The following is a 144,179-nucleotide window of genomic DNA, read 5'->3' as shown; positions in this document are numbered from 1 at the left end:
GTGTGTAATGTAAATAAGTTTGTCAACATTTATTAAATGTCTAGAAATATATACAGGAATAAAAGAGTGTCGACTTCATATTCAAATTAAAACATATATAAATATAAAATGTAATATAAAAGCTAAAATGCAAAATGTGTGATGTAAAATATAATGTAAAATGTAATGCAAAAAGCAAAACATAAAATGCATAAAAAAAATGATTTTGTAAAAATTTAAATTTAATTAATAAGCACATAAAACCTTAATACTTGCAATAAACTTACAATATAACAAGATATTTAACCATGGATATTCACCTCAACTTTACCATGGATATTATTAGCTTGTAAATATGTTTGTTACAATACCATGGCTTATCAATACTAGATGCCCAAAAGCCATAACTCATTTCACAATCAAAATAATTTAATTCTATAACATTTTTTTAATTAAATCTAAAAGAAAAAAAAGGTTGTAATTACTTTTGAGATATAAACCTTCTACCTTCACCACTGCTAAAAATATTTCATAGATATTCCAGAGAGAGAGAGAAGGAGAGAGGAAGGGAGAGAGAGATGGAGTTGAAGGGGGAGTGAGAGGGGGGGAAGAATAAAGACATAGAGAGATAGGGGTGGAGAGAGAGAGGGAGTGACAAAGGAGAGATGGAAAGAGAGTGAGGGAGAGGGGAAAGGAGGGAAGAGAGAGAAGGAGAGGAGAGGCAGAGGAAGAGAAAGGGAAGAAAGAGAGAGAGATGGGAGGAGAGGGACAGAGGGTGGTGGGACAGAAAGGGAGAGAGAGGAGACTTGAGAGAGAGGGAGAGAGTGAAGGAGAGAGAATAGAGAGAGAGCTTACTTTTAGATGTAAATTATATAATTTATTTGAGCCTTAAGCAATTCAAGCCTCAAGTGAAGTGACATGATTACCACTAGCAAGAGTTGTACAAAGACTACATGGACACATTGTAATGTTCACACACATGTATAGAGGATATACATGTGGAAAATTAGGTTTATGATGCTAGGTAATCATGAGTGAGTGCACAATAGTGTATATGATGAATGGTTTAGTGGTAAATTATAAGTGACTTCAAAGTTGGAATAAATAACATTTAATGTAGAAATTTTGAATAATTTAACACATATTCAACAGAGATTATCCTGATCATACAATTTAAGCGGAACATGTATAATACATAATCTCCTCTACGTTGATCATCAATTTACAGAAGCAGAAACATTCACAGGCACACATAGAAGCATCAATCAAACTCATAAACACAGTATGTATCCCGGGGAAAGCATCTCGCTAAAAACCCCACACTATCTGTATATTATATTGATTGAATCATGTAACAATACAAAGCATAATACTTCTCACAAGTATCTCCACCTGTTACACACAATACAGCTCAGATTTGATCTCCAAATCTCTCCCGCTGCTTGCCTGCCTCCACTGCTCAAACCTGCTCGAGAACTGATGAGAATTGCTTCCCAAACTCGATTTTACACTGCAAAATAGTCACCCACACTATGTTGGACGTGAGCAACAGCTATAATATCATGAAGATACGTGAGCAAACTCATTGGCATACTCAATCCTTTGATTGTGCAAATCATCATGCACAGCTATAGTCACAACTGATAGCAATCTGATCCTCTAACACCTGTCCCTGCTGAACTGAACATGCACTGACATGCAACTGAGTTAACTGATGTATTCTATAGTTGCATTATGAGTTAATAACTTGTGAATTAATTAATAACTAATTCACCCAACTCATCTTTAGTCTATTGATCAGTTAGACTAAATACAACCAGTTTAACAAAGCTAAACTGAACACAACTCCATCAACTGTACCTCCAGTCCACTAAACTCAACTCACTTGAGTTCTAACTGAAGTCATGCATGCAACAACTCAACTGACTCATAAGAAAAACGAATTTCCTTCTGACAGCTGCATGTGCCACTTCCGTAGCTCAAACTGAAGTGCTCCAAGAGAATAAGATTAAGTTTATAGTCCAAATATTATTGTGAGATAATAATATTTGACTTTTCTATTTTTGACTTTGATCACTCACACTGTGATCACTCACACTGTAATCACTCACACTGTGATCACTCACACTTTCATCAAAAATAGAAGTCCATCTATTTTTCCCAACTTGATCAATCATCCATAGACATGATCCATATGTCTAAAAATAGACATAGTCTAAAAATAGACTTGCGCCAAAAATAGCCTGCGGGCCCACTTAGTGAAGGCGACTCTTTTCACTAAGATCCATCATCTTGTTGCAATCTCAACAAGCATTTCTTGTTGCACACTTTTCAACACTCCCTCTCAACAAGAAAGGCTTCCTCTCAAACCCGATCCTGTAACTCTGGAATGTTCTCCATGCAACACATCTGGCTGGTCCACTTGCTCTGTCATCAAAGTCTCTGACTGCTATTGCCTCTGTCAACTGAAACTCTGCATCTCTGTGATCTTCAGTATCTGACTGCTCTAGCCTCTGTCACTTTGATCTCTGACTGCATCCGTGCTGCTGCTGGTTCTATCTCCCAGCATTGCATCCGCACTGCACCTCCCAACTGACCTCCCTGTTGGGATAGAAACATCCTCTGATGCTGAAGCTCTACCTGCTGCTGACAAGTGCTCCCTCTCTGACATCTGCGCTACTGCAACATCTCCATGCATCTCGCACCATTGCACACCTCTCTGTGCCACCTAGCACTGTGCAAAACACTTGTGCCTCTCGCATTGCTACAGCCTGCTAGCTATGCGCTGTCCTGGGATTCCCTGCACTGTCGCTCTCTCTGCCGCTCCATCCGCATCTGTCTCTACCCAATCAGTCAGTTCCTGCTACTACACATCGGGGCTCCTGTAGCAAGGTCTCATCCAAGAGGTTGGGTACCTCAAGGATCTTGCCCCTCCTCCTTGGGATGATCAATCCACATCACCCCACCTCCTACCTGGAGGTATGGCTGCATGCGATCCCTCAGCCCACCTGGCTCGAAGTTTCCCGCTACTCGAGGTCTCTGGATGAGTAGATGTCTCTACTCGATCTCCTCTCAGCTTCCCTTGTTGTGGCTCCTCCACAACCTCCTCAAGCTGCTTCACCAATCGTGGCTCCTCCACAATCGTCTGAGACTTCTTTTGGCTCTGCATGTTGAGAGGTAATATACGCTCCCTCTCAACCACCAAGTCTCCATCAGTTGCCTTGCTGCTCAAGGCTTTGCATGCATCTTGAACCTCAAGAGCATACAGGTTCCTGACCCATGAACCAATCTCATGACAACGAAAGCATCTCACCTTCGATTTGTCAACATTCTTCCCATCACTGGAAGAACAAGATTCGGAAAGAGAAACCTTCTCCTTCCCCTTCTTCGCCTTACTCGCTAAGGCACAGTTCTCCTCATCCTGCATGGATGAAGAACCGTCTCTGGTGCTCCGCCTGATCTCCTCCTGCACAAGATCCGACCATAGTCGTTCCCAATTTGGCAGTTTCTCCCTTCCATTCACCGAGTCCTGGTAGCTATGCCAACTCTTAGGAAGGTCAAGGAGTCCTAGACTCACCATCCTCATCATCAACAGTAACCCCCACACTTCCCAGCTCATCTCGACACTGAGTGAACCTCGTGAGATACTGGGGCATACTATCTCCATTCTCGAACTGAATGTTTCTGAGTTTTATCTCTTGCTTTGGAATTAAATTCGAATTCCACCAGCACAAAACTCAACTGCTTCCGATCTAGAATTCGTGAGAACAAAGTATTTCTTGTACAGAGATCGACTGTATGGGCATTCACCGGATATCTCACCTTCCAAAGGAAGGATGAATCCAGAGGCTACCTGGCCCGATTACAGACTCTGCCTGAAGAAATAGAATGTAAACACTTCCTGAATAGTAGATCTGATGATCAATCCTCGCTTGATATCCTGTAAAAATCTCTTCTACAAATCAAGCTGCTCCGATACCATGTAGAAACTTTTTCTACAATTATCTAGCTCGCTCCGATACCATGTAGAAATTTTGAATAATTTAACACATATTCAACAGAGATTATCCTGATCATACAATTTAAGCGGAACATGTATAATACATAATCTCCTCTACGTTGATCATCAATTTACAGAAGCAGAAACATTCACAGGCACACATAGAAGCATCAATCAAACTCATAAACACAGTATGTATCCCGGGGAAAGCATCTCGCTAAAAACCCCACACTATCTGTATATTATATTGATTGAATCATGTAACAATACAAAGCATAATACTTCTCACAAGTATCTCCACCTGTTACACACAATACAGCTCAGATTTGATCTCCAAATCTCTCCCGCTGCTTGCCTGCCTCCACTGCTCAAACCTGCTCGAGAACTGATGAGAATTGCTTCCCAAACTCGATTTTACACTGCAAAATAGTCACCCACACTATGTTGGACGTGAACAACAGCTATAATATCATGAAGATACGTGAGCAAACTCATTGGCATACTCAATCCTTTGATTGTGCAAATCATCATGCACAGCTATAGTCACAACTGATAGCAATCTGATCCTCTAACACCTGTCCCTGCTGAACTGAACATGCACTGACATGCAACTGAGTTAACTGATGTATTCTATAGTTGCATTATGAGTTAATAACTTGTGAATTAATTAATAACTAATTCACCCAACTCATCTTTAGTCTATTGATCAGTTAGACTAAATACAACCAGTTTAACAAAGCTAAACTGAACACAACTCCATCAACTGTACCTCCAGTCCACTAAACTCAACTCACTTGAGTTCTAACTGAAGTCATGCATGCAACAACTCAACTGACTCATAAGAAAAACGAATTTCCTTCTGACAGCTGCATGTGCCACTTCCGTAGCTCAAACTGAAGTGCTCCAAGAGAATAAGATTAAGTTTATAGTCCAAATATTATTGTGAGATAATAATATTTGACTTTTCTATTTTTGACTTTGATCACTCACACTGTGATCACTCACACTGTAATCACTCACACTGTGATCACTCACACTTTCATCAAAAATAGAAGTCCATCTATTTTTCCCAACTTGATCAATCATCCATAGACATGATCCATATGTCTAAAAATAGACATAGTCTAAAAATAGACTTGCGCCAAAAATAGCCTGCGGGCCCACATAGTGAAGGCGACTCTTTTCACTAAGATCCATCATCTTGTTGCAATCTCAACAAGCATTTCTTGTTGCACACTTTTCAACATTTAACTTGTTGAATTAAGGCTTCTGTGATCCATATCAAGTTTTTGAGACATGCTTTTCGGTGATAATCACATCAAAATTCATTTGTTGACGCGTTTTGAACCAGTAAGTGTGGTTCATTGTCAGAACAAGATGAAGAACTAGATCATGGCAACAAGTTAAATAGAGAGACTGATCATTCAAACGGATAGAAATAAACAGCTACTTTTGACCAAAGGAAACGGCTACAATGGACTGGACCTCAATTACAATTGACTGGACCAAGAATTTGGGGAAAGTTTCTTAATTAATTAAATAAATAGTTAATTGTTAGATTTAAATTATTTTTTTTAAATCTATATGTAACTAAATATATATCCTAAAAAAATTTTAAGGGACAATATAAGATCTTCCTTTTTAATTTAAAAATAAACTTATACTACTATATGAATAAAAATATGAATGTTTATTAATTAAATAATTAATTATTTAATTTGTTTATTAAGTTTATTTATTTAAATATATATGTAAAAATATAATATTCTCAATTTTTAAGTTAAAAATAAAATATATAAAAATTTATGAAGTATCATGGGATAAACTAAGACATAAATATAAATGTTTTCTATTAATTAATTAAATATTAATATGTTTATTAAATTTATTTATTTTCATTTGAATATATATGTTATAATCTGGGAAAGGCATGGAAGTCAAGTTGAGGGTCTACCCTAGGCTCAAACTATCATTTCTGCTCAAAACAGGTTTAAACAAGCTGCTATAAGGTTTCCTATAGTTACTACAGGTTGCTACAGGGTTTCATGTAGTTGCTACAGGAATTACTACAGGATGTCCTAGTTCTCATCTAAAGGCGTTTTGAAGGTTCCAGAGGTGTCCAAATGGTGGGAAAGGGTAGCAGGAGGTTGGAATAGGATGTGGAAGACCTTGCCAAACTGAAAAATATTCAAGAACCCATCTTGAATAAGGGGAAGAAAGCAGGCTAATGGTCTCAAGAAACATTGTGATTTTTCTATGCACAAACAATTTTGGAAAAATGAATGAAGATGGAAAGAAGGTTTCAAGGGAGAGGATATGAATGAAATGGATCTACAAGCCAACAGAATTCACTTGCAAAGAGGAAAGTTAAGTTTTTTGCTTGAAAGACTGTTAAAGAACAACTACATTTTTGTGCTTGTCCTTGCAGAACTTACAACCAAGATTCTTAAGAGAAAGGACTGAGGAATGCACAAGAGAGAGGCCACCAGGGCCATGAATGAGGCACAATGAGGACACTAAGTTTCTTAGAAGATGAACAACACTTTTAGCAGGGGGTATGATGGGCCTTTAAATTAAATATAAATTAAGGCCCATCTGACCATCCTTCAGCACATTAAACCTCTCTTTTTGCATTAGATAATGTATTTCTAATGTTAATATGTTCATTAGGAAGGTTTATGGATAATTGCATATTTGTGCCTAATATTATTTATTTTTGTGGAATATTGTGATAATATTGGGCAGATTATGAAGATTTGGAGGAGCAGATAATTTAGGGACTTGCTCCCTACTACAGGAGGATCAATATTAAATAATAAATCAAGAAGATAATTTGAAATAATTGCATAGATTCTGGTGCTCCAATGATTGAGAAAATCTAGGAATTTGTTCCCTGTCATTCAATGCAGATTCCTAGTATTGTGAACCAGATCCACTAATTAAGGGATTTTGAAGGGGAAATCTTCCTCCTTTCAGGGGGAATGCTTCCTAATCATTTTTTGTAAGTACCAAGTCGAATGTGCCTCTAGAGAGGGATTTTTATTAGTCTTCTTGTGGAGAGAACTCGTATTTTTGCAGATCCACTGTCATTTCTTGCAGGGATGTAATTGTATTGATGGAAATAATGAAGATTGGTGCCATGTTCAACTTCTAAATATTGGTCTCCTCCATAGGACTCTGAGTTTTCTTAGGCTTGGCCATCCCAGGAGCCTCAGAGCCCTTTTATATCATTTACTTTTCTTCTTTTCACTTCTTATTTTTTTTTAACATAAATGGTTATTTTTATTGAAGGTAAAAAGGTTGGGTCGGAGCCTAATAAACCCTTACTACATCAAACTTTTCCAAGTCCCGGAAGGCCAAGAATCTATTATTCAATGGTTGGGATAGCAGTTACCAGTGTAAGGGATAGGGTGCCATACGGGTGCTTCTTCATTCCTTGGGCTAAGTGACATCCCAGATTTTCCCTTTCATCCACTTCCTTGTTTAGACTTCGAAGGATATGGTAGAAGGAGATGGAGGTGAAACTCCGCATCACTTTGTGGAGTCTCTGCAAGGTCTTGTTTAGTGCCAAGTTATTGAAGTAGTCTTCCTTGTGTAAGGTTTTTATCACAATCTCCGAGTCTCCAAAGACTTGAATGTCTTTGTCGTCATTCTCCTGAGTAATCTGGAAAGCTTTGAGCAGTGCTAAGATTTCTACTTGGTTGTTGGTATTTTGCCCTAGGCACCAACTAAAGTTGAGTTTAATGTGACTGTCCCGGGCATAGATTTCCCCCCCTGCTCTTGAGATCCCCGGGTTTCCTTTGGACGCACCATCAAAGAAAATCGTGGCTTTACCCTGGTTCTTCCACCACTTTTGGAATTCTGCTTCAGTGCTCCAAAGTCACCACTCTGGATTGGGGCTAGGCCAAGGGGGGTTGTTTTTGTTCCTGGCTTGTTCCAGAGGCGAGCCGAGCCAAATGATCCCTTCACAGAGAAGCGAGTTGTTTGGCTTGAAGGGTTGATTCTCCATTGTCTCCAACAGCAAGGCTTTGGATGTGGCAGCAACGACTGTGGATGAGGGCAAGCTGTTTTGAAAGATGAAATGATTTATGGCTAACCAAACTTCCCAGCAAATGTATTTTGGTATTGCGTACCAAATTTTGGACCATGAATATTTTCTCTTCATCGTATGTGGGTATCGGTCTTTCCAAGTGATCAACGGATTAACTACTGTGATCTGTGAAGGAGTTTGGGTGTTGAGCCCTTGGAGCGCCTGTGTCTAGACTTCTTGAGTGAAGTGGCAGTGAATAAACAGATGATCCATTGTTTCCTGAGTCGTGCAGTAGAGAGGGCATCTATGTGGCCTAGTGATTCCTCGTTTTTCTAAGTTATCCCCAGTCAAGACTCTTTTGTGCATGAGGGTCCAGCTAAAAAAGTTGATCTTTGGGAGACCAAACAGATCCCAGACTTGTTGCCACAGTGTGGGGGTGTGAATTTGGAGGGGTTGGGCTTGAAGAGCTACGAAACCCATCGTTGTTGTGTAAACACCGGATTTCCCCCAACCCCACTTATCCCTTATACACAAATGCACCGACGCCAAGCTTGAGAGTGCAGCCAAAAGATAATTATGTTGCATTTGCAATCTATCTGGAGGGTGCGGGAGTGCCCAAGCAAGCCAATTTCCACCAGGATCCCAAGCAGAGATATCTGCCAGCTTGTGGATGCCACGCTGAATAAGCCATGCGCAGAGATCAGCGAAATCAGAAGAGTTTTTGAGGGGTTGAAGGCCCATGATTTTATCCTCCCACAGCATGATTCTTTTCCTGTTTCCAAGAATTCTGTACAGTTGCTCTTTGAAGGACTCCCATGCTCGACTACAAAGCTTCCATAGAGTGGTTCCTTTTATGGAAGTACCTTCCTCCATATTGTTTATTGAAAGCCCATGTAGATATTTTCTGATGAGCACTTGGCTTACTAGATGTCGGTGATTTGAGAAGATCTTCCATAAGATCTTTCCTCCCAAGGCCAGATTGGCCAACCCAGGGTCTCTTACCTGAAGATCCCTTCTGATAAAGGCCTTTTCACAGTATCCCAACTTACCAAATGATTTTTTTTTTGTTCCCCTTTCCTCCTTGCCATAGGAAATTTGGAATCAATTTGGAGAGTTTCTCAGTGATCATCTTTGGGGCCAAAAGGAACGAGGCCTGATATATAGGCAGGGAGGAGATTACAGATTTAATTAGAGTAAGCTTCCCAGCTGTGGTGAGCCACTGGCCACCCCACCCTGTTATTTTTGCCTTAATTTTACTAATGATTTCCAACCAATGAGAGGCCTTGCTGGTTCCCAACGTTAATGGCAGCCCTAAGTACTTGATTTTTTCCCAGGTGGCAAAGCTCGTGAACCCTAGGGAATGGGCGATCCGGTGGATGGTTTGCTGGTCTACCTTCCAACCGTACACCGCACTTTTCCTTTTATTAACAAGAGCTCCGGAGACTCTACAGAAGCTTTGGATGACTTCGTTGAAGGCCCTTGCAATTTTAAGGGAAGCACCTCCCAGAAGAAGAGAGTCATATGCGAATAGATCATGGTTGATTGGATCTATTCCTCTCATTGCCCTGATGTCTAGAAGTGTCCCAGCTAACATCTCTACTGTCAACTTACGACTAAGAGAATTTGCCATCAGAATGTACAGGAAGGGGGACAAAGGTTAGCCTTACCTTATGCGCCTTGAAGCTTGGAAATAGATGGTTGGCCTACCATTTACTAGAGGGGTGATCCACGACTTTCCTATGTAAGCTTTACTAAATCGGAGTTGAAACCAAAAGCGGGAAGAACTTGGAAAATAAAGGAGCGCCTTACCTGATCAAAGGCATTAGCCATATCTAGCTTTATAAGCATCCCTTGCTTTTGGCGTTGGTGGTTGGAGTGAATGGTTTCCTGCACTAGAATCATGTTATCCAAGATGTGTCTGCCTTTAACAAATGCTCCTTGACTGGGAGAGATGGCATTTTCCAGCAAAGGCTTTATTCTACTCCCAAGGAGTTTGGTGAGTATTTTATAAGAGGCATTGCAGAGCAAAATAGGCCTGAAGCGATCGAAAGACCCCAGGTTTGCCTGTTTTGGAATTAGAGCTAGGAAAGTGGAGTTTTTGCTCCCTCCCACTTTGGCTTTTTGGAGGAAACCATTGACCATTCGAAACATATCAGCCTTGATGATATCCCAGCAAATTCTATAGAAGTGGATGGAGAAACCATTGGGCCCTGGAGCTTTGTCTGGCTCCATCTCCCAAATGACATTGTTGATTTCTTCTTTAGTGAAAGGCTTCAAGAGACTTGAGTTATCCTCCTTGTTTACCATGCTTGGGATGTGAGTGAGGAGTTCTTCAGATTCCTCCTTAGAGTTCAGTCCATCTTCTTTTAGAGTTGCTGAAAGTGAGAGGTTTTAGCCTCTTTTAATTGAGCCATTCCTTTGTGGATAGTCCCATCAGGGGAGGCAATTTTAGCAATATAGTTTCGAGAGAGACGAGCTCTAAATTGCTTGTGGAAGAAGGAGGTGTTTTTGTCTTCAGATTCCAGCCAAAGGTTACGGGATTTGAGCCTCAAATGTTCTTCCTCTATTCTGAAAGAGCGAAAGGTGATGAGTTGGGCTTCTTGCTCCTTTTGAATTTCTGTATAGGTAATGTTTTGTTGTTCCAGGTCCAATTGTAGATCTAGGAGTTGCTCGGTGGTCTACTTTCTATAGCAAGAGGGGGAGTGTGAAGGCTTTTTTATCCACTCTTTCAGGGTTGTTTTGGTGGCCTTTAGTTTTTGTTCCCACACAAAGCTGGGCGAACCATTGACCGGGGTGGACCAGGCATTCGAGACTGTTTCCATAAAGCCTTCCCTTTCTGTCTAGAGGGGGCTGAACCGAAAGGGGATGGGCCCCAGTCTTTCCTCTTCTTCGAACTGCAGCAGAATGGGCTTGTGGTCTGAAGTCATCTTTGGCAGAATTCTAGTGGTGATAATCTTCTTTTCTAACAGGAAGGTACTTTGTAGAAGAAATCTGTCCAGGTGGGCTGAAATATGATCCTCCCCGGCTCTGTTGTTTGTCCAAGTGTAGAGCCCTTTTTTTGGCTTAAAATCCAATAAATCCCACTGCTAAATTAAATCTTCAACGAAGGGAAGAAAAGGGTCTCTACTGATGATGCCTCCTCTTTTTTCCTTTGGTTCAAAGACTAAATTTAGGTCACCTGCTAGAATTATGTTCTTGGGGGAGTATGCATCTAGAAAATCAGACAAAGTTTGCCAACAATCTTTCTTTTCCGCAAAGAGGACTGGGACATAGAGATTGAAGAGAACGAAGGTGATCTTACTTGCATCGTATCGAGTTCGGTGTAAATCCAGTGTTGTGTATCGAAGGAGCTTTCGAGGTGGAATGTCTTCCTCCTAGAGTGTGGCAAGCCCTCCAGATGTGCCCCTCGCACTTATTGCTTTCCTGACATTTTATTTCCATTTATCTTTGCTGAGTTCGAGAAGGCTGTCCCCTTCTATTTTTGTCTCTTGGAGCACGAGGATCTCAGGTGATTCATATTTCAATAAGTTCTTTATAGCTTCGACTCTTAGCGGGTTCCCCAAGCCTCTGCAATTCCAAGAGACTAATCGCATTATTTACTGGCAGGGGGGTGGGCAGACCCTCCCTTAGGAGGCCTAGTTCTAGTATTCCTGTCGATGTACATCTCGATCGTGGGCTGGTAGCGTTGAATTTTTTGTCTCTCTGCTTCTTCTTCCCTTGCCTCCTTGTGAGATTTTCTGCCAACTCTTTTCGATGACCTCTCGAATGTCTCATCTTCCGAGGATCTCGAGATCTCTGGGGAATTTTTCCTTGTCATTTCTGCATAGGAGAGGGGGCTGGAAGCTTCTCTTGGAGATATGGCTTAAAGAGGGGCTGCCTCTTCCAGAGTTTGATCTTCTATAGTGGTAATAGGCTATTGTTCTACCTCTTCCATGGCTTCTATTGAGGGTTCTTCAATTTCTGTTGTTGGGGGTTCTTCAGGGGTATTGAGTATTTCAAAAGGGTTATCGAGTGACTCTACTCTTGGTGGGACAGAGCTCCCTTTCCCTTGTAACTGTACCAAGGGTGGGGTTTTTGTTCTCGGAGGCACGCTTTTCCCTTTGGTTCAGTTATTCTGTTTTGCTGAAGCTGGTTTTTGAATCTAAGTCCATTGATCTCCCTTTGTAGTCTTTACCTCCTCCTTTGCTTTCTTTTTGCAGTGCTTGGCGAAGTGCCCGTAGCCATGGCAATGTCGGCATTTAAATGGGAGATGCTCGTAGTCTAACTCTTGAATATAGGACCAGTTTGCCACCGTGAGCTTTATAGCTTCACGGAGGCCTTCCTCCAGGTCTACCTCTACATAGATTCTCGCACAAGAGTATTGATCCTTTATTTCAGCTCGGTCTATATATTTTCCTAGCTTATTGCCTACGGTTTCTAGTGATTTGGGGTTCCAGCAGTGCAAAGGTAGATGAGGCAGGCGTACCCAAATGGGAACAGCCGAAGGCACGTTCTGAGAAGGATCGAAATCCGAGTTCCATTGATTCAAATACAGGTCTTGGGGGCCCATGAAATATGGACCATTTATGAACATGAGATTCCTATCCTCTACCGAATCAAAGATGAAAACGAAAAATCTCTTACCGACTAAATAGATTATGATTCCTTCTTTGGTCAGAAACCTCCAGTTCCTTTGCACCCAGGCATCGACGGCTTTGGGCAAGGGCCAGAGCTTGGTGAATTGCCCAATGAGTCCTCGTTCAGCTAGATTCAGGGTCGATCTGCAAGGTTCTTCAGACGGCAGGGCGATAGTGGGTATGGAATCCAACCTTTTTACGAACTTCTATTGTTGCATTCTTGTTGGGCATTTATTTCAAGCTACGACCAGCTTCTTAAACGCTGATAGTTAAGGAGGAAGAGGCAAGGAGGCCTCAAGGCCCCCTCCTGGGACCATGGTGCGGTGGGACAACCCACGGGGATCTCTAAGAGGTGCAGGGAGCTTTCAGACGCACCACGCATGCTTTTCTCTAACATAAGCATTATAACTAATGTTCTTCCGGTCCTCTTTTCCCTTCTTATTCACATGCATCTCTTGTTCTTGTTTTTTTTCTATTTCTACATTTAGTATTAATGATTTCTTGCTGTAGGATTGGGTTAGATGGTTGAAGTAAGTTATTTTGCAGGATCACAGAAATCATTTCATCATTGGAACAACTTTGGAAGGTCATAGTAATCATTGAGCTACTTGGATTAGTTTGCTTATTCCCAAATCTAGATTTCTAGAAGTCCCTAGTGGCAAATAACAGTAAATTTCTGTTATTTTTTAGAGCATGATAATGAGATTCAATTGAGTTGATTCCACTTGAATTAGATCACAAAAACATTCTAGTTAATGAAAAAAATTACCCCATTGCATTTTCACTTGATTACGTTAGGCATTTGATAGATTTACTAGCTCACTAGTTCTCGAATTTCTATATTTTAGACTAGTAATTTTTTGTCATTTTTTAGCATGGGTAAATAGAGGTATTTTTGAGTGATTCCACTTGGAATGGAGACCTAAGATATCCTAGGCAATAAAAAAATTTGTCCCATCCAATTTGGATTTGATCTGCTTGGTCATTCGGTGAATTATAACTCCCTTTAACAAATCTACTATTTCCTATAGTAACTACAAGATCTCCTATAGCAGCTTCCAACATGTTTATACTTGCCCAGATTCGCTCAAGAAGCTTGGTTATTGTCCCTTAGGGTTGAATCAAGATCCATAGGCTCTAAATCAATGATTAGGGAAGACTAAAGACCGCTTAGGACTTGCCTCTTTACCCATGCAAACCATTTCAACGATTTTGGTTAATGGACAAATTTATGAATTGGATAATACAATAATGATTTTCTTGAATGACACATCTAATGAACTCTATTAATGGATCTAAAATCTTTGAAATGTAATGGTTGACATTTATTTCATGATCTTTACTTTATGCAATTAGAATAGGTTTCTTTCCTTGTATTTTCTTTCTTGCAATAGGTTAAGGTTTCCATTTCGAGCATTTCATTTTCTGCAATTAGTTTAGGAATTGATTTTATTACATTAACTCCATTACATCATGACAACAAAGGAATGACACATTGTATGTTGCATATATGGTGTCGATACCTCTTAAGTTTGTACAAACCCCGAGTTGATAATTAAAGTTGGTAGCCTTGGGAGTTGTAGCATTCTTGTTGCAATATTGAGGCTCATCAAAACTAGCAAGTGCATCAATATTGGTTTATCCAAATTGGAACAAGAAATTCCATGTTCATATTGACGCATCGAGTATCACCCTTGGGGGTCGTTCTGGCTCAGCCCGGAGATGGAAACCCTGATAACCCCATCTACTTTGCTAGCAAAAAATTTTCCATGGCAGAAATGAATTATAACACCACTGAGCGCAAAGCGCTTACGATGGTGTATTCGCTACAAAAGTTTCAGCACTATATTCTAGGGGGTCCATTCAAATTATTCACCGATCACTTTGCCCTAAAGTACTTGGTGAACAAGCCTGTACTTGAAGGAAGTATTTGTAGATGGATTCTGTTGTTCCAGGAGTTCACATTTGAAGTAATTGTCAAGCTAGGAAGACTGAACGTGGGCCTTGATCACCTTTCCTGGTTAGAGTCAGGTGAAGCTGGAGGGTCAATAAATGATCAGTTGCCAGATGTTGACTTGTTTTGAGTCGAAGCCATACAAGACTACTTGGAGGATATTGCATTATTTCTAGCCATAGGGAAATTCCCAAAGGGATACACAACAACACAGCGAAGGCACCTGGTGGTTTGTGCTGCAAATTACCAGTTGATCACGAGACATCTATACAAGTTGGGCCTTTATCTGATATTGCAAAGGTATGTTCTTTATCATGAGAGAGATAATGTATTATGTGAATGTCATTCAAGAGTTGCAGGTGGGCATTTTGGTGGAAAGGCCACTGCGAGAAAATTGTTTCAGGCGAGACTCTGGTGGCCCACAATTTTTTGAGACATAGAGGAGTACGCCAAGAGATGTGACATTTTTCAAAGGGTTGGAAATCTATCGCACCAGGATGAACTTCATTTGCAACCAATACAAGCATTGCAGACCATTGAGAAATGGGAAGTCGAATTTGTGGAACCTATTAGCCCACCAGAACGTCATTCACGCGCCCGATATATTATTACCACCACAGAGTACCTTACCATATGGGCTGAAGTTGCACCAGTTAAGGATGGCACTGCAGAAATTGCTGCCAAATTCATCTTTAAGAATATTATCACTCGATTTATGTGCCCCAGAAGCCTCACCAGTGATCAGGGGACCCATTTAATTAATAAGACAATCACTTCATTACTACAAAACTTTATGATACAACACCATAAGAGCAGCTCGTATCACCCTCAAGCAAATGGTATTGTGGAAGCTTTTAACAAAATATTAGAGAGGGGACTCACCAAGATATGTTCAACCAATATAGTTGATTGGGACAAATGGGTGCTAGCTACACTATGGGCTCATCATACAACCATCAAGCACTTACATAAGTATACGCCCTTACAACTAGTTTATGGACGAGAAGCCGTAGTACCTGTCGAGTTTACCATCTCCACCTTTTTTATTGCATAGGTCACTTGCATGATAGAGGATAAATCAATTCCAAAATGGTTGGAAGAACTATGGGAGATAGACAAGGCTAGGTTTCTGACAAATTTCCACCAATTTTTCGAAAAGCAGAGGTAGAAGGCATGGCATGACATGCACATCAAGCAGAAATCTTTTACAGTTTGAGCACATGTTCTGTTATACGATAGTAAGTTCTTAAAGTTTCTTGGAAAGCTGAAAATGCATTGGTTAGGACCATTCATAGTTGCGGAAGTGAAGGAATCAGGAGTTGTCAAGCTTGTACAATTGGATGGAATCCTACTGCTTGGATGGGTTAATGGTGCACACCTGAAAACTTTCCATGGCTCAAAGGGTTCTACATGAAAATGATTTGATCTCTGGAAGGGGATTGTAGGTAGGTCTAGATAGAGTCAGTCAATTCTTTTAGGTTTTCAGTTGCGTCAATTAATTTAGTTAGTCAGTCATTCTAGTTGAATTCAATCATGAATAACTTTCCACCAACTTTTTCAATTGCGAAAGCAGTTTCACCCCTCCACAACCATTTTTGGTCGAGGAGTCGCACATGTCAGTCGTCGAATCCATAATAACTAGTAATAATTCTTTGTGTCCGTTCGAATTTGGGATAAATCTCTCGTAATATCCCTTACACAATTCACCCATCAACTTCTAGGTGCCTACCATCATAGCACCATAATTACCCATCATTCCCACCCTCCTTTTCCATTTTTTGCATCATCTGGTTTAGGTACAGCTAGCCACCATTATTGTTGCTGCTATTGGGATTGAGTAGGGAAATTCACCATATTAATTAGTTAAGTGGTCAAATAAAAAATTTTGTGTCAAGCCTTTCTATTTAATTTGCATGCCAACGATAATCTTCTCAATATCAAAATTTTAAGTGGTCGAATTGCCAAGTTTGGAGTCTGTATCAAATTATCCTTGTTCCTAGCCCAAGTTTAAGTCTCTAGTGTTCCTTGTGTATCACTGTCGTACTACAGCCATGACGAAGACTGTAATATTTGTTCCAGACATTGAACCAAACTCAAGGATTACAAAAATCAAGAATCTTTATGGCAAGCACAATAAGGTTGTGCTTGTAGCCAACGATCTCTCAAAATCATTCCATTTTCCAACACTCAAGCAGGAAGTGTACACAGAATTTGTCACCAAACCCGATGGAAGCTAGTCGACAAAAGTGAGAGAAGACTTCAGAGGTCTACAGAGGTCAATGTTGTTGAATTTACAAGGTCTTCCAATATTTTCTATTGTGGGAGTCACGATGCAATGCACAAAATTCCTCATCAACAAGATGCATGGAGGGTCTTTATGGCTCGACAAGGAATACCCAATCCATGCCATTGACATTCATAGACTTACAGGGTTGTCTTCTACCAGAGTCACGATATCAACTATATATTAGAATACGTCCAAGCGGGGGAAGAAGACAGGCGATGGCAATTACTACAACACGTATGGTACCTAGCGTGGGGGTAAAGATGCCTTAATAGAACCAATTAACAAGCCTAAAATAAAATTCGCCTTTTATACGATTACTAGAAATCTTATGCTGCACTTCTCAAGAGGTGAATGCACATTGGATATTATCTCAATTGCAAAAGCTTGTGTGCAAGGCACATAGTTGAATTGGTGTAGTTTTCTGTTAAATGAACTCTTTGATGCTTGTGAAGATGTTTATAAAAGGGCCACTCATTTTATATATGGATATCTCATTTTCGCCTTAGCTATGTGGAAATGGTGCCCACCATAGGGGAGAAATATGGTGATTGTTATTGAAGACCAGCCACTTGAACTCGGGTATTTACCATGGTAAACCTCCAAGGACCCCAACAACAAGGAAATCAACGAGGCCTATTTTGTCAGCTGGTACAAGAAAATGTTGGATGTCACCAAGGCCAGACCAAGAATCCCACTGTCACTCCTCAATTAATATTCACAAGATATCTGGTTTGGCATAATTCATGGTAGCACCTAGGTGCATCCTAAGCGTGTCAACTCCAACACATTTCAGATGTGATCCAAAAATTTTATGCTCTTAGAATAAGCCTTCCATACCGAAGTCTCTTCCTGGCCTGGGATTGTTGGCGAGGTTTGGTGGTTGAAACATATATACTTATTTGGAGGAATGGTGCCTCAGCCATTACATGGAGAAACCTCTTCAACCTCAAGGGAGCGACTAGTCAAGGATAACCTGCCTCCAATCTTCAAGAAGCTTGAGACGAGTATACAGTCCTTACATGAAACTCTAGAGAACCTCAGGGCTTCAGTAAGTCCTTTTCCTACCTTTTCTAAATTTCTTAGTTCAATTCCGCTTATTTATTTAACCTGTAGCCCTGTTATTGCTTCAATTCCTTCAGTGGGCCCTCACTCTCATTCTGAACCCACAATTCTGAATATACAACCTCTTACCACAAAATCACCATCGATCCCCAAGAAAAAGATTAAAACCACCTCTACCCAGGTTGTTGACCTTACCGATGAAGAACCCCAATCACACACCACCACACCCATCACCAAAGAGAATCCACCTTCCACTTCTGTCGCATCCCCAAGGTCGCGCAATCCCTCACCCCAAACAACCTCCACCTCTGCCACCATCTCAAACATACTTCCATCTGGAACTCTACTCAGTACTGAAATGGAAATGGAGGTAGACTTTGTTATCCACTCAGTTACCAAAAATACAAATGGAGCACCTACAACTCATCCTTCGCGCATGAAGTCTCTCCATACATCTATGTTGTCTTTACTACTTGAATCAGTCCCACTAACGGTCATCAGTCAGTTTATTTCCCCTGAAAATATGAATCCAAAAACCACCCAAACAGTGCCCCTACCCGTTGATCCTGCCCCCTAATCACCACCACACTCCACCCCGATCCACCTTAGTCCTCCCACCACTGAACGCTCACAAAGAGAAGCATCACCCCAAGGGAAATCTGAGAAATTATTTGTTAGTGGACAATCATTGCAAAGTCAAGTCCCTCAACCCTTGACTATGACCCCGATGACATCCAGGTTTGGTCCTCGGCTCAAATGCTTAATTTCATTCAACTGGTTGCACGCCAAGTAGAGGCATTGTATAGTGTTCTAGAATTTGAACATGAACAAAAGCAACATCAGATTCTTTCCCTTGCTGCAGAACGATATCATATCCTCTCGGAGAAAAAAACTCTACAGAATCAGATCAACCAAATTACTACAAAGTTTCAAGATATATGGCCCTCGGTCGCAGAGATAGTCACAGATGCCCCGAAAGACTTCTCGGCCTACACCCTCTTGGAATGTTGCGACCACATTAAAGCATCCTGCATTGACCTCCTCTTCACTAATAGAGAGGTCAAATGAAGTATTATTGCAACTTAGAGAGCACTGCCATCTCCCACTTCCCAGTATACCAGTGAGATCAAGAGGAAAATCACAGAAGTGGCTTGTCTGAAAGCCTCTATCATTTAGGATATGGAGGAAGCCAAGGAAATACTAGCACAAGTTCATGACTGGTCAAGTTTCCTTGCAAGAAGAAATCAATTGGTTTACCCCCTGCATCAATGTGCCAATCATTTTTTTAACCAAGCCATGGCCTCCAAGGATAAGACGCAGCGAAAGGAGATTTTGGCACAAGTGGATGCCCTAGAAACCCAAATCCAACAAATCGAGGATGAGTCAAGCAAGGCCAAGCACCTGCCCTGTGACCTTAAGCTGCCAGCACAGGCTTACTTAGAGATGCTACAATAGATCAATGAAGACACAGAAACTCAATGGAATACCATCTTGATGACCCGCCCTGCCCATCTTACTTTTGAACTCACATTGTAGTTCCTCGATCAAGCAACCACTCTCACATGCTCCTGGCAGGAAGTTGTCAATGAGTTCAAAAGGTTCAAAAATGTTGCCATTGAGTCTATGTGTTATAGAAATAATTGGGCACTGCAACCCCAAACTTATATGTCGATAAACCAAGGGCTCTTTAATCCCTAAAAGTGTTGTTTCATACCATAAAATATCATGGTCAACTGATTACATCATTCCCCAAAAGTTCCACCTAAAAAAACCACTCAGAACTGGCCAAAACTGGACCATACTAACTGCCCCACTGACAAGGTACGATGCATACTGACTTCTACACTAGCCAGGTGCGATGCATACTGAAGAGGCCTTCTGTAGGGTGTGATGGGCAAGGATGGACAAATGTCCGAGACAGTTTGCTAAGTGGATGCTCATGGAAACTTCCAGAAACTTCTTCTATGACACTTGCCTCTCTGTATTCGCCCAGGGATGAGTAAGAGATCCAAGAAATCTCAAAGTGGAACCAAGAACAACAAGTGGAATGACACTAATCAAAAACCAAGAGATGACTCACACCCTTACAGACATCTATAAATGGATCCCTCATCTGAGATATCTAGAGGCTGGAATTTTGTAATTTGTAAGGAAGTGCTGATAGTTTATCTTTGAGAAAGAGCATTGTATTGTTGGGTGATCTTGCTTTTCATGAGGTGAAGAGGACTTTGATACTGGGAGGATGATGCTGGATCAAACAGCTGGGTTGTAATTCTCCCTTCTAATATTAATAAAGTTCTTTGAGTTTTCCTCCATACAATCGTGTATTTGTGAATGTTGTTGTTTATGAATGCCATTGTATGATCAATGTATTTCTGATTTTGCATTGTTTATGATATAATAGATCAAGATGCTTTGATGGTGTTTTGTTACTTTGTCTCTATAGGTATTCATTGAGCGGGTTAAGTGGGAGAAGAGGTGCAAGCTCTATCAAGGGAGAGAGGAATCAAGCAAGGAGTCAAACGGAAGATCCAGGTTGGTCACTTTGCTCCTCTCTTATCTATCATACATAAAGGAAATCACAAATTGCTTTGATTGTTTGTTTCTAGGATAGCTGCCAATCCTAGTGGGACTAGTAGATCGAAAAGACACTAGTTTTCCCGGAAACACTATGCCAAAGTTGGGTCCTTATTTTGAATGAACGAATCAAGGAGGAGGAGCGCAGGAAGAAACACTACAACAACAGGAAGCACCAGCAGCACCAACAACACCACTAATACTGGAAAATGATTGACTTGGGGATGAGTCAATGGACTGTGGTAGGGGCTTGTTGGGTCCTTCATTTTGAAAGCTAAGTTGTGACATGTTTTGGAGATTGACCACATTTTGACCAAAGGTAACCGTTGGGAAGTCACAGAGGAGATAGTCGAAGAAGGAGAAGGGACCCACCAAAGACTCATAGTTGTAGAGAACTGGACAGAGAAATCAAGACTCAAGCAGTCGCAACCGAGCTTAAAGGAACACCAATAGCTGAGGAAGCAGATGCTGCCGAGAAATAGAGGCACCTGAAAGAGGAAAAAGGCGAAGCATCTGAGCTGAAAGAACCAGTCAAGGAGGAGAAGCACAGGAAGAAACACCGCAATAGCAGGAAGCACCAACAACACTGGAAAATGATTGACTCGAGGATGAGTCAATGGATTGTGGTCAGGGCCAGTTGCGTCCTTCATTTTGAAAGCTAAGTTGTGACACATTTTGGAGATTGACCACATCTTAACCAGAGGTAACCGTTGGGAAGTCACGGAGGAGACAACTGGAGAAGGAGAAGGGACCTGCCAAGGACTTGCAGTTGCAGAGAAATGGCTAGAGAAATCAGGACTCAAGCAGTCATAGCTAAGCTGAAAGGAACACCCATAGCTAAGGAAGTAGATGCAGCCAAGGAAGCAAATGTAGTCAAGCAACAGAGGCAGCTGAAAGAGGAAAAAGGTGGAGCATCTGAGGGAGAAGTAGCATTCCAAGTGAGCGTAGGGTTTAATAAGGTCAAGGGGAAAAGCCAGAACGAGATGAAGCTAGGAGTGCACTGAAATGTTGTTACAGAGCCTACTGAACCCGAATTATTATCTCTTGTCCTGCTCATGTAATTAGCATTCCAAGTGGGTGCAGGGTTTAAGAAGGTCGAGGGGAAAATCTAGAACGAGACGAAGCTAAGAGTGCACTGAAATGTTGTTGCAGAGTCTACTGAATCCGCACTATTATCTCTTATCCTACTCATGTAATATCTTGTTATGTTAGTTTTTGTTCTTTTAACGAGGCCTTCAAGCCTGATGTATCATTGTAATGTTGTTGAACCGAATGGAAGAAGGAGTTACAGGGTTCTATGAGAATATTCATGTGTGACTTGATGTGTCATTTTTTAAAAATTTATTATGAATGCACATGCACAATATATTTTCTTCTTGAATGCTCGAGTTGTCGTGATTTCACCTTTGATGTTCTAGTTCTGGGTTTATTTGGTGTTGGTAGTCTCCATGTGGTTTCTTCTGATACCATATTCCAACCCCTTAACTAAGTAAGGTCATGGCACGCCTCGGGTGAGATGCCTTATTCTTTCTGAATAGGGTGAAAATGTCGTTGTTCATGTAATTAGCATTCCAAGTGGGTGCAGGGTTTAAGAAGGTCGAGGGGAAAATCTAGAACGAGACGAAGCTAAGAGTGCACTGAAATGTTGTTGCAGAGTCTACTGAATCCGCACTATTATCTCTTATCCTACTCATGTAATATCTTGTTATGTTAGTTTTTGTTCTTTTAACGAGGCCTTCAAGCCTGATGTATCATTGTAATGTTGTTGAATCTAATGGAAGAAGGAGTTACAGGGTTCTATGAGAATATTCATGTGTGACTTGATGTGGCCTTTTTAAAAATTTATTATGACTGCACATGCACAATATATTTTCTTCTTGAATGCTTGAGTTGTCGTGATTTCACCTTTGATGTTCTAGTTCTGGGTTTATTTGGTGTTGATAGTCTCCATGTGGTTTCTTCTGATACCATATTCCAACCCCTTAACTAAGTAAGGTCATGGCACGCCTCGGGTGAGATGCCTTATTCTTTCTGAATAGGGTGAAAATGTCGTTGTTGCGCTAGACTATGATGGAGCCTTTGTTGGCCCTTATGCCTGAACACAGGGTCTCAACCCATCCATCATTTATCTGCCAACACAACACATTCTGAGAAGTCTAAATACATTAACTAACATGTTAACAAATGTTGGGATCTAGAAAAAAAAATGAATTGTTTTGGCATAGTAGGACCACACGGCAGGAACAGGGAGAGTGCAGGGGACAGAATGGAGCACAACAAAGGGTTGGTGCAGTGGTTGGGGCACGATGAAGACATACGTCATGCAATAGGAGGATAGTGATAAAGCAGGAGAAGAAGACGTGTGTACATAATATTGGTTGTTATGATCTTGCAAGGGAGGAGCCGACCAAGGAAGGTCATGGTTTACAAGTAGTTGGAGATATTTTGAGACAGGAGGGATGAGGCGGATATAGGTTTTAACCTGTACAGAAATTACCTGCAGACGAATTCTAAAAACATAAAATAAACAATAACAAGAAAATAAAACAAATACACATATATTTTCCCCTGGAACCCAAAACTGGGACTACCAGATTAATTTTTCATTATGTTCCTTTCAATGTTACAATACATATATATACATGTTGAAGCATTCATAAACCCCAATCCATTAACCTTGGATTCGAACATAACCATAGTTTCCTTGACTGGATCCACAAAATACCATGGGCAAAAAAAATCATGCCCAAAAACATGTGCAACACCCATGCACAAAACCATAGGTAGGTCCGCTCATCTAATATAGGGTCCATTTTTTTTTTCCAGAGTGTTGCCCCAAACCCCGTGTAGGGGGGCTACTGCCCCACTAAAACCCCCTGACAGGGGGGGGCTGCGCCCCCCTTGTGACCCCCCCGCGCATGCGACTGGTCGTGGAAAGAATATAACACACACCCAACATTCTCCCACTTGTTGTTTTCTTTTCCACATATGGGGCTGACATAAGAGCTTAGTCATTGGTCCAAACCTACAATGCTCATTGTTTCTCTACACTAAGAAAACTTGTAAGTTCTCACAAACTTCGTCAATGCATCTGCAACACCCATTGTTTCTTTATGCCAAGTAATCACAGACTTCATCAATGCATCTGCAACATTATTCAAATTGTCCACCTTTACCGGAAACACCTTTTTGTCCTTAACCATATCCCTCGTAAAGTGATACTGAACTTCAATGTGCTTTGTCTTTGACTGATAAGCAGGGCTCTTTTCTAAGAAAATTGCACTTTGGTTGTCACAATCTATCCTTATAGCTCGTTGTACTAACTCCATACTTGAGCATAATCTCTGCAACCAAACTGCTTCCTTGCTTGCATGAGTGGATGCCATGTATTCTGCCTCTATAGTTGAAAGTGTCACTATAGATTGTCTCTTGCGCATCCAACTGACTGCACCTTTAAATAGGTTAAACACATACCCACTTGTAGATCTTCTCTGATCTAGATCTCCAGCCCAGTCTGCATCAACAAAGTAATGAATGTCCAAACCTCTATCCAATCCTAGTCTTCCTTAGTAGCACAGACCATATTCACTAGTGCCGCGCAAATATATGAAATCCGCTTCACTGTTGTCGCTCCTTCCCTGATTTTGACATAAACTTGCTCAATACTCCCACTACATGTGTAATGTCTAGTCTAGTATAGACCATTTCATACATCAATCTAACGATTTCACCTGTGTATGGAACACAGGAAATGTCCTCTTCCTCTTCTTGTGTCATGGGACATTGTTCAGCATATAACTTTATGCCTACAGGAATAAGAACCTTCACTGGTTTTCTATCCTACATATTAAACCTTTGCAGTATTATCTCAACATACTTCCTCTGGTTTAACCAGAGCTTCCTCTTTGCCCAATCTCATTTAATTTCCATGCCCAAAATATAGTTTGCAGCACCAAGATCCTTCATGTTGAATTTGGAGGACAATTAGGTCTTCAAATCCTTGAAAATTTCTTTGTCATTTCCAATCAGCGACATATCATCCACATACAAGACCAAATAAATAACATGGTCACCATTTAATTTAAAATACACACAGTGATCCGCTTTGCTTCTGGTGAAGCCAAGTCCCCGTATATATGTATCAAATTTCTGATACCACATCCTTGGTGACTGTTTTAACCCATGAAAAGACCTTTTTTTAACCTTCATACCAGTTCTTTCTTTCTCTTTACTACAAAGCCTTCGGGTTGCTTCATGTAGATCTCTTCTTCCATATCCTCGTGAAGAAATGATGTCTTCACATCCTTATGTTCTACCTCAAAATCAAAAGTAGAAGCAACAAATAAAATTAATCTAATAGAAGCTTCCTTGACAACAAGAGAAAAAATATCACCAAAATCAATTCCCGACACCTAGGAATAACCTTTTTCTACCAACCAAGCTTTTTATTTATCCACCTTACCTTTTGCATTCATCTTCTTTTTAAACATCCATTTGCTTCCAATGATTTCCTTCCAGTCAACAACTCCACTAGATCCCAAGCCTCATTTTTGTCCAAAGATGCCATCTTTCCAAAGTTACCATCCTCTAAATCTACTGCCCCCTTGACAATTTTTGTATCATCATCAGTAATAGATAAAGCAATATTTGAATAGAAAACAGATGGACTATACCTTTCTGGTTGCCTTATTTCTCGAACTGATCTTCTCACAGCTGGAGTTTGTGGCTCTTTATCTTCTGATTCTTGTTCTGTTGTAGAGTTTGATTCTTCCTCCTTTAGCGCAAACTTTATCTTCTCAGGTTCCTTTGGTAGTACTTCATGTTTAATAACATCTTTCACCTCTCGAAACACCACACCTCTATTGTACACAACCTTCCTCGTTTCTGGGTTCCAAAGATTATAACCTTTTAAACCATCCTTATTCCTAATAAAGATGCATCTTTTAGATTTACCATCCAACTTGATTCTTTTCTCCTTTGGAACATGTACATATGCATCACAACCAAATAATCTCAGATGTCAAAGAGAGGGTTTCTTACCAGTCCATACCTCATGTGGAGTCTTATCCTCCAACGCTGATGAAGCTGATCTATTAACCAGGTAAGATGCAGTCTCCACTGCCTCCACCTAAAATTCTTGTCCTAACCCGACACCATTAAGCATGCTTCTTGCCTTTTCCATCAATGTCCTATTCATTATTTCTGCAACTCCATTTTTTTGAGGTGTGTATGGAGTAGTATTTTGCCGTGATATACCACACTTCTTACAGAACTCTTCAAATTCCTTCTTGCATAACTCTCCACCATTAACTGTCCTCATAACCTTTATCTTTTTCTCTGTCTGGTTTTCCACGAGAGCCTTAAATTCTTTAAATATGTCAAAGACTTCAGATTTCTTCCTGAGAAAATATACCCATGTATTCCTTAATATGTCATATATAAATGATACATATTACATAGACTTACCCAGTGATGGAACAGACGCAGGTCCAAGCACATCACTGTGCATAAGCTCTAATATCCCTTTCCTTAGAACCAAATGGGAAACTCACCCGATTCTACTTCCCATATTCACATAAATCAAAATCCAGAGAGAAATTAGACATACCTTATTCCATACCATTACCATGAAGTATTATACGGCCCTTCTCTCCAATATGCCCAAGCCTTTGATGCCATAGCATGGTCTTTTCTCCAAAGACCACTAGATTTTCTACTCCACTTTCAGGAACCATAGAACTATTGCACCCATCAATAACAGTGAAACCCAGAAGCCTGTAAAGAGTTTCAATCTGAACTCCCCACATCAATACCAGTGCTCCCCGAACCATCTTGCAGGTATCTTTCTCTAACACTTTTTTTACACCTACATCATCCAACTTGCTTACAGAAATTAGATTTCTGCCCAATGCAAGAATATGCATAACACTCGGAAGTGTTCTAATCCTTCCACCTTACAACTTCAACTTGACTTTTATGAGTCTGACAATTCTAGCCTTCCTATCATCCTCTAAGAAGACATCACCACCATCATATTTTTTATACTCACAGAACCACTCCCTATGGGGAGTGAAGTGAAAGGATGCACCTAAGTCAATCAATGATGTCTAATGATCTACATGTGTACTTGAAGAAGAATCCAAGTACACATCCCCACCTTCATCTGAGGTGGTTTTCGCCTCTACAGAAGGAGCATCATTAGATCCCTTTCCTTTCTCAAGAGCTTTAGATCTACAGTCCTTTTTGTAGTGCCCTTCCTTTACGCATTTCCAACATACCTTTAGAAGTTTTCCTGGAGAATTATATCTCCCTCTAGATTTAGATCTCCCACTCGAGGACTTATTTTTGTTTCTGTTCTGGGACCATCCTCGTACAGACAAGGCATCTCCATTATGGCTCTCCATATTTTTCTGTCTCATCTCCTCCGACAACAAGGATGAGACTATTTCATCAAACTTCAAGGTAGTTGTATTGCTACCTATTGCAACAACTAGACTATCCCACGAATCTGGTAGAGAACATAGCAAATTGATGCACTTATCTTCGTCTAAATTTTTTATATCAACATATAAAAACTGGCTACCATAGTATTAAAGGCGTTTAGATGCTCTGTCACCAAGTCTCCATCCTTCATCTCAGGTTATACAACTTTTTCCGCAGGAACAATTTGTTCACTAGAGATTTAGATTGGTACAAATTCCCTAACTTGATCCACAAATCCTTCATCATAGCTTCCCCTGATACATTCAACAATACTTAATCGGAGATACACAATTGTATTGTGATCTTTGCCTTTCGATCCAACTTTGCCTAGTCTTCAGCTGACATTTTCATTTGTTTCATACCAGGATCTACCGTGATCCGCTGATATTTATCCACCAGTAGATCCTCCATCTTGAGTTTTCACAACTCAAAACTCTGACCATTAAATTTATCGATCTCTATCTTTCCACTGCTCGCCATCTTCTTTCACCGCAAGAATTGATCCCATAGATCTCCCACTGAACAGGGTTTATCACAGGCCCAATCAAAACCCCTCAGCAGCAAATGCATCCCCTTGAAGCTGAAACAACTATGATACCAAATGTAGGTTTTAACCCTGTATAGAAATTACCTGCAAACAAGAATATTAAAAAAAAAAATACATAGAGATTTTCCCCTGGATCCCAAAACCGAGACTACTAGATTGATTTTTCATTATGTTCCTTTCAATGTTACAATACATATATATACATTTAATGAATTTAGGCTTCTGTGATCCATATTAATTTTGAGAAGAATCTTCGGCGAAAAATCACATAGAGATATTTTAGTCGACGCGTTTCGAACCAACCAGTGTGGTTCATTGTCAGGACAAGTTGAATGAGCAGATCTTGCGATGCATTATAAATAGATCAGGCAGAAAATCCCATGACCAAATTTCCAGATCAAGTAACGACTAAAATGATAACAGCTAGATTTGACCAGGAAACGGCTAGCTAAACTATGAAGGGCATAATTATAAAAATATGTTAGAAAAAGTGAGTTAATATAACATAAAATAATTCAAATAATAGAAATTAGTTAATTATATTTTAAAATATAAGTTAAAGGGACATTTAATTCTTAATCTAAATTAAGTAAATACATGAATAAATTAATTAGTTATCAAATAGTTAATAAATATTAGTAAGTTGTATAAGCTAAAATAGAATAATCTATAAATAGTTAATTCTATTTTAAATATAAGCTAAAATGACATATATTTTTATGAATATATCTTAAAATAAAAGGATTAGCTTCAAATTCAAAGTCAAAGAGTAACCCTATATAAAAATATTAGAGAAATTACAATATTAATTAGTAGTTTTATAAGGGTAAAAAAGTTAATATATATATATATATATATATATAATAAAAATAAAATAGGAATAGTCAAAGAGTTTAAATAAATAAATATTAGCGAATTCAAAAAATAATAATAATAAAAATAAATAAAAATAGAAACAAAAATATTAATTTGAATTTGATAGTAAAGGAGTTTAAATAAATATCAGAGAATTCAAGAATTAGAAAAAATTACCATACTTAAAATAATAATAAATAAATAGGAGTTTAAATAAATATCAAAGAATAAATAAAATAAAAATTACCATCCTTAAAAAAAAGACTCAAGGGAGAAAACGACCAGGACCCAACAACTATTGATCTTCCAGCCATCTTCTCTATTGAGATTGTTCTGCCTTTTTTCAATCTCGAGGGCTTCCCTAAATTTCCGGTGATGGAATTGCAACACTCTAGCAATAACACTAGCTTCTTCGATGCAGACATGGTGATTGGTTTTCTCCACATACTTTGCTAAAGCAGAAGACTGAGTTCTCATGTGCTTGAGGTCGGCTGCGTGTTCACTAATCCTTTGGTTAATGGAGCGACCAGTCTCACCGATATAGGGGGTCCCACAAGAACAAGGAATAATATAAACACCTTTCATGTCCTTGGGGTCAATAGGATCCTTCACAGATCTGAGGGACTTACGAATGGTGTTAAGAGGTCTAAAGGTTGTGGGGACATTATGCTTCTTAAGAATCCTCGCAATCCTATCCGTGGTCCCTTGAACATAAGGAAGATGGACACCAGGAATCCGTTCCTTAGGTTCTCTTCTGGATAACGAATTTCTAGTTGCTTTGAGGAAAGCCTCTTGTCCCAAATGTCTGCTATAACCGTTCTCAACAAAGACATTAAGGAGATGGGACTTCTCCTCCTCGAAGCTCTTTTCATCAGAGATCCTTAAGGCACGAGTCGCCAGGGTGTTGAGAACCCCCAACTTTTGGGCTGGGAAATGGTGGAAACTAGCATGAAGATACTGCTCCGTATGAGTTTTCTTGCGAAACGCTCAGTGGGAGAGGGAACCATCCTCATTCTTAGATATAAGAATATCAAGGAACGAGAGGCAACCCTCGACTTCTTGTTCCTTAGTGAACTTGATGGCCGAGGATTGATTATTGAGATGATCGAAGAAGAGATCTAACTCTTCTTGGCCGTGAGGCCAGATGACATTAGTGTCATCAACGTAATGCTTCCAAAGCTTGGGTAGGAGACGGGCTAAGTTCAGAGCCTTGGAATAAAAATCCTCCATAAAAATATTAGCAACAACAGGGTATAGGAGTGAGCCCATGGAAACTGCACAGGTTTTCTCAAAGAACTCACCTTCAAAACTGAAAAAGGTCGAAGTGAGGCAGATCTCAACTAACGAGCGGTATCAGGATCAGTTAGACGGTTGATCACTTCCATGGCCTCATTTATAGGGATGCACGTGTAGAGGGAAACAACATCAAAACAGACAAGAATGTCTCCAGAGTCCAACTTGGTGTCCTTGAGCTCCTCAATAAAGGAAGTCGAGTCTTTAACAAAGGACCCTGTGCGACCAACTAAGGGTTTAAGCTTCAAGGCAAGGAACTTAGAAAGAAGATAGGTCGGACCTCCAATTGTGTTGACGATGGGCCTAAGGGGAGCTCCTTCCTTATGAATTTTCGAGAGCCCATATATTCTAGGGGTGATCGGATTACTCTCAATGAGTTTATGGTGCAAGGGACTCACTGAGTTACTGGATTTTATGGCGAGGGTCACAATCCTGGAGATCTTCTTCAACAGGTTTTTGGGAAGCTTCTTATAACTTCCACTATTATGAAGATGATCTAACATTTTATTGCGGTAGTCCTCCCTGTTGAGAATGACAGCCGCCCCACCTTTGTCAGCTTTCAAAACCACAATATCTTTGTTCTGATTTAAGGATTTTAGGGCCTCAAATTCATCCCTGCTAAGGTTGCTCTTGGGAGGCTTAGCCTTCCTTAGGATGACAACACAATCCTGCCTAATAGTGGTCTTGGTATTATCATGTAAACCACGAATCCCAAATTCTATGTCACAAATAATGTCATCCACAGGGATCTTCTTAGGGGCCAAGGCAAAGTTAAGACCTTTGCTTAAAACTTTAAAAACGGGAGGGGAAAAGGAAAAACTAGATAAATTGATAACTTTATTATTAATATGAGAGGAAGGGGGAGGATTAATATTTATATGCTTTTTCCTAGATTTAGAGTTATTGCTCGTATGTAAGTCCAGTGTTGTTAATTCCTTATTATTGTTAATTAATCTCCTATTCCTAGAACAATAATTATTTACTCCCTCCTTACTATTTACAATATTAATAAAATTATTATCATTAGTCTTATTTTTGATAGCGTTATTATTTTTGTTATTGCCAAAGAAATTATTATTATTATTATTATTATTACAAGTACTATTATTATTATAATTTGTAGTATTATTATTATAATCAAAATTATTAATACTATCGCAAATATTATTACTCTTATAACTTATAATATTATTATTATAATCGTTATTACTGATCATATTAAAATCAACATTATTTTTACTCTCATTAAAACAACGCTCCATCTCATTTATTATCACACCACTATGATCATTAACCATATTACAAAACTTACCTGAGAGGCCGAAGGAAGAGCCATCCTTACCTGCATAGGAGCTGCTTGAAGGCACCCGATAGAGCTCGCAGGAACCCGGATGATAGTCCACCCGTGAGACAGAATCGACAGAGGGGACCAGGGGATCAACGCTCAGGGAGACTTGCGTGCTGGTCAGCGAATACAAGCCTCTGGAACCTGGATTTAACGAGGGAGCATCAGCTACGCTATTAGTCTGACTGGCTGAGAAGGAAGAACGAAGAGCAGACTCGACTGCTACATGGGTCAGATGAGAGCAGGCTGCCCCATCTGCGCAGGAACTACTCGAAGACATCGCATCGAGCTCGCCGGAAATCGGAAGATGGTCAACCCGTGTGACAGATTCAGTGGAGGGGATCAATGCTCAGGGAAACCTGCGCGCTAGTCAGTGGATACATTCCTCCGGAAGTTGGATCTAATGAGGGGTGACCTGCCTGCGATGAAGGAACATCTGTATCAGCTACGAAGCTACCCGGACTGGCTGAGATGGAAGAACCAAGAGCAGAGTCATCTGCTACAAGGTTCGGATGAGAGCAGGTTGCCCTATCTAAATTACAAGGATCCACAGGAGAGGTTGCTTGGCCATTATGAAGGACCCAATTCCGCAGTATTGTCCTTTGATTAGCAGAAAGCCTACCATGGGAGACATAATCATCTGAAGAGACAGGGTCATTGAGAGAGGAGGATCTTTGAGTCAATTGTTGAAATTTAGAAGCCAATCTTTGCCTCCATTGATCTTCCAAGCGCAGGCATTTTAGAGCAGAATAAGCATCAACCCTCACCCATAAGGAGGCTGAAAATGCACCAGAAAGCTCCAGATGAAAATCAAGAAGATTCTTAGAGAGCTGATCTAGGTTTTTTCGAATCCTGCTAATCTCAGACCTCAATAATGCTAAGCTGTCCTTCAGGAAGATTTGATGGTTCTGAGGAGAGTGGAGACGATGTTTAATCTGAGCAAAAACTGGAATAGTCATGGAATCTCTGCACCTTTTAAGAAATGTCAGGTCTGCCTTCAACTTGGAAACCTGCAAGCATGCCCGTTCAAAACGATGAACCTTAGTTGCAGTGGCTCCTCTGTGTATGGATTCAATTAATGAATTTAGGCTTCTGTGATCCATATTAATTTTGAGAAGAATCTTCGGTGAAAAATCACATAGAGATATTTTAGTCGATGCATTTCGAACCAACCAGTGTGGTTCATCGTCAGGACAAGTTGAATGAGCAGATCTTGCTATGCATTATCAATATATCGGGTAGAAAATCCCAATCTATTTATAATGCATAGCAAGATATGCTCATTCAACTTGTCCTGACGATGAACCACACTGGTTGGTTCGAAATACGTCGACTAAAATATCTCTATGTGATTTTCGCCGAAGATTCTTCTCAAAACATATATATACATGTTGAAGCATTCATAAACCCCAATTCACTAACCTTGGATTAGAACATAACTGTAGTTCCCTTGACCAGATCTACAAAATACCATGGGTAGAAAACCATCATGCCCAAAACCATGTGCAAAACCCATGCACAAAACCATAGGTAGGTATGCCCACCTAATATAGGGTCTAAAAAACATTTCTCGTGGCACTGCTTTAAACGTCATGTAGGGGGGCTACCGCCCCCTTGAAACCCCCCGACAGGGGGGGCTACCGCCCCCCGTGCATACAACTAGTCGTGGAAAGAATATAACACACACCCAACAATGGAGTGGAGTCGAACATGGCAGGGGACATTTTGGACAACTATGCCATGCATGGGACAAATCAAGAGGAATAAAGATAGATATCTCAACATTTTTAGGACAGCTAGGTTGAATGGGCGGGAAGAAACGAGGATTTGAGAAGAACGCCCCCTAGTTATAAAATAACCAGTTGAAGACCAAGGGGGGGTTGGTTGATTAAACATAAATGTTTATGAGCCGAAGTTTAAAGTCAGTCTATGTATCAACATTGTTTTGATGTATTCTAGGAGCCATAGCTGAGTTTGTCGTTGCCTGGCAGCACAATTGTAGTGAGTTTCAGAGTTGAATATACTAGCTTGTCATAGAAGGTCTATGGTTGGGTCTTGGCGATGTCTAATGTTGTCATAAATGGTTGGAGACTCTGTTAATTTGTGTATGTACTCTGGATATTTTTCCCTTCATGCTAATATATATATGAATTGTTGATGGAGGAACTACTATTATACTCTGTGATGGTAAAATATTGTTTGGGAAGACCTTTGCGCTCTTTTTATTACATACATGTATGAATTCTTAGATGAAACTCGCAACTATGTGAATTCTATATATATATATATATATATATATATATATATATATATATATATATATATATATATATATATATATATATATATATATATATATATATATATATATAGATAGATATATTAAACGAGGGTTTTACATGTTTTTTTTTTGTTGGTTCATACTGTTGTTAATGGTTTATAGTTTTGCTAATTAATCCTAATGTTCATAGTGTTAATATGTTTCAGAGTGACGGCTTATGGTGACGATCTGGTTTGGTATGGGCCTTTAGTGTTGTGTTTGGAATACCTTGTTGAGTGAGTGCAGTGTCGCTCGATGTGATGAATATCATTTATATAATAAAATACAATAAATACAAATAAATAAAAATAATAAAAACCATTGTAATGGTTATTAAATAGTCATTAGTTAAATAGAAAGACATGTCTAAAAATACCACAAAAATACATGACCATTCATGAAAGGGTACCTGCCAAGGTATATAAGTGAGGCCCTCATTGTAACATTCAATCATCTTATACATTTAATCTTATTAATAATATATTACTTACAATACATTTTTGTATTTTAGATTTAAAGCACAAATAACTCTAAGTTTTGTCGCTTCAGTGGTATCAGAGCTTGGACATTATCTGCTGCACAAATCTGCGATTAAGTTTAGGCCTTGAAAATCATGGAATTAAGTGAATATCACAATTCCAAACTGTTAAGGGAAATTGGAGAAGCATTACAACAACTAAAACAAATAAAAAGATCATTTGTAGAATCAACAAAACATCTTGAAGCATATGGAGCATGTCTAACAAAAGAGAACATTGACATGAAAGAGACTAACAATAAAGAATGCTCTAACTTGGAAAGAGATGTTGAACAGATTGAATTAGGAACACCTCATGGTGATATAGAAGAGACTCCAGATGTAGTTGTACAAAACTCTTCCGAGAAAATTAGTGAATCTAAAATCAAACCCAAGATCAACAAAAATGTAGCAAAAAGGGACATAGGTTCAATGGAAGTTGACATGGAAAAGGACAATATTAAAAAATTGGAAAATACCCTATCCTCTAGTTATAGCCTTACTCAAGGTGCCTTAGAAAGGGAACCAGGTCCAAGACAACTTGACATAAAAGAGGCTAAAATTCATAATAAATCAAATGAAAAAAAAATCGAGCAAGACACCCTGACAAATGTCTTCATCCTCGAGGATTACAGGTCCTTTTGGATAAAAACAAATTGGAAGAGGGCGAAAATATATCTTCCCAAATAGAACACGTTATCACTAGTGCTTCTGTCCACATTCCAATTTTTTCTCCAGTGTATGAGCAATCTAGATGGTGTTTGGATGAACTTGTCTTCATGAAGGATTTAGGGGGCATCATTATCCCTGTGTTCTACGAGGTTGAGCCTTGTGTGGTTCACTGAATGGACAAAGATTGGGCCTATGCAGAAACCCCACAACATCTTGAACACGAAAAAACACACATATATACACATGTAATGTATCCATTTATTCCATGTAATAAATCCTACATACAATTCAAAATTTTCCTTTCTTTCTGCGATAAAATATTGTTTGAATATTTTGGGTTCACAATTATAGGGATCATTGCAACTAAAGTAAAAAATGAGGTAAAATTTTGGGAAATATAGCTTGTTGGTGAAAAGTTATAGAAACTTTGTCTTTATGCAAACTTTATCAAACAAATCTGGAACCCAAAGGTCGACATATATAGTAGCTTGAGGATAAGAAAGAAAATGGAGTACTACTTTCAAGCTATCATGACGATGAGATTAAGAAAATTTGATACTATAAAATTCGATGATGGTTGGAAAATTATTCAAAACAATGTCTTGAATTTGATCGAGAGTGCTGAAAGAAATTCAAAAGATATGTTCACTGAGTCGATGCACGCATTCTCTTATGATACAGTGTTCAAAATGTGCACCCACAAGTCCCCTCATTGTTATGCACGTCAACTTTATGACAAGTATAGGGAGTCACTTCAAAAATAAGTTATTGTCACTATATTACCAGCGTTACGAGAAGTGCACGGTGATTTCTTGTTGACATAAATTGAGAAACGTTGGGAGAACTATAAGGTCATCATCCGAAATATGTCAAACATGTTTTATTATTTGGAAGTTTTCTTCATCCCAAACAAGTCACTCGACTCATTGATAAATGTTGGATTCGCGTGTTTTTATGACCTTGCGTACCAAGACATTAAAATTAATTTGAATAATGGGATGATTGAGATGATTAATCGGGAGTGACAGGGCGAGAAAATTGATCGTTTTTTGGTGAGAAATCTTGTCAATATTTTTATGGAAAGTGGTGTGGATCGTTCAGATTTCTACAAGAATGACTTGAAGCTCACATGTTGGAAAAATCAAAAGGTTCCATGAAAACAAAGCCTGTGTTTAGATCCTAGAGACCTCAGTCCAGGGCACTCCTCATCCTCGTCTCTCCTTCCCCAACTGTGTCCATCATTTCTACCAGATTCTCGACCCTCGCAGTCAACAATGACTCCATAGCTTCCGTCAACATGTCTACCCTCCATCGCGTGCCCGACCTTATTGGAACCCTCACCCTTGTTTCCGATCCCTTCCACATTATTCCACTGATTCCTGTTACCGCTTGTCATTTCTAACAAATCTCTGGCAACTACTTACCCGTCGCCCACGTCTAAGCCACTCCGTCATTGTTATTCGTGCCTGGTCAAACCTGTTTCCAGTTCCGTCATTTTGAAGAGTTGTGCCCCCGCCTTAAACTATATAATGTTTAACTATATAAAAGTTTAATAATATAATTATATTTTATATTTTATAATTATAATATATAGTTTACAACTAATATATATATATTATTATTTAATCCCAAAAAAAAATTGAAGGAGAAAAGGAAAAACCCTGATCCCATGATAGTATTTCTGATGAATTACACATGCCAAAGTGACAGACAAATGAAGAAATTAATAATGGATTAAGCTTTGAGGACAAAGATTTTCGAAGAAAGGGGCAATCTTATGAATATTATTTATATAAAAATACAATAAATACAAATAAATAAAAATAATAAAACTCATAGTAATGGTTATTAAATAGTCATTAGTTAAATAGAAAGGCATTTCTAAAAATACATGACCATTCATGAAAGGGTACCTACCTATGTATATAAGCAAGGCCCTCATTGTAACATTATAACATTCAACCATCTTGTACATTTCATCTTATTAATAAAATATTACTTACAATACTTTTTTGCATTTTACATTTCAAGCACAAACAACTCTAAGTTTTGTCGCTTCACTCGACTGGTGAAGTCTAGAGTGTAGGTCGATTTCATGTGTCAGTTGTAGTTGTGTACTAGTCACAGATTTGGTAGTGTCTAGGGTGATTGGGTTCTGACATATGGATTCCATGCTGAAAGGCTCACACCACACATGAACAATATAGGCTTACACAAGGGATAGAATAACCATTGTCTGGAACTATGCAAAGTGTGCAGTAACGACGAGGTATTGGAATATGCATTAGCTAGGAACAATGTGTCGCAACCATAAGACAGTCCTATTAGCCTGCGTAAACCTAGTTCCGACAGTCACTCATTAACGTCTCAGGTGAGACCTCACTCATTTTGTGGGTGTTGCCAAAAGGGACGATGCTTAGTGGGTTTTTATTGGCCATTATGTCGCAAATCCCGGGTCTGTTAGTATCCCATGCACCAACAAATGGTTTTTTTGTCGTGATTAGGATGGTTGTATGATGGGATTGTCTCTTTAGGAAGTGGAAACCATGGAATTCTATCAAAAATAAGATCACCCGCTAGCTTACACGAAAGGAGAATGAGTTTGTTGCAAAAGAAATAGGAGGCAACAGTCATAGCACAGAGAAATAGCTGTAGAAATATATGTATACTGATTTTCATTAGGCCTTCTTTGCAAAATTCCCTAACATTTTAACGAACTGGATCCAAAGGTTGAAAGACAATAATCCCACGTATCGACATGGCATACCAAGGAGGTGGACATCGAAAGAGGTGCGATAGTTAGAGGAAATAAGCAATAATACTTCACGTGTTGTTGAATTTTGGTTCAAAATTGTGTTAGAAGGATATATTGTGGAGTTTGTAGTGGAATCGATAGTGTCCTATACTATAGTGGAGTGAAATTTTTTGAAGGGACCGAGAGGGAGGTTTATAAGGTCTTTACCATTGTTGATAAAAGTGTTTTTGTGTGACCACGGTGTTTTGTCCCTGGAATCTGATCCCATGAGTGGCTAGGCAATGCGTGCGGATGGGGAAGTGGGGGAGATATGGGAGGTGGTCTAAGGAGTGAAAAAGGGAAAGAGGAAAAAAATTGTGGTGGAAGTTGTCAATGGGTCTTGAACTACGCATAACAAAAGAAGGACAAACAATGGAGAAGGAGAGCTATGAGGATGGCACGTTAAGGAGTGGCAGAAGATATCGATGTGGTGACGTGGGAGGAGATCAGCCAACATTGGTACCTACTGAAAGAAGGAGCCCATATGGAGGGGCTAGGAAAGGTCATTGTAGGACACAGAGTAGTTTTAGTGATCATAGTTATGAAGGGATGCAGTTCTCATGCCACATATGGAGGGAGGAGAAAGAGAACAAATGAGCCCACACACCATAAAATATTCATAATCAAAACAAAAATATCAAATCATACCAGGGTTGAACTATTCAGAAATCTATTAGGGCAATGATTAGAGTGATTTCTCTTTTATTAAAAACTACTTGTGATGTAATTTTACTTTTCCTACTTATTCAACTTCTTTACTTATTATTATGTTTGTGTATCATCAAACAACTACCAAAACAAGAAGAACAAGAACACATAATATATGTTACAAGCGAGGGCCAAAACCTCTCCACTTGAGAGGAAAACCCACAAATCTCCTCTCTTCTTATAGATTCTTCAATTAATGAATTCCAAGACCTCTGGACCAAGATCAATACCCCCCAATACCAAGTCTGATCCTTTTGGATGATGTGCTTCCTTTGTTCAATTCAGAGCCAGTAAAATCTCTTCCAGTAGCACAACTTTGACCTCCATCTACAAAATTCCAGCCTCTACTGCAGGTCTAAATTTTTTTTCCCTCCTATAGAAGCTGCTGCCACACATGTGATCTTCTTTTGGCCTCCCAAGACTTCATCATCCCTTCGCTTGGATTTTATCTTCCTTCTGGATCTTGAGGATGGCTTATTATGACCTTCGTTGACCTTCTTTCCCTTCCTTGTTCAAGATCAAACTTGTGGAAGAAAAACCTAAACCAGCTACAGAAACCCTAGACTTCCTTTGCACATTTGAGAGTGAAATAGCCCAAACACAAGCCTCCTTCATCCCTTTCCTTCTTCACTACCTTCTTCTTCTTCCTCCTTCGCTTGAATGAGTGAGCGATGAATGTTCCCCGAGGAGGATGAGTTTCCTCCTTTATATATGCTTCTCAAGGTGGATGTAGCTCCTTAATTTAGGCTAACTTGCCAGCTTCCAGGTCGACTTGGTCTTGAAGGGTATTTTGACACTTTTAAGGACAAAAATAATTTTCTTTACAATTTACAATGTGCTCGATGGTGTCTTCAACTTATGATAATGCCTCTTTTGACTTCTTACCTAGTACAAACCCTAGAAGCACTCAATGGGTGCTTGACCTATTAAATAAAAGACCTTGAGCATGAAAACCTTGGTAAAAAATAATATTATTATTTTTTTTCTTTCAATTTACAATATACAAGAATCAAAATTACATTTCATATTTATTAAGACCAAACCTAGTTACAAATTTTCCAACACTCCCTCTTAACTAGGGGGGTATTCATAAATGGTACATGGACAATATCAATCTTGAAGATATCGCATAAGAAGAGTTAGATTGGTAACCCATCTATATAGCCTCATATCAAACAAAATTATCATATTGCAAGGCCTTGACTAACAACTTTATCTCTCCACAAGATCAGAGCACAATGCTGGCGAGATCAATGATTTATTTACACCATCATCATTGTCTCTCAAGGTACATACCCCACCTGGGTGTTCACAGAATATGACCTTCATTGGACTATTCTTATCTTGTATAGCTAGTACTCAAATAATATCGGTCCACGACTACTCTTATCTTGGATTCCCTACCTCATGCTTACCCAACCCTCCATTATATCTTACCAAGTGGAGACAAGAATGATGTGCCTATCTTTACCTCTCAACTAGGGAGGATACATCAACCAAACTAAGATTATCTCTCAAATACACAAGCTTCTTATTAGGAAGATATTTTCTCAATATGTCAGCTACCTGCTCATCAGTGGAGACATATTGTAGTTGCAACACACCATCTTGTACTAGCTTCTAAATGTAGTGATACTTGTTGTTGATATGATTTGTCTTTCCATGAAATACTAGGTCTTTAAACAATCGCATACAATTGGTTTATCACAATGTATCACCATAGGCTCCATTGATCCTTCAAATAGGTCAGATAACAACTTCCTCAACCAGACAACTTCTTTGCTTACTTCATAGGCTGCAATGTACTCAGCCTCATCACTACTCAAACAAAATTTCTTGATTTCTGATCATCCATGAGATCATGGAGGATCCCAGACTAAAACATCCTCTTGTAGTGCTCCTTCCATCCCGCTCACTGCCTTCCCAATCAGAATTTGTATATCTAATCAAGTGGACATCATTCCTCCTATCATATTCTAGGCAGTTGTGGATGGTGCCTTGCAAATATCTCAGTATATGTTTTGGGGCTATCCAATTATCATGCCTCGGCGTCACTTGGAATTGACTGAGGACCTTTATCGCAAAATATATGTCTAGTCGAGTATTCACCAAGTACATTAGTGAGCCAATCAATTGTCTATACTTGGAAGGATCCACAAGGCTCAATTTTGAACTCTGTAGTATTTTTAAGTTTGTGATCATCGGGGTTGTCATTGGTTTGAAATCCATCATGTCAAACCTTTTCAACATCTTGATCACATACTTTCCTTGACTTAGATAGATCTTATCAGGTCCTTGCCAGACTTCTAGTCCCAAATAGTAGTGCATCATCCCTAGATCCTTCATATCAAATTATGTTGTTAGTTGCTTCTTATATTCTTCAATTCGACCTTCCACACCTACCAAGAGAATATCATCCACATACAAAAGAATGATTACAGAATCTCCCTTCAAAACCTTAATATAAAGGTTAAGATCAACAAAACTTTTTGTGAAGCCTAATCTCTGAAGGTATGCATCCATCCTAGCAACCATGCCCTTGGTGCTTGCCTGAGGCCATATAATGCCTTCTTCAATCTGCAGTCACGTGCCTTTTTATATTTAACTTCAAATACCAAGGTTTTTTCTATATAGAATTCCTCATCAATTGTTCTATTCAGGAATGCAACCTTGACATCCATTTGGTGGATGTTCCATCCCATCGATGTTGCCAAAGAGACCAACAAACGGATAGTTGTATACCTTGTTTTTGGAGCAAACATCTCTTCATAGTCGATGCCTTTCTATTGAGAGAAGACCCTAGCCACAAATATTGCCTTATATTTATCAATACTTCCATCTGGTGGATGTTTGATCTTGTAGAGCCATTTGGAAATTACCATAGATTTGTCTTCAGGCCTAGGTACGATCTCCCAAATTCCATTATTCATTATAGAAAGATATTATTCATTCATGGCATCCTTGCATGCTTGGTGATTCACAACTTATTCAAAGGTGGATGGCTCTGCTTCTATTAGTTTTGACATGTAGGATGCATACCCAAAATATCATTTGGGCTTCTTGCTTTCCCTAAATGTACCTTGAGCTGCTCCATGACCTTATGCATCTAGAAGTGTAGACTTTAACCAATTAGGTATTTTTTTGGTTACGGGGACTACCACAAGTTTTATAGGTTCACAGGGAACTTCATCTTCATGGTTTGATTCTTCTCCCCTAGTAACTTCTTCTTCAAATACTGGAAGTTCTTCATCATTAGAGTCCATAAGGAGATCCTTTGATTTCTTAAATGCAATACTTTCATCAAATATCACATCTTCACTGACTTCTATTTGGTGTCCTTCCTTTATGTAGATCTTATAGGCCTTATAAGAGTTACTGTACACAAACATTCCCTTCATGCCAGATGGATCCAAATTCTTTCTTTTGTCCTTAGGTATATGAATATAGACAAGACAACCAAAAATTCAAAGATGATCTACGGTTGGTTTCTTCCCAATGAACACTTCTTTGGGAGTCTTCTTATCTAGTGACCTATGGGGACTTCAATTTTGTATGTATACAGTTGTATTTGTAGCTTCACCCCACATAAATTTTGGTAAATCTTAATCATGTAACATTGCTTTTACACTTTCTTCAATGGATCTATTCTTTCATTTTGCGACTCTGATTTGTTCAGGATTATATGGGACTATCAGCTCCCTCTTAATCACAAACTCCTTACAGAAAGCTATGATTTCCTTAGATGTGTATTATCCTCCACTATCAAATATTAATAATCTTGATTCTTCTCTATGTAAGGTTCTCTACTTCAGCTTTGAATTCTTGAAATTTGGTAAATACTTCATCCTTGGATTTCATTAAGTAAACCCAAGTTTTCCTTGAATGGTCATCTATAAATGTGACATAATATAGATGACCTCCAAGTGATTTAGGAGTCATAGGACCACAAACATCAGAATGAATAAGATCCAAGATTTATTTTGACCGTGAAGCACTACTTCCAAATGGTCTCTTAGTGTTCTTACCCAATGCACATCCCTTGCAAACGCCTTCATGATATTCTTTTAGTTGGGGTATTCCAACTACTATTGAATTTAGACTTGAAAGAACTTTGAAATGGATATGAATGAATCTTCTATGCCAAATTTCACATGGGTTGATTTCAATGTGAACTAAAGCTTGAGTAAGAGGAGATAGCAACCTGTAAAGTCTTCCTTCATGAATCTCGATTACTATAGATTTTCTATTCTTGAGTTTTTACCCCATAATACAGCTTTTCCATCAATGAAAGCCACTCTATCACCTTTATCTTCTAAACTTGCAATGGATATTAAGTTCTTATGCAAACCTGGAACAAATAGGATGTTGTTGAGATGAATATTGCCTCCATTCTCCAGCTCTATCGAAGTTGTTCCAATTCCTTTCACAAGATAACTCTTATTATCACCAAGCTCTATGGAGTAAGAAGACTTTCCTTTTGACAATGGTTTTAGTTTCTTGTGATGATTGGTCATGTGTTTTGATGCTCCATAGTCAATCACACAAATGTTCTCATCTTGAAGTGTGTTAGTGAGTGTTGAGAAGAGTCCTTTGTTTTTTGTCTTGGTCACTTGCTTCTTTGGAGTAAATAGGAGATTCCATACTTCTTTGATACCCTTCATGAGATGACTTTCTATCTTTGAACACTTCTTTAGAAATTTCATCAATGTAGTAGAGATCTTCATAATTCCATTAGCCAACCTTAGCTTTGATTCAATGTTGATAAATCTATTAGGGCAGTGATTAGAGTGATTTCTCTTTTACTGATTACTACTTGTGATGTCTTTTTACTTTTCTTACTTATTTAGCTTCTTTACTTATTATTATGTTTGTGTATCATCAAACAACTACCAAAACAAGAACAACAAGAACACATAACATAGGCTACAAGCCAGGGCCAAAGCCTCTCCATTTGAGAGGAAAACCCGCAAATCTCCTCTTCTTATAGATTCTTCAATTGATGAATTCCAAGACCTCTAGACCAAGACCGACCCTCTGAGACCAAGTCCAACCCTTCTGGATAATGTGCTTCCTTTGTTCAAGTCAAACCTAATCAAATCTCTTCCAGTAGCACAACTTCAACCTCCAGTTGCAGAATTTCGGCCTCTACTGTTGGTCTAAATCGTTCGGCTCTCCTGCAGTAGTTGCCACCACACGTGTGAGCTTCTTCTAGCCTCCCAAGGCTTCCTCAGACCTTCGATTGGATTTTCTCTTCCTTCTAGAGATTTAGGATGGCTTATTGTGACCTTCGCTGACCTTATTTCCCTTCCTTCTTCAAGATTAAACCTGCAAAAGAAAATCGTAGACCAATTGCAGAAACCTAGTCTTCCTTTGAATGTGTGAGAGAGAAATATCCCAAAGATGAGTCTTCTTCGTCCTTTTCCTTATTTGTTTCCTTCTTCTTCTTCCTCCTATACTTGAATGAGTGAGTGATGAATGTCCCCCAAGGAGGTCGATTTTCCTCCTTTATATAGGCTTCTCAAGGTGGACGTAGCTCCTTAATTTAGGTTGACTTGCCAGCATCCAGACCGACTTGGTCTTGAAGGGTATTTTGACACTTTTAAGGACAAAAATAATTTTCTTTACAATTTACAGTGTGCCTGATGGTGTCTTCAACTTGTGACAATGAATCTTTTGACTCCTTGACCTAGGATAAACTCTAGAAGCACTCAATGGGTGCTTGACCTATAAAAAAAGAGACCTTGACCATGAAACCCATGGTAAAAAATAATAACAATAATTTTTCTTTCATTTTACAATATATAAGAATCAAAAGTACATTTCATATTTATGAAGACTAAACCTAGTTACACATTTTTCAACATGAACCCACCACACCATGTGAATCTACAAACCAGGAGGTAAGCACTTAACACACTAATTCAACTAGCGTGGGAGGTCATCATAGTCAAGGAGGGGGAAATAGTAGTAGTAGCAGAGTTGGTCCAGATGTAAGGGGATCGATTTGCCTAGGCTCCGTTCCTATTAAAGGAATTCAAGAAGGACTACTTGGATACTTAGGAATTAAATACAGAATTCCATTATGCTTGGTTGTTAATCCTAATAGCTCTGGTCAAGTGGGAAAACCCAAAGCATTTCCAACCCGTGGCGAATCCAGTAAAACCCATCGCAGTGGAAAATTTCAGAATTTGTGGGCCTCCAATGAACCTGAGTGCAAGAGGCTCAATATTATTGTGTTTTTCTTGTATGGGGATGTGATACAGAAAATCATTGAAGAAACAACACATCTACTCATTGAAAGTGTGAAGAAGTACAAAGGTATAGTGTAATTCAAGGTTTAACCCCACCACATTTGGTTCTAGCATGACAAGACCCAGCGAAGGCCTAGCAGAAGCAATCTTACTGACTAACTGTGGATGAGATTCAAGGGATAGTTGATGCATGGGACCCTGTATGGAAGATTCCAAAGGAAGAATCCTTAGATTTAGATATTATCTCGTGCAGAGAGGAAATCAATGACACCCCCTTAGGCTAAGACCAAGAAGAGACTCAGTCATCGGTTGTTCTGAAGCCCGAACTGCAAAAGGAACTTGTCACGCCAAGAGGAAAACCACAATCTAGGAAGAAAAGAGTGTTGAGAAGCAGCGTGGGAGCACATCCACCACAACAGATAGGAAGAAGTAGAAAGCTACATGCATGTCCCCCATATAGATTGTACTAATGGAAGATGATTTGAATACATTAGGGATCAAGTAGCAGAGGTTGTTGCGGCTAGGTATGATCACTTACAACAACTTATAAGAGATATGTATGTTAAGTTGATTATTTCTTTAGGTGTAGGGGGGAGGTAATTGGTGGCACTTGGGTCATAGCCCCAAGCTCGATCATAGTATCAATTAACCTAATCATCCCAGTAACCGAGAAGGGTATGCAAAATTTCGAGCACTGCGGTAGAAATTTGGGAAGGGCCTATGCAAAAACCCTTGGCTACATGCACAAAGATTGAGGTTGCACTATCGAAGTTGGTTTCAGAGGAGTTAGTACAGCTATAGCACAATGAAACTCGAGTGTTTCAAGATAGACTCATGACTACAGAGATAGACTTGGAGTAGAGTCAAATCACTGAGGAACAACTCTGCCAGAAGTAGCAAAAGCTAAAATACGATAACCTAAAATGGTACGGTGCCTTCACCCAAGTTTATTAGGAGTGTATTGAAGAGATGGTAAAGGAGATGATACCTACCTAGGATATGGTAATGATATTAAAGGAGGTCATCCACGGATTGAAGGCATCAGTCGTAGAGACAATAGTTAGATAGGAGCCCCAAATGTCATTGAAGGATCAACAAAACGAGGAGATGGCTTGAGTTGTGAAGGAACAATTGGTTGCGTATGAGAGGAAATGCGAGGAGCTGACAGAGCGAAGTGATCCATTTTGGAATAAGTTTTCTGAGGTTCCAGTGGTAAAAAGAGTCACTAAGAAGATCTAGGCAGCAGACGACCAGATTCGCCATATTGACCAAACTGTCGCAAAGATGAACCCTGCTGACAAAAGGAAAGCCATGCATGATAAGGCATGACTCAAAGAATTTGTGAGCAAGCTCTGCAAGGAACAACATCCCTGGATAGATCTCTAGGACCAAGTTATGGTGATTATGGATGATTTCAACGAACTGCTAAAGAACATGTAGACTTTCAATAGTGAGGACGTTGATGCAGTCATTGGGGAACTGACCACTGGAACAGATCACATAATAGCCAAGATCAAAGCACAAGAAGCAATGTGGGAAACCTTGTAGAAATTTGTTGAAGAAAAGATTGCTTCGACGAAGGACTGAGTGGCTCAAGGACGAGCCACATTTTTGTGTTGGGGGCCTATTGGGACCCAAAAAAAAAAATAAAAAAAATTAGCATAGCAGTATCGCATAACAGGAATGAGGAGAATGCAGAGGACAAAATGGAATGCAACAAAGGTTTGGCGTAGTAAGAAGGAGTGCAACATGGGGCTAGCGCAATGGTTGGGGCTCAATGAAGATGGACGTCGCACAATAGGAGGACAATGGTAAAGCGGGAGAAGAAAACGTGTACAAAATATTGGCTATTATGATCTCACAAGGGAGGAGCCGATGAAGGAACGTCGTGGTTTACGAGTAGTTGGAGATATTTTGAGATAAGAGGGACGAGGCAGAGTGGAGTTGAACAGGGCAGGGGATATTTGAGGTGGAGTGGAGCCAAACAGGGCAGGGGATATTTTGTACAACTATGTCATGCATGGGACAGCTCAAAAGGAACTAAGAGAAATATCTCAATGGTTTTAGGATAGCTGGGTCAAATGGGTGGGAAGAAACAAGGATTTGAGAAGAACCCCCCCCCCCCAAAGTGTTATAAAATAGCCAGTCGAAGACCAAAGGGGGTTTGGTAGATTAATCAGAAGTGTTTATGAGCTGAAGTCTAGGGTTAGTCTTTGTACCAACATTGTTTTGATGTATGTTTTGATGTATTGAGTCTGTCATTTCCTAGCATCACCATTGTAGTGAGTTTCGAAGTTGAATATACTAGCTTGTCATAGAAGGTCTATTGTTGAGTCTTGGCACAATCTAATGTTGTCATAAATGGTTGGAGAGTCTATTAATTGGTGTAGGTACTCTGGATATTTTCCCCTTCATGCTATATATATATATATATATATATATATATATATATATATATATATATATATATGAAATGTTGATGGAGAAACTATTGTTATATTTTGTGATGGTAAATTGTTGTTCGGGAATACATTTTTATTATTTTAATTGCATAGTTGTATGAATGCTTTGATGAATCTCGCAATTGTGTATATATATATATATATATATATATATATATATATATATATATATATATATATATATATATACATATATATATATTTGTGTGTGTGGGTATTAAACGAGGGTTTTACTTGTTTTATGTTGCTAGTTCACATTGTTGTTAATGGCTTATAGCTCTACTAATTAATCCTAATGTTCATATTTTTACTATGTTTCAGAGTGATGGCTTATGGTGACGGTCTAGTTTAGTACTGGCCTATGGTGTTATGTTTCGTAAAACTTGTTGAGTGAGTGAAGTGTCACTCGACTAGTAAAGTATGGAGTGTAGGTCGGTTTCATGTGTTAGTTACAACTATGTACTAGTCACGAATTTGGTAGTGTCTAGGGTGATTGGGTTTTGACATATGGATTCCATGTCGAAAGGCTCACACCGCGCATGAATAGTACAAGCTTGTGTAGGGTATAGAATGACCGATGTCTGGCACTATACACATTGCGTAGTAACGACAAGGTATTGGAACATGCATCAGTTAGGAACAATGTGTCACAACCATAAGACAATCCTGTCAAATTGCGGAAACTTGATTCTGACAGTTACCCAGTAGCATATTGGGTGAGATTTCACTTACTTTGTGGGTGTTGCAAAAGGGAAAATGTTAAGCAGGTTTTTGTTGGCCACTGTTTCGCAAATACCGAGTCTGTCGATACCCCACTCACCAACAATAAACTATGTGTTAGATAGACATGTGCAGAATTTGTTAAAAACCATAATATGCATACATTGTACACAAATAAATAGCTCAAATAAAAACAATCTTCATAGATAGTTTTTGCAAAGAGTTTTACACAACAAAAAGTGTTCAAGACACATGAGGCTTCTAACCTTTATTTATCTCATTTATGACGATAGTACCAAAAAACAAGTCTAGCCCTAAATACCTAAACTCTAGGCATGGTGCTCATGATAACAAACTACAACTTGGGCCACTCATCGAAGTAATCGACTTATCCGCTCAGGTACTCCTACAATATGTCTTTGATAACATAGAGGGACATCCTTGATCTGTGAAACAAGTATGCCTCAAGTAAGCCCCTCAAGGTTCTGCTCATTCTCTCTAAGTGCCTTAGCTACTTTAGGATTATGTCCACCTATATCAACTTGTTGTTGGCCACACCTCTGAGTAGGTGGCATTCTGAATAGTCATACCTGTCATACATCTGCATGATAATTTAATGTTAGCCTTGACACAAAATAAAAAATACATAAAAATCAAATATTTTGAAAAATAAAAAGAAACATTTTTACTTGATTCATCCCATTGTATTCCCTCAAAAAGTGCTAGGTTTGGATCTCCTCTAAATTTTGTCCCTACATATGGATAATCTTCAATCATATTGATTCGCTCTTGCAACCACATGAATAAATTAGGAGTAAAATTCATCATTTGGCCACCACCATGGTGTGCCATCAGATCCACCCATCTCCTCATCTGAGGCTCATTGGGTTGGAGCCTCTATACTACTATCCTTTGAGGATGAAATAGTTATGCTTGCTCAACGAAAAATGACACTAAAATCAGGTTGTAACCAAAATGTTTCAATCGGCATGTCTTGCATTTGTTGGCATGTTCTTTCATGTTTTTCAGGAGCCCCTCATACTTGTTGAACATTGTTGGTTCCATGCAATCTAAAGCATCCTACATCTGGGCCTTTTTGGCGAAGTGTGGAGTCGCACTCCCAGCAACACGGGTAATAGTGAACAAGATAGTATTTAGTGGAATATCCCTTATATATTTGATTTCAATCTTTCCACTAGTAGTATTTCTTGATCTTAGGGTATAGTAGTGGCGTAATAATCAGTGGGTTCACCACCTCATCTATGGATGCCAAATGAAACCCTAACCCCTCTTCGTGACAGCCCGATCAAGAAATAAATATCCTCTACCTCAATAATGAGAGTGTGGATGCCAATTTGAAAATTTTACTCATTCACATTCCACGCCCTCGCCAAATAAGCTAGAAGATCTAGTTGAGCTCTCATCCCTGAGATCGTGAAGAATTTTGCTAATATGCGTTATCAAGGTGCCAACATGGTGTTGGCATCATTGGTTGCAATAAGATCTTGTGCATCATGTTCTCTCTCCCTCCATTCCAACATTTTGATGGAGGAAAAACCTATTAATGACAAGAGAAAAATATGTTAGGTAACAAACATAAAAAAAAAAAAAATTGAGCCATTTCTAAGAAAATTTTAGAAAAATCTATGCCTTCCACGACAATGTATTTGTCTTTTATAGATAGTGCAATTTCATCGTAACCGTGCCTTTTGAGCTCTGCGTCAATCTTCGATCGACGCAGATCCTTATATAGCACAACTACAATGGTCCGAGGGTGCATTTTCCCTCCTTTAGGAGGCCCAAAAATGAAAATTTCACCATTAAATCGAAAATAAAAACCATAGAAATGGAGATGAGACAGAGTACTCTTACCTGGAAGAAACGACGCCTGAAATCATCCACTGGTTTTCCTAGAATCTACTCTTGAAAATCAAGGGTGAAAGAGGGTTTTTTGGCTCTGGAATTTGGAAAAACACAAATGGTAAACTTTTCATCTTTTATTGGAATAAAATGCATTTATTATTATTATTTTCTACCATTTTACCTAATTTTCAATAACTAATCCTTTTTTATATAACTTTTTGGGCAAATATGATGGATTTTGGTCTAAATGTGTAGATAACATGTTAAAATATTGGAATATAATATTTTGGAGTGAGTATACTTTTTATCGCTTTTCAAGCTCATTAAAACTATACAAAAAAGGAACCCCGTAGAGTTCTCTATAAGCTCTTTTCAGACTCTCTAAACATAAAATGATAGTCAAGCAAACTTGTTTCTTTCACACTCAAAAAAGTATTTGAAATAATGTCTACCCAGTATAAGTTTAACCCTTTTCCAGACTAAGTAGATGTAGTATGGAAAAACAAAAATTTAGTCAATCATGATTAAAAGAGTTCTCCCTAGTATTATTTTACCCTTTTTCGGCCTCGGGGGGCTAAATTTACGAAAAAACCATTACAAAGTTTTCTTTTTATTTATTTTTGAAACTCTCTAATTGGGAAAAAGAAGTCAAATTATCCCTTCATTAGACTCATAAAATGTAAAACAATGTAGGACTCATCGATCATGATGAGACCGTACCAGCCCTTCCTAGGGTTCGTTAAAAATACTCTTACGGATGAGCTTATACTTCAAGCATATGTTATCCTCCTAAATCTTGTGTAAAAAAAAAGAGGTACTTGTCAGAAATGGTGGAGGAAATTGGGAAAGAGGTATGTAAATCTTATATTTGAAAAGGCAACAAGTCACTATTTAACATGACACTCTGTCACTCCTCGTGTCAGGATTGGGAAATCCACTTGTCTTAATATTGATCATGCATCATTGAAAGCCTGCATATTAGCCTTTGATCATGTTTTGAGTCAGGTGTTTCCAATTCAATTATCGTGTCATCAATATGTTCAAGAGAAGTTTAGCTTGAGTCAAATAATTTTGCAGTTCTTAAAGCCTTTTATCACATTGACCATCCCTGAGTCAATTCTTAATCACTCTTGTTTTGTTCTACTTCAAATCTTGACACATGTTTCGTGTCGTTGATGGGGGATACATCAAGACCCTCCTGCGATGAATCACTTCGTATCGACTTCAACACATTATCTAGGAAGTTGATTTAGAAACCTTTCAATACCTTGGAACTTGCATGCCTCAATGGTAAGTTTCCTCACTTTCGATGATAAGTTTACATCATTGACCTTTGATCGAATGATTCTATGGGTGTTCGAATTTAGATAATTTATTCACACTCCATAAAATGTACTAGAGTACTTTGAGGGCCATTGTCATTATTGGTGGTTCATCTCACATCTATTAACAGTTCTCATCATTGATTGGTAATAAAATGGCTTTTTCCATTTTCAAACTCAAGACATTTATTCACATGGTTAGATTCGTACTATGGATAGATAGAGATGAAGACCCTGAATCTTGTCTGATATATCTAGGTTGTGTGGAGTTTTGAGTATTCATGACTATAACATAGATCCACGATTTATGTTTGGTGGCTATGTTCATACTGAGTTTTCCGAGCATGGATCCATGATGTATGTCTAGTGGTCATGACTTCGCTTTATTGACATGGATCTTTGTACATTTCCATACTTATTCTTAGAGTTACTTGTATTTTGATTATGGGAATTCCTACCTTGTAAATAATCATATGATGATATTGTATTGTAATCTTTTAATTGTTGACTTACATGTTTCCAACCAGTTGTTCCTTGATTTGAACCTTTGCATGATAAAACACTTCAATCATCATACCTTTTTTGAATTTGTACTTTAGGGAGAAATTTGTTACACATTATTTTGTCACATCCAAGCAAATGATGTCAAATCTGGATCTTTTGTCATCCGAAGAACTATTGTCTTCAATCACCGGAAAAGATGGAAGAAGTACATAAAAGATAAGAATATTGCATTACATACCTTAAAAACCCTATTTTTGGAGATTGTCACAACTACTAACATTATATCATGTGATATTGCACCTTGCATGGCTAACATCTTGTGTCATCATCACAATTTTCTGTATCAAAAAGTGTGTCGGTCTTTTACATGGGTAAAAATAAAAAAGATTACGAAGCTTCCATTTTACAAGCCTTAAGAAGGTATCCTTTCTATCGATGAGGATATGGGCTCGAATCCTTGCTCAAATGGTTCTCACCGCTGCCATAGTGGATCCCATCCCCTCCACTGTGGATCTAATTCCTACCTAAGTGGATCTCAAACTTCCATCCTTGGCCTATAAATACAATACACTCAAAGGAAAAGGGGTTGGCTTTTAGACTCTTGAAGTATACTTTCACTCTGCTAAAGTATCCATTGAAGGCTTTTGAATGCAAGGTTGGAATTGAGGACTATTGGGAGGAAGCTATCAACATAAAGGCTTTGGTTGTAACTCTCTCATTTTCCTTATTAATACAAAGTATATTTCTTTCCCACATATTTTGTATCATTGTGCAAATATTATAATAGGTCTCTTTGATCATCTATTTAGAATTTGTTGAGTATTTTATATATCACATGCTTTGATTAGTTGTTTGTTGGTAATATTGTAGGTTTTGTCTTTGAGGATCAAAGGCAGAATGGGAGCTACAACAAATAAAAAATAAGCAAGGACAAACTTCAGATTACCAGGTATGTCCATATTCATATTTTCAACAGTATTATAGGGAAAGCTTGTATATTTTTGTGCATGTTTTGTTCTAGTGTTTGGTTTCCAAACATAGGAAATCACTCTTGTCCACAAGAGCGATTAGTCTGCCAAACAACGTTGCATGCTTGTTGGTTGCTTTTGGCATGCCTGTTGATTGTGGGTGACGTGCATGTTGGCTAGACTCACACCTCCAACATTTAACCTCTTTAACATTACCCTGACCAATCACCAACCTACATTGATAAGAATTAAAGGTTGTTGAGTGGGTAATATGGGGAAGGATTGTACCATCCTTGTTCCTCCTCGTGGATCGAGACAAAGGGAACAAAATCCTAGGAATATAGAGTGGAGAAGTGGTGACGATACCCTTACCCAAAGCAATAGGAGGTGGCGTAACGAACCAAACCACAAACTGACAAATGAAAGGATGTGATTGGACATAAGGTAACCGATAACACACAAAACATATAATGTTTAACACAAGAGAAGAGAATATGGGCATCGAGCCATTGGAAAATAAAGAAGGAGTTCTAAGTCGAAGAAGGGGACAAAGATAGCCTATCATGTAGGCTATGAAGAATGAGAATGATTACTGAGGAACAAATGAGTGAGCTAGTAAAATTTGGGTAGAGAGGGATCAAGGAGATCTTGGAGCCAAATAAAGGATTGAACTAGCCTGGACCTTGGGTGGATGCCTTGTGATTGAACGTAAAGAAGTGAGGAATTCGTTGTGGTGCTTACTGCTAGAGGGCAGTAGATAAGTCACTTGGGAAATGGACTCCACCTCTTGAGTGTATTACCCATCCTTTGCTATGATTTCCTTGAACAAGCATGGACCCTCAGAATTTGGATCTAGCTCAGGAGTGGTCAGCTGCAAGAAATATTGCAATGTAACTAGCCTATAGTTGGGTGGAGAATGGAAGTCCCTTCTTCATTTTCCAATAATTCTATCGCACTCAAATAAAGTAAAATAGTTTATTCGGATTTGAAATATGGATGATGATTGTGCTTGTTATGTTGTTCGTTGATGTATGGTATTGTTTCACTCATGAAAGAATGGCTAAATCACTATATATCCATGGTTAACAAGTTATGTTATATGTCCATGGTGTTAATGAATGCTTGAATTATGTGGTTACTTCCATCTTAATGAATTACAGGTTGTCTGATATGTTTATGATTGGTAGTCTGAGAATTATTGAGGATCAACATGTCATCTCATAAGTTCTCCGTTATCGGATATGTTTATGAGTTATGCAACTTATTGCCATATTCCTAATTGTAGTCCATCCTGCATGTTATAAGCTTAATTTATATGTTGTGGATGATGTATAAGTCTTGTGTTATATATATATATATATATATATATATATATATATATATATATATATATATATATATATATATATATAAGATTGTGGATTTTAATGCATGCCCATAATGTGTTGTACTTTTATGTTCGTGTTGAATGAGAGAAATTGTGTATCCATATGCATTCATATTTCTTCCTAAGGGTTGCAAATGAAATATTTGTGAATACATTGCCTAACTAGTTATACGTAGTGGTTTGATATTTAAATTGAGATAATTTAGCATCATACCCTTAGGAATGCAAATCCAGAAGTTAACGATTTGGGGTTGCCCCTGTATCATATGAAACCACATAAATTAAGGGCTTGGGGCTTTAGACCTTGGGCCTTATTTTTCATTAAGACTTCAAACTAGCCAAGTATGGGCTAGGTTCTCACCGACCACCACTGGTTTGAAGACTTATCAGCAAGGAGAGGAGGACAGGTGATGAGCATCACGTCAATCCAACGTGTTGTGGGTCTATGGACTCACTTGAATTCGATTTTTGGTCTAAAACCTATATAACAGGAAACACCCACAAAACACCCAAGGGAAGGATCTTATGGGCCCCACACCAAGCATTAAACATGTGGAGCCTTGACACCACTCACTGTTGAAACCACTATGCATGGATTTGCACATGGGCAGGTCAATAATGAGGGGTGTTGGTGGAAACAAGCCCCAACGGAACCAGGCTCCATTGCCCACCACTAATTGCTCGTCACCAGTGATTGTATTGAATGCTACAGATGGAAATACAACTAAGAGGTGTGACTTGGACATAACCTGACAGGCCCCTTGTACCAACATGTTGGAGTGACATGGAGGCCACATGGGCATCGTGTGAACTTACCACTTCCCATCTCTCATTGCTCATTGCCCATTGTTAATACCTTCATACATTTTAACATACAAAGGGTACTTTGATAAGAGTTAGCTGACCTGGTTGTGGTTCTGATGTGGAACTCTAACCACTGCCTATCGCCCACCACTACTGAGCACTTGGGGATGTGACTTGTTGACAGACGACAACAAAGGTTGGAAAACCTGAGTAGGGTTTTGGTGCATAAATCTATCCACTACCCAACACCCATCGTCGAACACTTTGCACTAATTAAACATTGAAATGAGAAGGTGATGGGGTGATGACCGGTCTAACTGGATGTGGTCAGTGGACCCCACTAGAATTGAGAAATGGGCTGAAATTTGTATAATGGGGCAAGTCTCACAAACCCAAGGAGGAGGACCTTGTAGGCTCACACTCGAGATGGCGTGGCGGTGGCTACGTTGCTGCCATGTAGTAACCTAATATTATGTGGATTGGTACAGTGATGACATGGATGCCACACGATAATAACAGAATAACATAGACCCATGTCAATTTGACATGGTAGTGAAATAAGAGCCACACGTGGGTGCCACATGACAACCCAATGTTGATGGGACCTTATCTGATTGATTAAACTTTAGAAGGGCATACCTCTCAATCCGAGAGTCGGATTGAGATCAAATTTATATTGTCAAAAATCTCTCGACGAAATGAACATGGTGGTGGCACTTATTTTTGAAATTTGAATAAGTTGTAAAAAGATAATTTTTGTGACCCCGTTTTCATAATAGACCTTGTAGGTTAGGTTAATTCAATAATGTCTCTCGCAACCCAATATACTTTAAGTACATGGGAGGGAGTGTTACATGGTGTGACAAAGTTTTCTTTTGTATTTCAATTTTCTGAAGTGGGCCTTTACATCTGACGTTATGTAATTTATCCACGCATTCACCCCTCTGGGTTTTAGTAAGCAAGCATACAATGTTAAGCATGGACCATCATATTGAAAGATTTGGTCAAATCGCTAGTGTGATCATGATTCTACACAAGAAGGAGTTATCTGGGCATCCACTCCTCTGAGGATGAATGTGGTTTCTGGAGTGCGAGGAGTACCCTAGAATCTGGTCATTTGGAGTGTCAACCCATGCGACAACCTTGACTAGACCTAAGAGTTGGATGTTAAATATGGTAGAGAAGGGGGTCTAAAATATGTGGTTCCAACTCCAGGTCACGAGGAAATAAGGGCTTAACACCTAATGCTAAGGGAAAATTGAAAGAGAAATACGAGCATTTAAGATCCACTTATCGTAGCTATGAAGGAAAGACCTGGATTTTGCCTACCACACTTAAAGGGTTAGCCCTTGATCTAGTCTATGGTCATATGAGAAAAGTGCCAAAAGAAAAGGAGCTTAAGTGCACCAACTCCATTGACGAATTTAGAGGTTGATGAGGTGTTATGTGTTGATACAATCAAGCGAGAATTTCCATGGCTAAAACCATGGATTTGTGCCCATGGTAGAGGAAGGACCTAAACCATAAATACATAAGAGAAATAACTATAGTGGTTGTTGTTGGAGTGGAGAAGAAAGAAAAAAGGTTAACATAAAGATCAAATGATGAAAGGAAGAGTGATTAGAGGGTACAAATATAATAATATATCAATGGATGTGTGACAAGAGCAGTGTGGGTAATATAGACAATGTATCTGCCTGGAAGAGTAGTGGTTGTTAAGAGTACAAAGTGATGAAAACAAAGAACTAAACAATTGAAATAACACTAATTGGAGATTGGTGTTCCCAGTAGGTGGGTATGTACAAAACTTTGGGGATAAGTGTCTCCAGCGAGTTAGAGCCTACAAAGTTAGGAAGAGGGATAAATATCTCCTGCAAGTGGGGGCTTGCAAATTTTGTAATTGTAGGTTGGTGCCTACAACAATCATTTAAAGAAAAAAAGATTTGTTTGTGGTTTTCTCCCTTTATGGGTTTCCATGTTAAATCTCTGATGTTCTATGCGTTCATTTAATTATGTGATGTTTTTATGTTTTTTCCATATATGTATAAGAAATAAGGATTGAAGTGAAAGTTTCATTTTGGACAACAAGAATATTGATTCGCAGCCCCACCACACCCCCCCACCCCCAAGTATTCAACATTTTTTACTTTAGGATATACAAGACTTTCGTGTTTGTAGGGTGTCTCCTCTCTAACCATTTGGTCACTTAGTTTATAAAAGGTATATATACCCTACCTTTTCCATATTTGAACCTAAACTTTAGAAAAGGAAACACATTTTCTTATTTTTCACTCTATCCGTTATAATCATATCACTTATACTTTATAAAAATGACAAAACTTAACTTCAATAATAATTTTCTATTTATCATTACATTTTTTTTCATGAGATATATCTTTATATTCCATATGAGGAATTTATATGTTTTAGCTATTGAGCGACTACTCAAACTCAACAACAAGGCTAGAAGCTATTATAACAAAGCTCATCATGTCACTTGTGGGAATTGAACCTAGGTAGGGAGGATAACAATCGTTCCTCCCAACCACCCACAATAAACCCAATTAACCTATTCATCATTACATTTATCAAAACTATAACTATTTTAATCTATAGAAATAACAAACTTTAAATAGTTTCTCCCATCAAAGCTACTATCCATATGAACACATTAGATAAGTGTTAAATCAAAATAATAATAATAATAAAACACAATGTTGACTCGATTAAAAAGTAATAATAAATAATAAATTGATTTAATTCAATTTGTTATATTTTTTAAAAATTATTCATGCCATGTACATATCACATTAAAATAAATTTAAAAAGTAATAATATTTATTTTTTTGTGACTCGTAGTCCTTAGAGATTGGTGACTGCTACGTCCACAAAATATTGTACCAGACAGATCCACCCAAAGGAATCACTTGCTCCTGACTCAATCACAGAACTGACCCTGAGACTCTGGAAAGAATTGGACTCGTGACCTCTTAATAGCAAAGGTGCTTTAGTGATGGGAACTCAACTAACTAAGCTAACCCTAAGGGCTAATAATAATTCATATTTTTTCCTATGATATTTCAAATCATATAATTAATAAACATAAAAAACTAATAATAATAAATTTAATTAATAAATACATAATTAGAAGTGAGAATATTTCTACATATAGAGGGGTATATATATATATATATATATAATACAAATAGTAACTACAAACTAAGATGCATTTTACTTTATAAATACAAATAACTATTCATATTCATAATCATTATATTTAAAAACTTCATACTAAAATTTAATTAATAGACGTAACAACCCCGGTGTTAAAAGTTCATGTAATAAAGTTAATAAAGGAAAAATAAGACCAAGATCATGGGACAATTATTCTAAGTTGAATGTTGGGCAAAACATCCTAATGTGCATCACTTGTTTATTATGGCTAAGGAAATTGACAAAGACTTTGAAAAGGCAAAGAGATAATTATTGAAATTTATTTATGAAAATAAAGGAAAATAGGAGAAAAGGGAGATGAAAGGTCACACTTTTGCATGAGGAGGAAATTGAAGGAAAATAGAGGAAAAATGAAGAAATTAAAGGCATCAATGATAAAAAGGCATCAGAGCATCAAATTGGAGCCTTTTTTCAATTTAGTTTTGAAATTGGTTTTAGAGAGGAGAAGAGCACCAAGAGGAGGAAGCAAGCAAGCAAACAAAGGAAAGCAAGGACAAGCAAAGGAAGGACAAAGAAAGCAAAGGAAAGTAAGGACAAACAAAGGAATGACAAAGAAAGCAAAGGAAAGCAAGGATCAAGTAAGGAAGAGTTGGATCAAGTGGCTACAACGAGATTACTTGCAGGTATTGAGTTGCATGTATGTTTTCCTTGCTAGTTTTGGCATGCATGGTACATGCATGTGTGTATTTGGTTCATTTGTTGTCATTGACACGTTTCACAGTGGTTTCAGTCTTTCTGTGCCATTTCTAGATAGCCATAGTGTGATGGGATTCATTCTTGGTTGAGATTTGGATTGCTATAAGGTTTTGGATCTGGGTTAGGTGGTCTCAGGAAAATCCCAAGGGTTGGGGGTGGAGATAGTTTTTCTCTGGGAAGCCCTCAACAGGTGGGTGGAGATAGAAAAATTCCTCAAGAGATGGTGAAGGAATTATGAGGCATCCAAACTTGGTTTAGTTTTGTGATCTCGGAACCAATTTAGGCGAGATCATGGTAGTGTGAGGGTGGAGGTGGTTTAACCTCTGGATTCCCTTAGTTGTTATGCATTGGTTTATCCTATGAGATCCCACATTCATGCTGGAATATGGCATGGGGGTGATTGGCTAAAAGAAATATTTGGTTCAACCCAATCTATGGTTGGGTGGTACATGGAATCCCCTAACTTGGTTGGATTTTGCATATGCCAATAAGAATTATTTTCCTCTTGTATTTTATGAGTAACTGTACTTGTTATGATGTGGCCTTAATGGTTTTTCTATCATTGTTATTATTTTGATTATATGCTGGCTATAAGCATGGTTTTATGGTAGATCCTAGTTATGACTCTTATCATGTTTTGATTGGTAAATGAATGGTATTTGAGTGCATGACCTAATAAATGTTATTGCATCTATTGTGAGAGGGAATCATACCTTCTTGATGATTCTCATATAAGTATCAGACCCCTATGCTTAAATATGCATTCATGACCTGTAGATTTCATGTTCACTATGTGTTTGACCAAATTTCTATCATGGTTAGGCATGGTTAGGTCAAGTTCTTGACTGGGTTTTGCATTAATGGATTTGTCCTTGTGTCATTCATCATTCTAGAAAGTTCTATCAAGTTATGGGCAGAGGTCTAGGTGTTAGCCCTGAAAAAGTGCCTCAGTTTCCAGGGTCACATGCTCAGAACTAGGAAATCTAGATTATAGTCGCTAGGAGGCAGGGTTATCCATACGACTATAGGGTTACAACTGCTAGCTTGCCTTTTTATGCAAGCGTCTAGGAGTCCAGATCACTAAAAAGACAAGTTAACTCAAGGTTATGACACCTAAAGTGGTTGTTTAGCTCTTGGGAGTCTTGTAGCACCTCAGGAAGGTCAATAAAGTTTCGGTTTGTTGATTCCACTTCCTTAACTATACTTAGGAGGTTGAGTCATGTCATAGTATCCCTTTGCTCATGTTTACCGCGATAGGGTAGTGAAAGTGGGTAAATGTGGGACGGGTGGTTACAATAGACATATAAAAACTCAATACTTACAATAAACTCTTTTTATAAACTTATATATATATATATATATATATATATATATATAGTCAGTTTATCTTGGATGATTGGGATCCTCCCCACCGAGGTGTTAGAGAATTATATATTACATAGCAATGGAACACATAAAATATATTGCAGAAATATAAACACAAAGAAAAAGAGAGACACAGATATACGTGGTTCACCCAATTCGGGCTACGTCCATGGAGAAACAACCAATCCTTCCTTTTATATTATCCAGCAAAATGAAGAGATACAACCTACAACAGATCCGTTGTAATTCCCTCTTCACTCTCACATAATATCCTCTCTATTTCTCACTCAAAATACAGATCTACATATACACAATACAATTCCCTCATATATAACGAGGGGTTACCTTCTAGGGCAAAAAAACCCTAAATTAAACATAACTTCTACTGTCATATCTCTGCCTAATGAATGACCCGGATTGACTACAAAATTACAACATTTTACAAGGCAATTTTACATTTATTTTTAGCTTCCGTGGACCCCCCTTGCATCGTACATTTTACGGGCAACGTTACCACCACATTACGAACTGGGGTCCAATGTGGTGATACCTCTAAATAAAGAAGATAATCAGGCTCCACACCCAACACGAGGTTCAATTCTCGCAAGTGACATGATGAGCTTTCATGTAATGGCTTCAAGCTTAGTTGTTGAAAATGATATATATATATATATATATATATATATATATATATATATATATATATATATAGTCAAGTCGGTTTATCTTGGATGTTTGGGAGGAATGATTAAGATCCTCCCAACCGAGGTTCAATTCTTGCAAGTGACATGATGAGCTTTCATGTAATGGCTTCAAGCCTAGTTGTTGAAAATGAATAATAAACCTTTACCCTTATAAAGTTTTAATAAAATTAAAAATGAAAATATTTACTTATCATAATGTTTTAACATATATGTAGAGTAATAGAAACAAAACAATGTTTTTTTATCCCTGTTTTCATATTCAAATTGATTGTTGATTATTTTGGGCTTGAAAGTTAGTGCAAGTCATTGCTTATGTGGATGTTCAAAGGACAATAACTCGAGTGGTAGCTAGTGGGTTTAATTCCCCCTCCACCTGGTTCTATTCTCCGGAGACATGTTAGCCTGTGTGGCAAAAATTTGAAGACGTTGAAAATCATGACAGGTAATTCCTATTAGCCCAAAGTGGCAGAAACATTTGAATATCTTGATATTGAGGTGAATAATGGCAACCATTGTGATTAAATATTGCGTCTTGCTAGAATAATCCTCCGAAGTTACTGATTCACCAGTTACTATGAAAAAAATAATTGCATATGTGGATCATGTAGTATGCAAAGAAGCATGATAAATGATTGATGAAATGCATTTTTTCGACAAGGTTTCACTAGAATAATTTGATGAACCAAATTTTCTACATTTTTTTTTAAATAATGGAAATGGAAACCATCAATGCCACAAATAATGTCAAAGTGGTTAAAAACCCATTTACTAGAAAATACATAATTTGAACATGTGGATTTCACCATTCTATGAATACAAAACCAAATTTACATGATGTCTAAAAAGGTGTGTTTTTGTCAACTTTTTATTATAATTGGTTTTCAACGGCTTCAATTAATGGATAGAACCATCTAAGTTTCAAGGCATCTCCCTCACAATGAATGTTAGGTGGTTATTTTCCTCCATCTATTTGAACAAATTTATATAAACAAATAAATACTAGCAATTGCACCTAATATTATAAAGAAACGTCACAAGAAAATACTTTGTATCAAATGTAATCTATATTATGTGATTTGAACATATGAGTTAGGATGTTAATAGTTGCAGGAGGAATGAATGTTGTTAGCATCATCAACTTTTTCCTTAAAACTAATTAATAATAAGCCCATTGATTTCATCTATTGTTATTACATATCACAGTATGGCATAAAGTGTGCTATTGAGTATGATTGTATATTAGAATGATGATAACCCATTTATATGCCACATTGTGCCATGTCAAAATAATGTCATTTTTGGAAAAGTTATGAACGGAAAATGGTTGTATAAAAATATGAGCATGAATGAATGGATGGTTTTTTTTCCCAACAAGGAGAAAATCATTTGCACCCTACCTCATCCAATGATTAATGTGTTTAAAACAATATCCTAACAGGTCATTGGAATTCCTTGAAAACTTGGTCAATATTTATTCTAAGTTCATTGACAACCATGAGTAAGCTACCACTCCTAGATGGCTAATGCCTCACTAACTCTTAAGGATTTTATCAAGCCCAATTGTAATCAACAATGCAAAAATAGTCTTTAGAACTACTCTAAGTCGAAGGATAGTTTCAACTCAATATTTCTCTTGGAACTCTTCATTCCTCCTTGATTATGTCATCATTGAAGCTGCTTATATCTGGATCACTTGTGGGTTCCAACTCAATCTAACTCATTGCCAATCTGCAAAGCTGCTCACCACCAATGAACATTTCATATTGCCACCATTTTTCAACAAAATGGAATGTTAATGTGAAAATAGTATTTTACCAATAAACTTTCATTACCACGTGTCAATCAATTCTATTTTATTTTTGTTATCCTCATAAGTAACACAATCACTCCTACCTTTATGATTCAACATATGTTTGAACTAGTTTTTTTAAGATGGCTTAAGATGTTTTATCCACAAGAGTTCTTCTTTTTTGACAACGTCTCTTTCTTATGTCTATGCACTAAAATGATGATAATCCATTAATAATCTCATAATGTAAATATTAAAATAGTAGTGATGGAAAAAAAAATCTATTCAAATATTTCAAATTATGTGTAAAACATGTTAGTAGGTATGGCTACACACTATCGTATGAATGCTTAAAATAATTAGATATATTAGTGCTCATCAATCATGTGGTGGTTCATATGGATAACCATTTACAACCGTAAACTTGATCATTAACTTTAAATGACCAATCACCTCCTAAGCCCAAGGCTTCTTATTTACATGTTATAGTGGGAAATCCCAAGGAGTAGATACATGCGATGTTGTACTTGTGTAACATAGAAAGCTTGGTGGAACTCAAGTAGTGGTAATGGTGAAGTCCTACATATGGGACATGGTAGCAGTGGGTAATATTTGCAATATTGGCATGCAACAAGGTAAATGATGGTTGATGTATGCACTACATAGATCATTGTGATGCATTTAACTTTCATCTATGCACTTCACTTCATAAAAAAACGTTGTGTTGAATAAAAGATATGTCGAGATTACTAAGGAATTGTTATAACCCCTTCTTGTCTTTATTGTTGAATGTCAATTCAACTTTTGGCTTTTGTGATGCTTGTAATTACCCTCCAATATTGATAGCATTTATAGAATTGATAGTAGTAGTCAACGTAAAGATATTGGTTGTCATTGTGTGAGTAAGGTTGAAATATGGAATTGAAGGGACAAATTCAATGTGGAGTTTATTGAAGTATGGAATGATAAAATTAATATGATATCACATTATCTATTGTATTATGAATATTTATAGGGTAAAATCAAACTTTGACTTTTTCTTAGTCTATTTTGTTTCTCAAGTATGTTTCAGGGAATTGAAGTTTATAAGTTAACTACATCACATGATAATTGTGCAACATAGCGGTGGAGTCCTTACTTCTTTTAATTCACGTGAACAAAGACTTTCATTCCTCTTGTAACTATCACCTTCTAAGACTCACTGATTATGTTCAAATCCACATTACAAATTACATTTTAATATATCACACATTCCAATCTATGTAATGCAAATTACATTTTAATATAAATACAAATTAGATTTTAGTATATCACATTTTTTTTACCATGTTCCTTTGCACCATTTTTATTCATGGAGTATAACCTTAAGTTGTTTGTGATTGTCCAAGGGTTCAGCTTCCTAAAACATAAGAAAATAGGTCAACATCCCACCAACAAGTTATTTTAGGTGGCTAGGTTTTATCTACACACATTGGCACAACTGTGCATTAGGGCCTTAAGATCATATCAATAGAGGCTAGATTAACAATCCTAAGTATTGAAAGCTTTCTTGCTTACTTCACATAAACACACCCAAATTTCTAGGACATAACATTAAAAAATAAAAGCAATAGTGATTTATGTCTAGAAACAATTTAAGCATGTTTCTTTAGAAGATGCCTTTACAAACAACATAAGAGGGACTAACATTTCCATACGAAGTATAAAAGACTTCATTTTTATTCTCTAACTAGGCCTCAATGACTCCAAAGCCTCATTTTCACCAGTTGACATGGCAAGGAACAAGAACTTAGTTGCACTAGGCCAACATTAATCAATTAGCATTATCATGATTGTTTCCAGTGTTGCAATTTAATGCCAACATCAATAATTTTTTATTATCATGGTTGTATTGGAAGAGTAAAGTGGTATTATACAATTCAATAAGAAAAATATGAAATGAGGTGAACTCACAAGAACTCACGAGCTGTTATCCAATAATTCAAATTGCCAGACAAATTGACTAGTTAATGACTACTCAAACTATCTACAATAATCACATTAAACTTATGCTGCATCTTAATCCAATCACTAAAAAACTTGTATTCATTTATTTAATAAATCCAACACGATATAACATAGGATTTCAAACATTATAAAATAGGTCAACATCCCACCAACAAGTTATTTTAGGTGGCTAGGTTTATCTACACACAATGGCACAACTATGCATTATGGTCTTAAGATTGTATCAATAGAGGCTAGACTAACAACCCTAAGTATTGTAAACTTTCTTACTTCACATAAACACACACAATTTTTTAGGACATAACATCAAAAAACAAAAGTAATAGTGATTTATGTCTCGAATCAATTTAATCATTTTTCTTTAGAAATTGCTTTTTACAAACAACATAAGAGGGACAAACATTTCCATACGAAGTATAAAACACTTCCTTTTTATTCTCTAACCAGGCCTCCATGACTTCAAAGCCTCATTTTCATGAGTTGACATGGCAATTAAACAAAAATTAGAAACAATAAAGTCTAGATCTATATAATTTAAGAACATAGCAAAGAACAAGAACCTAGTTGCACTAGGCCAACATTAATCAATTAGCATTATCATGATTGTATCCAACGTTGTAATTTAAGATCAACATTAATACTTTTTTATTATCATGGTTGTATTGGAAGATGGTATTATACAATTCAACAAGAAAAAGATAAAGTGAGGTGAACTCACAAAAACTCACAAGCTACTATCCAATAATTCAAATTGCTAGGCAAATTGACTGGTTAATGACTACTCAAACTATCTACAATAATCACATTAGACTTATGTTGCATCTTAATCCAATCATCAAAAAACTTGTATTCATTTATTTAATAAATCCAACACATTGTAACATAGGCTTTCATTGGGAAAAAAATATTTTAGATCCTACCAAAGCTTCAATCATATCGTGGTCTCTAACACTAGAAAAACATAAGCAAAACCAACTAGGCTCAATATAATGACAAGTAGATATAGTAGTAACATTTGCTCTTACTTCACTTAATAATTGTCTCAAAGACTAAGCTCTCCATTCTTATTGTAAGATTGCCTTAAGCTCCCTATTTTAACCCAACAATACACTCCCCCATTACTCTCAGTGAATATATTTGATGCCCACTAGACCCAAGCCTTGGGTAAATTTCAAAACCTATCCCTCAACCTTTCCTCATTTTCATTGATGTAATTATCTACGAATTTGATGTCTTAAATCATACTAATGGGGCAACACTATATCATAGACAAAACAAGGTTGAACCTCATCAATTTCCAAGCAACTTCCATGACCTTGACATCGTAAATATAAAACACCTCAACTCTAAATTCTATGAATCCCCATGTCTAAATTATATAGACTCTATTTATATCAAATTCCCTAGAGTTTAAAACTTGTGCCATGGTCGTAAATTCTTGGCTACCATAACTGGTCTTGTTTGAGTTTCATCCCATTTTGAATGAATATTCTTTCCCATGGAAAATTCTAAGGGAATTTACAATGTATTTGAATTCAAGATCTTATTAACTAGATTATAAGGATTTGATATAAGAATTGTGCGAATGTTCGACCTACTCCTCCTCCTTTAATTGTATACCATCTCCAAAATAAGTATTTTTATGTTAATATTTCTCATACTACGATAAAGTACACTACACACATTATTTCAATTATAGTGTGCCATTTAATATCCTTATCAAATCTTAGATTGTAAATAAACAAAACCATAAATACATCTTATGCTTATAAAAACAAAAAACCAAAGATTTCCATAAATAAACTAAATCCAATAATTTAAAACTATATGAAATTCAATAAACAACTCTTTCTCATCACTTGAATCATGTAAATGAATGGAAACAATATTCCATTATAATTGTATTTACTTGTAATTTATCTTATATTATATTAAAATGATGAAAAAATGTAAATCATTTTTAAAATCTCGTGCAAGAGACAATACAACATGTAAATAGTTAATAACATCCATAAACTTTGCACATAACAATATCAGTAATAATTGATTTATGCATCACATAAATCACTTACAACACGAACATGATATATGTCAAACAAGTAGCATAGATTGCCACAACAACACAGATAAAGGGAACATGAGCGGTACATTCAAATCCATTCATTGTAGATACATAACTAGGGATGCAAAGGTATAAAAAGAGTGGTAAAAACATTTCCTCAAAGGCACTGGTAGCTTGCTTCTTTGCCGATAGGGCTCTTGTTATTCCTGCCCTTCCTTCCCCGATAGGTCTTTTTTCTTTTTCCTATCCTGCTAGCGTGAACACATACTGGTTCTAGGCTCCAAGGATATCTAAATTTCACAATGCTTGGTTCTTTGAGTTCCTCCCTGTTATAACAATGCTTTGTGTTGTCTCTTTATCCCTCAAGGCTATATATGCAACTCTTAAGCAAAGCAAATAAGTAACAAGCAGTGTGGTATCCCTGTTTAAGCAATGTGTTGTGATGGCCTGTGAGTGTTTGGTGTCGCGGTGTTGGTTCCCCGCCCACAACCAATAACGACATAACCCTGCTCTTGCTTTTTACACCTAGGATTGCAACTGGCGCATAGTGAAATAGGGGAAAATTGTATGGATGTAAAGCGTGAAATTTGTATGTTTCACCATAAACCTATGGGAGAGCGCGAGTTACTTGAACGAGCGGAAACAAGCAAAAAAACACCTAGATCGACCAAATGTCCTCCTTCGAAGGGGCCCTATCCTTGACAATCATATTGATAGGTTATGTATCTTGAATTATGCAAGGATGGTTGTTTCACTTGTTGAATAGAATAAATAAATGTTAATTTCCTTTCTGTGTAAAGAGAATAGGTATTGAGTCCAACCCACTTGTATTACTACTAATGCTATGATTACACTATATCGTGCTTAGTATTATTACATATTAGTGACCTGTATTAAGAGTAAGCTCATTTACACATAATGGGAATATATCAGTATTGGTACTATCTTAAAACATAGAGCTAATTATGTAGAATACGTGAGTATAAATCAATATAGAAAGGGTTAAGGCTATAAACACCATTCCCTTTCCTAGGCATAAAAAGGCACTCCTCAGCTTGCTCCAGATATAGATATAAGCCCCCAAGGGGTGCTTTCCGGTGCGCAACCGAGCATGTAGACGTTGCAGTGAGCTGGGATCTTGGGGATTTCTCATTCCCCCAACCAAGACGCTGCACTGAGCTTTATATGCAGCCACGGACTCATTGTCGTCCCCTAGAGTTCGCTGCTCGCTGGGTTCTCTGTTTCATTGAAGCTCGTTCTTCCACTCGCAGGGTTTGTTTCCACTCCAAGACGTTGCACTGAGCTTTATATGTAGTCGCAAACTCATTGTCGTCCCCTAGATTTCACTGCTTGTCGGGATCCCTGTTTCATTAAAGCTCGTTCTTTCCACTCGCAAGGTCTGTTTCCACTCTAGTGACAGAGCGAGTGGAGGTGAAAGAAGCAACTCTCAAATTCATCGTCAAATTCTACTGCTTAAACAAATTGCTATGTGACTGGCCCCATTGTTGCTTACCTTGCCCTTATTGTTGTTTACCTTGCGTTGCCTTTGGCGATGGAGTTGAAAGAAAGGAAACTGCAACGAGATGGAGATGGAGATGGTGAGTACTCTCGGTAGAGCATGCTACTGTCATGAGACTTATTATGATCCCATGTGTTTGTTAGGCAATGCCCAATGGTGTCACATACATACACATGTCAAGCTTGAAACGCAATGCGAAAAAGTTTATAATACAGGCATTATGAATCAAACAACACTAACGGTTAACAGTTAGCAAACTAATGCTAGCATTAGTTTAGCGGGGGGAAGAACCTAAATTAAATACGTGGGTAAACCCCTAAGTCTTAAAGAATATGTGAAGAATATAGACAAATGCTTCAAGAAGAGGCCAAATAAAACTATCAAATAGAAACCAAATTTTGTATTGGTTATAAAAACAGTTGTAATTATATGATAGGTTCACAAAAATACTCTTTGAAATAGCCCATAAAAACTTTAGGTAAAACCAAAAAGTGGAAAAAACGATTACTAATAGTCCCTGTCATCACAATAAAGACTAAAAATGAGATAACATGTCACAATTAATAACGTCACGGACTAAAAATAAAATAACATGTCACAATTAATGACATAAGATTTCATTAACTCAAATTAATGAACATAATAACTTTTATTACTTTAACTACCCTTTTAAAAATATTAGAAGTCCTAATAACAAACATATCAAACCATGAAAAAAATCAAAACCCCTAGGCAACTAAAAATAAAAATGAAATAAAATTAATGAAACGAGATAACATGTCACAATTAATCACGACATAAACTAAAAATAAGATAACAATGAATTCCCTTAACTCAATTCAATGAACATGGTAACTTTTATTACTTTAACTACCCTTCTAAAAACGTTGAAATCATAATAACAAACATATCAAACCATGAAAAAATTTAAGACCCCAACAAACACCCATGGACTATATACATCTAGTCCATCATTTTTAATGATTGTGGAAAAAGCGTAAAGGTCGAATTAAAGCATGGAAAAAACGAATTCAACACCACAACAAACGCCCATTGACTGTATATCTCACTTTTCAAAATCGTGGAAAAGTATACACTTTTTCGATATCACAGAGGCAATGAATGGCAAAACTAAAACTAAGTCCACCATGAAGACTTTCTGCCCAAGCTTGACGTGACGTGTTGGGCAGTGAAACCATGTGCATTTCGCATAGTTCCATTGCTCTCATCGAGGCTCCGCGCCGAAAATAACCTTGCTGCGAACGTGAAAGCCTAGGAAACATAGAATTTTGACCCAAGAATCTATTACACTACAAACCCAACGAACACGCCATTATCACGCGGTATGACGTGTCTGTATTTGTCTGTAATGTAGACTGTAACCAATATAAAAGCTGCAACCATTATCTCCCACGAAAATTTGTTGAAAATCCATATACCTGAATTCCTTTTGCAATGAATGATTGAATGAATGAAGGCGACCCCATCTCCACCTACGAAACTTCTGAGACATTAAAACCCATTTTCCATCCCAATTCCATTCTCAAACGAGGAGATTTCTGCGAATTGCTCCTGCATTTTTCACAGACGACTGCAATGGCTGCCCAGCATTGGAAGTTTCGAAAGCATTGGAATGGGACCTTCAATTTTGACCCACAAGAGCCTGAAGCTTCATCGTCAGACTCCGACACCTGTGGGTCATCGCATGCCAGCGGCTGGGAAGCTGCAAGCAGCTCAGCTCCCTCGCCCAACAGAAGACAATTGGAGAGACCCAGAAGGGGTCTGCAAGGGAATCCATGGAGAGGTAAGGGAAGTGGATTCGAACCCTTGACCTAGTTATTACCAGGGTTGTATGCACTTTGTTTGCATATTTTTTTCGGGGAGATTAAAGCCCTGACGGCCAAGTCTTCCTTAAATAAGTGTCGTTAACGGCTAATATATTTGTAGTGTCACTTCTTGCTAGTCTGTGCAATCGTTTGTTTCGCATTGAAAGCTTGAATTCTATTTTAGGTTCTGTGAGGCGAGCTGGGGAAAGGGTGTATTTTGGTTGGGATTCGTCGTCCTCTTCAGGGGCAGAGGATAATAACAGCGGTATGACGACTGCATCGGAGCTCTTGTATCAGAGGCGGTCGCGTGCCGGACGCAGTGCAGAATTACCTCTTCCGGAGGCTTCGAGAAGGTTGAGGCCGAGCTCTAATAGTCATTTGCACCGTTTTCATTACAGTGACCACTATGATCCCAATTACCACCATTATTATCACTGCCATGGCTCTCTGCGCTTCAGAAATTTTCTTCAGCGAGTTTCCGAAATGGTAAGCTTGTTTTTTTACACATTCTCTGTTTGTATTTTCCCGAAAGTGTTTCCTTTTAAACTCAAGAGAAGCATGACAACTTGCCTGAACTAGTCGGGCCGCTTGCGCAGCTGAAATGACCCTCAAGGGGCAACCCACTAAACGCATGCATTTTTGTTTACCTAAGCTGCCGTGAAAAGATTTGAGCTCTTCTATTGAAATCAACCCGGATTTGCACCTGGCCTCAAATACTTATTTATACCTCCGAGGAATTAAACCTTGGTGGATGGCCTGACTCATCTTTACCACTGAACCAACATTCCATCCTCATCAACAAATAAGTTCCCATCTTAAATTCAATTTGTTGTGATAAAGATGGTGGTTTCTGCAGCTAATCTGTAATGTGATTCGGGTCCATTTTTCACACTTGGCTGTGATTCCCTCCTTTCCATTTTTCCTAATATTTTCCAAACTTTTCTGAGCTGCTCTCTCGGACTAATTTATGTACTTTTTCTTATGACTCTACCATTTTTCTCGAAAAAGTTGGCACTCTACTCAGAGGGACGAAATTGTCATTCTTTCAGAGAGTACATGCTATGTCAACATTATTTAAAATAGCCTTCCGCTTACTTACCCACGTAATTAGGGAAAATGCATGTGATCTAAATCCTACATCTAGCGCCATCTTTGACTTTCTCAAGGAAATAAGATGAGTTAATATTGAATAGCTATAAAAGATGAAATTTCATTGCCTTTTCTTTGTTCTAGCACATTTCTTTTGCCACAGGTAGTGGAATGTGACCATAATGGTTGCCCGCTATAAATTTCACATATATTATGGCAGCACCGAGAATCTTTGAGGACAGACTACTAGTAGAGTTGTGATGTAAACATACATTGTAGAAAGGCCTTTCATTCAAGTCTAGTCCTGCTTAGCAAATGGTCACCCTCAAAAAACATGGCCAACATTTATTGGATTGCATCTGTTAATGTTGTTTTAGGAATCTTTCCTTTTAGGAATGCCATGTTCAAAGTGAATGAGGCAAGAAGCTGCATCTTAAACGAAAGGCTTCCATCCCAAATAGCCTGCATCCTTTTGTGCTATCTATTTTTGCCATTATTGAGATTCTATCTTCTGTTAAATTTGTTACAGTACAGGGTTTAGGGATCATATTTTGTATATTAATAGGTGCCCCACAACTTCAGCTCTGATTTCTCCAGTCATACACTTCTCTTCCTCCGGGAAGGTTTAAGAAAAACTTAGAAAGTCTTTGTCACTACCTAATAGCCTTTTTTTCTTTGTGAAAATCTTCAACTCTAGTCATTCTTGTTTATGGGTATCCCAGAGGTCTTTACACTGGTAAAGTGGCTTTGTCACTCCCAAATAGCCCTTTGTTCTTGGCTAAATCTTTCCACTAGCCAATCTTGTTTATGGGCATGCAGGAGGTTCTTCCAATTGATTAATTCCCTTAACGCTCAAGCACTGGCCCCTATACCTATCAAACATACCCGGTGAGCCTTATCAGTGGCAAAGCACCAAATGTTGTCATTGCGTGTAATAAGGTCCTTCTAAGATCCATTGGATCCCTTTCCAGATTGAATTCAGACCTCTTGCGAAGTTTTCCAGATTCCCTTCAGCATAGGGGTACCCTTTATGTTGAAACCCATTGGACAGGTGATGGGGCAATGCAGATTGAAAGGTCCTTTGATACCCTTTGATGTTGAAATCTATTGGACAGATGATGTTGGCATGCAGATTGAAAGGGGGTTCGATTGATACCTCTCTGATGCCTCCCTTGTTTGATCTGATATCTAGCAAATTACAAGAGTCATCGAAGATTCATTGCCTGACATGCATTTGATTACCCATTAGCTAACAACAGTTTGCCTTGAGCTCGGATATCCACAAGGTCCAAGCCACCTTTATGTTTCACCCAAATACATTCTGATCAAGTAACGAGAGCTAGCGCCCTCCTGAAATCAAATCACTATATATATTTTGTTTAAAATTTATTCAACACTCTTGCTAAGAAATATGATCTGTAATATCCCGTGGTAGGCTTCCCTCGGTATACTTTTCAAAATCTTCTTCAATGAGGCATAGTTGGCATTGGATGGAAACCAACAAGAGTAATATACACGGTCAGCTTCCATGATCCTAGATTCAGCAAAAGGAATATTGCACTTGTACCATTTTAGCAATTTGCCCTCAATCTTTTTCAAATCCATTTCCAACCCTATGAAAAGGGATATTTATACTAAAACGGATGCTCAAGTAACAGGTATTTTACTATTTCTCATGTCCTTGCGTAGTTTGGATTAAAAAAGATCAGGTACTTGATCAGTGCCAGTTATATTATGCAAAGTCTTGTGGTTGCCTTGGAGCTTTAGCAAAAGTATCGACACAGTTTAACATACTGTCTATAAATCTCATCTTGAGGAGTGAAATGAGAATATGGTTATCTGTGAAATGAGCTTTCCTATCATATTCATCATATTCGGTGTAAATAGTTGTTGGAGTGCTTAATATTTGTCTGACTCTTGGTGCTGCTGTTTTTTCAAGTAGGATTGTGTATCTGAGCTCATAATACTTCCCAATAATTTCAAAATAATCACTCTGTTGATATTTTTGGTTTCTTCACTTCCAATTATTTATACAGGGTATTATTACTCCAAGTTAGCACATTTTTGCAAGGAGAGAAGTCAGACACATTTCACTTAAAAAGTACAAATTTTATTAAGATTTTTTAATGCAATATCTCACCTCAAGTTTTCTTGTCTTCTTAATTTTCTTCTTATGATCAAGCACCATTCAGCAGTGGCACTAGTAGTCATCCTTTCTTTCTATATAAATTATGTGAGTTGGTTCCAAAAATACTAATGCTTGTTCTTGGTTTTCCAGTTCAAGGATCGTTCAAGTGAGTTGTTGTTATCAAATGTTGTCTATAGTTTACACTTTCTCTTATTAGGTTTTTCAGCTCCATTTATCTTATCTGTTATAAATGGTCATCATGGTTTCCAAATGTTGCTTAACTTATAATCGATTAAGAGTTTATTGCAAGCAGAAAGGAGGATGACAGTATGTTGTTTTTCTGGAGTTGTTTAGGTTACAGATATTGGATAATCAGTTTTTTCAAGTTGCACTTGCGACATCTATTTCACATCTTCTTGTCTTGTAATGTAAATTTTGAAAGCACTTTCTGATCTTTCCAATGTTTTTTTCCCTCTTTCAGCTTGATTCCTTGTCCAAGTTGACTTCTGATGCCTAATCTTAATTATTTTGTTTAATGCAATGCCAACAATTTCTCTTTCTTGCCAACATTTCACGGTACCAAAGAGTTTCTTTTGTGTTTTCTGTTGACTCTTTTGCTGGGAAAAAGAAAGAGAACTTATTTTAACAAGCTTAATAGGGTATAGGGATTACATTTATACAAAAAATCAATCCAGGGGAGGGGGGGTACATAATGTCATTCCCGTGCTCAGAATACCCTTCAGTCACTGCAGGCCTTCTGGAGCAGGCTGCTCAACATACTACTATAACTAAACTGACCATAAAACCAGTACATATTAACACAGACTGTGCTACCAGCCTAGCCTTTTATCCAGGCCACCATCTGAGCTGTCATTGTTACAACTGAAATAAATTCACATTCCTTATCAACAATACAAAAGGAATAGTGCAACTATGGAGCACTAAAGACAAGTAACAGAATGACTAATCCATATATGCATATGCAAGGAGTCCAGGAACATGGAGGGGCCTATCTGGGGGTTCTAATCTTCTTGTTTCTCTTCGTTGATGTGGATAGGCTTGCTGTGGTGTCCTTTCAGTATTGGGTCCAATTTCCTTTCCAGCTTGTCCCTCAATGTCATGATCACTTCCTTTGTTTGCTGGCTTTCCCGTTGTCCCTTCAAGTCTGCTAGTTCTAGCCTCTAGTGTTTGCTACGATGTTCCACTTCTTCCAATATTTCCTGCATGGTATCTGCATTTCATTTGTAAAACTGCTTTTTATATTATATTACTATTCCAAAATTATAGACATTATATATATATCATATATGCAGCTTTTCAACAATAAATTGGTGGCAATTTGTTGCAGCCACTGCCATGTGTCTAAAAGGGTCAAAGGAGTCCTCTTCAAGACCAAAGTGTCATAAAACCAAAAGAAGTAGGACAATAAAGGAACAAATGCCTGCCAAGATTATCTAACAAAAACTTATAAAGGTCAATGGCCTTGAGCTAGTGCAAAATAAAAGCATATTATAATGCATGCCAAGGCAAAACAACAACATAACTCCTCCAGTACATGTGGCGGCTGGGTTTGGCTCTAGGTCAACATCATGTGGCTTGGGCCAATGCAGCTGGAGTATCATCCACAACCAATGGCCCCTATCTATACCCTTCATGATCCTCTTGCATATGTGACCCCTCTTAAGATGTATGTGGAGGATTGTTGACAACCAGTGGGCCCTAGCCATCTTTCTCTTGCTCCTCTTGGATATGTTGCATCTCTTAGATGGTGAAAAGTATAAAAGACACCTTATCAGAAATTGAGGGTGGGGGAGCTCATGATGCTTGTCAGACAACTAGGTTTGCCAAGGTTCACTTTTCGCACAAAACAGCGATGCGAAAACTCACATACAATAATACAAAGCCACAAGGGGGGGGGAGAGAGAGAGAGAGAGAGAGAGAGAGAGAGAGAGAGCAGATTGCTGCAATGTACATATATGTTGTATACTCATTTAAATGATCTATAGGATTAGGAAACTATAGGGGAGTGATCAAGTTTGACCAAATTTCTAATAATACAATAAAATGTGAGTGGTTAGTTTGGATCAAGTCACTCAAAATTATAGAAGCTAAAGTACCAAAGTAACAAAATAGCTAAAGTACACAAGTGTATTAAAGTAAAAGTATAATACTTGTTTTGGATGTTCATGAGACTAAGTTTCATTATTTCCTTCTTGGTTAGAGAAAATCGTCCCTTATTCCAGTTGTAGCCTGTAGGTACACCCCTTCCAATGGAAAATGGAATCATCCTTTTCCTTTGTGCAGTGGGGCCTTTTGTGCGAGCCTATGGTTTTGATAGGAGTGGCATGCTTGAGCCTTGAACTAATGGTAGATTGTTGTCAAAGAAGGCATGATAAAAAATCTTTAGGTGTCCTCTTTGTTTAAGAACATAACTAGTAGAAGCATGTTGAAAGTTTGGAAGGATAACCATTATTGCAAAAGATTTTGCGTTTGTCGTAGAAGGACCATGAACAAGAGGACATACACATGTAGTGTTGTACTTGTTTTGCTTCATAACTAAAGCCCTAAGGTGTAATAATGACTATGATCGAGTCTAGCTTGGCTCATGAGATTCTTCATGCATGTTGGCGTTTGTAAGAGGATAGTCAGATGGGACAGAAAATGTTGAAGCATGAGAGTGAGCATGGATAGGTCCAAGGGGTGTGGACATTATTGCAAGAGGAGTGGAAAAAATATCGAAGGGTTGTAAAGCTCTTGACTATGGGGTTATGGTTGTTGGAGAAGCTATTGCAAGATTTGGAACATGGCCATCATGTCTTCCATTATTTTGTTTTGAATCTCTTGTTGTTGTTGTTGTGCAAGCTTTTATTGTTGCTATTCAAGGGTTCCCATGAAGAACTGGTTTTGATGTTGCCTCTTTGCAAGGAGTTGGGCAACATTGGGAGTCTAGGAGACAACTGAGTGTGGAAGATCTACTCAGAGCCAGAATGCAAGTCCATATGAGAATTTTATTTTGCTTTGAATCCATAAACATTGGTTTGTAGTTTATAAGTGCAAAATAAACTCGAGTGCAAAAAAGAGTGAGTATGGGATCATTCTATGGGTTTAATCAACAAACAAGAAACCAATAAAATAGACGAAATACTAAGAGAATGGGCTTAACAATCAATGGAATAGGGTGAAAAGGACCAACAAGTTTACCAGTTGTGAACAAGATTTGTGGCTGTGGCAAAATTGTTGAAAATTTCCAAAAATATGTACATGTTGATGGCTTGATATTAGAAACATGGGCATTGACATGCCAATAAATCACCCTAACCACTTGATCCACTTGATGTTGAAAATTCAAGGAGAATTTTGGATATGAAGAATCATGATGAGGTCATTTTTTTAAAACTCTAAAGAGGCCCTATTTCTTAATGCTTAAATAAATAGTTATTGACATGCACCTAAATAAGTGATGCAAAAATTCACATACAAGAATTGAAAACCCAAGATAGAGATAAAGCATCCGAGTAGAAAAGAGATTTGTACACTCATTTGTATTATCTATATGTAGGATTAAAGAACTCTAGGAGAGTGATTGATTTTGACCAAATCTCTAATACAATACAATCATATACATGTGATCAATTTGGAATTCTGGACCAAGCCACCCCAAATTATGAAAGGCAAATGAAAGTGTTTGCTAATGACAACATAGTTTGTTATGGTTGCTCTTTAACGTCGCGTTTTGATGGCTGTGATTTCTCTCCCAAAGCCCCTACAAAATTGTGTTTTGGCTATGATTTCATTCCCTTAGTGAATCCACCTCAAGTCTTCTCGAAGCATGATGGTAGGTTTCCAAATGATTTTACACCTTTATGGTATATAGGGTTGTTAAGGTGTTTGAAATTCATTAGATAATGGCATTAACATACATGGTTTGTGAATTCCCCAAACTACGTTATAAGAGATAGTTTGATGGTTAGAGCTGGTGACCTCGACCATGACTTGAATGGGCCTCGAACCTTGATTATCAAAAGTAAAGAAGTTTAGTTCATTAGCATTGCTATGTGGAGCCATTTAAAAATTGCTTTTCCCATTCTTGAAGTTGGTCTAGGTAAATCAAAGCTCAGAGGAATTATTTTGTTTGTACATGCTAGGGTCATAAAGCCCAAGATTGGACCACAACAAAAACCAAGCTTCCCTATCTTTGAGACTCCATTTATGCAGAAGCAATCCTCCAATATCATATTGGGCAGCGGACTTTGACAGATTAAAATCCTGATAGTAAGCCTAGTACCATCCAACATTTATTTGCTCATCCACCACTAGAGAATTGTGTTTTCAAGTGCATCATTGAGGCATTTACACCAATGTTATGACCATCAAGATCCAAAATTACAGAGAGGTGTCACTAGGTGGGGTCAAATTGCCATGTCTGTGACATTGCTGGGAATAGAATGTGCTAACAAAAGCAACCTCCTCCTTTTATTGCCCTCATGAGTAGACGCATAAGCAAAATGCTAGACCATGTATGATTGAGGGCTAAGTCACCTAGTTCGTGTTTGAGTTCGACGACTTTAAAGTTCGGCAAAAATTTGACAGTTAAAATTTTGAAAATAAAATTCGGTTTAAGTCCGCTATATATATATATATATATATTTGTAACTCTTTTATATATAATGCTAAGGATTGTTGTAACTCTTTTTTTTACTTGGAATGAAAGCACGTGAAACCTTGGAGTACTTCTCCACATTTCACGGATGGTAATTGGGTAAACTGTTGGCCCTCATTATGGGGCCTCGCCCCAAGGGAATCAAAGAGAGTCAAACCCATGATCAACAACAACTAGCAACAATATCAATGAACTTCACGTCTAGTTGTAACTCATATATATATATAATATTCAAAAATAATAAATGACTAACAAAATTAAAAAAATAAAATAGTTTTCAATATAAATATGTTTCTTTTATATATTCAATATTATACTTCTATATATATATATATATATATATATTTAGTGTATGGCATTAATAAAAAAATTCACACACACACACACACACATATTCAAAAAATAATAAATGACAATAAAATTTAAATATTAAAATATTTTTTTAATATACATAGGTTTTTTTTTGGTTGTTTTAATTTTTAACTTTTATTGAAATCTTACACTTCTACTATAAATGTTTATAAATATATAAATTTATATAATTTAAGTGTGTATGGGATAAATACAATTTTTTACGCCTGCCACATATATGACAAGAAAATTTAACGATTAAAATATTTTTCTAATTTACATATGTTTCTTTTATATATTTGACTTTCATATCTTATTGAAATATTACACTTCTATTATAATTGTTTATAAATATATAAATTTATATAATTTAAGTGTCTATGGTATAAATAAAAAATTAACACACACATATTCAAAAATAATAAATGACAACAAAATTTAAAGATTAAAATAATTTTTAATTTACATATGTTTCTTTTATATATTTAACTTTATATTTTATTGAGATATTGCACTTATGAAATATATATATATATATATATATAAATATATATAAAATAAATGACAACAAAATTTAAAGATTAAAATATATTTTTTATTTACATATGTTTCATTTATATATTTAACTTTTATATTTTATTGAAATATTACACTTAAATTTATATAATTAAAGTCTATATGGTAAAATAAAAAATTAACATATCAAAATTGTGAAGATAAAGATAAACAAATAGAAATAAAAAATATTATTAAAATAGAAATGAAAAATATTATTAAAAAAAGTAGTGTTCAATATAACCTAACACCACAACTCCCTACATCCTCCCAAAACTAACTTAACATATATTGGTCTCTCCCTTGTTAAGTTTGATATTCAAAGACAACATTGCGTTAGTGCAGGCAACTTGGGATTTTTTTTAAAGCGAATAGGTTTTAGTCTTTAGGGTTTTATTGTGTCTTTATTTTTTTATTACGAACCTCTTTGAATTTCCTGTAATTCATAATGAACTTGAAACAAATTTTAATAGAATTTTAGATGAATTTCGTGAGATTATTTGTGTTCGTGTTTAGCTTGTTCTTGTTCAACTTGAGATTTGTGAACCTCATCGAATATATTTGCCTAGGAATGAAATTCGACAAACTTTGAATTTAATCAATTTTGTTTGCCGAACCCGGTGACTTAGATAGAGGTTCATTCTTATCAGCAAATCAATAATCTTGGCTTTTTGCAAACGAAGATTACAAAACCAACAAATTATTTTGACTATGCCTTTCCATCTAAGGTTGGGGAGACCTCTCATGTTTTGTGAAAACATTTTCATTCTACAGGGGAGAGGAAAATGCATGCGCCATCATTAGCTCCATCACTGAATTCCATTTCATTCTCCTGATCTTAAACCTTGAAAGTATTTGAGACTTTGGTGATACCAGGAGGGAATTCCGTTCTAGATTTCGTGAAGGACTCTTGCAATTGTGTTTTCTCTTGGTTGCTATTATTCCACAAAGGTAGCTATGAGGGCATGCATCGAAGAGTTCCTCCATGCATTTGAAAAGCCTAAGGGGCACCCTTAGAACTTTTGGGTACAAAAACAAATGTTTGAGATCAGCCTTTAGGACTTGATGTGGACAAAGTAGCCTGCTTATAGCCCGAGTCGGGCTATTGTTACCCCACATTTCCCTTTCTAGTTACTGTAGACCAACCATCCTGGCTAGTAGAGAGAGTTGAAGAAGCTGGATTGTTTTAGAAGACTTGAAGACAAGAGGTGTCCATTGACTGCTTCACTATCAAGGGACAATCCTCGATTTTGTGCTCTGTCATTTGGCATTTGAAGTAGGTGTTTGATAAATCGATATGCCTCCCAAGTTGGTGAATTATCTTATTTCCCACTCAAATGTTGATTGTTTCCTTAGGTACAACTTGTAGTTTAACTAACACATACATATCTTGTTGGGAGTCTTGGGACATGATTGAAAGGTCCTCTCATGTTCATGGCAAACAAACTTGCCAAGGGTTGAGCTAGGGCTCTAGAGAGTGTGCCAAAGTTGTGGATGGGGAGGGCAGGGAACTCAATCCATAGGACAACAAAACTGAATGGAGACCTCAATGACGAAGTCTTTGCTCAGGTGAGTGAAGACTCTGAAAGTGTATTGTTACAATCAGGGCCCAAGCTACATGATAAATAGGCAACTACCAGTATCTCTAAATTGAAACATGAAAAAAAACCCTTGGTCATGTTTCTAATATTGGCATCATGCCAACTTTATGGCTCCTATGTCTCATGAATATAGGCTTGAATCATATTCTTATAAAGGATATAATGAACAAAGTATCCTACTAAAGTATCATGCCTTAGTCCCGAGAGGCATCTTGATATTTAACATTAGAAATCTTAATAGGATCAAAGCAGGAGTATTACCTCATGGAAGATCTTCAAAATGAATTGGAAAAACCTCTTGGGAACCTTTTTTTCCACAATTACTGCAACAAAATGTTAATTCATGGGAATTTTGACCATTATGAGGCCCCAGCCTCTCCTGTAGGAAAGGCGCCAAGTATTGACTATGTTGAATGTTAGATAGATTTACATCATGCAATACATAACTACATCCTATAGTAAAAATGGCCAGAGTTTGACAAGCCCCGAGATCATGGGATTTGCATGTTCCTCATTGCCTTTTAGATTTACTCCATTTGCATGAAGGATTGATGAACTTCATGCTTCATAGCTGCCACAAGGGCATAAATATTCATGGGTGGCCTAGACAGTGTTAGGTAGATCTGCACTTCCAAGCTTCCATCCTCTTAAATAGATGTTCTCGCTAGCTCCCTCAGACATCTATAGATCATTTGAGGAGTAACAATTCAATGTCAAACTTGCAAGCTGAGTGAATGTGATATGGGCACATCTTTGAATTTGCTAGAAGATATAATTTGGCTATTGGAAGAAGAGGAAAGTCATGCTTTAATCATTGATCTCTTGGCTTAGCGAAAGATTACAGCTATTTCCAATTCGTCAGAACATCTCCTTGAACCTCTGGGCATATTGGGTTTGCAACATTGCCAATGTGATATTTTTGAAGGCTGATCAATATTGTGGTTAATCCACTGGGGTATGGAACTTTGAAAGCTGGTGAAATGGATCAGGGAGCAGTGCAACTTAGTCGTTCCAACTTTATTCTGTGAAGGTTACAAGAATCACCTTTCAAGTATTTTAACTGTGCACTGTAATCATGAAAGAAAGTTTACAGAAGATTGGTGCCATTTATCTTTTCATGAATTGAATGAATCTAATTTTAATGGGTATGCCACTCATACATTTTGTTAAGAAAGAGTTGTAACTATGAAGTCTTTGATGGGGTACACAAAAAGGTTTAGTTTCTTAGCGAATTTTATATCTATACGGTTATGATTATCGTTGGAATCTACAAGTATGGTCACATTTCTATTTTTTTCTATGATTCCTTTGAGCTTCAAGGTCTTAGGTTGTGATTTCCCTATCATGGTTGTAAGTAACACTATAGGTTTCCTTTCCTCTTTTCTTAGGTCTTACCAATCTTCTTTATCTGAGTTGGGAAATATTTTGTGGTGTGCATGAGATTGATGCTATGATACTTTTGGTGGTGTTTGTTCGTTGTTGGATTCTAAAATGTACACAATAGTGGTTTTGCCCCCCCTAGGCTCGAAATATCTATTTCATTTTCATCCACTATCTTTGAATAGTGTGGTGACCAGTGTTCCATGGGGATGCGTCCTTGAGGGTGGGGTTTGCGCCCCCCACATTTGCCACACTTTGGGGACAGGGAGCGCTCGAGGAAACATTTCCACACGTCCCACTTTTGGGAAACTTAGGGAAATGTTTCCTTGGTGGCGATTGCGACAATGTACAAAAGTACAGTTGAAGGTGAGTAGAATTAGATCATACAATCGTTGGTATGGAAGGGAATGTAAGGATCGTATGGTGGTGGATTTTTGTTTTTTTTTTTTCACAAAGTGGAAATAGTACATAATAACAATTGCATGGATGGATTGCAATGTGGGTATGGATGTGTATGAATAAAAATGGCCATTGTGCATATAGATATTCAGATGGTAGTTGGATATATATAAGTTCCAACAATTTGAATTAGTTTAAAATTGTATGCACTGTGTGGTGATGTTGTATGGACACCATCATCCCCTCACATCTAGGGGTAACTAGGGGATATTTTTTCTTTGATGATCCACATCATAGACAATGGTCTTGAGGATGACATTCGTGATTCTCCACATATAGCTTCCCACAGATGCTTCTCATATCATGCTCAACTCACTCATTTTATATGGTGTTCGACCCACATGAGGTACATTTGCCCATTGCTTCATATTAAGGGTTAATTCCCAATGTATTTAACATGAAAGTAGTGATCACGGGTTGAATTAAATAATGGATCATGGTGCGTGGAAGTTATGCTTTTTGCCTTGTTTCACCTTCGTGGTCATCGCCAGTCTCCTAATCAAGTGTTGTCACTCCTGGGTAGAAGGGGCACTATTGGGGACTTTGATAGGGGTAACATGTCCATATTCTTTCCAAACATAACATGCTCCATCTGTCCCTTCCTAGTTGTCCTTTCTTTTGGGTTGGTTGTTAGACGTCTCCCAAAATGTTTCATGCTTCAAAATATCACGAGAAGAAGGAGGGCTTGGATGCTTGAGGTTGATGCAACTTTATAAAAAAACCAAGAGGAAGAGCAATGTATAAATCTCAAAAAATGCAAAAGAAAATAAAATTATACAAATAAGTCAAAAGCCAAAGTAAGCAAGCTTGAACTCTAACCCCTCTCATGAGGTGTAGACTAGTTGGTTTGCATGGGGTTTAGTCCCCATTAGGCCACTTGTTCAAATCTCATGGGAAGGTGTTGAACGTGGGAACCACACACTGTCCCATGGGGCATCTGGGCTCGATTGATTGTCTTATAATCCTAGTGACAACATCCCGCAGTTGGGCAGATTGTTCTTCCATTCAACATGGGGGTTGGCCCTAGCCTAGGCTTAGGCGACTTGAGTGCACAATTCTAATGACAACGTCCCACAGATGGGTAAATCGTTCTTCCATCCACCATTGGGGCTGGCCTTGATCATTGGTCTAAGTCCTATTGTTAAAATTGGAAACTAGGGCCAACTTACACCTTAGGACAACTTATATGATAGAGATCATTATTGCATTGGATTCCTCTTTCCGAGAGGTACAATTTCTATATAAAGATCATCTCATTCTAACAAGTAGAATTGAATTTTGAATTTATTCTTTCTCATGGACAAATTGTCAAGGTTGGCCTCAGTCAAATGTAGGCTTGTGAAGCCCAATGGATGTGTCTCCTCACCCTCAACGAATTGTATAAATAGGAATGACCCTTCCCTCATTTGGACATCACCAACTCATCACGTCATCTTCTCTCTCCTCTCTTGATTGGTTCGTACAACTTGAAGGCTCTCTCTTCTTTGCACATGTGGAAGGAAGGCTGATTTCAGGAGGCCGAAATTTCTGTGATTAGGGCAGCGTTGACCAATGTTGACTTGAGTAGTTTGACCAAGTGTTGACTTCAGTTTTTGGGCTAGAACTTCGATCTTTTCAAGATGCATTCTTTGGCACACAAATTGAGGAGATTGGGGACAATTTAACCATGTTGACCGCATCGTTGACTTTTTGGTTGACTGCAGAAATTATAAGGATTGTTTTGGTTGACCGAGCTGTTTTGGGTTGACTTTGACCCTCTTTGGAGGCCATACTATTTTGCGGTTGACTGAGCTGATTAGAGGTTAATTTGGGGCAACTTTGACCACTGTTGACTTTTTGGTTAGCTCTGCATTGACTTTTGATTTGACTGCAAATTTGGCAGATTTGTTTTGGGCTTGTATTTATGATATTTGCACTCTCTCTGTCTGCTGACCTATTGAAGAATAATAATAAGATTTGATCAAAAGGGTTTCCCCACATTGGGGTTGGTTCCAAGCATCCGCCATATCTTGTGTCCTCTTGTCTTGGCTTGTCTTTTGCATATGATTTTATGTTATATCTGCATTTACTGTCAATGTTTATAAGTTAATGTGATTTCTATTGGATATAATTGGAAATTGTCATTTGCGCTGCTAAAGGAATATTGAGGTAAATTGTGCTTAAGCATAGAACATACCATTTTATCTAAAATTAACATGGTATTAGAGCTCAGGTGAAGACAAAACCCAAGCAAGAGAGAAGCAAAACAATCACTAAGGGAAATTATTGGACAAGGACTTGGAACTAGTCCCAATGACGACTACATCTTTCTTCACATCTGAGGATAAACTTGAGGACAAATCCAACTATCATGTATGGAAGATGACTTTGGATTTGACATTAGAAGAAAATGATGCCATGGACTATGTCAAAGGAATAATAGCAGAGCCTCCTTCCAATGCATCCGCTGCTGTAGAAACCAAGTACAAGAAAGATGAGGTAAAAGCTAAGAAGATTATTGTTGATTCCATTCATAAGCCTTGGGTTGCATATATTTTTGATTTGGAAACATCGAAGGAGATGTATGAAACTCTGGTTGGGATGTTCAAAGTCAACAATGCAAAACAAATACTCTTTCTCAAGAATAAGCTGAAAGATATCAAGATGGATAGAGGAGAATCCATCCAATCCTACTTCATGAGGATTACCGAGATCAAGAATGATCTCCTATCTATTGGTGAAGTCACTAGTGACAGAGAGCTCTCTCAATGTTGGTCCAAGGAATCAAGGACAAGGGTTCAAGTCGGGATTCAAAGAAGAAAGAAAAGGAAGGTGTTTCAATTGTAACAGGTCTGGCCACTTCGCTAGAGAATGTCCTCACAAGAAGGATACTCCAAGATATGATGACAATAATAACAACAACTTCAAAGGCAATGGCAATCAAAGGAACCACAGGTTCAATAACAAAGGAAAGAGGAATGCTCCTGCTGATCGAAATGGAGGTGGTCGTCCTCCCAAGAAGTCGAGAAACTTCAGGTATGATGAAGTTAATGTTGTAAAGCAAAAATAATTTAATCTTATTTTCGCCCTCTCCACTGCCTCTCCTCCGGATACATTGGACCTTTGGTTGATTGATAGTGGTGTCTCAAGGCACTTCACTGGGTACAAGGAAGCCCTCTCTAACTTGGTTGAAAAGAAGACGAATATGGAGATTATACTTGGGGATAATCCCATTTATTCCATGAAAGGAATTGGGGCTGTTACTCTTCACTTAAATCAAGGTCAAACCCTTCACCTACAAGAAGTGCTATATGTACTTGATTTGAAAAAGAACTTGGTCTCTATTTTTGCGATGGAGGATAAAGGTTTCAAGGTGACATTCATTGACGGGAAGGTTCGTGCTTGGCAAAGGAACCCAAGAGATGCATTCACTCTTGGATTCAAGGTTGAAGGTCTCTATCAGGTTGGAGGAAGTCCGTTGGGAGCAATGACTTGTGATACTTCTCTTCAATCCGAATTATGGCACCGAAGATTTGCTCACCTTCATTTCAAAGCCTTACCCGATGTAAGGAAGATGGTCACAGGGATGCCCAAATTCAACTTAAATCATGAAGGTGTTTGTCAGGGATGTGAAGTTGGAAAACATACAAGGGGACCATTCCCCTCAAGTGAGACTCAAACCACCGATATTCTTCAATTGGTCCATTATGATCTATCAGGTATGTTGCCTGTGACATCTTTGGGTGGATATTTGTACTATGCTATTTTTGTGGATGACTTCTCTCGCAAAACATGGATCTATTTCTTAAAGAAGAAGGATGAAGTATTCAAATGGTTTCGCTCTTTCAAAGCCTTGGTTGAGAATCAAACAGGGAAGAAGATCAAAATATTGAGGACCGATAATGGGACCAAATATGAGTCAAATGAATTCAAAGACTATTGTAGAGAAGCTGATATTAAGAGGGAGACCACTACTGCATACACTCCTAAACGAAATGGTGTTGCCGAAAGGAAGAATTGTACTATCATAGAAGGCAACCGTGCTATGCTACATGATCAAGGTCTTCCGAAGTTCTTATGGGGAGAAGCTACCAACACCGCTATGTATGTCCAAAACAGATGCCCACATCAAGCTTTGGACTTCAAGACACCCGAAGAAGTTTTCACTGGTAAGAAACTTGATGTTTCTCATTTTAGAAATTTTGGTTGTCCCATATATTTTCATTTGCCGAAAGAGAAAAGAAACAAATTAGATGCATCTGGGCAGAAAGGAACGTTTGTGGGCTGCAGTGAAACTTCAAAGGCATATAGAATCTATGTGCCTAGTCAAAGGGAAGTGGAATTAAGTCATGATGTCACTTTTGATGAAGATTCTGCTCTTAGAAAGATCCGAGATCTTCCTATCCCTAGGAAGGACAATGATGATGTTGATGCAGAAAAGCAGGATGAACCTCCTTCTGGCATCGATGTGGAAGGTTTGATGGATCCCATTGATCCACCTCCTAGTGAGCCCTCTACTTCAAGAAGAAGGCCTTTGTGGCTCAAATATACTCTTGAAGATGTTGAGAAACATATTGCACCGAGGGGGACATTTCGTAAAAGCGAGAAGCCGAACAGGTACTAAGGGTACTTAGCTGCCATGAGTACCATTATACAATTTGAGCCTTGTACATTTGAAGAAGCCGTAAAACAATAAGTTTGGAAGGATGCGATGAACGAGGAGTATGAGTCGATCACGAAGAATGATGTCTGGGATGTGGTTCCTAGACCCAAGGACAAGTCGGTGGTCACTTCAAAATGTCTCTACAAGATCAAACATGGAGCTGATGGGAGTGCTGAAAAGTTCAAGGCCAGATTTGTAGCTCGAGGCTTCTCTCAAAAGGAAAGAGTAGACTACGATGAGATATTTGCACCGGTTGCCCGATATACCACCATTCGTTCGATTATAGCCCTTGCTGCATCGCAAGGATGGAACCTGTTATCACTCCGTAATTTCCCTACGCTGAGGAGATAAAACCAAAGGTAACCACAAAACCACTTTTAAAGCTGGGATCTAGCCCTTCTAGTGTCAGAGAGGGATATCTCTATATGATTTAGATTTCTGCTTCAGATTTTAGGCTAGCTATTTGAGTTTGAAATGGTTTTTTTTTAAAGTTTGGTTGAAAGATGGTGGAAAAAACCATTGGGCATGGACTCATGAAACTTTGGGAAATCAATCACAAAATGACAGAGTAGTTGTAACAGGGCAAGGTAGGTAGACTTTTGGATCTTTTAGAGTGTCCGTGGGGTGAATAGGATGAATATGATTTGAGTTCAATTAAATATAGATCATACTGTGACAAATTCTATATTTTACATTAGAAAGAAAACATGGATATTGCTAACAAGTCAGAGCAGAGTACACTCAAGCAAATTCGACCCTTAATCTTCTTGCATCATTAAAGAGGGGAAAAACATATGGAAACTGAAGAGAGAAACAATTTAACATAAGAAAGCACATCACCAATTATCTAACACGGGAATCCTGGAACAAAACTCTCTGTATTTCTGCAAATTGATCACTTTGAGTCCAATCCAAGGCTTACATCAATGTAGAGCCCTTTTCTTCATACATAATCCAACATGATCTCACACATTCCAACCCCTTCTAAGTCTCATTACAAGTATTTATAGGCTATCTATTGAACTGACTTCTAATTCCAAAAAGGAATTGATTACAAAATAATATCTAACAATTTCTAGAAAAAAATCTGAACAATAAATTAAAAATAAAAATAAACACACCAAAACTGCAAGAAATGTAAAACTGCTGGAAATTCTTCAGCTTGTAAATATGGAGTGGCTATAGTTGTTTTTGTACAAGCTACGAGTTGTCCTTTCAAACTACCAACCCCCCTCTTTTCCATGTGATTCAATAGCTACCGACCCATCCATCTGTTAACAATTCATACTGTCTTATCGGAGAAATTCCCGCTTTATTGTTTCACTGATACTTATTATCCCCTTGTGCTCTGTTTCTTTAGCTTTTCTTATTTTGGTGACCAAAGGTGAAACTGCAAGCCAATACATCGGAGCTTTAACTAAATCAGAGTTTTCTGTGTATTGCCACTTTGAATTGCGCGGGGGTGTAAAATCTCCGATACGCCTAGCCCTCGGGGCTTTGGTGGAATCTGTATGACCGGGGCCTGAAGACTCAGGGCCAAAGCCTTTTTAGGAGCTAAACCCTTTAGCTAAGACGGGGGCTAATTCTTTAAAATATCGCCTCATAATGTGTGATCCTTTGGAATCATAGAACCACAACCAATAACTGTTTTGGGACTTGGTGAAAGGGGGCCGATTCTTAGTCAATTCGTCGCTTTACATATCAAAGCTTTCAATTGATACTTTTAACTTTGGAGTTGCGACAATGTTAGTCCTCTGATCTCCCATGCGTGACATGGCTTGATCCACGTGGAGAGGGATGGGGGAGGGCCCGTGCTAAGGTTTTAACATAAAAAACCTTTTTTAAACCTTTTCCGCCAAAGCTTCAACTTTAACACAAAACATATGTTCATGCCGTTGCACGTCTGACGCGCCAATAGCCCTCGGTCCTTTGAGCTCCTTGTAACCATGGGCCAACCCCCACATCGGAGCTCCTCTATCGACGTTTTTCAATCGACAAACTTACTTTGGTGCGGCGATATTCCTCAACCTACGAATGCCAATGTGCGATCTCACGTAAACCTCTGCCACGTGTCACATGGTGAGTGGTGACATGTGTCACCCTTTTTTGGCCTCTTACGACACTTGAAAATGCCAAATTTGCTTGCCACGTGTCCACCATACAACCACGTCATGATGACGTCAGTTGCCACGTGGCTTAATCAGAACCAATTGTTGCTTGCCACGTGTCCCGCTGGAGGAGAGAGAAAAGACCTCATCCTTCTCTGGTTTTTCAATAAAATTCTTTGTAATGAAGGTTCAAGCTTGTTCCTCTTATCCTTAGGAACATGGATGTAGAGAGGACAACCAAAGATTCTCATATGTCCAACCTCTAGCTTCCTTCTAGAGAACACTTCTTTAGGAGTCATATTTTCCAGAATTCGATGAGGACTTCTATTTTGCATATACATAACTGCCAATGATGCTTCTCCCTATAAGATCATCGACAAATAATGATCATGCATCATAGCCTTGACAAATTCTTCAATGGACCTATTCTTTCGTTTTGCTACACCATTCTGTTGTGGATTATATGGGACAATCAACTCCCTCTTAATCCCAACTTTCTTATAGAAAGCAACAAGTTCTTTTGAGGTGTACTCTCCTCCATTGTCAGATCTCAAAATCTTGATCTTCTTACTTATCAAGTTCTCCACTTCAACTTTGAATTCCTAAAACCTTGTGAAGACTTCATCCTTGGTCTTCATAAGATAGATCCATGTCTTGCGAGAGAAGTCATCAATAAATGTCACATAGTAAAATGAACTTCCAAGTGATCTCATAGGGATCAGACCACACACATCAGAGCGTATCAAATCTGAGACTTCTTTAGATCTGTTGTCACTACTTGGAAATGGTTCCTTGATGTTCTTTCCAAGTGCACAACCTTTACAAACACCTTCATGATCTATTTATAATTCAGGGACACCTAAAACTATTTGATTCAATTTAGGTAGTGCTCTATAATGAAGTTGACCATATCTTCTATGCCATAGCTCACTTGGATTGATTTTATCATGTACTAGGGCTTGAGCTGGTTGACTCACAAGTCTATAACATCATCTATACTAGAGCCCTTGGACCAAACAAGTACTTTGCTATCCAAAAAAGCTACTCTATCTCCTTTATCTTCTAAACATGAAATGGAGGCAAGATTCTTTTTCAAACCTGGTACATATAGAACATTGTTGAAATGTACATTGTTACCAAATTCCACCTCTATGGATGCCTTTCCAACTCTTTGATTGCATAGTTGTGATTGTCTCTAAGGTCTATTCTTTGGGACAACGTCTTTTCCATCATACTAGAGAGATTGCCACGATCTTCAGTCATATGTCTTGATGCACCACTATCTACTAGTCACATATCATCATCATTTGCAATAGAACCTGTTAGAGCAAAAAAGTAAAAAAAGTATTTGTCACCTTTGGGCTTCTTTGGGTGTTCATTTTCAACATCAGTTGCAGAAGCGATTTGTTTTCCCTTTCTCTTCTTGTTATTGGCCATCTTAGGACAATACCTTTTAAAATGCCCAAATTTTTGACAACCATAACATTGACATGCCCTTCCTTTGGGTGGGAAGGAGGAGATCTTTTTCTTGACTTCTTGTGTGAAGAGGCAAACGTCTTTCCTTTGTTCTTGAAGTGAGCTGCAAGTGCTTGAGAAGCTTCTTCCTCCTTATCTCTTAACATAAGCCTTGATTCTTCTTGAGCACAAGAGGTCCGTAGTTGTTCAAATGAAGGAGTTTCCTTCCAGTTGCTTTTACCTACTGCAAATGCATCCCATGATCTAGGTAGACCATTGAGTGCGGTAGTCACAAGTTTGTTCTCAAATCCTTATGAAATATGAAGCTACGGTGTCATCATTCGTCATCGTCACATAATGAAGTTCATTCTTTAGACTCATGGCTTTATCAACATTCTTGATAGTGAATAGATTGGTTATGGCATCGTACATCTTCATGGAAGTATCAAGCTTTGTAATGTAGGGAATATGATGCTCTCTGATGGAGTCCACAATAAGACCCATAGCAGTAATGTCATCCTCTTGAACTTCTCCTTTTTTGCAGTATCTGCTGGTTCTACAACTTTCCTTGTCAAGATATCCAAAATTTTGTTCTTTGCAAGAATAAGATCAATTCTAAGTTTTCAAGCTTTGAAGTTTGAAGCTCCTTCCAACTTTTTCTCAGATTTCATAGAGGAAGTCGTGGATGCGAATCAACAAGGACTTCAACAATAGAATTTCAAAGTAGGGTTTCTTCAAAGGTGATCCCAGTGTTCTTCCTTCACCCAAGCTTTGGTTCCATGTTGATTTTCTAAGTGCAATATAGACTAGCACAATGTTTCTCAAATACTGATAATTACTTTTGTGGTTGATCTTCTTTAAAATTATTCCAATACATGATTCAATAATTATACTTTAGAAATTCAACCATATAAGAACAATAGAACAATAGAGATCACAATGCACAAACAGAAGACAAGATTTACCCTGGGAAAACCCACCAAGGGGAAAAACCCAACAACCTTTTCAATAGAGAAATTCTTCTGTTCAACAAGAGACACACCTGGACCTATGGTTAAACCTGGTTAACCCCTCCAAGTCAAGCCTCCCATATTGATCCAAAATTTCTTCCCTCTTGTAGCTATGAGTTACCCCAGAATTTCGTCCCCTGCAACTGCCTAGAATTTTGTCCCCCTGCAATAGAACTGCCCAGAAACGTTGCAAACCAGAAGAGAGAGAATCTATCCACACGTGCGAGCTTGAGAGAGAGAAAGATATGCAATTTATTTTTCGTCTTTCTTGTCCTTCTTGATCTTCGGCAAGATGCCCAAAAAATGTCTCTTGCGGAAGTGCAAATTGGTGTTGGAAGAATGAGATCGAGCTGCCTTTATATAGTGATCTGTTGGGTCGAATGGGTGTGTCCTTTGCCTTGGGCCAACTTAACTTGGAGGGAGGCCGGCTTGACAACTTTTGTAGCCAAAAATTACAATTTTCTTCTTTTAAAAGTCACAATGGGACTTTGACTCAAAATAAGTTTTATTGACTCAAGCATTTAAACTATGCTTGACAATAGTTATTAAAATACATTAAGTGGCCATGTATACATTATGAAGACCGACCATAGTTACAAATTCATCATGGTCAAGGGAGTCCTTAATTGACCTCATATACCCAAAAAAATATGCTAGGTACTAGTTTTCTCCCCTTTAGTCAACCATATTTTGTAAAATAAAATTTTATTTAATTTATTTAGGGTGAATTTAGGGTTTTTTTTTTTTTTTTTTTTTAATTACATCTATTTTTCAGCCATTAAAAACCCTAGCATCTAGGGTTTTCATGTATTCTTTTTGTTTTAAATCTTGGATTTTATTTCATATTCTTGATCTAAAATCCTATGGTTTTGCATATTTGAACTAAAATCGTTTTATTACATAAATTTTTCTTTGCTAATTTATATTGCTACGTAATTAGAGCTAGATGTCTTGTGTTGGTTGACTCTCATATACCTTGTAATTTTTAGATTTTTTTTCTTCTAAATTGTAACTGAAAATTTTTGTATTAAAAATTTGCATAAGGCGTGTGACAATACCTCATTTGTACATCAAATAGCATGATGAGCCATAGAGGCAGAGAGTTTGGGTCTAAAACATGCCATAATAAGCCAAAATTGGAAATTTTCTTCTCTATATAATTCAAAATTATCTATTGGTCTATAAATATAAAACTTATTGTAGCTTTCTAACAAAAAACAAAATTTACATTTCATTGCGTACTAGTCTATTTTCTCCGTTACACTGTTGATAATTCCTTCTTGTCCTCTTGACCATTCTCCTCCTCTGTTGGCATGCTGAGATCTGGGAGCTTAGAGGAACCTCCACGTAACCAACTAATTACTCCACTTGTTTTCATATTTCAAAAGGCCCCTTGTGCTTTTGGGCATGATGATATTCCAGTTCTTTAAGGAATCAAACATTTATTTTTATTGTTATTAACCACCAAGTCCCCTTTTGCTAATATGACTCCATGATTTGCCAACAAGTCAACCTCTGTGTTGTTATGTCTTAGAATATGAAAGGCTTCATATTGTTCAAATTTATGAAGCAAGCCTCTTATTCTTGCAAGGAGAGTCTTCAATTTCAAATTATTAGGGGAGGAGCCTTTTTGTAAATAAGAGATGAGGAGAGAAGAGTCCCCTATTACAGTTAACTTGGTGGCTTTCAATGATAGTGCTTGGAGTAGGCCTTGATAAAGGCTATAGGATTTTACTTGATTGTTTGAGGCTGAACCCAAACCCCAAGAATATGCAATTCTCTTTTTACCTTTGGGGTAATATGTTACCACCCCCTTGCTCCTACCACCCCTGTAATTTTTAGATTTAAAAAAATCAAACCCTAGATTTATTCATTATTTTAGCCCTATTTTCTACAAGTTTATTGTAGTATCCATTTTATAATCTCGAGTTTTGTAAATGTAATTAAAGGATGGTAATGTTGGAGGGCCAACATGGATATCATGCCAAAACTGTTTGATGTAAATATCCTATTAAATTTAATTATAATTGCTAAAGTTGAGAAAGAGGACCAACCTATACAAATCCCAATGTTCGAATGGATAACTTGCTTGAGGAAGCTTGTAAGGGGGATTGAGAAGTTTTCTGTCTTTCCTAAAATTAATGATTCTGACCTTTGATGTTCAGTTGAACTACTTAATTGCCAAGCAATTATGAGAGAGATGGGGGAGGAGGTACCAGATTGCCCCAAGCATGGGTTGCATACTGTGCGACAAGTCTTGTTTGACTCCGCAACCCAAGGAGGGACCTCAAAGCTCTCATGCAAAAGGCAACACTAGTGAGAATAGGTAAGGGGAGTCTAGCCATTGGAGCGATTGGGGGGAGACAAAGATATTATGTGGAAACGAACCCATAACCCATTATGAACCAGTGACTTATAAACCCATGTGTGGATTAGGGATTGTAGCGACTAATGAAAGAGTGACTTGGAAAGGAGGAGACAAAGCAGTCCCTTGAGTTGCATATGGCCTGTGAAGGAGTCCTTGTTTTAAATTGTGATTGGAAATCGGTGAGAAACCCTCAGACTAAGTCGAGTAGACATAAGAGGAACTTGATTGGTTAGTTATATTCCATAGGGACTATAGGAAATGGTGAAGGGATTTCCTTTTGTGCTATGTAGGCCTATAGTGGCCCTACTTGTGTGAATAACCGAAACTCAACGCTGGAGGGTAAGTACTCTTGTTTTTTGCAAGTGAAAGAGATTGGCCTTCAAAGTCTATACCTTGAATTGAACCTTTGTTGAAATTCCTTGAGAGAAACATCCTTCAGACATTGGATCCGACTCTAGGGTGGACAGTTGCTTGAAACATGTAGTGTAGCTGTGCCTACGGTTGGATGGAGAGTGGTTGTTCCTTCTTCAGTTTCCAACAAATTCAAGTGGAACAAATAAGTGTATTCCTTCCTTGTAAATGAAATGTAAATGTTGTTCAATGCTTCATGTTTAAATCAATGTTTTAAATCTCCGACTCCGACTTTGACTCGGCCAAGGGTTGACTCCGACTCCGACTCCGACTCGGTATCGACTCGGTTGGCTCGATTTCAATGATTCGGTCGTTGTAAAAAATACATTATATATATATAAAACATAATTTTAAAGATTTTCATTCATGTTTCCAAACACATAGTATTAGAATATAGATAGAAGACAACATATGATCAAAGTATGCTCATGAATATATCCATTATATCAAAATGGCACCCAGTGTACTGTCCAATACATACATGATGATGATATAGAGATCGAAACAAAAACACATAACCAAGGAGGATAGGAATGACCTCTACAACAAAAGTAAACTGTGACCAGTGCTAAAGATTTTAAAGATTTTCATTCATGTTTCCAAACACACAGCATTAGAATATAGATAGAAGACAACATATGATCAAAGTAGGCTCATGAATATATCCATTATATCAAAATGACACCCAGTGTACTGTCCAATACATACATGATGATGATATAGAGATCGAAACAAAAACACATAACCAAGGAGGATAGGAATGACCTCTACAACAAAAGTAAACTGTGACCAGTGCTACTGGCTACTGCTAGAGGAGCCAAGATCATCTTGATCAACCTCTGGATCAAAGTCAGACAGGGGGCCCCATGGCTCCTCCTCATCATCATCTCCAACTGCAACTGTAGAAGTGGTAGCGCTAGTAGGCTGTGCAACAGCTGCAAGCTGAGATAGACGAGATATGCGCTTCTGTCGTGGTTGAGCAGAGGAATCGCCTGCAACTGGAGGAGTTGCAAGACTTGCTGGCTCTGAGGCTGAGGTTGGTACAAGTGGATCAAGATCTGCATTCAATTGAACATTATGTTCGAGTGATGCTATTGTCTGTAAATCATTATCAATATCCTCATCAGAAGCAAACTCTACTGGATGACTCTCCACTACCGAATCTGATGTTGGATCAATGTTTTCCAGCACAGTGGGATCTAAATCAGGTCTTTTGTTCAGCAATTGGTTGCGTCTAAGCCGGAGGTTGTATTGGACATGGACTAGATCATTTAACCGTTTTTGATCCAAACAGTTTCTCTTTTTTGTGTGAATCCTCTCAAAGACAGACCAATTGTGCTCACACCCAGTAGCACTACAAGTTTGACTTAAAATACGAATTGCAAACTTCTGCAATTCAGGACAATGGCTACCAAAAGCCTCCCCACCATTGTGTTGCAAAAAACATAGGAGTGTAATGAGTTAGCTCAACAAAATTACAAATTATATCCAACTTTCAAAATATAAACGATTTAACAAAATAAGTATTAAGAATTTGAAAATTGAAATTTTTGTTTGCCTGGCTCATCTGCTTCCCTTGCAATCTTTGCTAGGTTCTTCCCAAAGGTACTCGAGGCATTGCTGAAGGTTGTGGCTTGTCGGTGTATCTCCAGTTGATCACACTCCAATGGGATCATGCGATCGATGCAGTCAATCAATCCATCTCTAACCTCCCCCTTCAAAGCTCCTGTTTCCTTAGCTTTATAATAATACTGTGGGTTCAAAAAATACCTAATTGCATGTATAGGGCGATGGAGTTGATTGTTCCATCTTTCATCAATGATTGTCCAAATGGGCCCATACTTAGCCACTTTATCCTTGTATGCCCTCTTTATTTGCTCCTTTGCTTGATCCATAGCCTCATAAATGAAGCCCATAGCCAATCTTTCCCCATCCACCAACCGCAACACCTTAACTAGTGGCTCAGCAAGCTTCACAATCTCTGCTGCCTTTCTCCAAAATATTTCTTCATTAACTTTATTTTTCAATTTTTGCCTTCCTGTTTGTGAGACTACTGGCTTTGATTCCATTCTTCACTAGAAAAAATCTTTTGCAAGTTTCTATGTTGTGAAAGCATAGATTGCAATGTCAAAAAATTAGTAGCAAATCTAGTAATGGCAGGGCTAATAATATCCCTGCCCCTTGTGTGTTTCCTCATCTTGCTCAAAATCCATGAATGGTTGTAGATAAATTTTGTTATGCTTTTGGCATGATCTACAATGTTTTTGATCCAATATAATTTGCCAGTATCCTCAAGCATGAGGTCTATGCAAATGTGCAACACATGGGGTCCAAAAGATGGTTCTGTATTTTTCCTCCAATAGTTTACCAACAAGAATATAGTTAGAGGCATTATCTATGATGACTTGAACAACATTAGCCACCCCCACCTCCTCAACAACCTCATCCAATAGATGAAACAACAATTGTCCATCTTTTACCTTATCGGATGCATCAACTGATTTTAGAAACATGGTTCCCTGTGGGCAGAAGATAAGAAAGTTTATGATGGTACGGTTTCTTTGATCATTCCATCCATCTGACATGATGGTACATCTTGTTCTTGCCCATGAGTTATGGAAATCTTTCAAATACTCATTAATGGAGGCAATTTCCTTCTACAAACGATACCCCTTATCTCATGCATAGTAGGGCCTTTGAAGCCTTTTCCAGCAACATGTATGGCATCAAACATGGGCTCATAATATGGTGAACGGGAAGCATTGAAGGGGATATCAACATCATACCACCATCTACATATGTATTCACAAGCAGTCTCCCTCAATTCTTTCTTCTAGTGGTCATCTAAAGTGGGCTACAAAGTTCTACTAGCTTGACGACCATGTGCATCTAATGGAGAGGAGGGTGTGACAGTGAAATAACTTTTGATATTCATATCACCCTTTTTCATTTTAACCTTACCCTTTTCTTGAATAGACTCCAAAGAGGGAGGAACATATCGGAAGGGGTTGGATGCATCAATACAAGGGATAGAGGAAGAACCCTCAAAATCAAAATGGGGGTTGGTAGCCAACATTTTTTGTCTATTCCTCTTCCTCCCAATTTTAGCCTCTAACTCTTTTAGCTTAGCCCTTTCTTCTTTAAACTTCTCAAAGTTGGCTAACAATTCCTTCCTAATCTCCCCAATTTCATCTGATTCACATGGAGTAATTTGGCCTCTAATCCTCGCCAAGTGTTGTTTCAGCCTATTAATGCCCCTAGGACCTTCCTTAATTTTTCTATGGCAAAATTTGCAATGCATTTGACCATCAACCATTTCAACATATGCCCAAGTACCATCTCTCACTCCTTGCTACAATGCTTGCCCAAGACTCCTCACTGCTGCTCCAAAAACAAACTCCACAACTCCTTACAAACTCTCTCTCAATTTCTCACTCAAATGCATGAGATGGTTGTGAGGAAATGAGAGGGGTTGGGTGGGTTTTATAGGGTTTAGGAGAGGGGAATGGACCCCAAATACACTATAGGCAAATTACAAGCCTGTTTGGAGTCGCCCAAAAGCAAAAGATAAAAAAAAAATCATTGTTTTTTAGTTCACGGGCCGCTGTCATCCAACCCGACCGAGTAGGCTCGGATTTCGCTGAGTTGGCTGGGTTATTACCGAGCCCATAACTCGGCCGGCCAAACCGGTTCACTGGCCGAGTCGACCCGGTGAGGCCTTGACTCGGACCAACTCAGCCGAGTCGGTTCCGAGTCGGCCGAATCTTAAAACACTGGTTTAAATATTATGCTGGATTCATTATGTATGCATGCAATGGTAGGATGAAAGATGTTGTAATGTCATATATATATATATATATATAAACAATGAGCTAAGTAGCTATCCTAGCCATTGTTTTAAAAAATGGCTGAGTCGACTCCGACTCAACGGAGTCAGACGGAGCCAATGCCTGGCCGGGTCGGCTCGGTGGCCGAAACGGAATGGTTGGCCGAGTTGTTACCGAGCCAGTCATTGACTCGGTCGACTCGGTAACAACTCGATCGACTCGGTAATGACTCGGCCTGCTCGGTAACAACTTGGCCTGCTCAGCGCTTTGACAAAAATCCTGAAGCACATTTGTCAAAAGTTGTTCTGCCTCCTACATATAAATGGTTGGGTTGTTGTTTATTGCATATTTAGAGTCCTAAAGTAATCTATCACTGTGAGAAAGTTTTGAAAATTACAAGGTCGAAGTATGGTTATCCTAGTGGCATGAATTATAAAACTGAAACAATGCATTGAGCCATACAATGTTTTTAAAAAGGCAAATGTTTTGGCAATGGACTAATAAATACATATTTACCTCTAATTGTTCTGGAGCTTGACCAGAATTAAATCAAGGGTTTTGAGACTTCATTAGGGGCAGAGAATTGGTATTATTGTTGTTGTAGTCTAGTGATTGTCCTTAGGCTGAGGCAGAAAATAATCCTGGCATTGGTGGCTAAGTATGAACTTTGTATTGGACAATGCATTGGGTGCCATTTTGATATAATGGATATATTCATGAGCCTAGTTTGATCATATTATGTCTTCTCTTTATATTCTAAAGCTTTGTGTTGGAAACATGAATGAAAATCTTTAAAATTATGTTTTTTATAAAAAAATAAATATTTAATGTATTTTTTACAATGACGGAGTCATTGAAATCAAACTGGCCGAGTCGATACCGAGTCAGAGTCAGAGTCGGAGTCGACCCTTAGCCATTTCCGAACTAGAGTCGAAGTTTTAAAACATGATTCCTAGCTTGCGTGAATGTTGTTCCGCATTCCTTTTATGAATAAGTATGTTGTATGCAATGGAAGCCTTTCACTTATGTTATCTATGACTATTGTGTGCCATATATTCATGAATTGAGAGGTTAGCCTTGGCTGTAATGGCGACACTTATTCAATGTTTCATGAACGCTGTCATGCTGAGTGATTGTGTATTATAATGGTGAAGCAGGATTGGTATGTTGGTTGGGCTTTAGGCTCTGTTGGTCGCTAGAAGTAAGCCAACATCCCATCTTTTTGTTGAATAAGCAATGGAGATGAGGAAGTATGGAGTTTGCTTGGTTAAAGGCAGAGAACTATTTTGTTTGGAGTGTTTGAAGAGCATTGATCCATCGGAAGTAAACTTGGTAGAGAGCCTCGGCTCTTCCAAATTTGGAATTTGGAACATTTTGGCCTTGGTCCCTAGTCACATGGCTTGATAGGAGCCAGGATTAAGAGCCAGGCAGACGGAGGGCTTACCAAGATATCAGACCCCAAAAGAATAAAAGAAAATCCTCTGGGGAGTCTTTGGTATGGTGTGGTTCTAGTCAATGGTCGACACTTACGACAAAATCTGTGTGAATCGAGTGCGTTACTTGACAGAAATGGGTATCGACATATTGAGACTTTTGAAGGATGACATCATGATGATGTTAGAAAGGATGATGGGGTAGTACCAGGTGGAGGACACGTGTCACCTAGATTTGGTGTTTTTGGCATGCTAGCTAGGCAAATATGAGTGACACGTGGCACACATCAGCTATGCCACGCGGCAGAGTACACATCAACATTCACCATGTGTCAAGTGGTGACTGGATGTTGGAGAATGATGTGGCATGCTGAGTGATCAAATCGACATATCAGCATATCGGGGATTTCATGAGGGTTGTACTATTGAACATCCCCAATATCTCGATATTTCGGTATACATGTCAGCAATGCCATGTGTCTGGCATCTTAGCGTCCACCACGTGTTGGATGTTGATTGGGTGTTAGAGAAATGAGGTGGTATGCTGAGCTGTCTATCAAAAATTTGTAAAGAATGGCAGCTAGAGAGATTTGCTGATATCCCGATGTTTTAGTATTCAACATTGGAATATCGTCATATCGTATATTGGCATATCGGAGGATTTTTAACCATATTGGCATACCAGAACACTATTTCCGGATACCATAATACTAGGACATCTGAGAAATGCATGTTTTATAGAACAACCACCCATATGGTTAGGTGCTGGTATGTCAAGTTGTCAGTGGACATGAACCAGTGTGGGAGTGATGTGTGGCCAAGGGCTACCATGTGTTAGTCACGTGGCTTTTACGAATGTTGATGTGGCCTTTAAGGTGTAAATATTCAAATGGGCATAACTTTGTGCTCATCACTCAGAATGAGATAAAATTTATATCCTCGGACAGCTCTCGATGAGCAATGACAATGGAAGTATTAGAATTGTGATGTGAGGTAATGGAAGAAAGAGAAAATTTGATAACCCCATCTTCATAATAAACCTTGAAGGTTGGGTTCAGTTACGCCCCACAACCCTAATACGACATTAGGGGGTTGGTGTGCAACATTTATAACTCATTTTGAGGGCTGATTTGTATTTTTGTTGTAACTTTTTTATGACTGTAATTTCCTACCTTTATGCAAGTTTTACTACAACAATTGGTAATTTTCAAATTTGAATGGTTTGAGGATTGTTTTGTATAAGAGTGTTGCTTAGTAAACTCTTTAAATCAGTTTTAGAACACTCCAACGAAATCTGAAATTTACTTTGAGTAACCACCTTATCCTTGACTTGATTGTTACACCTCTTTGGTTGTGAATTGGGTGGGGACTTGGGGACTTCAGAGGCCTTAGACTTGATTGTGTCATTCCTTAGAAGTCCTAAGTTTTATGGGAAGCCTCTCTTGTTTTAGATTTATCTCTGATTGAAACAAGAGAATTTGTTGCTAAGGTGATAGTGTTAACACTTCTGATGTTCCACAAAGTCTTGGCACCTTGTGGAGGCTTTGCACTAAATTTTGGGAAAAGAGACACCATCGTTTGAAGGCTGTGTATGAGTTGTATGAACTAATTTTTTGAGCATGGATTTAACCAAGAGTATTCGGCAAGAATTTGGCTTTGATACCAAATGGAATAGATAATCCCTGTTTATTATGAGATTGATGGAATAATTTTGCAAATATATAATAGAATATTGAGTAATAAATAATTAATATGACTGATGATTACAATGAGCCTCTTGATAGTGTATAAATGTACATTGATTGGTCATGAGGTGAAGTGGTGTGTGTCCTTTGACCTTTCAGTAACCTATTTATTATTATCATTGTTTTTTTAGTATTATTATGTTTATTACAAAGTGTTATTCTTTAGTGCTTCAACCATACTGATTGTTTTTGCAGAACAATGAATCTATTTGTATGATGGGCAATGTCTATCAAAAGAATAAGAATACGAATATTCAAGAATCAAAACAAAAATAGTTTAGATGAGTCCACCTTAAAATAATAAAATCAAAGATAAACAAGTTTAACTTATAAGTTGATTAGGGCAATCAAGTGTTTTTTTTCCTATTGGATGGATTTTGTCAGCTTAGCTTTCAGAGTATTGAAGCGTGGCTTTGTTAATTGAAGAATAAAATTTGCTATTATGCTTTAAAGATTACTTAGTAGTTGAGGCAAACTCCACTGCAACTTTTATTTTGGTCCTTGTTATTATCCATTTTTGTGATACAAATTGCTGATAATCATATGATTATCATGCATGGTTGAATTGGATACCTAATTACACTTGTTTATCTTATGAATTTATTATTTCAAGGTGGAATTGTTTCAAATAACTTTCGTTTTGAATATTTGGTATTCTTGTTTTTGAAGTAAAACATCACACCTTATAATAATAATCATAATAATAAATGAAATGGCACATCCTAATTATGGGACAGAACCTAACCAAGGGACATGACCTATCAACCATTGTGACTAGGAAATGCTAAAGTACACCATCACAAGGCGTTGTATCTATGTATCAATATATCTTTCATGCTACAGAATCAATCTATTATTTTGATTCATATGGATTCTTCTATGTTATCTTATTTATTTTGGATATTCAATTTATGAACTAGATTGTTCATCTCATTGCTAGTAAATGAATTTTGTTCATTTCATTTGGTATCAGAGCTATCTCTTGATCTTGCTTTTGGGCACACTTTTATCAAACCTATTTTGATGCGGCTTTTTTCCACACATTTTTTAGTGTTTCTCTGATCAGTAGGTCTTTGACCAAAAATTGGTTTTGGCCATTTGAAGTTCAAAATTTCCACTATAAAGAAGTTTTTGCTACCATACATTGAAGTTTGTGAAGACTGACCATTGCCAATAGTTATAGAAGCAAAATGAAAAAAAATAAGAAAACATTGCAATGAGGTTTAGCCGCCAGTTTAATCGTGTATGGTTGCAGTCTTTCATATTGGTGTGTCGTACAACTATGACATGCTTACAACAGGCAACATATTTAGTAATGATTCCCATATGCCTACTGTTGACGTATAATTCTAGCTTTTCATTAATATGTACCCTTTCATACACCTGTGTGGATTAGGGACTGTAGCGGCTAATGAAAGAGTGACTTGGAAAGGGGGAGACAGAGCAGTCCCTTGAGTTGCATCTGGCCTGTGAAGGAGTCCTTGTTTTAAATTGTGATTGGAAACTGGTGAGAAACCCTCAGAGTGAGTTGGGTAGACGCAAGAGGACCTCGATTGGTTGGTTATATTGTGCACATGAAGCATTGAAGAGAAGGAGAATTCCATGGGGAATTTGTTCAAACTTCAAAAAGCTAGAACAAAGTATAATTGGACCAACTCACATGTTACCCAAGAGATTGATTTCATCATAGTGAATCACAAGTTATATGCTGCCATCAATCTTGTTTCTTGCGGTGGAGGTAGTGCTCTAAGCTTTGGAGAATGAAAGAGGAAGGAATCGCCTGCTGCCACAAAACTGTTAAAGAATAAAACTGTCCAAAGACTCCAAAATTCAACCTTCTCACTGTCTTCTCCCTTTGCATATCTAGATACTTCAGATCTTCAAAGCCGATTCACTCTAACTGCTAGGAAAGAGGAAAGGAACCACATTAAGACAAAAATTCTGCATGTGTGCCATGTTTGCCTTGCTTTCTTTTTAGGTAAGTTTTTTATGACAAGATAAATCTGCTGTTTAGCTTATCTTGATAAATATAAATTTCATTTTTTCCTAATATTCTGCTGGTTATTCATAAGGCTTTTAGGTCTGCCCAAGAATCTTACGGTGCTGATTCTCTATGTTTGCATACTGGAAGGACCAACTAAATGGCTTTTGTTACTAGTGGTTACCTTAGAAACAGCCATATCTTACTCTCTGTAGCTGTTGTAAATCAAGCATGACATCAAGCCACAACATTTCCTTCCTAAACCAACCAATTATTTCATGAAAGGTCCAGCATTTCCCTGTAAGATGCAAATGATGAGGAACTCCCCCTTTCTAGTTGTCAAATATGCAGTGAACACAACTCCTTTAGGTTGCACATGTGACTGTTTTAGAGCCAAATCCCTGTTTCTCAGAGGGCTGGCTTCTAGGTGATTGAATGTGGTTGCTGTTTTTCCAATTCTCCATCTCTGAACAAGCAATACAGTCTTAGAATGTTGCTTTTTACCACTTGTAATTTCGAAATAAGTCAATGAAATCTCTCTTGCATGGGCTAGTTTTGCTGTAAGTGCTGGTGATTAACCTTATCTGCTAGTCTAAACTCCAGTCCCCGTACTGTCTTCCTGTAGCTGCAATCCCTCCAGACAAATCTTGGAGGCATAATATCCTACAGTGTCAAGGCATTTGCTTCAAATGCAGGCTGTTTATTTATAATCTTGAAGGTGTATCTTACAATCACTTGTACAAATATGAAGCTTGCGAGGCTGTCATCATTCAAGAAATTGCTGATTTTCTATGTTGTGCTGGTTTTCATGGCAGGGGAACGGTGGGGATGGGGTGACGCATCCCTGGGATGGCTAGAGCACACCCGCAAAATTTTCACGGCCCTTACACATTATGCACAACCCTTACACTTGCCAATCCTAAAAAAGCTTGAGCAATTGAAAAAAGGGTTGAGTGACATTATATTATTGGCTGCCAGACATGATCAAAATGCAGTTTAGCTTTAGGAAACTTTTTTTTTTTCCAAAGAAAAAATCGAACTTTTTATTAAAATAAAAAGTTACATAGTATATGCATTAAGCATTCAATTTGGCTGTATGAAAGTAGATCATACAGCCTGCCTAAAAGCAGAAAAAGAAAGTGCCGCTGCTATTATCCGGAGTGCAGCCCACAAAAAAACCAGCTGGCCTAAGTCTTCCTGCCCTTCTTCTTCTCCACTTTCTGCCAACCATCCATGTTGGGAGTGGAGTCAATAATGGCAAGCTGGTTTTCCACTGTGTTCATTGGTTGTTCCTTGTCTGAATCCGATCCTTCAGGATTGTGACTACGTTTATTACCACTTATTTCCAGCGGGAGTTCTTGTTCCTTTTCCTCATTTATCTCTTTATCCTTATTGTCCTGATCTGTATCCTTTGCTGTATTATGTTCTTCTTTCTTTGCTGTAGCTGCCTTCTTAAATGCAACATCTATGTTCTGCCATCCTTTCGGCTTCCTTTGTTGTTGCTTGCTTTTGTTGAGGCTTGGACATGCATTGTACAGATGCCCTGTTTGCTGACATCCTCGGCATCTGAAAGTTGTATTCTCATAGTCCAAAGGTTTTGTTTCCACTGTGTATTATTGAAGTTCAGGATTATGCTTTTAGGTAGTGCTCGGCTGAGATCTACCTCGACGCATATTCTGGCAAAAGTAAATATTCCTTTTAGATGTCTCTCTGCGTCTATCTTTAACATTCTCCCCAATGTATTTCCAATAGCTATTAGAGCCTTTGAATGCCAAAAATGTAAAGGAAGGTTATGCAGCCTAACCCATACTGGCATCCTTGATACCACCATGGTGTTGGCATCAAAATCAGGAAACCAAGGGGTAATAAAAAATCCAACACTGCCCCAGAACCATGGCCCTTGGTTGAGAACTGTTTCCTTTTCTTCTTCTGTGTGAAAACATACTATAAAGAACCCCTTAGGGTACAGGTAGATTTGGCAATTTTTTGTCCATACCGAGTGGATCCATTGGTACAATGCATCAGTTCTAGGCCAAAAGCCATTGAATCTACAAATAACTGCATTTTTTTGTAGCTCTGAAAATATATTATTTACCTCTGGTATTTCGATGGAGATAGATGGGCTCTCCGGCATTTGATCTACAATGTACTGCCCCGGAGGTTCCGTGACAGTTGTGGGTTCTTTCCCTTTGCCCTTCACTGCTTCCTTAAAAGACCCTTTGCTTTGCGAGCTAGTTCCAACGCTTTCGGCACCTCCTCGTAATCTCATATTGAGAATGATTGTAGACCCTGACTTGATGTTGTATTCTTGCATGGTTCTGCATTCCTGCAGCGATCTTCCCTCATTTAATAGGTGTTGTTTCTCAGCCGGATAGCCAATCTGATCGGCGATGTTGTTCTTCAAATCTGAAACCCTGTCGCTGTCATAAGTCCAGATCACGATTGTGTTTCCTTTTGGCGTCTTTACAAAGATTTGAAAACCGGACCTGGCAATCTGGGGTGGCTCGATTTTTGTCAGATCTGAGCCATTCAAATCCGTATCCGATCTATTTAAAACCTTAATTTCCTAAGCATAGCTTTGGATCTCACTTGCCTTACGGGGATCCTCTGCGCCTGAAAAGGGATCCATGGTACTCTGCCCAGTCCCAAACTCCTGCCCCATACTTGGTCTTCAACCATACCTGTAAAAGAATGCCAGAAAGTGGCAGATCGGACCCGTGGCAAATCGAAGGGGGTCAGGGGAAGCGTCAGCCACATCTTTTTCCCAAAGACGCAGACATTGCTGCCTAGCCAGGCCGAAACACCTGCCGAGGAGAGTACAGCTACCCAAAACAGGGTAGGGTCCGGTTGATTTGAACCAAAACGCCCAGGGCAATGAGGAATGGAGCCCAGATCCGCCCTGAGTAAACTGACCTGGGCCAAGAAAGGAGAAAATTCCTTCGACCTCTGTTTGCTTTGATTCGATTCATGATACACCTTTCCAGCAAAGGATCCGGGCCAAAACCAAAGTGGAGAATCGAGCTCTATGATCCCGGCAGCCAGGTTCCAAGCAGTTCCAGAACATAGCTGATCTCTGGGAGCAGCGGCGGCACAAAACGATCCTTCTGAAACCCTAATCACTCGAACACCCACCATGCCGCTCCGTTAAGATCTACACCAGCTTTAGGAAACTTAAGTCCAACTATTTTGAATTTGCAGTAAGGTCCATGAAGGGTCTGCGAGACAAAAAATGTCTCTATAGCAGCTTTTCTTCCTCATATTTATTGTTAATGATGATTACATTAAAACATAAAAGACATTCCCTTGTCAATAGGTTTTGCAGACTTTTATAGTGGTGTTGAAAACCATAATAAAACACTTTGGTTCTCTAAAGAGATTAGATTCATACATCAGATTGAGAAGGTGATTGAATAAGAATTTAAAACATATAGCTTCCAATCCAAGTCACTACTATCTGATTGTTTGCACAATGTTTGAGGTTGGGAAGGTGGAGGCACTGGACTTGAATTACTCCTAGCACGCCATTAAAAATGTTGGACTTGAATTACTCTTAGAATGCCATGAACAATGTGTTAATTGAGATGACCCGAAAAATGAGAAGAACAAGAGAAATAACCACGAGGATCAGTCCTTTGAAATATTGCATTTCCTGTTTTCTGGACATGGATTCAGGGTTTGCTTCGTGTAATGTTATCGGCGATCACTGAAAATATGATATTTAAATCGCTAGAAACCCAAATTGAAACCCATCATACAAAACCCATATTTTGAGAGGCAACTTGTACAACAGATTTAGATTCGGTGCACTAGAAAAATAATAGATGGGAAAATTGATCACATTGTCCAATCATCAATGCCCATGATTGTCAAAACTTTAGATATATACCTGGAATATCTCTGAAATCTACCCAGAACATCCCTGAAATCTGTCCAGAATGTCCTTGAAATCTGCTTGAAATGTCTTGGGGATGGCCAACAAGTTCTCAAGTCCCCAATAAAGTCCTCAGTAGTTTGGGGATGTTTCCTAAGGGTCCACAAGCCCCTGACACATGGGAAGACAAGGCATGCAAGTTTTTTTTGTAATTGGGGGTGGGGCGATGGAACCCCATGCGACATAGCTCATTTCCTGTCGTGTGCCTACCTTTTCTACTAGAATTTGAATCCAAAACAGGATTATCCTACAAACTTCTTTTTAAGGGTCAAGTTGTATGAGGTTCCAACTTCCAACACTATCTCAGATGCAAATATTGGCCAAGGAAAAAATTCTGAAGATATCCTTGTGCCTCAAAGATGAGGTTGATTTCCTGCTTTTACCTAGCACAATCAGTTGCCAAAACTGGTTCTTGCCGACTATTTCTAAGCCTCTCACTTGGTCATATTAACAGAACAAAGTGGGTGGAATTGTCTTAGAGATTACTAACACCACGAACTTGCAACTCGTGCCTAGGTTTGATTGTAAGAGAATCAACACATTAACTATGTTTGACCTGGATTCCTTGTCTAAGTTAGCAAAAGCTATTCTCTTTACTATCTCTTTTTTGCATGCAAGGACGAATAAGCAATAGGTCAAACAAGATTTTATTGCTTTATCAAATGCTAATTATATCTAAAGAGTTACATCTTTTTTGCTAGGCTAATTCAACCGCAATTCACTCTAGGATATTTTTTTAATTTGGTAATAGCAGGAAAGCACCAACTATGGATACTTCAGCAGATAATGATTGTAGGCTTGACCAAGATGACGAGGTCACTTGGGCTCTTAAAAAGTCAAAGTAATGGTATAGTGAGTCAAATTAAATAAGGCGAGTGAAGGTTTTAGCTTTCCACATAAGCTAACCAGGCAATCAACCACGTCAACTTAGGGCTTAAGGAAATTGATTTGGGTTTGACATATACCGAACTCAAAACCTCATATAATGAAAACCCATCACTAGTGGCCATTTGTCATAATGAAGGAAGAATCCAATTGCTCAATATTGTTCTCGACTTATCACTCTTCACCCATTGAAACCTTGAACCACCCCACCACCACATGCTTGGAAACATGACATTTATCTTGTACCTACCACCTGTAGAAACTGCTAATTATAAACATGCCAGAAAAGCAATTTTCCTTCGAAAAATAAAAACCAAGAAATACTAAAAATGATGGAGACATCCATGAGAATGTTGCCAAATATAGTAAGTCCAAATTTGGACACTATGAAAAATAGCAACATCTTGCATGTGGAAGAATGTAGTGTGATTGGTCTTTCTTTTTTACAAGGAACCTATTATGTGCTTAGAATTGACATTCAACCTCTTGATTTTTTGCTCTTGAAAAAATCAACCTGCAAAAGATCAGTAGTTTCCCAAAATTTGTTGAAATTGGCTCTAATCCCTATTAATCTCTAGATGCATTTCTAATGGAACCAACCTAATGGAATTTTGTTGGATCTTAACCTTGCAATTCTGCAAACAATTTGGGGTTTAACGTGAAGTCAACAACATCGGTAAGAGTGGCAATAGTGGACTTGGGAAAAGATGGCAACAATGAAAATAGTAAAAGCAACATCATCATCCAACATTGGTAACTCCAAGTAGAATCTATCATCATTTAACTAGATGTCACCAAAGGAGAGGGATCACCATTGGCAGAGGGCCCATCAAAACTATGCTACATATTTGGAGGGAACTCATCATTGGACTACTCATTGGGCCTTATCATTGGATTATTCATTAGAAGAAGACTCATCTTTAGGTTGGGTATCCTTGTCAAAGGAGGGAAGTTTGGAAGAGACCTTTAGAATAGGAGAGGAACATGTTGAATAAGTAGGCCCACAAGTCCCTAAATACTATCCAAAAGAAGGGCTTGAAAAGGTGCCAGGTGCATGAAGACAATAAATATGTGGTAAGGTCCACTACAACAAGTTGAGAGTCACCACCAAGTAACTCTTTTGAAGAAGAGGCATGCTTCATGGAGACATGTTGATAATTATCATCAGAACCATCACGGGAAAGAAATGATTGAAGAGATCTTGACAAACCATGAGGGTTAGGCTTATCAAAGCTAGCCTCATGATGGTCAATAATGGTGAATGACAGGGTCATAAATATTACACTCCCTAAAAAGACTCATTGTGACTAACCATAGTTCACAGAGGAGTATATTTGATAGGTGATATAACATGCCTCCCTTGTGGTGGATGGACCCATTCACTTAATCCAAAAATCTTAAAATGTGAAATAGAGGGATTTTGCATCTGCAATCATTGTGCTCATAAGGAGTCATATTAGAGACAATACTAGTAGGTGTGCATTTGATGATGAGTGCTACATCGAAAATTGCTTCTCCCCATAAGGAAAGCTTTGTGTTTTAAGAGTGACACACAATGGGCGATTTCCATGGTAGGCCTATTCTTCTACTCAATCTCACTATTCCATTGAGGAGTACAAGGAACAATCAATTACTAAGAGATGCCATGATAGTAAAGGAACTATTTGAAGGCATTACCAACGTACTGTCCTTCCCTATCAAACTAAAGACACTTCATATTTTGCTTACATTGAGCTTCAACAAGGTTTTTGAACTCTTGAAATTCAGGAAACACCTCATTTTTGGCTCTAATGGTGTAGACACATAGAAATCAAGAAAAATCATCCATAAAGGTGAGGAAGTACCTGACCATTTTAAGAGAAGTGGTTATTGTTGAGAATTCAGTAGGGCAATGAATATGTTAATTCTCTTACCTTGATAACTGTTTGTGTTACTTTTACTTATTAGCTTTGTTTGTTATTATTCCAATGTGCAATACATCAAACAACTACCAAAACAATAAGAATAGTGACACAATATATATGCTGCAAGCCAGGGCCAAAACCCCTCCTCTTGAGGGGAAACCCGTAAATCTCTTCTCTTCTTATAGATCTTTCAATTGGCGAATACCATGACCTAGAGACTCAGACAAATACCCTCCAAGATCAAGTCTATCATGACCTCCTGCTGCAATATCTTCGACCTCCTAGTAGATTTGAAATTTTGCTCCCCAACAACTGCTGTTGCTTCTCTTGGAGACTTCGATCTCCCTCTAATAACCTTCCTCATGACTTCGCTTGCCTTGTCTTGAGTCTTAGGGCTAATAAGATGCCCTAAGAGACCTTCACTTGCCTTCCCTTCTCTTTTGCTTCCAAGATTGAACCACAAAAGATCCTAGTACAGAAACCTTTAATTTCGATCTTCCCAAGAGAGATAGATAAGGCCTAGAAACACTTTGACTTCTTCGACTTCTTCTTCTTCTTCTTCTTCTTCTGCTTCTTCGCATATCAAGAGATGAGTGAGTGAGTAATCCAAGTGGAGGACGAGTTCTTTTATATATAGGCTTCTTCAAGGTTGGACGTGGCTGTTCATGTAGGCCGACTTGATCTTGGAGGTATTTTGACACTTTAAAGACAAAATAATTCTCTTTACAATTTACAATGTGCCCATAGGGTCTTCAATATATGACAATGACTCTTATACCTAGGACAAACCCTAGAAGAACTCAATTGGTGCTTGACCTATAAAATAAAAGAACTTGAGCATGAAACCCATGCTCCAATAATAATAATAATAATAATAACTTCTTTTCATTTTATATTTACAAGAATACATTTCACACTTATGAAGACTGAACCTAGTTACACATTTTTCAACACTCCCTCTTAACTAGGGAGGTATTCATAAGAGGTACATGGTCATTCTCAATATGAAGAGATCTCATAAGAAGAGTTGGATTGGTAACCCATCTGTCTAGCATCATATTAACCAACATTGTCACATAGCAAGGCCTTGACTAACAACTCTATCTCTCCACAAGATCAGAGCACAATGCTGGTGAGACCAATGATGTATAGACACCATTCATCATTGTCTCCCAAGGTACATACTCCACCCGGGTGTTCACAGAGTATGACCTTCCATTGGACTATTCTTATCTTGGGTAGCTAATCCTCAAAGAATATCGGTCCACGAATACTCTTATCTTGAATGCCCTACCACATTCTTAAAGAGTATCGAATGCTAGATGGTTACCCAATCCTCCATTCTTTCTTCCCAAGTGAAGACAAGAATGTAGTGTCTATCTCTGCCTCTCAATTAGGGAGGTCAAATCAACCAAACCAAGCTTGCCCTTTAAGTATACAAGCTTGTTGTTCGGAAGTGATTTCGTCAATATGTTAGCTACCTGTTCATCAGTGGAGATATACCATAGCCGCAACACACCATTTTGTACTAGCTCTCGAATATAGTGATACTTGTTGTTGATGTGCTTTGTCTTTCCATGAAACACTGGATCCTCGGACAAACGAATACCACTGGTTTTATCACAAAGTATCACTGGAGGGTTCATCGGTCCTTCAAACAAGTCAGATAACAACTTCCTTAACCATACTACTTCTCTGCTTACTTCACTTGCTGTAACATATTCAGCCTCAACACTACTCAAAGCAATGGTGTCTTGCTTTCTGCTCATCCATGAGACCATGGAGGATCCTAAACTGAAACATCCTCCCATATAGCTTCTACCATCTTGTTCACTGCTTCCCCGGTCGAAATCTGTATATCCAATCAATTGAACATCATTACTTCGCAGATATCTCAGAATATGCTTTGTTGCTATCCAATGATCATGCTTCGGTTCCACTTGGAATTGACTGAGTACATTTACTGCAAAATATATGTCTGGTCGAGTATTCACCAAGTACATCAATGAGCCAACAAGTTGTCTATACCTAGAAGGATCCACAGGGCTTGATTCATAACTCCTCAGTTTCTTCAAGTTTGTGATCATCGAAGTGGTCATAGGTTTACAGTCCATCATGTCGAACTTCTTTAGAATCTCGATCACATACTTTCCTTGACCCAAATATATTTCATTCGGTCCTTGCTAGACTTCTAGTCCCAAATAGTAATGCATCAGCCCAAGATCCTTCATGTCAAATTTTGCTGCTAGTTGCTTCTTACATTCTTCAATTCGACCTTCTACACCTGTCAAGAGAAGATCATCTACATACAAAAGAATAATTACAGGTTCATTATTTTCAACCTTAATATAAAGGTTCAAGTCAGCATAACTTTTTGTGAAGCCTATTCTCTGTAGGTATGCATCCATTCTAGCATACCATGCCCTTGGTGCTTGCTTGAGGCCATATAATGCTTTCTTCAATCTGCAAACATATGCCTTCCTATCTTTGACTTCAAATCCCAAGGGTTGTTCTATATAGACTTCTTCATCTATGGTGCCATTCAGAAACGCAGTCTTGACATCCATTTGGTGGATGTTCCATCCCATCGATGCTGCCAGAGAGACTAATGATCGAATCGTTGTATATCTTGTTGTTGGAGCAAATGTTTCTTCATAGTCGATGCCTTCAAGTTGAGAGAAACCTCTAGCCACAAATCTTGCTTTATACTTATCTATACTTCCATCAACTGCATGTTTGATCTTATAGATCCACTTGGAAGTAACCACAGATTTGTCTTCGGGCCTAGGTATCTCCCAGACTCCATTCTTCATTATAGATTGATAGTCTTCATTCATGGCATCCTTGCATTGTCAATGTTCTACAACCTCTTCAAAGGTGGATGGATCTGCTTCTATTAATTTTGTCAGGCATACCCAGAATATTTCTTGGCTCTCTTACTCTCTAAATAATCCTTGTGGCTGTTCCATGACCTTCTGCATCAAGTAGTGTGGATTTCAACCAATTAGGTCTTTTCCTTGTTTCTGGAATGACCACGGGTTAAACAGGTTCAGTAGGCCCTTCTTCATGGTGTGATTCTTCTCCTTCCTTGTCAGCTTCCTCCTCAAATATCGGAAGTTCTTCATCATCAGAATCTATAGAAAGCTCTTTTGACTTCTTGAATGCTATATTATCATCAAATATGACATCACGACTAACTTCAATTTGATGTCCATCTTTCATATAGATTCTATAAGCCTTCGATGAGTTACAATACCCAAAAAATATACCTTTCATACTGGAAGGATCCAACAACTTTCTTTTGTCCTTTGGTATATGAATATACATAGGACACCGAAAGATCCATAAATGATCTACAAACGACTTCTTTCCAGTGAACACTTCTTCAGGAGTCTTGTTATCTAGAGATTTGTGAGGACATCGATTTTGAATGTAGACCGCTGTCTTTGTTGCCTCTCCGCACAAAAACTTAGGTAGATATTGATCGTGTAACATTGCTTTTACACTTTCTTTAATAGATCTATTCTTTCTTTTTGTGCCTCCATTTTGTTTGGGATTGTATGGGACTATCAACTCCCTCATAATCCTAGATTCCTTACAGAATGCTATAATCTCTTTGGATGTATATTCTCCTCCATTATCAGATCTTAGTATCTTGATTATTCTCTCTGTAAGATTCTCCACTTCAGCCTTGAATTCTTGAAATTTTGTAAATACTTCATCCTTGGTTTTCATTAAGTAAACTTAGGTCTTTTTTAGAATGATCATCTATGAATGTGACATAGTATAGATGGCCTCCAAGTGATTTTGGAGTCATAGGGCCACACGCATCAGAGTGAATGAGATCCAAGATTTCTTTCGACCGTGAGGCACTGCTTCCAAATGGTCTCTTGGTATTCTTGCGCAATGCACATCCCTTGCAGACACCTTCATGTCTTCCTTTAGATTTGGGATTCCATCTACTACGGAACTTAAAGTTGGAAGTATTTTGAAATGTAGATGACCAAACCTTTGATGCCAAAGTTCACATGGACTAATATCAGTGTGAACTAGGGCTTGGTTTACAGGAGATATTAATCTGTAAAGCCTTCCTTCTCATATACCATTAACTTTAGCTTGACCTATGCTTGAGTCTTTTCCCCAAACAACTACTTTTCCATCGATGAAGGCTACTCTATCTCCTTTGTCTTCTAAACTTGAAATAGAAAGTAAATTTTTGTGCAAACTTGGAACAAATAGAATGTTGTTGAGGTGGATGTTGCTTCCATCTTCGAGTTTTATGGAAGTTGATCCAATGCCCTTCACAGGATAGCTTTTGTTGTCTCCAAGTTCCACAGAGTAAGTGGATTTTCCTTTTGATAAGGTCTTCAATTGGTTGGAGTGGCCAGTCATGTGCCTTGATGCACCACTATCAATTACCTAGATGTCTTCGTCTTGGAATGTACCAGAGAGAGCCGAGAAGAGACCTTCATCCCTTTCATTGATTGATGCCTTCTTTGAAGAGAATAAGAAACTCCATGCTTCCTTGATACCTTTCTTGAGATGGCTTGCAATTTTCTTGATGACCTTCTTCATTGTAGAGGAGATCTTCATGATGCCCTTAGAGAACCAAAGCTCTGATACCATGTTGAGAATTCAATAGGGCAATGAATATGTTAATTCTCTTAACTTGATAACTGTTTGTGTTACCTTTTACTTATTAGCTTTGTTCGTTATTATTCCAATGTACAATACATCAAACAACTACCAAAATAATAAGAACAGTGACACAATATATAGGTTACAAACCAGGGTCCAAACTCCTCCTCTTGAGGGGAAAACCCATAAATTTCTTCTCTTCTCATAGATCTTTCAATTGACGAATACCATGACCTAGAGACTAAGACAAATACCCTCCAAGATCAAGTCTATCACGGCCTCTTGTTGCAATATCTTCGACCTCCTAGTAGATCCAAAATTCTGCTCCCCAACAACTGCTGCTACTTCTCTTGGAGACTTCGATCTCCCTCTAATAGCCTTCCTCTTGACTTCGCTTGCCTTGTCTTTGAGTCTTAGGGCTAATAAGATGCCCTAAGAGACCTTCACTTGCCTTCCCTTCTCTTTTGGTTCCAAGATCAAACCACAGAAGATCCCAACACAGAAACCCTTAATTTCTCTCTTCCCAAGAGAGATAGATAAGGCCCAGAAACACTTCGACTTCTTTGGCTTCCTCTTCTTCACACTTCCTTCTTTGACTTCTTCTTCTGCTTCTTCGCATATCAAGAGATGTGTGAGTGAGTAATCCAAGTGGAGGACGAGTTCCTTTATATATAGGCTTCTTCAAGGGTGGACGTGGCTCGTCATGTAGGCCAACTTGAGAGCTCGTTAGGCGGACTTGATCTTGGAGGTATTTTGATTCTTTAAAGACAATAATTTTTTCTTTACAATTTACAGTGTGCCCATAGGGTCTTCAATATATGACAATGACTTTTATACCTAGGACAAACCCTATAAGCACTCAATGGGTGCTTGACCTATAAAATAAAAGAACTTGAGCATGAAACCCATGCTCCAATAATAATAATAACTTCTTTTCATTTTATATTTACAAGAATACATTTCACACTTATGAAAACCGAACCTAGTTACACATTTTTCAACAGTCCTGGGACCACAAATATCATTGTGTATTAACTTAAGATGATTAAGGGCTAGTTTTGAGTTGTCCTTTTGAAACCATTGAGTTATGCCCATCACACATCCTCGCAAGCACCATTGGGAAGGTATTTGTGAAAGTTCTCCAACTAGGAAAAGATGACTTATGTGCCTCAAGGATTCATAGTTGGTGTGAACGAGATGAAAGTTTCATGGTTTGTTGTTATTATTGACATTGGCTACCATTGTAATGAATTTATTCGAAGACGAAGGTTGAGAAGACTTCCCCATTGCGTACATACCACCACATTCATCGTAATCTTTAGAGACAATAACTTTGAAGTTGTCATTGACATCTTTAACAACCCATTTATTTTGCCCATGATTCCACCTATTTATAGGGGTGAGTAATGTAGTAAATAGAGATAAGATTTGATCCCATTCTAGGAACATGGAGAACATCTTTGTATTGAGCATTATCAATGTGAACAATATTGCAAGTAGAGACTACGAGAGTTGAGTCATCATCAATAGTTACTTGTGCACCTTTATACTAATCACTTTAATGAAAGATGAGGTGTTGGTGCTTTGTCATATGTCTAGTAGCCCCAAAATCTGCAATCCATCCTTGAGTAGAATTGGAGGACCATAGAGTAGTGTGTATAATCAAGTATGCAAAATCATTAGCCTTGTCTTTGAAGAGATCAACATTTCCAACTGTTTACTAAGCATTATCTACAATCATTTGAAGACAAAGGTGAATTGTTTTCAACAGATGTCGCTTCTTATGGCAATAATAACATAGTGGCCATCTCTTTGAAAAAACTAAAGTGCCCTTTGTAGACTTATAAAGTGACTTGATGTTGAATAAGCTTACAAAATATGTTTACCAAAGTAGGGGAGTCGGGTTTGCAATAAAAATAGGAATGCTATAATAGATGATAGCACAATTTTTGAATGTAAAAGAGAGGTTAGAAAGAACAATATTCGATATATTTTGGGTTTGTTTCAGAGTTGTAGGAATCTCGTCCCCCACGCTTGGTTCAGGAGGCAAATTTGTGTCCCATATGGAACAACGATTCCGCCCTTTTTTCATATTTATTCGACTTTCAGAACTGTGACGGCTTTGAACCACATTTTAGTAGGCCTGAACAGTAGTTTCGACACAATTCTACAGGTTTGAGCCACAGTTTCGGAAACTACTCGCACGGTTTCGTATGGAATTTTTTGTTGTTGTTGGAATTTTCATACCATTATGTAAGGAATCATGCTTCCTGGACACTCCCAAGGTGCTCCCTTGATGCTCCCTAGATGCTTCCTAGATGCTCCCTAATGGTAATGTTAAATTCTTAAAGTAAAAGTGACATTCTCTTTTATCTTTCATTTTCATCCTTTTACTTAAATTTTTAACATTACTATGAAATGGCTTGGGATGTTTGAGAGTGGTTCCAACCTCATCATGCTTCATATGGAGAAAATAGAATTTCATATCCCATTCAAAATTCAACACTTAACAATTTTTAGGATTTCAGGATCAATGGGATTGTGGCATTTCATTAGATTATATTATGTATGAGGGTATGTGATTAACATTTAATCAAGAGCACCAAGCCATATATGTACCCTAGTGTTGGTGGTATTGATTGTTGAACTCCTTTGTCATGGCCTTAGCAAAAATGTACCCTTCACTTAAGTCAAATCATTGATTAGGCATGTTAAGTTTTTCTACCATATTTTAAGACTTGGATTTGGAAGTTTGATCAAAATTGGGTAATGTTGACTAATATCCCTAGAGAATCGAAGTAAAGGCAAAAGCTAGACAAGAGGAGAAGAATCTAGATTCTAGATGGTTGATGCTTGAATAATTAATCATTAATGTACTATGGATGCCATTTCTATCTTGATTTGTGTACAATATGCATGCTTTGATATATTCTGCAACTAATTTGGCACTCTGGATGCTTTGTTTGTAGATTTCTGTGGTTGAGATTAGAAGAATGATGTTCCGAAATTAAATCCATAGTTGTCATTTTTAAGCGTCTACGTTCGAGTCACAAACAAGGCTCATCATCAGGACATTATTGTCGAGAGAAGGGAGAGGAAGATGAATAATATAAATATGGAAATAAGAAAAAAAAAATTAATAGGTGAGTCGGCCATGAAAAAGGAAAAAAGAAGGCAATATAAGAAAAAGGAAATCTAGAACAAGAAGTAATTATGACAAGAAAGAAAGAAAAATAGGAAACAAATAAAAGACTAATAGTAATTGAAATAACTCCCGATCGGGATGAGAGAGGGTGTCAGAGGCGATAGGCCTTGAGGTGACATGGTTAGTACCAGGGCGATAATTACTGCTGCCCCCCACATGCTCAAGGCAGGGGGTGCAGTGTCCTTAGCCATGAATGCATGGGCAATGGGCTAGCAAGGTGGCAGAGGGAGGAATAAGGAAGGGTGGCGGAGATGGGAATGGCATTCGACGTGCCGGGCAGGAGAAATTTGCAGTGGAGAAGGAAGGCAGTTCAGAGCGGAAGAGAGGTGGAGGAACCTTGTTTGCGGGTTAGCGACGACTCTCTGGTATGTAGTCCGGTCTCGCTCCTGTATAATTTATATGCTCTGGTTGGGTTCTTGCGGCAATTACATGCACTGGTGGGGGTTCCGCTGGGGGGAAGGGAGAGGCAAGAGGCTGTCCCAATGGGGCTTAGCACTGTCAGGGAGAAACAAGGGGAGGAAAGGGAGGGCCATGGCCCGACTCTACATTTTATTTATATTGCTTTTAAGCCAAAGTCTTGGCAACGACATGGATAATATTGGGTCAAGCTGAGATATAGGCCCCTACCTATTTGCTCAGACTGGGGGTATTGGGGATAACGGGCATGTCATGTTTGGGGGGCCGAGTGGTGCTGGGAGAGGTAAGAAAGAGCCATGGGCAAGGGGTCGGGACATTAGCAATGTTAGCAATTCGCTGAGAAAACCCTGGCATTTGCATATGCATGGTAGCAAGGGCGCAGCTAGGGACCCCGAGTGGCATAAGGGACAGAGGGGCAAGCACAACCTTGGCAGGCAACTACTGGCTGAGGGAGTGGCATGTGGGTATGACAACAATTGCAAAGCTAGGCTCTAGATGGGCCTGAAGGCCTGGCTCCAGCTGCAGGGGGATGACAAGCAACTGCACCATGGCAAGGGGGAGGGGCACAGTGAAGAGCTTGGGGAGCTACGCTTGAAACCCAATTCCCCTGGCCACTTGTGGGCACAGGGATACCTTAACCCGCCGTAGGCCAAGCAGGGCAGAGAAGCAAGGCATGAGCAGTCGCGTCGGGATGATGCGAATGGAATGATGAATCTAATGGTGTTTGACTGTCTACAGGGCATCAAGGAACAGGCATGGCTCCAACAAAAAGAGGGCATGGTCGTGGCAGTAGGGGCCCGGCCCCTTGGGTAGCCAAGAGGCCGAGCATGATGGAAGGCCACAGGGGCCGCAAGCTTGCTGAGCACCTCATAGTAGAGGCAGCCGTGACTTACAGGGATGAAACAAATGAAGGTATCCGTAAGCTGATTGACGACTGGGAAGTTGAGATAAAACAGGAAAGGGAACCGGACGAGGAGATAGAAGACTGGAGGATGATGGTTCCTGACCCAGGGAATACACGAGGTAGAATTACACAATTCAAACACACCATGTACTTGTACTTCTTGATGAAAAGTCTGCTTGGCAAAGCGATGGAACAAATTTCTGTGGGGATGGCAGTCACATTGCAGGGCCTGCCCAGTTATAAAAAAGACATGGAGAAAATCCTATTTTAGTTGCACAAACAGGACATCACGATGGATCATATTGACCATCACATCCTTGCATCATGGAGTTGTATGGAATGCCAGAGGCAACTGCTGAAGATCCTGCCCCTGTAGCCTCAGACTCTGAGGAGCAGAATGTCAAGAAAGATTAGCTTCATTATGCTTAGTTTTTGTTTATGCGGGTAGCTTTTAAATTTTTTGTTGTTTATGTCAGTTGTTATAGTTATATAGTATTTGGACATGAGACTGAGACTTACCTAGCCTTGCTAGAAAGACTGAAGAAATTTTGTTTTTGGATGGCATATAATGCTGACCGGTGGCCAACAGACTCAGTTTCCCCTCGGGGCGAGTTGAGGCCACCCGGTAAAACTGTGTGGTGTAAATTTGCCTTATATATATAATAGAAAATGGATGGTCCTGCGAAGCTTTACAAAAAAAATAGTAATTGAAATAAGTAAATACAAGAAATTTAAGTAATAAAGCAAAACAAACAAGAAATAAATATGAAACAAAATAAAAATGAAATAAGTCATAAAATTGAATAACATCATAAAACCATGTGAAAATAAAGTGAAACAAAAATAATATATATATATACACACACACACACGCTTCCGGGACGCTTCACTACCATTGCTTGTAAAAATGTCGGCTTTCAAATTTGTGAACCCGAAAATGTACTCAACAATAGCAAAATCTGCCATTTTATATTGAAGACCTCAGTTTAAACTCTATTGATTTGAGTGGTGTCCACTATGTTAAATAGGTTATCAAAAGAATCTTGAACCTGCTTTGCGTTTTTTTGTTGTTTGTTTGAAGGACAAGATTGGGTTCCACGTACAGAGTGATCAATCAAAGAATTCCATCCTTCTTTAGACATACAAGATCATCTCTGTCATTAGTTGTCACCACAAGTGTCTTCTCCAAATACATCATGTTATTGGCTGATTTAGCGTTCTCGACAAGGTCCCCTTGAGGCACTAAGGTGTTACCACACAGGATAAGTGGCCATTGTCACTTTGGAACAAATACAAAAGAAAGTTCACCCAAGACGAGTAGACTACTGCCTAATATTGATATATCTAAGGTGAAGGTGGGAGTTAATTATCTAATTTACTGATCTGGAAATGAAATCAAATGTAGGAAAAACAGAGCAACTAACAAAATTTTCCCTCAAACCTTTAATTATTTAGCTCTAATAACAGCAAAAGAGTGAGTGATGAATACCCTTGCCAAGTACAAGATGAATTTGTTGTTTTACCCTTGGATAAGTGGCTAGAAGTAGACAAGTATCTTGTTGTTTTGCTCTTTTCTGACCTACAAAATAAGAAAAAACACAGAAAACCAACAAGTAAATCTGTCCTCAAGGCCACCTACATGTGTGGAAGCACACAAGATCAATAGATTTGTGGGTGGGGAAGCTTGGGCAGTGAATTAGTCATGATAGATACAATCAAGCAACCTAAATCTGCAAATAAAATGTAATTTCCAGCAATTTGGAAATTACTTGCAGTGATAGGGGTTTAATTCGCCCATGGGTCAAAACCCATAAAATTTTCCAACAAAATATTTAACTAACTTTAGGCTGAGAGATGTCTATTTTTACCTCAAAAATGTAATTTTAAACAATATAAATAAATCTGGAATAAAAAAGGCTGCGAGTGATAAATACTTTTTTAATCCCCATGAAAAATTTTCACCGGATCTGTAGAAGAATGACTGTAATAAGTTGCAGATCTGCAAAAGCCTCTTGAAAAACCCTTGTGTAAATATATAATTAAGTGCAAGAAACAGAGGGTACAATATCCTTGGATAAAAGTAAATATGGAGTTAAAAAATCCTAAGGATGTACTAGCTTCTAAAGATAAATTTGGCACAAGATAACACAAAAAAGAAAGAGAAATATTTTTATGTTTTAATTTTTATAAGACAAAAAATAAAAGGAGATTAATTTTTAAAAACAGATGGTTGCTGTAGTGAGGCTTACCCTGGCCCTGTTTTTAGCTTCCAGAGTACGAGGGTACAATATCCTTGGATAAAAATAAATCTGTAGTTAAAAAATCCCAAGGATCGACTAGCTTCTAAACATAAAATTTGGTACAAGCTAAGACAAAACAGAAAGAGAAATATTTTTATGTTTTTATTTTTATAAAACAAAAAATAAAAGGAGATTAATTTAAAAAAATAGATGGTTGCTATAGTGAGGCTTACCTTGTCCTTGCTTTTACCTTCCAAAGCATTGGATCACAATCGCAACTCTCTCTCTGTCAGCTATGCAGTTTAGACTAGAGAAGGGGATTGGAGTCTAGGCAACTAATCTCATTCTAGTCTAGAATAGTTGTACAAGCCTTCGAATTCCAGTAGGAAGGATTTCTCTTGTGGAAAAGTCTCCAACCACTGGGTCAACTATGCACCAAGTGAGATCTTACCCTTACTGGAGGAACCCCCATATAAAGGTTTGTCCAGCAAATGGGTTTGACTAGCACCCAAAACCAAGTTACCAACAAAGGACAAGATGATGTCTAACGCCTTGATTTCTCCTTCCATGTCCCTCAATGGATCAACTTAGTCACCTTGCAGTAACTTGAAAATACTTGTATCTATTCTATGAAGCACTATTACAACAAGCTAAGAAGAAAACATATAGAAGAATCAATCCACAAGAATTGCATTGAAAATAAAAATTGCATTAAAGTGGCGTAATTATCTCACAAGTCAACAACAACCTATTGCCTGATATAACTTTTTTTGTAATGGCTAGTTATTCCCTCTCCCAAAATAATATTTGTTGACTGGTCATCGATAAGACCAAAGTCTAATTCATTTAAAAACAATAGTTTTTTTATAGTAATAATTAATTCACTCACAAGAGGGGTCGACTTGGCTTGTAGAAGGAGATATTTGGCCCAGGATTCCCATTTGTGGCTCATTTGACCTTTATTGAGGTAGATATGAGTATAGTAGCCCAATGGCTAGTTTGACCACCTTTTTGACTTCAATGTGTGAGCTTGAAGACACATTAACTAGCCCTCGATTTGGCTGCCACGTGGATAATTGAATATACTATACCATGGCCAAAGAGATACATATAGACTCTATAACACATGACCATGTTGGAAAGACATAGGTGCACTTATGACATGGCTTGGACAAACCCTACATAGTGTGATCACCCATACAAAACCAAGGGTTCCCATAAACCATGTATTTTAGTAGATCCTTCTCAAAACCTCCAATCCTATCTACGATGAGAGGAACTGAGAGTGGGGACTAAGGGGATCGAGCATGGTCAACCAAACAGGCCTAGGATAATATATACATAATCATCACATGGCCTATAAGGCTTTGGGACTTTCATCTCATCGGTTTTACAATGATGTTGCCATGAAAAATATAGAGTACCTCCCAAGGGGTAACACATCCATAAACCTATATTATGAAGCAAAGTTGCCATGTGTAAAGCGCATGCATGATAATTAGCAAAGTTGAGGCAGGAAAAATCCATTTTCCATCCATGGATGTCACAATACCAGTGCGGATTGCCAACTTGTGGTTGAGAGGAGGAGAAAAAAACCGTTTCCCACTTAAATTTGCCAAGAAACCAAGAAAAAACTACCAAGTAAGGGGTGAGCTAGTGAAGATAAAGGTTAAAAGCCCTAAAAACTCACAAATGTACAAATAATCTGGCGCTAAAAACCCCAATTTCAGATCTGTAACAACATTGAAATATAGCTGAAACCCTAATTTCAGATCTGGAAAAAAACCTTAAAATTTTTGAGTGTTGGATAGAGGAAAAAAGTCCACACTAGCTCTAGAAATCAATGAGGTAGAGGATCTATGATGAATTCTTCGACAACCCCTCATCCAAGAATATAAACACGATGAAATATAAAAGTGCCTTGATGAGAAAAGAAGATGAACCCATGAGCAAAGAAACACAAGATATCATGCTCTTGGGCAAAATAATGGATAAAATCGCTTTATAAATGATACAAATGAGAGTTTGAGTTGTGTATATATACACAACTTAAAGTGAGGCATCCTTTCAAGAGGGTTTTGTCCTCATGTAACAAGGACATACACCTCAACCATAAAACAAAATAAAATACAATTAGTGGGTTTAACTAAGGTTAGTCAGCCCATTAAGGGCCTCGGCCCTCAACTACCCATATAATGGGTTGGCAACTTGGCCCATTGCTGCAAGTGAAGATGGCACATGTTTTCAAGGTAGTGGCTCTAATACATAGTGATAATACCTGGAAGGCAAAGCCTAGAACTGTTGTGACTGAATATTGGAATGGCTAAGAGGCACAATTTGTTGATCATATCACTAGCTTTTGAAGTGCCATCCCCAAGTTGGCCAACCTCATCGAACCTCAATTTTGTTCTCACCATCAAGTCCTCATTAACAACACATTAATAACGTTGCAAACCCATTTTGCTTGATGCTTATATAGTTGTTCCAATGAAAAGGGAATAAACACAATCTTTCATTGAACCTAAAGAGATATATTGTTGAAGCATGAATTTCACCATCTTCCAATTGTCGATTTTCTACATCTACTAGGCTACCAACAAATTTTGAGTTTTGCTCAGATCATATTTGCCAGGCTTCCATGCAACGTTCTCATTGTATTGGTTTTCCTTATTTGGTGAACTATCACCCTCTAAATATGGATGGTTCATTTTGTATGTTGGACTTTCTCATCTCACCAATGCATTAGTTCAGTGGCAATTATAGGCTGTAGGAGACACTCAAGTGATGTGCCTTGTTCTAGCTTGCCCGAGTACTTCTCATAATTTGAGGCAAGAAAAAAGGTGTGGTGAATCATCGATGGCATGATGGAGGCTTGTCCTAGATTGCATTGATGGATGATGTGAGTAGCAAGGGAGCTATAGACGATGAATACCTTGCATTGGGAGATCTCTAAGGCATGGTTTATCTCAAGGTAAGGCTAAATACAACCCAAGGAGATGAATGACCTACTTACCTTATTTGGGTTTTAGAGCATGATATGTGGTAAGCAAGGTATTAATGAGCATCAAAGGTTGAACACCCTCTTCAATGGAGGTTGCTAAGACATGTTGAAGGGGGGATTTACACACATTTGGAAGCATATTTCACTTTCTGAGGTGTTTGGGGGCAAGGATACATTGTTCAAGGCCTTTTCTACATGTTTGGAGGAAAACTATTTGCATGAGGAGGTTCCATGTGGCATTGTTGGAGCATCGAAGGAAAGGTTTTTTCTTATGAAGATGACAAGTGGCAATATGGACCTTCTGCATGCATTCAAAGGCAAAGAAGCAAAATGTCCCACATGGAGGAAACTAAAACATGGCATGTGGCAAATGAAGGAGTTAGTGGAGGAATGCCTTAGCTCAAAGTGATGCCATGTGGCAGTAGAAGTGCTTGGATGGTCAAGGAAGGTCTCTTAAAGAGGAGTGTTCCACTCCAAGGGTAAATAGGGATGATATTAATAGCTTAAATCATGGTACTAGGCCCTAAAATAGGGATGCCCTCAAAAGGACATTTCAAGCATGTTCAAGGGTGTTTTAATGAGGCATTACACTTTTATCAAGGCACAAGTCACATATTTTGAGAAGCTACCACAAAGGAGAAGGTAACACATGCCAAATTGTGATTTTATCAAACTCTAAAATCACTCTAAAGGGGAGCGTCCTTCGTTTGGGGCACCCTTCTTCTAGGGTTTTAACTCTCATTTATTAATATTTTAATTTTTAATCATTAGGGTTTGAAGTAAAAGATATAAATAGAGGAGAGCTTCAATTGTTAAAGTTGTGGTTGGAGTTGTGGGTTTGCCCCTCCAAGCTTAGTTGAAGATCTTTGGGAGGAAGAATTTAAGGGACAATTTCAATGTGAGGTTTTCCATCTCTCTTTTCTTTTCATGGATGATTAGGATTTTTGCAAGGATTGATGTGATTTTGTTTGTTGAAAGAATCTTTGAAGAAGGGCAAGTTTAGGATAGAGATTGTAAGCCTTTCCTAATTTTTTTTGTAACCTTGAATTATTGAAGGATATTTGATGCTGTAACTTTTTGGTTAGGGCTATTAACTCTATTTTTGAAGGCTTCCCTAAGCAGAAAGATTAAGTGTGGCACATTAAATTTCTTTTGATATTGTTTTGAAATCAGATTTAGAGAATGATGTATTGTTGGCTTTCTATTCAATAAGAAGGGTGTCATACTTTGTCTATGTCATTATTATAGCTATCTCTTTTTTGTTTATTTGTTGCACGTTCTTCTTGGCTGTAATTTCATGGTTGTTGTGATGGTGCGTCTTGTATAATGGCTCTCACTTATTATTGCATAATTTTTTTTTTTTTTTGGGACTAATTATGGTGCATCAGTGAGTTTCTAAATTATTTCCTCTCTGTAATATTTGAGTCCCTATTTCTCATTGATCCAGATTCCCATTGCCCAATTGGATAGGCACTGGTCTTGGTAGTCCACCATCTTTTTATTTCTAAAGAGTATTCTAAACTATTTTTTAAGGTTGTCCCCACTATCTTGGAAAAGGACTGGCCTAAAATGAGAGGAAGAGTTGTTGTGGTAACAGTGTGCAACCTTTCGAAGTGGCTCTAGGGTTGCACTTATTCAGAGACTTCAATATCTTTGAGTCCATGCATTCAAAGGCAAAGAAGCAAAATGTCCCACATGGAGGAAAGTAAAACATGACATGTGGCAAATGAAGAGGTTAGTGGAGGAATGCCTTAGCTCAAAGTGATGCCATGTGGCAGTAGAAGTGCTTGGATGGTCAAGTAAGGTCTCTTAAAGAGGAGTGTTCCACTCTAAGGGTAAATAGGGATAATATTAATAGCTTAAATCATGGTACTAGACCCTAAAATAGGGATGCCCTCAAAAGGACATTTTAAGCATGTTCAAGGGTGTTTTAATGAGGCATTACACTTTTATCAAGGCACGAGTCACATATTTTGAGAAGCTACCACAAAGGAGAAGGTAACACATGCCAAATTGTGATTTTATCAAACCCTAAAAGCACTCTAAAGAGGAGCGTCCTTCTTCTAGCGTTTTAACTCTCATTTATTATTATTTTAATTTTTAATCATTAGGGTTTGAAGTAAAATATATAAATAGAGGAGAGCTTCAGTTGTTAAAGGTGTGGTTGGAGTTGTGGGATTGCCCCTCCAAGCTTAGCTGAAGATCTTTGGGAGGAAGAATTTAAGGGACAATTTCAATGTGAGGTTTTCCATCTCTCTTTTCTTTTCATGGATGATTAGGATTTTTGCAAGGATTGATGTGATTTTATTTGCTGAAAGAATCTTTTAAGAAGGGCAAGTTTAGTATAGAGATTGTAAGCCTTTCCTATTTTTTGATGTAACCTCAAGTTATTGAAGGATATTTGATGCTGTAATTTTTTGGTTAGGGCTGTTAACTCTATTTTTGAAGGCTACCCTAATTAAGGAGAAATATTGTGTGGCACATTAAAGTTCTTTTGATATTGTTGCGAAATCAGATTTAGAGAATGATGTATTGTTGGCTTTTTGTTCAATAAGAAGGCTTTCATACTTTGTCTATGTCATTATTATAGTTACCTCTTTTTTGTTTATTTGTTGCACGCTATTCTTGGCCGTTATTTCATGGTTGTGATGGTGCTCTCACTTATTATTGCATAATATAATTTTTTTTGGACTAATTATGGTGCATCATTGAGTTTCTAAATTATGTCTTCTCTCTAATATTCAAATCCCTATTTCTCATTGATCCAGATGTATTAGAATAATACTATTCAATGTTTAATGCTCATTCTTAGTAGCTGTTGCTATTTTTATCTTTTTAGCAGTTTCTTAGATGAAACTGGTTGTTTCTATTTCCTAATAGAAACTTGATGTTTCTATCATTGTAAATATCTTTGTATTACTTATTGAGCTTAATTTTGCTCATGTAAGTCAATTCAATTCATTGATTGATTATGGTATCAGAGCTTGGACCCAGGTTCGATTCTCCCGAGTTGTGTTTGACAGGGGGTGTTGGAAAAATCACCGCACCTCTATAGAATCCGTAATTTCCACCTTGGGGATCCTAGTTACTGGTTTGGAATGTTTACCAACACCTGCGGGTTTTGGTGTAACGGCAAACCTCCACATGCTAATTATGGGACCAAGTTTAGCTGGTCCTTTGAGTTTTCACCATGAAGTATGCATGCACAATGACATCACCTTAGTCTAAAGTTTGAACCCCATGGAGATTCATGCTTACCTATGTAGGTCGAACTGATGACCCCTTGTTGGCAGAGGCTGCCTATTGGTGTTGGACCGAAACCTAGTTGTTCATGACTTCATGCAGGTTGAATTCTATGCTTCTTTTGGCAATTACCGCTTGCTAATCATTAGATTTTACCTGCTTTCTTACTGATATTTTATGACACAAATGTGCAATTGACTCTGGTGCATTTGTATTGTCACCCTTCATACTTGACATGGAGATCAATTTTCCATTTTGAACTGTCTTTTAAAGACACTAATGGAGTTAACCGTTTCCTAGTGCAACCCTCTCAACACCCTGATCCGCACAAGCAAACATAAGCTATGGATGTTGGAAATACTGAGGGGGGGCGGGTGAATCAGTATTTCTTTTCAATTATTATTTTTATCAGTTAAGAACATTTATATTTGGAACGCAGAAATAGATAATAGGAATAGATGCTTTTATTAATGTGATCTTTGCAATAAATTAAGTACTATATATATATGGTTTCCATCAGTTGCCAAGCACCAACTTGGACTCTTTGTGAGGCTCCAACCTCCAGAGCACCAACTCTGTATTGTCAAGGCACCAACCTTGAATTTAGGAGCACCTACTCCTAGGACACCAATCCTTTCAATTTTGAGGCACCAACCTCAAGGGCTCCACCCCTCTGCTGTAACTGTCTGGATCTGTTTGGTTGTAATTCTTTGCTCCCAACCCTGCTGGACCTATGACTTACTTCTGTCCTCGTGTTCCTTCCACTTCTGCCAGAACTTTGGCTCCCTTTTTTTTTACAGTTCGCCAGCCTCATTAAACTTTCCTTGTTCTCTATTTTATATGCCTGATACGCCTAACCTTTGGCTTCCTCCTTGCTCGCTTCAGCTTCGGCTTCCTCAATGCTTGCTTGATCTTTTAGCTTCCTTTGCGCTCACTCTTCAACTTCCTCTGTCTCTTCGAATTCATCAATACTCACAGGACACGTTAATTAGGAAGAGAGGCCATCTTTATTACTATTCAAACAACAGACTTATTCTTTACAACAATCGCAACATTCATGAACAGTGGGAGTTATTCCTTTAAACCCACAATTGCAATCACAACATTCTGGAGTTCTTTATAAGTCGTGCCCATAGTACAGCCGATGGCCGATAGCCGATTCCCCTGCTGGATGTGATATGATTATAAACAATTTTTAATGAATCCATTGAGTCCACAGTAATATCGTAGTTTATAGTGTGCCATCCATTTATAACTTGCGATACGTATCTTCCGATACGGCGGATGCAACTATCGGACCCGGACCTTGTGGTTATGCCACAATCACCTATCGGAAGCGTTTATGTGTGTATTTACATTGAAAAACCCGAACTATACCTTTATGGGAAACCCGCTCCGAACACATAAGCCAGACTTCAAATGCATTAAAACCGCACATACAAATCTCTCGGGTGCGCTAATACCAAACCTTTTCGCTTTATTCCTCTTTACCTTTGTTATCTTCGACCTTTGATCTCTCTTCAGCGCTATCGGCGAATCTGCTCATCGCATATCGACATTCCACCATGCCGTCACTTAACCTTCCCGAAATGCGATCAACGATTAAATCTCAACCGTCGATCTGGTTTCCAATCCAATGGTCCAAATTTCACCCGATCATCAGAACTGATCAAAAGATCTCCGCCATTCAATCAACCCCGCTTGATCTGACGGTTGATATTGATTTCGGGTGGATAACTTGCGAGAGGAATACCCGCCTGATAAAGCGGTTTTCTCTCTCCAGTCTCCTGCCATGAGTCGGTCGATGAATGGTATCAGGTGATTAGCCCTAAATACCACTTACAGCCTTGAGTTCACTTGATGAACCCACTTACCGCTTATGGAGACTATGCTATCGGCGGTTAATCTGCGCTGTCCATCCTCTAGTGTCAACGATATGATTTAATCTTCACTGTCCATTGCCCTTCATTGGTTTCTTGACCTTTCCTTAGGAATCTTAGGAAAAGTCTGCATTCTCTGTTATAGTTAGATATTCTCGGCCTTCCTCTGTTTTGCTGTAAAACTCAATTGCGCCTGCTTTCGGCTGATCCTTCCATCCATTCACACGGAAATCCCGATTTCTACATGCCTAGATCCAATATAATGCTCCTGGTCTGACAACTTCCAATATTCTCTGCTCTGATATGTTCCTCTTTGCTTCTTTTGATGAATTCTTCCTCTCGGTTCTTCTTGGGCATACATTACATGCAATACTCCCGATATGGCTCCTCCAATGTGGCTCCTCCTCAATCTTCCGCTCTTACACTTGCTCTCTTCTCTGCTTCGATAGCTCTGCTTTGATATCTCCTTAGCTTCATATTGCCATTAATGACAATCTAGATTAACAATCTCCCCCTTTGTCATTGATGGCAATATTCTTCTTCTCTCCCCCTTTGACATCAGTGGCAAAGGAGTGCACAAGGACTCCCCTTGTCGAACTGCTCCCCTGTCCTGCAACATCTTTATGAATCAACTTAAGTGATGCTAAAGAGATAACCCCCATCTTTTGACGAAGATGTTCAAATGCTTCTCGAGGAAGAGGATTTGTGAAAAGATCAGCTATCTGCTTCTTAGTATTGATATATTCCAAGATGATGTTTTGTTCAGCGACTTGTTCACGAAGGAAATGATACTTGATTGTTATATGTTTGGTCTTTGAGTGCATCATTGGATTTTTGCTGAGGTTGATCGCACTTGTGTTATCACAATAGATGGTAATTGGTTGATTTGTACCTATGTTGACATCTTTTAGAGCTTCCTTCATCCATAGTATTTGAGTACAACAATTTGTGGCAGCTATATACTTGGCTTCAGCTGTAGATAGTGATATGGATGTCTGTTTTTTGCTGAGCCAAGATACTAAATAGTCTCCCAGGAAGAATGCATTTCCACTAGTACTTTTCCGATCATCGACACTTTCGGCCCAATCAACATTGGTGTATGCAGTCAAAGTAAGAGTTGAGCTCTTAGGGTACCAGAGACTGAAATTAGGAGTTCCTTTCAGGTATCTGAGAATTCTTTTTACAACCAACAAATGGGATTGTTTAGGAGCTGATTGAAATCTTCCCACCATTCCTACTGCTTGCATAATGTCGGGTCTCGTAGCAGTTAAGTACAAAACGACTCCAATTATTGACCTATAATGAGTTGCATCTACCAGAGGGGAGTCATCATTTTTGCTCAATTTGCAACTTGTGGTCATAGGTGTGCTCATGGGTGCACAATGTTCCATTCCATATCTTTTAAGCATGTCTTTAAGATATTTGGCTTGAGATATAAACATGCCTGTTGTGGTTTGAGATACTTGTAGTCCAAGGAAGTGAGATAACTCTCCTATCATTGACATCTCGAACTCTTTTGACATATTTTGAGAAACTCATGGCTCATCTCATCATTATTACTAGCAAAAATTAGATCATCAACATAAACAAGTGTGACTAGTAACTTATCCTCATCCGCCTTTATGTAGAGATTACTTCCTGCCACTCCCTTCTTGAAGCCTTATTGTTGTAGATAGTGATCCAATCTTGCGTACCAAGCTCTAGGAGCTTGTTTCAACCCATATAATGCCTTTTTCAACTTACAAACAAAGTTTTTTCCTTCTTTTAGATTAAACCCTTCTGGTTGCTCCATGTAGACTTCTTCCTTGAGTTCCCCATTTAGAAATGCTGATTTTACGTCCATTTGATAGATTTTGAATCCTTTTGAGCAAGCAAATGCCAAGAACATCCTGATAGCTTCCACACGAGCTACTGGTGCAAATGTCTCTTCAAAGTCAATTCCTTCAATTTGTGAATAGCCTTTACAAACAAGCCTTGCCTTGTTTATGATGATTTGTCCATCTTCATTCATTTTGTTTTTAAACACCCACTTGGTTCCTGTTATGTTTTTGTCCTTTGGACGAGGTATGAGCTCCCATGACTCATTCTTCTCAATTTGAGACATTTCTTCTTCCATGGCTTTTACCCAATGAGGATCCTTACTTGCTTGAGTAAATATTTTTGGTTCTATCATGGATAGAAGAGCAACATCATTCTTCTTTGGTGTACTAGTCATCCTTCTTTGGGTTTGCATCCCTTCATCCATATTGCTAATAATCTGCTTTTCTGGGTGATATTTTTGGAGAAATTTCATCTTTGAAGGGTTTTGAGATGGTTCTTTTTCCTTGGTATTTTTCTTCTTTTTGAGGTTCTTCTTCTTCAATGAGAGGATCAACTTCATGTTCTTCAATTTCTTTTTCTGGAAGGTCTTCATCAATTTTTACATCAATGCTTTCCACTATGTTCCATAGTCGGTTATTGTAGCACTTGTACGCTTTGCTTCCTATAGAATATCCAAGAAAGATCCCTTCGTCAACCCGTGAATCAAATTTTCTTGGTGAGTCATCATTGATTTTTATGAAGCACTTGGTTCCAAAAATCTTGAAGTATTTTACTGACGCAAGTCTTCCTTTCCATAATTCATAAGGAGTCTTTTCATTATTTGGTCTCAATTAAGTTCGATTCAATGTATAGACAGTTGTCCCAACTGCTTCTTTCCAGAATTTTGTTTGCAAGTTAGCTGCTATTAACATTGTTCTTGCCATTTCTTGAACTGTTCGGTTTCTTCTTTCAACTACCCCATTTTTCTTTGGTGTTCTGGCAGCAGAGAGTTCTCTTTTAATTCCATGTATTTTATAGAATTCATCAAATTCTTTTGATGTGAATTCTCCCCCTCTATCTATTCTGAGACACTTAATCTTAGAGTCCTTTTCATTTTCCACAAGAGCTTTAAGTTTCTTAAAACACTCAAATGCTTCGGATTTATATTTTATAAAATATACCCAGATCATTCTAGTATAGTCATCAACAAATAAAGCAAAGTACCTTTCTCCTTGGAGTGTCGGAGTTCTAGTTGGTCCACATAAATCAGCGTGAATGATCTCCAAAGGCTTTGATGTAGAGAACTCCTTGGTCTTGTGACTTGTTCTAGTTTGCTTTCCATGCTGACATGGGCCACATACTCGATTTGGTTTGAATAAATTTGGAATGTCTCGTACTGCTTTAATCTTGCTGATATTGATCAAGTTATCAAAGCTTGTATGTCCAAGTCACTTGTGCCAAAACCAACTTTCATCTGTTTGACTTAACTAGCATTTATCTTCTTGAATCTCGTTCAGAATATAGATGTTGTCTGGTGTTCTAACCCCTTTCGCCATAAGTTCCCCTAAGGAAGAGTTCCTTATTTCATAGTCTTTGGTGCTAAAGACAACATTATGTCCTTGATCACAGATTTGGCTAACACTCAGGAGGTTGTGTTTGAGCCCGTTTACTAGCAAAGCATTTTGAGCTTTTCCTTTTCCATTAATAAGAGTAACAGTTCCTTTTCCAGTAATTTTGGCAGATCCACTTCCAAAGGATACATTTCTTTCTTTTTTGTTCAATGAGACAAACTTCTCTTTGTCCCCTGTCATGTGTCTGGAGCACCCACTATCCACAAACCAATGATTTTCATTATTTTGAGCACATAGAGCTAGGCCACATTTATCCGTGTTGGGATTCTCACTTCTTTCTTTTCCTCTTTTGAGTGGGCAATTTTGTTCGTTATGTCCATTATTATTACATAATGAGCAAATCAGATCAAATTTGGCCAAGGGGTCAAAAGAATTGTAGGTCTTGATTTGTCCTTGCCCTTTGGGGCCATATGGTTTGTTTATTTGATCCTTCAGTTTTGGTGTGTTATTCTTATGGGCCATGCAATGTCTAGCTTGATGACCAAAATTTTTACAATGGAAACAATGCCCAAAAAAGATAGTTGTAATAGCCATGATTTGAATCAACATTGTTCCTTGGAGTTACTCCCGCTTCATTCTTTGGATTTGAGATGGGCCTTTGATGAAATATTGTTTTATATCTATTGGTAACATCCATGATTCGAATCAACATTCTTCCTTGGAGTTACTTTCTCTTCATTCTTTGGATCTGGGATGAGCCTTTGATGAAATAATCTTTCTTCTTTTGGGTTGCTGGAAAGTACGTTGGCATAGCTTTTCACATTATTCTTAGTACTTGATGATTCTCCTTTAAAACCTATTCCATATTTGTCATGTTCAGGTTTTTGATTATTTAGGATAGTGTCAAGTATTTGAGAGCTTTTCCAACCCTTTTTAACTTGCTCCAATTCCTTCCTCAGAGATACTATTTCGGCTTCACATTCTTCGCAAGCTTCTTCTTTTTCTTTTAGCTTATTTTTCAAGAGATCTTCCCTTCTTTTTGTTTCCTCGTTTTCTACCTTGAGAGAAATGATTTTATTCCGTAATTTCTCATTTTCTTCAATGGCACTTATTAACAATTCATCTACATTTCCATCTAGCCCTGAGTCATCATCATTTGTGAATGCCATGAATAATACTTCTTGGCTTCCAGCATTGTCATTTTCTTCATCTGATTCTTCATTACCTCCTTTGCGGTGAGGGAACTGGTTAGTTGATTTCTTTTTAATGACTACAAATTCATCTCCATTAGGCTCATCTTGCTTAGAGAGGAAATTCTTTTTATTGAACCCTTTCTTTTTGTATACCATCCTTTTAGAATTTTCTTCATCATCACTATCATGCTTATGAGGACATTTTGCAGCATAATGACCTATTTTTCCACACTTGAAACAAATAAGAGGGTATTTACCTTTTAGCTTAGATCCTTTCTTTAGCCTTCGTACAAATTGCGCCAATTCGGATTCAACATCGGAGTCATCACTATTGACATTCCTTTCTTTCCCCTTTTTTGATTTTGAGGCCTTGAATGCTGCATCTTTGGAACTTGGGCAACCTTTTCTCATCTCATAGGCAATGAGGATTCCATGGAGTTCATCCATCTTGAGAGTATCTAGATCCTTCATTTCTTCTATGGCACTTACTTTGGAGTCAAATCTGTCTGGGAGAGATCTTAAGACCTTTTGAACAATGGTGCTTTCTTCAATGTTTTCTTCCAATCCTTTAAGAGAGTTGACCACTTCAGCTACTCGGAGAAAGTATGATGCAATATCTTCTTCATCATCCATTTTTAGACTTTCAAATTTCTTTCTATGAGTTTGAAGCTTTGCCTTCTTAACTTTGGAGTCCCCGTCGTATAAGCTGATTAGCTTATCCCATACTTCTTTGGCAGAGTTACAATTCATGACTTTTGTAAATTCAGAATCAGTGATTCCACTAGTGATGGAGTTTAAGGCTTTTGCATTTGCAACGTAGACTTTCCTCTCGTTTTGATCTGTTGGAAGAGTGGAAGGAACTATGTACTCATTTAAGATCGAATGACAAACTTCAGGTCCAAGGGACATTAAGTAGTAGGACATTTTCTTTTTCCAAAAACCAAAATTTGTGCCATCGAACAGAGGAGGTCTTCTTGACACTTCTTGATTTCTCATCATGACTAAGAATCCTTCTTCAAGCTGTTAGGCTGATATGAAGAAGCCCGCTCTGATACCAATTGTTGGAAATACTAAAAGAGGGGGTGAATCAATATTTCTTTTCAATTATTATTTTTATTAGTTAAGAACATTTATATTTGGAACACAGAAATAGGTAACAGGAATAGATGCTTTTATTAATGTGATCTTTGCAATAAATCAAGTACATATATATATATATATATATATATATGGTTTCAATCAGTTGCCAAGCACCAACTTGGACTCTTTGTGAGGCTCCAACCTCCAGAGCACCAATTCTGTCTTGTCAAGGCACCAACCTTGAATTTAGGAGCACCAACTCCTAGGACACCAATCCTTTCAGTTTTGAGGCACCAACCTCAAGGGATCCAACCCTCTGCTGTAATTGTCTGGATCTGTTTGGTTGTAATTCTCTGCTCCCAATCCTACTGGACCTATGAGTTACTTCTGTCCTCCTGTTCCTTCCACTTCTGCCAGAACTTCGGCTCCCTTTTTTTTACAATTCGCCAACCTCATTAAACTTTCCTTGTTCTCTGTTTTATATGCCTGATATGCCTAACCTTTGGCTTCCTCCTTGCTCGCTTGAGCTTCGGCTTCCTCAATGCTTGCTTGATCTTTCAGCTTCCTTTGTGCTCACTCTTTAACTTCCCCTGTCTCTTCGAATTCATCAATACTCACAAGACACGTTAATTAGGAAGAGAGACCATCTTTATTATTATTCAAACAATAGACTTATTCTTTACGGCAATCGCAACATTCATGAACAGTGGGAGTTATTCCTTTAAACCCACAATCGCAATCGCAACATTCTGGAGGTCTTTATGAGTCATGCCCATAGTACAACCGATGGCCGATAGCCGATTGCCCTGCTAGATGTGATATGATTATAAATTGTTTTTAATGAATCCATTGGGTCCACAGTAGTATCACAATCGCAGTTTATAGTGTGCCATCCCTTTATAACTTGCGATACATATCTTCCGATACGATGGATGCAACTATCAGACCCGGACCTTGTGGTTATGCCACAATCACCTATCGGAAGTGTTTATGTGTGTATTTACATTAAAAAACTGGAACTATACAAAAACTCGGAATACAAAGGAATACATGGGAAACCTGCTCTGAACACATAAGCCAGACTTCAAATTCATTAAAACCGCATATACAAATCTCTCGGGTCCGCTAATACCAAACCTTTCCGCTTTATTCCTCTTTACCTTTGTTATCTCTGACCTCCGATCTCTCTTCATCGCTATCGGCACATCAGCTCATCGCATATCGACATTCCACCACACCGTCGCTTAACCTTCTTGAAACACGATCAGCAATTAAATCTCCACCATCGATCTGGTTTCCGATCCAACGATCCAAATTTCACCCGATCATCAGAACTGATCAAAAGATCTCTGCCGTTCAATCAACCCCGCTTGATCTGAAAGTTGATATTGATTTCGGGTGGATAACTTGCGAGAGGAATACCCGCCCGATAAAACGGTTTTCTCTCTCCAGTCTTCTGCTACGTGTCGGTCGATGAATGGTATCGGGTGATCAGCCCTAAATACCACTTACAGCCTTGAGTTCACCCGATGAACCTACTTACCGCTTATGGAGACTATGCTATCGGTGGTTAATCTGGGCCATCCATGCTCTAGTTTCAACAATATGATTTAACCTTCACCGTCCATTGCCCTTCATTGGTTTCTTGGCCTTTCCTTACGAATTTTAGGAAAAGTCAGCATTCACCGTTATAGTCAGATCTTCTTGGTCTTTCTCTGTTCGGCTGTAAAACTCAATTGCGCCTGCTTCCGGCTGATCCTTCCATCCATTCACACGGAAATCCTGATTTCTACATGCCTAGATCCAATATAATGCTCCTGGTCTGACAACTTCCAATATTCTCTGCTTTGATATGTTCCTCTTTGCTTCTTTTGATGAATTCTTCCTCTCCGTTCTTCTTGGGCATACATTACACGCGATACTCCCAATATGGCTCCTCCGATGTGGCTCCTCCTCAATCTTCCGCTCTTACACTTGCTTCTCTTCTCTGCTTTGATAGCTCCTTGGCTTCATATTGCCATTAATGACAATCTAGATCAACAATGGATGTCTTGGACTCTATCTTGTGATGTACAGAAGTCTTAGGTCGATGTTGCACTTTACATCAAAAAATATGCTCTGAAATGAAGTAGAGCCTTTCTAAGTTGTAGTTTGACTTTCATTTTATTTTGCAAATAAGTGGCAATGTTTAACAAATACTTGTACAAGGAGGCTGATTATTTCTGTATTTAAGAGACTAAGGTTGGCATCTTTTATATATATTGTATATATTGAATATTTTAGGAAGCTGCAATATGACAATTAGAAATCACATCTGATTCGGTAGAGAGATTGTACATAAGTCTTAGGTCGATGTTGCACTTTACATCAAAAAATATGCTCTGAAATGAAGTAGAGCCTTTCTAAGTTGTAGTTTGACTTTCATTTTATTTTGCAAATAAGTGGCAATGTTTAACAAATACTTGTACAAGGAGGCTGATTATTTCTGTATTTAAGAGACTAAGGTTGGCATCTTTTATATATATTGTATATATTGAATAGTTTAGGAAGCTGGAATATGGCAATTAGAAATCACATCTGATTCGGTAGAGAGATTGTTATGAACGTTAAAAAATGAATAGAATTGCGTCTCTCTTTTTTGAATGACAAAGTAGGTCTCTTAAAGTTGTATGCCCGATGATTTGCTACTCAGTAATCTCTTTATTAAATTTTTAATGAATACAAACTTGTTGAAAACTCACTTAACAATCGATGAAGACTGCAATAAACCACAGTCAAAGTTGCTCATGTGTGAATGGCTTCTCGTATTAGTAATGAACACGACAAACGGAAGACTTGTGAGCTAAAATTATAATTTGCTTCATGTTTCCTTTCCATACTCCAATTGGAGTACTGACAAGATGTGTTTTATCACAAGCAGGATGATCAAAGTCAACTCTCTGAACAATCTTCCAGTAGTTCTTTGCTCAGTGATGAGACTAACAGTGGCCGAAACAGGATTATGAATTTCTTTTCTGAGCAGAGTATTGAAAATAATAGCCTGCGTGGAGCCGTGATGCAGGCAAGGAACAATCTCTACGAGAGATTAAGAGCTTCATCTCTTGTGAGGAACAGGTAGGATATACATGGTGCTGCTAAGGTGGAAAATATTGGGGTTTGTTATTTTGTCCTGTACAATACTTTTGGAGCTTCAGTCACCTTATTGGCAATTTTAAATGTTTAATGTTTTTGGCCCAGGCACAACAGCACAGGTTCAACTGTTAGAGAAAACCCCAGTTTAAGAAATGCAGGTCCTTGGGAAACTGAAGTCAACCAAGACAGGGCTGCATCCAGAAATCGATGGTTTGAGGATGAACTGATGGCACAGTTTCCTCCTTTGAGTGAACCAAAGCCTCAAGGGCTTAGTCAGAAGGGCATTAGTAACTTACCCAAAGAATTGTTTGCGCCAAGGTCAGCAACTGGGAATAGAGGATCTAAAGAAGGAAGTTCAGCTTTAGAACAGGAAGATTGTCCTGTTTGCTTAGAACACTTCTTACCTGGGGAACAATTGATACGCCTTGGATGTCGTCACAGGTTTCACCCTGTTTGTTTGAATCCTTGGCTCAAGATCTGTGGGGACTGTCCATACTGTCGGGCTAATGTGCTTCAGTATTCTAGGTCCAGTGTAAGCCAATCTAGTTCTAGGGAGTCAACATAGTTTTCATTCAGAGCTATAATTCTGTATTTATATAGGATACTACATGAATCAGCGTATACTTGCTGCTATGAAATTTATCTTGAAGTTATCTAGAAAGGCTTGATGAGTTTTAAATATTGGTAAAAATTCACTCCAAGCATCACAACTGTTGTCTGCTGTAGATGAAACTGTAAATAGTAAATACTGTGAAGTATAACTAGATTTTTGAAGAGGATTTTCATATGCCACACAGGTCAGTGTACAAGGTGTGTCCATCTTTGGATTCAATGCATCTTTGGTACTTATATCATCAGTAAATTCTATATGGTAACACGCTATCATGTCTTTCATTTTCATCTGTCTGTGGTTTTAATGTCATTTCACCACAAATTGAACTTGTATATTTCATGTTTATTTACTTTAAATCCTTGACCACTTTATTTTTAAATTTAATCTTGGTACAGTTTTTCCTTGATTTTCTTATAATGATATGTTCATCTTAACTTAATTGGTCCTCTGTTCATTCTGGGGAAATATCCAGGCAGATCCACTTGAAGGGATCACATGCCACCAGTTTATTAGCAGAGCCTAACCCCGAGAGCGTCGAGGAGAATTGACCTCGTGACCTTCTGTTAGTAAGGTGCTTTAGCAACAGAAACTCGACCAATTGAGCTTACCCTCAAGGCCAGTTACCTTCGCATTATTACTTACCTTTTAATAATTAAAGACTCTTTATTTTGACCCTATTTAACTTCTTATTATTACCTTTAATTTTAATGACACTTTATTTTCACCGTATTTCTTCTTATTATCACCTTTAATTTCAAAGACTCTTTATTTTCATCCTATTTAACTTCTTATTATTACCTTTAATTTTAATGACACTTCATTTTCACCGTATTTCTTCTTATTATCACCTTTAATTTTAAAGATTCTTTATTTTTTCCCTATTTACCGTGATACTTGTTATTCACCCTATTTACCTCCTTATTAGTACCTTAAATTTTAAAGAATCTTTAATTTCGCTCTTTACCTTCTACCTTTAATTTCCAAGAAACTTGATTTTTACCCTACTTGACGTCTTATTATTATTTTTTTCTTTAAGTTAAATCCTTTCATTAATTAGAGAGAGAGTTACAATAGAAACTAAATAGAAACTAGGATTACTGTTTTCCCTGGCTTCCCAATGGGGAAACCAAAGACAAAATAATAAGACTTTTTTTTTCAAAAAAATAGTGACATTAGAAGATAACTTACTTCCTCAATACTATAATGAGACCAAGGCATAGAAACTAAATAGAAACTAGGATTACTGTTTTCCTCGGCTTGCCATTGGGGAAACCAAAGACAAAATAATAAGACTTTTTTTTCAAAAAAATAGTGACGTTAGAAGATAACTTACGTCCTCAATACTATAATGAGACCAAGGCATATCATACTGAGAGTATAATTACAATTAGCGATGAACATATATCTATACTACAAACACTAACCTCTAGAACCACATTAACAACATCGATAAACATAAATCTACTAAACATTTGGAAATTTAAGAGGGGGTCGAAACCTCAATGGGTTTAGGATTGACAGGACTATTAGTAGGGGCTAGCCCCTTGCCATGCAAAATGACGGTCTCGATCATTACCAAGCGCTTATCCATTTCCTAAAATGGAAGTTGGAGCTTGTCCATCATTAACATGATCTCATCTTTTGCATCATTCCTCTCAAGGAGGGATTTACCTAAAAGCAATTATAGTTATCAGTATAGGTCGGTTGCATGAAGACACTGATTTTGTCTACCCCTTTTGTGCCCAATATTCAACATTCAATTACCAACAATGACAAGTACCTCAGTGTTAGAGTGACAATCTCACTGATAAACAATCTCCTCAGCTTTGCTAATTTCTTGTTGAATCTTGGGTGGTGTATGGATGTGAGAGAGTTCGGTAGAGGATTGTGCTCTAGCCCATGGTGTTAACCCTCCATGTACACCTCTACCACCAGCACCTTTACGTGAGTGAGCACACTACCTAGGCAATTTGGCAAAATATGAGTTGCCCTGAGCCTCAATCAACCATCCCTTGCCAATGGGGCACAACCACCTCGAATAGAGTAGGTACAGAATCCACCTAGGAGCTAGAGTTAACGGCCACGACAAAAATGGTAGTCCCGAAAGTAACACAGAGAAGGGATATCACTAAAATTTCTTGGGAACTTTCATAAAGGAGAAGAGAAAGACTAGACCAAAAGACATCAACTGAGAAGTAGCCCAAAGGAAAAACATAATATACATGAAAATGATGTCACTCGATGAAGCAAAGCTCTATTTTATGCCACAAACATGGAGAGCTCCTTGAGCCAAATGAGGGAGACACTGTTTCTAGACTAATGAGCCAAAATTGAGTACAATGATACACTAGAAGCTGGTAACACATATAAAATTCACTTAAGACCAAACTCTAAGCGAGAAACCAAGTGGACGGGGAACATAATTGAAATGAACATAGGCTAAGTGAAGCCAAGCCAGGAAGGCTTGATCTTTATCCAAGACAAAAATTGGCCAAAACATGAATGTTGGAGAATTTCCTCTAAAGACCAAACCAACAAACTTCCCAAACACCATTCAACCAAACCCGAAGGATAGAAAAGCTTACCAAAGTAGTAAACCATTGAACTATGCCATTGGTTGATGAGTTGGCCACCATCGTTAACTAACACAACGCTCTCAGAAAACTTCCCAAAATCGATGCCCAAACAGTGGAGTCGTCAGACAAAAATGGGAGTAATCACCAAGTTGGGAATTCATAACCATAATGAATGCAATTAATACCACGTCTCTTCTAATGAGGGAGGGTGGCATCCATGTCTTCCGCATGTAATGCTTAAGGTGATGGTGGGATACCACCTTCACCTCCTCCTACCTCCCTTCTCACCCCATTCAGGGCTTACTTTTTTGTTTTTCTTGAATACTAGAGGAATCAATCACTGGGTCAGACTCATAATTGCCTGACACAAGCTCGAATCTAACCCCTACACTATATCCCCTAGGGGTAACTACATGCTCCCATAAATGACACAAGTTATTCAAATAGGGAAATTGAACATGAGCCTTTTATCACTCACATAACTTTACATAACACAGGTTTACCAAGTGAAATGCACTTGAAAGATGGTTTACCTTTTGATTATTATCTTTAATTTTGTAACTTTTTTATTTTCACTCTATTTACCTTTAATTTTAAAGAAACTTTATTTCCACACTATTTACCTTTTTTATGACTATTATTTTTAACAAGAATGGAAATCTGCCCCTATATGTGGCACGTACATGAGGAGTTACTTTGCTTTTGCCTCACAAAATTCTAAAAAGGCTAAAAACTAGCATTCTCCCAATAATAACAACAGGAAGGTGGGGGGGGTAAAGGTCCAAAACTAAATCTTCGAATGTTTATTCCTACTGCTTCATGGGAGCAGGGGGAATTCAAATTGCTTGCATAAGAAAATACAAAAACAAAACATTTATATAAATTGCTAGAAGACAACCCATCGTTGGATTGACGGGGTGCAAGATAGAGCGCAGGATCAAAGTTCTTTTTACTATGATATTTCTCGCCTTCTTGTTACCTGTGGGGAAGAATGCTGATTTTTAAGCACATTTGAATAGGAAGGGGAAGAAGAGAAGGGTTTGATCTTCTTCTTGGCCACCTTACCAACTTCTTCATCTTTGAATACAGTAGGAACCTTTGGAGAAAACTTTTCGTAGAAGTTTTCTTTGGAGAGCCCCGATTTAGGCCTTCTTCATCTTTCGAAGCAGGAGGGACCTTTGGATCATGGATATTCTTTGAAGAAACCAGATCTGATACTTGTTTATCCACTTGAGCCTTAAGATTCTCACCTTTTGCTCCAAGAACATTTAGGATTTCAAAAATATTTTTAGAAAGGGGTTGATGCAGAGTTTCAACCTTGCATGTTTGTTTCTTCTTATTTCCATGTTTCTTATGTTTCCTTTTAACTAGAATGAATCCTTGCTTATTTTCTCCTTGCTCTTCTTTAGGAGGCGATGGATTAAGAGAACTTCGAGAAAATAAATCTTTGGGACAACTTTTTGCAGAGTGTCCATACTCATGACACAGGTTACACTTCATAATCTAGAGCCTACATGTGAGACCAACCATCTAGATTTAGCTGTATCGCCTTAGGGTGGCCTTTTGAGAAATCCATTTCAACACAAATTCTGGCACACGAAAAATTGTTCCCATTTTCCATGTCTCTGGATTAGCCCAGTTTATCCCCTCTATCCTTAAAAATTCCATCACCCCCAAAATAAAGAGCGAGAAATGACAATTTGATCCACACAGGTGCAGATGAAAGTTCCACCATAGGATTAAATTCCATAGACCAATGAGCGAGAAACAAATCTCTAGTACCCATGAAATAAGGACTGACTTATAGATCTGGTCTCTATCTTCCTAGTTTTCAAAAAGAAATTTGTAATACCCATTTCCACAATAGCAAACACAAGAAGGTTCATGATTTGCCCAATTGACAAAAACCCAATCTTTAATACCATTTTATTATTTCATTTGATTTTAAAAACTATTTATTTTCACTCTGTGTACCTTATTATTAATATTATTATTATCATCCAATTTCAAGGTCATGGCCAAGCTAGACACCAAATTGGTGTATGAGACCCTTTGTTTGTGGGATAAGGGATCCACTTCTGTGCAACAATTTGACTGCTAAGTCTACGAAGGCATACATAATCTACTCCCTTTCTATGACCTCTTTAAGAGGAAACACATGCTCTTAACCATTAGGCCCACTGAAATTGTATTATTATACCTTATATATGATTTTCAAATTCCATTTTAATTATAATTAATTAATTAATCATCATTTATTAATTTTTTTTTTCCTTTTTTACGTCAAACATTTCATACTTAAATATGTAACACAATTCTCAATAGCTCTACCCTCTCTCCATTAAAGATGAATATAAGATCTCATCTGTACTATTATTAAAAACATAAATATAATAAATTAACCCTTCTCTTCATCTTAAAATCTCATCGGTAGTATTATTAAAAAAATAAGTATGATAAATTAACCCTTTTCTCCAGTGAAAATGAGTGAAGTTCATATATTTACATGTTTCTCATATAAAACCATTCATTTAATTTTGTAGGAATGCTTTGGATTTTGAAATATAAATAATTTCAATTTCAATTTATTTGTGAAAAATAAAATTTCATTCATTTATTTTTGGATGAATGTTTTGGATTTTGAAATATAAATAATTTCAATTTTCATTTATTTTTGTATGAATGTTTTGGATTTTGAAATATAAATAGTTTTAATTGATTGGTGAAAATATAAAATTAAATGTGCAAATATTATTAAAAAAGTAAATATAATAAATTACATATTTTTACATCTTATTAATATAAGAGCATTTATTTATTTTTATTTTAATATAAAAGCATTTTTTTTTTTTAGGAATGTTTTGGATTTTGAAATATAAATACATTTTTATTATATGTTAATTTTCTTATTTTTTTCTTATTTTTTATTTTTTAAATTAAATTAAATTTTACTTATCATAACTTCCAATTCACTTTCAAAAGTTCTACTAAAATCACTTGGCAGGGCTTTGGGAAAGATGATCAATAAAAATCCATTGATTTAAATGCCATAACTAAAATCACTTGTAAGGCTTTGGAAAAGGTGATCAATAAAAATCTATTGATTTAAGTGCCATAAAGACAATGGTATTAAAATGAAATGGAAAAAATAAAATATAACAAAAACTCTTATCCTTCAGAGAATACCTATCTTTACACATCAAGTTGCACTTCAAATATGAACCTTTTCTACTTTATATAT

The 144,179-nt window shown here is 38.0% G+C and overlaps 1 protein-coding gene across 1 annotated transcript; it reads left to right on the top strand.

The window, feature by feature from the left end:
* Positions 1-68,962: 68,962 nt before the first annotated feature.
* LOC149146446 (uncharacterized) lies at positions 68,963-138,428 on the top strand. The gene is made up of 4 exons (XM_089448064.1): positions 68,963-69,500; positions 69,707-70,008; positions 137,538-137,731; positions 137,855-138,428. Exons 1-4 carry the CDS (start codon positions 69,164-69,166, stop codon positions 138,312-138,314), a joined length of 1,293 nt encoding a protein of 430 aa, XP_089304190.1. The 5' UTR covers positions 68,963-69,163; the 3' UTR covers positions 138,315-138,428.
* Positions 138,429-144,179: the final 5,751 nt, after the last annotated feature.

Source organism: Pinus tabuliformis, chromosome X (assembly GCF_031772625.1).
Source record: "Pinus tabuliformis cultivar Carrire ecotype Pingquan chromosome X, CPIR1, whole genome shotgun sequence".
NCBI lineage: Eukaryota > Viridiplantae > Streptophyta > Pinopsida > Pinales > Pinaceae > Pinus > Pinus tabuliformis.
The sequence above is the reverse complement of the archived record's forward strand: the minus strand, read 5'-3'. Positions and strand labels throughout refer to the sequence as shown.

Coding starts and splice junctions, on each gene's coding strand:
- LOC149146446 (XM_089448064.1), top strand. CDS start 69,164: ATGAATGAAGGCGACCCCATCTCCACCTACGAAACTTCTGAGACATTA. Junction 69,501..69,706: donor GCAAGGGAATCCATGGAGAG/GTAAGGGAAGTG, acceptor ATTCTATTTTAG/GTTCTGTGAGGCGAGCTGGG. Junction 70,009..137,537: donor TTCAGCGAGTTTCCGAAATG/GTAAGCTTGTTT, acceptor TATCACAAGCAG/GATGATCAAAGTCAACTCTC.